Genomic DNA, 144,179 nt, shown 5'->3' with positions numbered 1-144,179 from the left:
ATAAAAGAAGGGGGTGCACCGAAAGCAAACCACAAAAGCCCACATCTCCCCTTCAGGCAGGGAAGAAAAGGTGAGAGATGATCTCACACCAGGCACCAAGCCTAGGGGATGTCTCAGGGCGATGCAACTATGATGTAGCGAATCGAACAGAACAAAAGGCAAGGGGCAAAGAGATGCTGGATTTTGGCCTTGCACTGGGTACAGCTGAATTTCGAAAGACCAAAATCTGTGTCTGCCTCCCTATTGAATAAGCCCCGTTCCATTGGGTTTCCAATTTATGCAATACAAATGCGCCAGTCATAATTCAATGCCCCCCACAGCTTATGACTGGTGCAAAGTCTCCCCCCCCCAAAAAAAGACAGATTCTCAGCTGCCTCCCTTAATAATGAAGAACAGGGAAACAATTTCAGTCTTAAGCATTCATGGTGCTTGAGTTGTCCATCAATATTAGTGTAAATATTTACACTGCAGTCAGAGTCGATGTAATTGCACATCTGTCAGCTGCTTATTGCTCCTCAATGCTTCTCAGTGCTACACTTGAGATTTACACTGTTGGAATTGCCTTGCATCCACCCGATCTGCAGTGAGCCTAATTCGGCAGAGGGATCGCCTTCGGGGGCTGAGCCCACTCCGACAAATGAAGGTTGCAGAGGGTTAAAAAAAAAACCAAAACAAAAGAACATCAAGATACCAGAGTGACAACTAGGTGTGTTTGGGGTCTATTTGTAACTCTGCAGAGACAGTGGAAGAGGCCCATGATTAATTCTCCCAAACCAGCTGATAATGGGAGTTAAAAATGTATCTACCAACCCCAAAATGTTACTTTTCGGTAGGGATGGATAAATCTTGTCAATCTCAATTTCCTCTCCGTTTGAAGTGGTTTCCAATTCATTTTGCTACATTTCTGCATCCACCTGCATTTTTGAAAAAGTCCTCCTGAAAATTTGCTGGAACTTGAATGACCTTCCCTGATACACATATTTTCTGTATACCATGTTGCCCGATATGCATAATTCTGCAAGCCATTTCCTCTAATATAATGCACTTTTTGTGTTATTTTCACGGATGTATGCATTGTTATGCACATGTTACACTAATTTATACCCTTTCATACAGCTTTCTCAAATAGGAGAACTGCATTGGAAAAATCTGGAGAAATCTGAATTTTTAAAGAAGGGGGAGGCGAAATGTGCAAAATGAAAGATGGAATTGCATCCCTTCTTTGCACTGCGGGCTGGGGAAAATGTTGGGAGTTGGGAAGACAACACTCATTTGCCTTCTTCCTTGCTGCTTCTGACCACCATTTATATGCCAGTGAATTTCTCTTCATTATGGCACGACATTGTTTTGAAAGGTATTCTGTGGGAAATGGAAGCTGCAGGTAGGACCTGCCACCTTTTCAGAGAATTCTTCCTGGAATGATGCTACTTTGTGGGGAGCAGCAGTAAATCCCACAACTTCTGTCCTCCAAACTCTCCTCAGCTCCTGAAAGTAGCCAAAATGCTCCCCCTTCCCATTTTTGAGGTTCATAAATAGGACTGTGAAAGCAGAAGGCATTTTTGTTCTGCTCTCAATCCACCTCTGTATTGCATCAGATATGCCACCTGCATGGAAAGAAACTAGTCCCAATCATTTATTCACGCAGGGCCTCATGCCTCCTGCCTCAGGGTCCACCCTGTTGTCTTGATGAGAGCTCTGATTTGGATGATGCACGAGTCAACCTGTTTTCGGGGAGACCTTGGCACCCCTTCTACTTGCCCCAGCCTGAGGACTGATGGCTATTCCACCATCCTTGGAAGTCAGAGAATGATTCCCCCTGCAGATTCTCCTGCTCCACCACCATGCAGGAGCAGATGACTGCAGGAACGGAGCAAACACCTTTCCCAGAGGATCAAAGCTGCTACTCGGTCAACCTCTGCCGGGCTTCTTGTGGCTTCAGATGACTCTCGGCTTTTGCTGAGACAACATCTTCCCATACTCAGCCAGCAGGGATCGTTGGAAGCTGCCCAGCGCGCTGATCTGCCTTGCCTTGCCCTGCCATGGGCCTGATCCAGCAGGCTCCTCTGATGCCCTCATGCTCATTTGCAGCGTTCTGCAACAGTCGCCACACTCCATTCGTGTTCGCATGCATCTAAGACAACCGTCTTTCCGCTTTCTGATCTCCCAGGGATCTTTTGCGCCAGTCTTTTGTGCCTTGGACGGGGGTGCTCCTTTATTTCTCTCTCCCCACCCCCACCCCTTCCTGGTTCATCAGAGAAATTCCAAGCGATGTGCGATAACACAGTGAGCTGTAATCTGGTTCTTAAGTACCTCCAGACAATTAGCATACAAGATGTTCATTTCTCCCATTGAGCCTCAATGGCCCGAGGCCTCTCCTCTCTTCTTTCCTTTTTCTTTTTCCTTTTCCTTTTTATTGAAGACGCTGACAGCCAAACAATATGTCGCCCGACGGCACCTCCCATACGTCACACATGTTGACATTAAGAATTCATGAGATGGTTGCCACATGGAGCAGCAATGGTGGGCCTTTGGTATTACGCCGCAGTCAAAGATTCATTTTTCTAATGAATTCCTTAGCCGTCCCCTCCATCTGAAATGCTGACACCACTCAACTCGGTGCTTTAATGAAACAATACAGCTCCCACCGGAATTAAATGCCTATACAATTGGCTTTGTTCTCGGGCTCGGTGGGGAAGCCAGCAAGCCAACAGCAGAAATCAGAGCTGGAGTTTCTCAACGCTGCTCTCTGCTGGCGGCTCGCTCCATCTGCGGCCAGGTGGCGCGGTGTTAGTGTGGTGGTAGAGGACACCAGGCAGTCTGCCATGGGCCATTACTTTGCTCACGGGAAATAAATTACGGGAGAGTGAATTGTATTTGTGTTGGGGTTGCCAGCTTTTGGACTGGCATCGCTCTTCTGCTTTTTGCAGTGCAATACAGCCACAATTCTACCCGGTGAAGTGTCTTTCGTTTGCTACTGTTCCAGCACAGATGCAACGTACTTTGGAAGGCATAGCGGTGTGGCATCATTTTAGTAGAGAGGAGGACTCACAATCATCAGCAAGGCGTTACAGCAGAAGGGACGCGATTCTCCACGCTTAGAAAATTAAATAGCAAAAATAAGACAATGGTTTTTAAGGGCGTCCTTCAGGGTCGGGTTTTAAGAACCACAGCAGTGTTATCGAGAAATGTCAAACCTTGGGTGTGAATAAAAGAATCAGGAGCATGGATAGCTGACTTGGTTACAGCGTTGTGCGGATAACAGCAAGGTTGTGGGTTCAACCCCTGTAAGGGAAAGCTATATATTCCTATATAGCAGGGGATTGGACTAGATCATGGGAAGGCAAACTAAGGCCCAGGGGGCCGGATCTGGCTCAATCGCCTTCTAAATCTGGTCCATGGACAGTCTGGGAATCAGCGTGTTTTTACATGAATAGAATGTGTCCTTTTATTTAAAATGCATCTCTGGGTTATTTATGGAGCATAGGAATTTGTTCCTTTTTCTCTCTCCAAAATATAGTCCTGCCCCCCCCCCCAACAAGGTCTGAGGGACAGTAGACTGGCCCCCTGCTGAAAAAGTTTGCTGACCCCTGGACTAGATGATCCTCAGGGTAACTTCCAACTCTATGATTCTATGTCTATGTTGCTAAAGCTAAATTGGAGTCATCCAATAAAACTGCTTGGCGAGAGATTCAGGTAGCTGTAGAAAAGGTGGCTAATCCTTTCAATGCATGCCTAGTACAGTGCCTGATATGTATATAACAGGGTTTGCCAGCATAGAATCATAGAATCGTAGAGTTGGAAGAGACCACAAGGGCCATCCAGTCCAACCCCCTGCCAAGCAGGAAACACCATCAGAGCATTCTTGACATATGCCTGTCAAGCCTCTGCTTAAAGACCTCCAAAGAAGGAGAATCCACCACACTCCTTGGTAGCAAATTCCACTGCCGAACAGCTCTTACTGTCAGGAAGTTCTTCCTAATGTTTAGGTGGAATCTTCTTTCTTGTACAGTAGTTTGAATCCATTGCTCCATGTCCGCTTCTCTGGAGCAGCAGAAAACAACCTTTCTCCCTCCTCTATATGACATCCTTTTATATATTTGAACATAGCTATCATATCACCCCTTAACCTTCTCTTCTCCAGGCATGGTGCCTATGAGTGCCCAAAGGCTTTTCCTGGTGCTCCCACACCTCTCCCCGCAACTGAAATTAGGCTTGAATGAAGAAATCCATTGTAGCTGATATTGTAGTCATCCTACCTACCACAAATCGCCTACCTACCACAAATCAGCCTTCTTCCCTTGGGGGTTCCCACCACTGTTCTGCATCCAGCCAGTCCATGACAGCACTCTGTGAAGACTATGAAACCACCACAGTCACTAAAATCTATATTGTCATTTACTCAGGGATTCTGTAGTAGTGATGAAGCATCAGGCAGGAATGAGCTCAGTTCATTCACAAAGCAACAAGCCAATCAAATGGATCTCTGACTGCCATTGGCTGAGCTGCTCCAATCCTATTTGCTGTTGGCTGGGCCAGTCACTCTGATCCTAAGAACCCCTGCCTGTCATTGGCTGAATTGCTGTGACCTTAGTGAAGGTCAAAGGAGTCAGAATCAGGAAAGAGACAGGAAAATCAAGGTCCGAAGAAAGGGACAAAGAGAAGAGAGGCTGAAGGCGAGAGGGGAGAAAAACGGGAAAGATGTGAGGCAAAGAAGATGGGTGCACATAGGCAAGAACAGTAAAGCTGAGAGAGGTGAAAATCACACACTGATTCAAAATAGCTTCCACAAACCCCTTACCATGGCGTTAAAAAATTGCTGCCATTTTATATATACTTAATCTGAAGGGATTTAAAACTTGGTGGATACCAGTGGCAAACATTTCTCAAGTGCTAAGTTGTCACATTGTAGATGCAACCCATATGGTTAATCAGTTGTGTGTACATCACCCGAGCAAAGATGACTTTTATTACCGTAGGTGTGCGTGTGTGGCAAATTGTTTAATTTGAATCCACTCTCCTTTCCGAATAAATTAGGACTGAGATGTTTCTGGCTTTGGCATCAGGCAAATGCACCCAGGCCACTGATCCCATTTTTAAAAAGTGTTAGTAATTACTTGATTCTGGTGGAAATTAGGACATAAAATGATTTACCAGAAAGCCGCTGCTATTTGTACAGCTAATTAAATACCCAATGAAAGGAGCATAGCTTGGAATGCAAAGGTCACTTCTCTTCAGGGCATCAGGTACTATAAAACCAGTTAAGAGACGGTCAGTCCAATTTACGCCTTGATAGATAATGATTGGGGCATCCACAAGAGATCTCTAATTTCCTGCTGATGAAAACCTGCCTGTCCTAATATTTGGGGTTATCCGTCTTTCTGAGCATCAGGGCTCTTGCCAAATTTGCAGACAGTCCCGTGAACACATAATGTTCCCCTCTGAGGCCTGCATTAGAATACAAAGCCATTTCCTTTGTTCCTGAAAACCACCTCCACATGGACAATGTATATAATGACTAATTATGCACTTGAGAGAAGTTAAGCCAGGAATATCGCAAGGAATATAAGTTTGTGCTTCTGGTTCTGATCACTGAACGGCTCTACAGGAAATGTTTTACAGACCCTTCCTGCCTATGTTTACTCAGAAGTAACCCCCCCCCCCCTGAGTTCTATGGGATCATCCCTCACATAAGTGTGTGTCGGCTCTCAGTTGAAATCAAAGTCTACTATGTGTTTTCTAAGCACTACGTATACAAAATTCAGATCCTTGTGAGTTGTCTTCATTTTTTCATTCCTCCTGACTTTTCAAACTATCCAATGTTCTGATCCAGTGCTCTTCACACAGGTGCAGTGAGTGACTACATACATCTTTGGCCAATAAGACTTTTTCAGGGGTGGTGAATTCAGTTGACTGGAGTTAACCTTGACACCTGCAGCAATAAGTATTTGCTTTTTTTTATTTTTTTAAACATAATTTTTATTGATTTTACAAATTACAAAAAACGGTACATACATGAACACCTTTTCCACCTTCTTCCCACCCCCCTCCATGGGTCCTCCCCTGCCACAGAAGTATCCCACGCAGGTGAACAGTCAGAGATGGTCCATTTTATGGTTGGATTTCTGTCCTCCTCCCCCTCCCCTGCCCCCAAAGCCCCCCCCCCCTGCCACCAGAGAGCTCCAGGAAACCAGGGCAGTACGCAGGAAGGCATCCATCCAACCATCTATTCTCATACCAAAAAGAGTAAAAAAGGAAGAAGAAAAAAAGACAAAAAAGAAAAAACAAAACAAAACAAAAATAATCTTTTTTCCATTCATAATTAATAAACCATATTTTGTGGGCTTCCCCGACCTCCCCCCTTCCCCGGTTTTCGTCCCTTTTTTATCCTCTTCAACAGTTTCTTAATCTATAAAAATAATTACCTTTATACCTTATACTACTTTAAAACTTGACTATTATCATTTTCACCAAATATCTAAATCACTAAAAAATCAAACTCCCATTTTTTCCTTCCCGTGCCTAATTTTTTCCCCTCTATAAGCCTCCATATTTTCACCTTTTTCCAAAATCAATTCACTTTTAAACTATAACTATTCCCAATCTAACCTTTCATCCCCAATTTCCGGCTCCAACCCCCCAATCCAGCAAGTTCCGTAGTCAGCAGTCCAGTTTTAATCCTAATAATCCATCCTATTAATCACAACCTCACTCTCCCTTCACCCCACCCCCAGCAATAAGTATTTGCTGTTGTTGTTGTTGTTTAGTTGTTTAGTCGTGTCCGACTCTTCGTGACCCCATGGACCAGAGCACGCCAGGCACTCCTGTCTTCCACTGCCTCCCACAGTTTGGTCAAACTCATGTTGGTAGCTTCGAGAACACTGTCCAACCATCTCGTCCTCTGTCGTCCCCTTCTCCTAGTGCCCTCAATCTTTCCCAACATCAGGGTCTTTTCCAATGATTCTTCTCTTCTCATGAGGTGGCCAAAGTATTGGAGCCTCAGCTTCACGATCTGTCCTTCCAGGGAGCACTCAGGGCTGATTTCCTTAAGAATGGATAGGTTTGATCTTCTTGCAGTCCATGGGACTCTCAAGAGTCTCCTCCAGCACCATAATTCAAAAGCATCAATTCTTCGGCGATCAGCCTTCTTGATGGTCCAGCTCTCACTTCCATACATCACTACTGGGAAAACCATAGCTTTAACTATACGGACCTTAGTCGGCAAGGTGATGTCTCTGCTTTTTAAGATGCTGTCTAGGTTTGTCATTGCTTTTCTCCCAAGAAGCAGGCGTCTTTTAATTTCGTGACTGCTGTCACCATCTGCAGTGATCAAGGAGCCCAAGAAAGTAAAATCTCTCACTGCCTCCATTTCTTCCCCTTCTATTTGCCAGGAGGTGATGGGACCAGTGGCCATGATCTTGGTTTTTTTGATGTTGAGCTTCAGACCATATTTTGCGTTCTCCTCTTTCACCCTCATTAAAAGGTTCTTTAATTCCTCCTCACTTTCTGCCATCAAGGTTGTGTCATCTGCATATCTGAGGTTGTTGATATTTTAACAACCTCAGATATTTGCTAGCCTTTGAACAAGAAGGGAATTTTCAGCTAGCATCTATATACTAATACCAATTTACCTTGTCTGATTGTTTATGCTTATCTAGCCAAAATTCCACCACAAGAAAGAGGTATCAACAGATTGGTGGTTAGTGGTGGACAAAACTGTCAATGTTGGTTGCTTTCAGTTTGGTGCACTTCATCTTTGCCCCAGCACAGACATCTCTGCTTCTTCTCCCCTCCCACTGTTCTGGAGGTTATTGCAACCCTCCAAATAAGATTTAGGGGAGGCACAGGGGCAGGGAGAGGGAAGAGAGGAGGGAAGATCCACTGAGCTTGTAAGAATCCCTCCAATGGTTTTGCTAGCACAGTGAATTAGTTGAATGCAGCTCTATGGTCCCTGTAGAAGAGAAACTTGAAGGTGAGACTTTTCACTCAAATGAAGGATACTGAGAAGCTGGAACAATTGCAGAGGAAGGTGACCAAGATGATCAAGGGTCTGGAAACCAAGCCTTATGAGGAATGGTTGAAGGATCTGGGTATGTTTGGTCTGGAAAAGAGGAAACTGAGAGGAGATATGATAACAATCTTCAAATATCTCAAGATTTCTGCATGGCAGGGGGTTGGAGTAGATGGCCCTCGGGGACCCTTCCAACTCTACAATTCTATATTTCTATGATTCTTTGAGCTGTGGCCTTAAGAATAGCTCAGTTGGTAGAGCGTGAAACTCTTAATGCCAAGGTCATGAGTTCAAGCCCCACGTTGAGCAAAATATTTCTGTATTGCAGGGGGTTGGACTAGATGATCCTCACAATCCCCTCCAATTCTACACTTATATAATTCTATAAACAATAAATAACAATAACCTAATAGAACATCACAAAAATCTCATGACTCATATAGAATAATTAACAAATCATCAGTAAAACATTTACAAATCTTTCAAAATTCACATTTTTTTTAATTTTACGATACACTTCCCCAGCCAAGTATTGTGTACAAAAATGCATACACTATGGTAAAAACTTCATTAAAATGCATCTGTCAATTGCTATGACTTGCAAAGAGCTTCAGGACAGTGTGGTGTAGTGGTTACAGGCTCTGGCTCAGCTACAAAGCTCATAGCCTAGGCTGCCTCACAGGTCTGTTGTGAGGGTCAGAGAAAAACACTTATGCCGCCTTAAACTCTTTGGAGGGAGGTTGGGATACAAATAAAATGAATCACTAAAATCAACCAGGCAAAGCTCTGCACATTCACCACCTCTTTTTGATCATAAATCACCTACCATTAAATAAGGAAGGGTAACCTTGGTCCTCCAGATGTTGTTGGACTTTAACTTCCATTATCCCTTGCTAACATCGTCAGTGGTCATGGGTGATCCTTAGGGAATGACCATAGTTCAGTGGTAGAACATCTGCCTTGCATGCAGAAGGTCCCAAGTTCAATCCCCAGCATCGCCAGGTAGGGCTAGGATGGTCCCTGGTCTGAAACCCTGGAGAGCTGCTGCCAGTCTGTCTAGACAGAACTGAGCTAGGTGGACTAATGGCCTGATTCAATGTAAGGCAGCTTCCCATGCTCCTTTGATGGGAGATGTCATCAAACAACATCTGGGGAGCTACAGGTTCCCCACCCCTGATCAAGAAAGTATCCTCATGGACTAATGACATTTGTGGGCTTGTCCCTACCTGGTGTCTGGTGTGTCCTCAGCCCAGCCAAAAGAAATTACTGGAGCCATTTGTCCCACATCTGTGCACATAGCAGCAGGAAACTGCAAGTCCTGAGTGCTGTGTCGAGTGGTCCAGCTCAGATCCGACCCTTTTCTGGCCGTCTTCTCTGCCTATGTTTGGAGGCCGAGAGCGCCAGTTCTCTTTCCTAGAATGTCCCCCTCTTCCTTCTCTCAGCGCAAAGCTCTTTCAGCAGATACTAATGTCTGCCTCAACATCTGCAGTGGTGGGCGATAGCCAAGAACGGAGGAGGACAAATGCCCGGAAAACCTTGCATGGAGATCCTGCAATTGCAGGATTTCTGATTGAATTTTTGCAGACTCAGGCCGGAATAATGCTGAGGCACGGCAAAGGAGCCTCCCATCCAACACACTGAACTTGCAGATTTGCAACTTAACTGCAATGGGTCTGGCGCTGCGAGTAACTTTCCATAGGCAATGTCTTCTTTGCTGGAGCAGGAGAGAGGCAGAGCGGGTGCGTGTTTAAACCCGTGCATACAGAAAGGATTTGAGGGATGAATTTGCAGGTCGTGTCATCCTAGCGTTATCCCACTTTGCACGAAAACTGGAATTGCCTCCTTTCAGCTGCCTGGCCAACATTATTATTATTATTATTATTATTATTATTATTATTATTATTATTCATTTCATTTCTACACCACTTTGTATTTTTAAGAGGAAACCTCAAAGAGGTTTACAACATGGTTAAATCATCAAATCAAACAATCCAGAATAGAACAATCACTGGAGGGGGGGGGATCAAATATAAATTACACATTGAAAGGAACATAGTTGACAAGAAACTAAAACATTCTCTTTAAGATTGAAACATTACTAAAGGAAGTCAAATATAAAATCCACATTTAAAACAGCATATAGAGGAGAATTGATGCTTTTGAATTATGGTGCTGGAGGAGACTCTTGAGAGTCCCATGGACTGCAAGAAGATCAAACCTCTCCATTCTGAAGGAAATCAGCCCTGAGTGCTCCCTGGAAGGACAGATCCTGAAGCTGAGGCTCCAATACTTTGGCCACCTCATGAGAAGAGAAGACTCCCTGGAAAAGACCCTGATGTTGGGAAAGATGGAGGGCACAAGGAGAAAGGGATGACAGAGGACGAGATGGTTGGACAGTGTTCTCAAAGCTACGAACATGAGTTTGACCAAACTGCGGGAGTCAGTGGAAGACAGGAGTGCCTGGCGTGCTCTAGTCCATGGGGTCACGAAGAGTTGGACATGACTAAACAACAACATAGAGGAGAAGAAAATATTCTCATAAGCACAGAACATAAGCTGTGGCTGCCAATCCTGTAACTGGTGGTTCATGGCAAACAATGGCTGTGGAAGCTCAGGCCCAGTGATGTGTGTCTGCACTAAGAGATAGTCAATATGTCTCTTATCTTATTTCTGTTCCAAACAGACCTGCTGCTCAAGGAATGGCAATGAGGTGAGAAGGTGTGCAAGCAAGTATACCTTTGCTGTTGTTGTGGCCCTGGGTCAGTACGGAGCCCCCCCTACCCACAATGAGATAACCCTCCATGCCCCATGTCTTTGGCATGCACACACACACCCCTCCATGCATGCACATGCGCCCTGGGCATGGAGAACTAATGTGTTAACGGTATCCGAGCATTCTGGGCGCTTGATGCATTTCATGGTCCCAGGAAAACAGGAAAACAGAGGTTTATATACGGTATTGTAGATACTGGCTGTATTTAGCTTCAGGATACCTTCCTAAAACTCCAACTCCCATCAGCCTCAGGGGCAGCAGCATCTGTGATGGTTGGAGATGTGGTCCGTCCAGCAACATCTGGAGAACATCAGGTTGGGAAAGGCCAGCTTAGCAAAAGGCTTCATGTTCCTCTGCTGACACTGCAGAGGAACCAAGGGTGTAATACAAAGTCCATTAGAGTCTTGAGTTTTGCTTGGGACCAGGTATGAATATGAATGTCTGAAAGCAATAACACAATGCGCAGCACTTAAAAACTATAGCAAATTAAATCGGGGCATGCCATGTATTCAAAAACGAACACATTCATTTTTCATAGACAGGATAACAGCCTCGGGCCACCAGCCAGTCTCTTTCCAAAATTAGCCGGGCAAAATGGTGGGCTGGAGCCAAACTGCTTTTATAGATGTTCTGATTCTTATTAGTTTTGCTCACCTAGCTATTGTAATTTTTTTAATGGCTCGGTTGAAAAAAGGAAGAAGCTGGATTTAACTCCATGTCGTCTTTTGGCAGTTTGACTTTAGGCAAGGGGCTTGGGAATTAGTTGCCCTGTGGAATAAGGCCCAGGGGCAGTAATGGAATGTTGAGGATCACAGCCCTCTTATTTTTTAAAAAAAGCAAGTTTCTAGTAGTACTCATTGCGGGGAGGGGTGGAGAGAGATGCTGAAGACTTTCCCTGAATTCACACACCCTCCAAGTGTCCCGATTTTCCAGTGACAGTACGGGAATTACGAAAGCCATCTCGGCTTCTGATTGGACATCCATAGTTCCCCCACCAGCGCTGCCGCCACCGAGCTCAGGGAGGGGGATGTTCCAAGCGGTGGCAGCGGTGGGGGGATGCTGTGAGTGAGCACCCCATTATCTCTCCATAACTGCTGCTGCTGCTGGCCTCTTCCCTCAGGCAGCTTCTAGTGGCTGCTGAAGAGCAAAGCAAGGAGAAGGAAAGGCTGTGGCTGCTGCCAAGGCCCAGCCCCTTGTGATGCATCAGCTTTGAGGGGCAGGCAGAGGGCAGGGCCACCCTGGGAGAGAAGAAAGAGGGAGTGGAGCAGAGTGCAAAGAAGACTTGAATTAAAAAAAATTTAAATGCTTTGGGCATCCACATCTAATCTTGCCCATTTATAAAATTTATTGAATTGGTGTGTATTTTTCTTTTAGTAAATCTACCAGAGAATAAAATAAAATAGGGATTAAGGGATTTTCTCAGTGGAGGGCATGTGTGCTGTGTCCCATTGGTGTAGTAGTGGGGGCACACACCCCTTCTCTTCATAGGATATGCTCTGCCGGTGGGAGGGGGGCAAAACTGGGGGAGTCAAGGAGGGTCAGCGGAAGGGTGTGACAAATGTCCCTACAGTGGATCCTTGGGTTATGTTACCTACAGGTAACGTAACTTCTGGGTTGCTAACCTGGCAAACCCAGAAGTGTATACTTCCAGGTTTCACCCCTGTGCGCATGCACAGAAGCGCTCTATCACACCACGTGCATGCACAGAAGCGGTGCCTCATTTTGAGGACTTTTCAGGGAACGTAAGGACCCCCAGAATGAATTAAGTTCGTATCCGGAGGGTCCACTGTATTTTCTTCTGACGAATGTTGGGAGGGTATGAATTCGTGTGCTGCAAACTTCCACATAGGCAGGCGGCTTCAATTCCTCTAAAGTCAGGAGTAGACGAGACAAATTGATTTCTGTGGCTTGGAGAGCAGCCACCAACCACCAAAGGCCACGAAGCAGCACCTTCTGCTATCAAACTACTAAAAGGCATGCAAAGAAGGATACTTTCCACAACCCTAGAGCGTGCTTGGAGCAATAGGTATGAAACATCCCAGTTAATCTGGGCTTGGAGCACAGCAGAGGTCATAGGAAGATTGGAATCTGGCTTATGCCATTCCAGGTCCTTGGTTCTCCTGGCTCAGAATTATCTACACTGACTGGTGGAAGCTCTCCTGGGTGTCAGGGAAGGGATATTGCGGGTCCTAATTGGAGATGCTGGGGACTGAACTAGGGACCATCTGCATGCAGAGCAAATGCTCTTCCACTGAGCTATGGCCCTTCCGAAAAGGCCCAGCTTGCAGTAACCAGGAAGAGATCATTTGCTGTTGTGACATCCTCTCGATGGAACCATCTCCCCTCTGAATCATAGCAGGTGCCTAGATTGATGCTGTTTGCTCCCTGCTTTAAAAAAAGCTCATCTCTTCCCCGCAAGCATTTTGCTGGCAATTAATACAAGTCTGTTCGTAATTTGTTTGCTTTGGATTTCCTGCATCTTCTTTTTTAACAGTGAATATTGTATAGGCATTGGTTTTATTGCAATGCTAACATTGTAGTGTGCACTGTGTGCACTGTGCTGTGGTTTTTAAACGGAAAGCAACGTAAAAGTATTTTTAACTAAATAAAAAGGAGAGTGGCCAAAGCATTGCCCAGGGCCCAAGAGCAAGAAGGAATGTGTGCTATGGGAATGGAGAGAGTAAACAAGGAAGCTTTGGAGGTGGTAGGCCATAGGGCAAAGTTGGACAAAGGGGAAGGGAAGTCTAAGTGAATTTCTGGACTTTTTCAAAGCAGGTGTGTGCGGATGAAAGACCCATCCAAAAAGATGGAGGGATGAACAAGCATTAAAATCATACTCACCCAATCCTGCGCCACCAGAACATACAGGTGGGGGAGAGAACCAGACACCAGAAGTCATGGACATCCAATGAAGCTGAACGTTGGAAAATTCAGGACGGATAAAAGAAAGCACTTTTTTTTGCACAGCACATAGTTAAACTATGGAACTCGCTGCCACAGGAGGCAGTGATGGGCACCAACCTAGATGGCTTTAAAAGAGCATTAGACGAATTCATGGAGGGGAGGGCTATTGGCTGCTAGTCAGGATGGCTAATAGCCATGACGGCTGTTCTCTGCAAGGGCGTACCCACCACGGGGCAAGTTAGGGCAGCTGCCCTACTCTAGAAGCAGGGCTGGTGGGCAAAGGCGGAGCGCGAGTTCACCATTCCCGCCGCGCCGCACCCTCCCTCCAGCTCCCCGGCGCGCCCTCAGGCAAGGCCAAGCGCGGCGGGGAACCAGGGAGCGCGGCGCGGTGGGCGGGAATGCCGAATTCGCGCTCCGCTGGGCTGGGCTCCGCCTCCGCCCACCAGCCCTGCTTCTAGGGAGGGGCACAGCCCGGCGGAGCGCGAGTTCGCCGTTCCCGCCCACCGCGCTGCGCCCTCCCTCCAGCTCCCCGTCGCGCCCTCTGGCAATGCCAAGCGCGGCGGGGAACCAGAGAGCGCGGCGCGGCGGGCGGGAACGCTGAACTCGCGCTCCGCTGGGCTGGGCTCCGCCTCCGCCCACCAGCCCTGCTTCTAGGGAGGGGTGGAGCGCGAGTTCGCCGTTCCCGCCCACTTTGTGGCCCCTCCCCTTCCGTGCCTTGGCCCCTCCCCTTGCCCCCCCCCCCTAGTTTTGATCCTGGGTACGCCCATGGTTCTCTGACAGCACAGTTGCAGGCATACCAGTTTCTGAATAGCAGTTTCTGGAAACCACAAAAGGGGAGAGTCCTCTTGTGCTCAGATCAGAGCTTGCTGGTCTCCCACAGGCACCTGGTTGGCCACTTTGAGAACAGGATGCTGGACTAGATGGGCCATTGGCAGGCTCTTTGTATATTCTTGTGTTATTTGTATATTTGTATATTCTTATGTTATGCTCACTGTAAACTGTAGCCAGGGGCAGAGCAAGGTGGGGGCGGGGGGGGCGGACTGCCCCAGGTATCATTACCGAGGGGGGTGACATTCTATGCATTGCCTGCCCGCAACTCCTGCCTACTCCAAGCCACTGTGGGAAGGGGGGAGCTGAGCCGCTTTGCCATTTCAACAGCCCCATGCTCACTGGCTGCTGGAGGAAGCAGGCAGGGAGAGGACGGGAAGGAGGCAGGTGAGCAAACAAGCAGAGGGTGGAGGGAAGGAGAGAAGCAGGAGCTCCCTAACCTCAGGACCCAAACCCTGTAACCCCAACTTTGGCCAACCCTCTCCTTAAAAAAAGCTGAACAACTCCTGGCAATGGAGTAGATCACAGCCAGTCTTTTTATACTGTGAGTAGATCGCTGTCCCTTGGAGTCCAACTAGAATTCAATTGGGGGAGGGGGGATGACAAGAAATTTTTCGCACCAGGTACCACCTGACCTTGCTACGCCACTGGCTGTAGCTTAGCAGTAGGGCATCTGCTTTGCAGGCAGAGACGGTCCCTGGTTCAGTCCCTGGCATCTCCTGGTAGGGGTGGGAGAAACCCCTCCCTGAAAACCCCAGACAGCTGCTGCCTGTCAGTGTAGACACTGAACAGCTAGATGGACCTGTCTTCATTTGAAAGTGTGTTGTCGGTTCCTGAGGCTTTCCTGAACCAAAACCCGCAAAGCTATACATTCCCCTGCCTGTGAACTTTATTTAAAAATTGTTTGTTTGGAGCCATGTCAGATCCCTTGTGTTTGAGAGGCCTGTTATGCCTCGGAGAGGGGTTTTTTTACCCTTGGAGTGCCCTAATTATACAGAGCATTGATTTTACAGTGCATTCCTGGATTGATTGCTCTGCCATGCCCCTCCCACAGGAAACAGCTTGCGCAACAGCACTTTTTTGATCTCTCCAAAGTATTCCCCGAGGTGGATGGATGCCTTTTGAATCTTCTTGACTCTTGCTTTAGTACGAGCCGGGGAGGAAGATGGGAAGGGAAAAGAGGTCTTGCTGCTGAACAGGGCGGGGGCAGCATCTAACGGTGTTTGTGTGCATATCAGATCATCGGGAGAAACATCTCTCTGACATCCAGCAATGAGAGAAACAACAGGAAAGTCACCATCTTAAAATTTTGTGTTAAAAGTAATATCCCCACAGCCTCAGTCCAGCCACCAGTTCCGTGTTATGGCATGGCAATTATCTTTAACAAACTAGCCAAGATCAAGGCAGGGGTATCTTTTGAAGCAGAGTGATGAAATAAAACCCAAAAAGCATTAAGCGGTTAACTAGGGGGGGGGGAACGAAGGTGATTTAGGCTTCTTCTTCTTTTTACTTAAAAACAAATCTCTACAGGATATTTGAAATGAAGCAGGCGAAAGAAAAATAAACAGAATAGGCTGGTACAAAGTAGTTCCCCCATCACTTTGTTGAAAAGATGCCTCTTTCTATATAGAATTAAAAATGGAAGGTCACAAAGTAAAATACAGGATTCTTGTTACCTGGTTGCATGGTTTTAAGCCGTCCAGTTGTACTCAGGGTGAAGAGGGGTTTCTAATTTGCACTGATAGTTTGCACATGGGAAATTTTGATGGGAAGGCACATGTTTGGAAACATGTGCTGGGTAAGAGCTAGCAGTTGTGGCTGTTTGGTACATTTCTGCAGCCAGGTGTGCCAGCTTGAATAAAATGGGGGGGGGGGCAAGTGAGCTCTCTCTGCCCTGTATAATCAATTGCATGACTGGGGAAAGGACACCATTTGAATGGCAATGCCTATCAACTTTGGGAGTTCCGCCCCCCCCCAAATATTTTATGGGGGGGCAAAGACCCAGTGCCAGTGGGGGAGTAACAGCTCCAATGCAAGTAACAGCCAGGAGGGTACTTTTCAACAGGGCCATGATGATGGGGGCAAGAGGGAAGAGCTTTAAACTCCTCCCACCATGGTTCTGATCGGATTGGACCTCCCAATTAGCTCTTATTTGAAGTTTTAAGATATTTGAACCATCCAGCCATGTCCATTTTGGCCTCCAGCAAAAAGCCTAGAAAGGAGTCCCAAAGCCTTTGGGGAAGACTTTATAACTGATCAGCGGCTGCCAAGCTAAGTGTGACTCGGGGGGGGGGGAGAGTTCTATTTTATCAGAACTGTTTTCTTGACTTGAATTCCCTGGTATAATATAACCTCCCTAATCCATCCATCCCAATGGTCTCCAGATCCGCTTTGCTTTATGCTCTTTTCTTTATTATATGCAAGCACGCTTTATCTAGTAAATATTTATCAATGAGCACCTACATTTATGCTTTGAAAATCATAATAGCAATGGCAGTAGTAGCAATAATAATCTGCAAGGCATTTGAGTGGGAGGCACATTATGTAGAGAAAACTTGAAATCTGACTTTCAACCGGTTCTTCCTGTGGCATATCTGAGCCTTGCATGAAATGCAATTCAGAGGACAGATGCAGGCCGAGAAGCTAGTTTTTCTGATCGCAAGTGATTTACACCTATGTGCAATTGCGATGAGGTTTCCTGTTAAAATGATTTACCCTTTGCCGCAGCAAGATAAACAAAAGCGCAGCTTAATCCATGCTAAGAGCAGTTCAAAACTCACCCATTCCAAAAGTGGGCATCTTGATCATACAAAAGCAGCTTCCAGTTTGGTTTTTTAACAAGCAGGATTTGGGCAGCGTTCCATGCTTCATTCCAAGAACACAATGAAAGGGTGATGCATTCAAAAGGGAAAATCGAATTGAAACAGCTCTGGTTCATCAATTCTTTCCTGCAGTGGGAGCTTGTACTAGTGATAAAAATAAAATAAATGAAAAAGAATTGTGATGTACCACCTGAAAGGAATGCTGAATCTCAAATCAGGTGATAGCAACACCTTCCAGCTGTGATTAAAGCAGACAGGTTGTACTTTATTATGCCTGCATTCCTTAAAAGCTCCTGTGGACCGAATCACCAATATGAATGGTGAGTGGCAAGGTTGTAACTCTTCCTCTGGTCTATGCATGCCTTCTATCTGCACAAAAATTGTTATCTGGCAGAGCGAAGTGAGCTCTGGTCAGCAACACATTTTGCCTAGCAAGCCACTTTGATGGGCAGGGCAGGCAGATAATCCAGGCCCCCACCCCCAATGCAAAAGTGACTTTATGGCAAATCCAGACCCCATTCTTCCCCCCACCTCACTTCTGCCTCACCCCCTAGCCTTTGTGCTATCAAAAACATTGCAAGAAGGATGGAGGGGGGAGAGGAGGCACTTCGTATAGCTACCTATGTTCACTGATTGCGCTAGCAGAGCCATCAAAACAGCTGGGGTGGAGGGTTCTCCCTTACTGAGGGTCTTCAAGGAGAGCCATCTTCTGGAGATGGTTGGAGCAGGTTGGGCTAGATGACGTTCAAGACCCCCTCCAATTCTGTGACTCAACCTGAATCTAGATTGGAAGTAGGGATCAGCTTGTTCACACATTGCACTGGACCCAAGTTTGAGCTGCCTCTACAGTCTACACACATGCAAGTGCTTGTGTGAAGTTTTGTGCAAATTTCTCCTTGCATGCATATTTTAGTATGCAGGTTTTTTCCTAATAGGAACGTTTGCAAAATGAATTTATCTAATATAATGCGTTTTCATGAATTAATGCAATTTCATGAAATGCATTCCTTTCATGAATGTATATGCATTTTCATGTACATATTACTTGCCTGGAGAACTTCACTGCGAAGTTCGGAGAAGCGCAAATTTCTTTTTCTTTTTACATTTAAAATCAAACCTTTATTTCTTTCTTTTAAAACAGTACATTAAAAAAATCATCATATATAACCTAAATACAGAGTAACATAGATACACAGAAAACATAAAATAAAGTTAAAAAAAAACACAAAAGAGATATATAACTGTAAATTATATATACAAAAACTGAATATATATATATATATATAAACTGAAAATAAGAACTATAAATTCCCAAGATACAGAAAAAGAAAAATTAAAGATAAAAGTAAAAAAAAAATAGAAAAAGGAATAAAAAAAGTAAAAGATGCTTCCGATTGTTGATATACCGTTTTTGGTCATCTCTCATTTTATCCTGTTTTCTCTGCTTGAATTCTCCCCGCTCTTCCCGAAGCACAAATTTCAAAGAATGACCCGGCTACAGTTTTCATAATATTTTCAAAAGTGTGAATTAGGTGGCCTCTACTGTAAAGCTGAAATGACACACATCACACTGAAAGCACAGTTGTCAGAGGCAATGTCTGTGGGCTGTGCACATGGAGCAGAGACAAGTGGGTGCAACTTCCCCACAAACACAAACACATTTAGGGCAGATCCACCCCATGCACTTAAAGCACATCCAATGTGTATTTAAATAACATACCTTCCCCAAAAGAATCCTGGAAACTGTAGTTTCTCCCTCAGCAAGCTGCAATTCTTACCCCCCTTAACAAACTACATTTCCCAGGATTCTTTGGAGAAAGGCACATCTTCTAAATTTGTGTGGGGCGTGCTTTAAGGGCTTTATCAGGAGTGGTGCCCTCCCTGTAGAATGCCCTCCCTTCAGATGTCAAGAATTACACAACGTTCAGAAGACATCTGAAGGCAGCCCTGTACTTGGAGGTTTTTAACGCAGATGGGCGGGGTATTATTATTATTATTAGGTTCTGCCCTATTAATCTATATGAGGAGGAATGAGTAAAGAATCCAGTACTTAAAGAGTTATTATCTCAGGATAACACTTTGATTTTTTTTAAACTAGTTGGTTAGATTTTAAAAAAGTAAAACATGAAAGATTGTGTTGGGTAGGAACCTAATTGTTCGTCTAACCTTTGAAATATCCTGAAAGAGAGTCCAATCAGAGTCTTTACCTCAGGTTATAGATCAGACGTAATGGGGCCATTAAACCCCACGAAACTATATCTTTAACATTTAAATGGTGCTTAACTGAGTGATGGCATCCTAATTTCAAGAGCCGTCCCTCTCCGTAGCCCTTCTCGGGCAAAGGGGTAAACCAGCTGAATCAGGCAAGCCCCATCCTTTTTAGCTTTCTCCTCCCTACCATGTCAAAAACAACACATTTTCCACTGCAGCCATGAGTTAAATTGTAAATTTGTTCTAATGCCCCAAGCCATCGGCGTATATTCATTCAAGGAGCAATTTGGTTAGGAGGTTATTTTTTCTTTTGTTTTCCATTCATGCGAAAGCATCAGAATGAGAACAAGCAGAAAATATTGGACTAGGCTGGAAATGCTGTGAGGTTTGAGCCAGGATTGTGCCAGGATTGGCATGCTGAGTTAGAACTGGACCCAGGGCAGTGAAGCTTGAAGACTGGCTGTGGCCCTCTGAGCCGCTCTATCAGGCCCTCAGTACTCTCCCCAGGCCACACTCCTTGCCAGCTGTTCTGTGCATACTTTCCACATTTTTTTTGTCTGGGTGGAATGTGACCTCCAATTGCCTCTTGCTAGTGTGCAGGGCAGTCTCGAGCAGGTCGGGCGCCCTGGCGCTGAGGGGCGGAGATTGCTCCGGCGCCCCCGCCCTCGCAGCGTGTAGCATGGCTTCCGCACGGCTTCGCCACGCAGCGCCCCGCCTACCGGCCCAGCGCCCTGGCACCCTACGCCACCGGGACTCTACCTAGAGCCGGGCCTGCTAGTGTGGATGCAGGATGGAGCTGTCTCCCGTGCTTTTGGTGTTTTCTACCAGGGTGGCGCTGTGGGTTAAACCACTGAGCCTAGGGCTTGCTGACCTAGGGCTTGCCTAGGTCAGTGGTTCGAATCCCTGCAATGGGGTGAGCTCCCGTTATTCTGTTCCAGCTCCTGCCAGCCTAGCAGTTTGAAAGCACATCAAAGTGCAAGTAGATAAATAGGTACTGCTGCAGTGGGTAGGTAAACGGCATTTCCGTGTGCTGCTCTGGTTTGCCAGAAGTGGCTTAGTCATGCTGGCCACATGCCCTGGAAGCTGTACACTGGCTCCCTCGGCCAATAAAGCGAGATGAGTGCTGCAACCCCAGAGTCAGTCACAACTGGACCTAATGGTCAGGGGTCCCTTTACCAGGGTTTATGGTGGCATAGAGATATCTCAGGTTCAAGACACCAGCAAAGTTGTGTTAGGTGTTGTGAGGGGCAAAGTGTACAGAGAGCCCCCCCCCCCATCCTGAGGAGCAGCTCCTCCACCAGCAGTAGCGCCAGCGGGGAGGGGGAAGAGTCCAGTGAGGAAGGAGGAGAAGGGGCTCTGGCAGCATAGGAGAGCCCCTGCTGCACGTGGGAGAGGAAGAGAGGAGGGGAAGAGGGGGAGAAGGAAAACATGGAAAGGAGACCCTTTTTCCCTCCGGTTCCGGAATTACGCAGGAGGAAACGCGGGAGGAGATTTGGGGTGCCCAGACTCTTATGTTGGAAGAAGACGCGGAGCGCGCCATTCCAGGGTTCTGGGTCAGACTAAGCGGATGTATCCTGTATAGCTCTAGCACTGTAAATAGCCTGCACTTAATAAAAGCATGAAAGGGCAAAGGTCTGGAGAGTTGTTACTCTAAAGTAGTCGCAACACATCGCCCGTGACAGGTGTGGATCTTTTGCATGAAGATATTAACTTCTTTGGTTTTTGGCCAAAGAAGCTGACCTTGTCTCGAAGAAAAGCATGAGGGGGGGGGGGCTTCATTATATAACATTCTCTGGACTAGGGGGGCTCTTGCAGGTTTTATTCCTCTTTTAAAACATGTCCTTCTTTCATACCTCAAGTCCTTGAGTCTGGATATATATTCTTCTTGGGCAGTTAGAATGTTTGTCATCATTCCATGGGATCACAAACATATTGCTGGTGAAAGGGATCTGGTAGAACTATAACTCACCTGGACTATCACAGAGATGATATATGCTTTCATTCAAGGCAAATACAAGCACTCAGATCCTGTCCCAAGCTTACTGGAATGGTATCAGCTTTCCTATTTGTTTACTGAGACATTGTCTCAATAACATCCTATTATTTATACTTTGTTATATTGTGGATCACTTCAGTCAAAAGTTTCATAGTTAAAGCCCCTTGACTCAGGGATTATTCTGCCATATGGTTGTCTGTATGTATGCCCGTGGCTATGCTTTACAATGTGTCATGTGGCCTTGAATGCAAGGAATGCTAGCTTCCTTTTTAACAAAAACAAGTTTCTATTCCACAATAGAATACCCTACTAAGGCCTAAACAAATCCAAAAGTATCTGTGGTCCTTTGTCATGCAAAATCACTTCTTGTTTGTCATTTTATCCTCATCAATATCCACTCTTCTATTTCTTTTTCTTTATTTCTCTCTCATTATGCCTTTCTTTCCTGCCCGCTTCTCTTTATGTTTTTATTGTATTTAGATCAAAGTCTTAGTTTGGACCCAAAAAAGGAAGAGATATTTGATATTAAGTTTTTGTGTTTTTCTCTATAAACCCTAATGAAATTCAAAAGAAAAAAAAATACTATTCCCCCCCTTGCTTCCATTTTCCCATGACTTATAAATACCTGTGGAAAGCTTAGTTCTACATAAGCACATTCGTCAACCCAGTTATTCTTTTAAGGAACAAAATGATAATGGGAAGGCTTCCATCCATAAATACGATGGAAGCTTGAGTCACTGGGGCTTCTTGAGCTGAACTTCATTGATCACACATAATTGTTGCTGTATCGATGTCTCTTTATATAAGAAAGATTGCATCTCAAAGCTAATTTAGGCCTGGAGACAAATGCCTTAAAGTGTAGCTACTTTACTGAGGAAGGGGGTGACCGTGTTACCCCCTCACCCCCCTCCTCAAATCACTGTATCAATGCTCAGGGTTTCAGCTTTGCATCCTGAATTATGGCTTTTATTAAAGATTGGAAATGGAGGGCGTTTAAATCATGCTTTCCCCTGTATATGAGAAATATGTTCAGCCCAGATCTGCATATTTTAATGCCATATTTCTTCCTTTTCCCTCTCCCTGTGAGATAAATTCACTTATTCCACACACACATGCACGAAGCAAACATTTGGCTGGGAAAGAATCGCTCCTCTCTCAGTGTCCATCAGAAATACTCCACGAGCAAATTGGAATTATGGGGAAATCCTTAAATGGCCAATTTATTTGGAACGTTTAAGCACTTCTGAGTGAACGGCTCGAGGCCGAGCTATATCCATAATGATGTTGGACACTCATTTCGTTTTCGCATGCCCACCCGCTTCCCTTTGCCTATAAACCAGGGTGTGTGTGCTTAGGGCCAAATGAGACAATAGGCAAAAAACTAAGGGCTGTTCCTCTGCTTGCCAACCCCATCCCACCCCACCACCCCCACATTAGCCCCCTAGAATCCTAGACTTGTAGAGTTGGAAAGGGACCACAAGGGTCATCTAGGCCAGCCCCCTGCAATATGAACCCACGACCCTAAGATTAAGAGCCTCATGCTCTTAGCATGAGCTCTCCCAGCCTCCCCTTCCCACCCTAGACAGCTAAGCTCCCTTTTCACCTTCCTAACCCCATTTCTGAAGCTACTTCTCCCCTGCTTTGCACTCCTCCTTTCACCTTCACCTCATACCTCCCTCTCCTTTTGTGAAATCCCTACCTTGCACACAAACCGTATGGCAACTTCCTGCATCTTCCTTCCTCACCGTTATGAAGCCACCCTTCCTATTCTGCATACCCCTGCTTTCACCTTCACCCCCATACCCATGCCATCTACTCCCTCTTTTTTTGCAGAACCCTTTTGTATGGGCAATCTTCCCAGAATATATTTGTATTTTGAGGAGTTAGTGATCTAACATGTAGGTAGCTGTATTGGTCTGACATAGTTGAAACAAAATAAAAAAACATTCCTTCCAGTAGCACCTTAGAGACCAACTAAGTTTGTCATTGGTATGAGCTTTCATGTGGAAGTGTGCATGCACACGAAAGCTCATACCAATGACAAACTTAGTTGGTCTCTAAGGTGCTACTGGAAGAAATTTTTTTATTTTGTTTGATCTAACATAGTTATCCTTCCTGCCCCCTGTTCCTTCCTTTTCCCTATCTTTTGTTAAGCTCTTTGATGGCATGAGAACAACCTTTAATGTCCTAATCCAGGCATGTCCAACAGGTAGATCGTGATCTACTGGTAGATCACTGGATGTCTGTGGTAGATCATTGGCTCCCCCCAAAGAAGCTGAACAACTGTGGCTCCCCCAAAAGGGGGGTAGATCACTGCCACTTTTTAAACTCTGTGAGTATATCACAGTCTCTTGGGAGTTGGCCACCCCTGTCCTAATCCATGGGTAGGCAAACTAAGGTCTGGGGGCCAGATCTGGCCCAATTGCCTTCTAAATCCGGCCTGTAGACGGTCTGGGAATCAGTGTGTTTTTACATGAGTAGAATGTGTCCTTTTATTTAAAATGCAACTCTGGGTTATTTGTGGGGCATCAGAATTCGTTCTTTTTTCTTTTCCTTCAAAATATAGTCCGGGCCCCCACAAGGTCCATGAGACAGTGGACCCGCCCCCTGCTGAAAAAGTTTGCTGACCCCTGTAATCTGTTGGAAGAAAGCGATAGTGGTGAGTACCTTCTTTGATGTTCGACATTGTTTCAAGAAAATGAGGTGTTGGGAGAAGATGGCTAATGAATAATCTGCACGTAGCTAGTGAGCTACATGTAGTCAGTCGGGCATACCACACAGATTAGCTATCTATAAATTGGATGGCTGTGAGCAGAGTGAGAGGGAAAGCTCGTGCATGGAATGATGGCCGCGGGGCCATGCAACCTGAGACTACCTGAGGAGTCACTTCACTGCTTCTTGAGGGCTTTCAAGTTGCAGATTAAAGTGCTGGCTTGGTGTGTGTGTGTGTGTGTGTGTGTGTGTGTGTGTGTATCTTGCTGTTTGGAATAGAATCTTTAATCTTCTCACTCACTTGTGTTTTGTATTACTTCTGAATCTCATATTTAAAAAACCACCTTGCATTTGGCAAGACGCCTCTATGTCCTCCCATTTTTTTACCTTCTCCCCCTCTTTCCTCCCTCCTCTTCCTTCCATTTGCCATCTTTCCTTGCTCACCTCTGTGTCTCCAGCATAATTTCTGATTGCTTCATTTCCACAGGCTAAGCCTGCATAGCTCGGACTCAACCAGGTTGAGGGAGCTGGCATAGCTCCAAGTGAGCCAGGATGATGGAGCTATCCCAGTATAGCCATGACTGAGCCGTGGCTCAGCCAAACTCGCTCATCCCAGCGGATCTTGGCTTTCAATTGCGATGTAAGAGTAACTGAAATTGACATCTACTAGGACCAACCCTATTTTGTGGTTGTCCAAGACCCAAGTTTGCTACTTGAGAAATAGCAGTCGATAAGATAATCGCCCCGCTGCTTAACACAGTGGTGAAATCTGCCCTGATGTATTCAAGGTCAACCCATATTGGGGGAAACGGCAGTAGTCACAGGGTCAGCCCTACCATTAGGCAGGGTATAAACAAACAAACAAACAAATGTGAGTTGGCTGCTTCAGGCAGCCGAATTGGGGCATCGTGAACTGGAAGACAGTTCATTCTAGTTCCCCGATATTTCCCTAACTGTTCATTTCCACATTATGTTTTAGCTTTGATGTGACATAAAAACCCCTCAGCGCTGAGAATCAAAGGTGTGGCAAATTTTCGGCGGTATATCAGGATACAGTTATTTTCTGTTGTTTTTAATGGGAGGGCATCACAGGAGAACAAAGCATGCATTTGCAGAAAGGGTGAAGGACGGTTGTCCAATTACATTCATTGTTGTGTCATATCACACTCAATGCTGCGAATGAACTTCAGTGTGACATGCCAGTAAATTGGTCAAAAAAATCACGGTTCTGTAGCTCAACAGGTACTGCAGTGTGAAAGCAATGTTAGAAAACGGGACAGAATGCTAGCAGAATAACTGGTTCAACTAATACAATGTATCCCATTTCTGAATGCCCCCTAAGTGCTGCTTATAGGGCTGTTGCAGCAGAATTGCCAACAGGACTGGGAAGCTGGCTGGCCTTCACTTTGGAAATGGCTGACTAAGACACCAGCTCTATTTTTGATGCCTGACCTCTTTGCCATGACCTCATCTAGCCGACACAAAGAATTATGGGCTGGGTTTTGCATCTGCAGCTATTCTCAGGCATGATAATGGTCATTTTATCATTCAAGAAGCTGACTGAATCCTGGAATAATGGACAGAGGTGTTGGAAATCATGTCCACCGTTATTTTAAGTCACAGAAAAGTGCTCTGCTATACTACTTTAGCAGCCATGGCATCCCCCCAAGAGTCTTGGGAGCAATAGCCTTCTAAGTTGGTAAAGGTAAAGGACCCCTGACAATTAAGTCCAGTTGCGAATGACTGGGGTTGTGGTGCTCATCTCACTTTACTGGCCGAGGGAGCCGACGTTTGTCCACAGACAGTTTTTCCGGATCATGTGGCCAACATGACTAAGCCGCTTCTGGTGAAACCAGAGCAGCGCACGGAAACGTTGTTTACCTTCCCACCGGGGAGGTACCTATTTATCTACTTGCACTTTGACATGCTTTCGAACTGCTAGGTTGGTAGGAGCTGGGACCGAACAATGGGAGCTCACCCCGTTGCAGGGATTCGAACCCCGTTGCAGGGATTCGAACCGCCGACCTTCCGATCAGCAAGCCCAAGCTTTTAAGAAAAAGCTGTTAGAAAATCCTTATTCTGAAAGGAAGGTGCTACCACACTTAAGGCCCTTCTCGGTAGTGGTGCCCGCCCTGTGGAATGCCCTTCCATCGGAGGTCAGGGAGATGAACAACTACCTGACATTTAGAAAACACCTAAAGGCAGCTCTGTTTAGGGAAGTTTTTAATCTGTGATATTTTTATGTATTTTTGTATTTGCTGGAAGCCGCCCAGAGTGGCTGGGGAAACCCAGCCAGATGGGTGGGGTATAAATAAAATAATAATAATAATAATAATAATAATAATAATAATAATAATTTGCAGAATGGACCAGCTGGTAAGATGGCATCTGCAGGAAGCCTCTCCCAAATAGTGCAATAATCAGCTGGGTATACATGGGGTGAGATGTTCTTTCAAGTGTCCTGGTCTCATACTGTATTTTGTTTCAGGTCCGACTTATAGCTTATCTCATCAAGTCTGTTCAGTTTCTGCCCATTGTGTGGGTATTCTGCATACAACTCCCATGTTACCAGTTCTCATCATTTCAAATAAAAAAACTAAGAGTACCCAATCACAGTCAGCTGAAGGATGAAATATTGGGCATGCTTCCCTTGCTGATTTCAAGGAACTATTTGAGGGCATTTGTTGGGGGTGCATTGTATGGATAGCCCTCCTTTTTTTTAAGGAAAGAAAATTGAAACATAACACTGGACTCTTTTATTATCCCAGGTCTCAGTCTGTTGTGCGCATCTCCCGTGCTCTCATGCACTATAGACCCACTTGCCTTCTTCGCTATGTGCCCTCTGCCAGGTTAGCTCTGGCCAGCATATCCTCAAATCCGAAACATTGCCAGGAAGCCATAAAAAGAAATGCCGTGCGCTTTGGCAAATCCATGCCAAATTCGTTTCAGGTGATGAGCTTGCCAGAAGGTGGGGGAAGACGAGGGAGGCAATGTTCCTTGCAGTGTCTGGAACATTGCTGGGAAGTGAATACCGCTTTAGTAACATAGTCACCTGCCATGAGGGATGGGTGGGTCACTCAATTGCAGTTCTCTCAATTTGCTAGTCTTAAATTCATTGCTCTACATTTCTGCAGCAATTTGTGACTTTTTTAAAAAAAAAAATCCCTACAAAAGATCATTAGCATTTTAGTACAATTTTCTCCAAGTATACACATGTTTCTGTGTGGAAAAATCTCCTGAAAATCTTTATTTTATTATTTTAATATGCTTTTTTATTTATTTTCTTACATGGTAAGTCCAAATAAAATACAAAAGGAACAACAAATTACCAAATAAATATGTATAAATCCTTAAATTCCTAAAGAAGACTTGTATTATTTAATTCACAATTTCTTAATTTCTCCATATGACTTCCAATCTCCTCATTGAGGGTTCATCTTTCCCCCCCTTCTTATTATCACTGCTTCCATATTCCTTATCTCCATTTCTTTCTTTTATTTTATCTTATATCTTCTTTATCTAACTTACCGATTGCGGAGTTTAGTCAAAGCATGCCCATGTTTTCAGTTGTGGACAATGTTCAGTTAAATATTCTTTATAAATTCCCCATTCTTTATTATACTTTTGGAAAAACCCTGAAAATCTTTAGATCAGGGTCACCAGTGTGCCCACAGAGGCCTTCCCTAGCAACCACTGGGTCCCTTCCCCTGCTGAAATTAACTTTAAATGAATCATTATACTGTTACAAAAGCCAGATACCTGCCCCTCTCTCTGCCAAGCGGTGGCAAGAGCTCATGGGGTACCAGGCACAAACACAGGGTCTGTGTCTCTTTGGAGAATGGAAAACATGGCAGAGACTGTCATGCTTTAAGAAAGATGGCTTGTTCACCTATTTACACCTTCAGTCTGGATGGAGGGAGTCCAGATCTTACGGCACGGTCACTTCAAGAGGCAGCAGTGCAGGAATCCTTCTGCCTTCCTCTCCAAGATGGATCTCACCTCTTCTTCCTCCCAGCAACCCTTGCTTGAAGATCTCCCCTTTTCTGTCACTTCAAACACACAGTTACCCTGGCAACCTTTGTAACAATTGACTCCCCATTCCAAAGGATCCCTCCCTGATGGCCCATCAACACCTTTTCTCATGTTAATAGGTTTGCTCTTCACCCAGCCAGTCAGGCTGGTTTGCATAAGCCAGCCAGGAATCCCTTTGCAGCTTGCATTCTCCCTTCATATCACAAATAACCAAAATCCTACATAGCATTTATTAAGTTCTAGGGTTTTGGTGTGGGTCTGTAGTGTCTCCGACAGTTTCTCCTGTTTGCAAATGGGCCCATGGGTTCAAAGAGCATGGCCAGCCCCTGTTTTAGATGACCACCTTTGAAAATGTAAGTTGTGAAATGGCTCTGAGTCACTGAAGGGACCAAGAGGGGGTTTGTGCAGCCAATGAAACACAAAATGTGGCTTTTATCCAAGCCACTGGGATTGATTTTTCAATGAGAGCAAGGTCATAGCCGCTGCCAGCTGCAACGGAGCAGGATCAGGCCCACCCCAAATGGGAGAAGATAGACACACAGCATGCAATGCATACGGTGCCTAGAACCCCTTTCTGTGGCTATAACAGACAAATTCCTTTGAAGTGACCTTATTATCCAAAGACAGGCAGCTTCTAACAATGCATCTCCCTCCCTCTTTGGAGAACTCTGCATAGACCCTGCATTGCAGTGTCTGCGTTGGGAATTATCACCGCTGCAATTGTTTCTGGATTCTGCCCTGACCTCCTGACCCGGAGGTGGGATCATCGCCAGCTTGGTTTGCATGTTCTGACACAGATAGTTATGACTAACTGTGCCATAAAAAGAAACGGCAAAGGCTCCGGATGGAAGGTGCTCGGTTAACCGCTGGCTCCTTTCCAAAGGGGGTTGTTGCTCGGATAATACGTAGCATGGAAGGTTGTGTATATGCTGTGATTCTGTACGGAGCGCAAGAGCAGATTGTGGCACAGAAATCCACGTTATAGAATCCTAGAGGTTTTTTTTTAAAAAAAAAAAATACAAGCAAATTACTAGCCCTTATGATTGCAAGTGTTATGTCTGTTGAAAGTTCAGAAATCAGAGCGGCTACTAGATAAGATTTCCCATACTAGAGGCAGAGTTTCACTGGCCCGCTTAGATGCTTTCTCTTCCCCAGAAATGGAAAGACAAGTTTGGGAAAGAAAGGGCTGTGGGAATGGGGTGACACTGTTCTTGTCTCTCTTCTAGGCTGGTATCCTTTGGATATTTCAGGCCCTGCGAGATTAGAGCTGAAATTAGGATAGCTCTTCTCCTCAGTTAGTGGCAGAGGCAAGATTCGAACCTGGGTCTTACTGGTTCACTCCTCGCTCTCTAAGCCGCTACGTGACACGCCGCCAGTCTGCTCTGCGGTGATGATGGACTCCCAATTAGGTCCCTACGGAATTCTTCCAGCATTGTCAGCAGGTGATGAAACTGCAGCAATCCATCCCATGCAATTTCCTCCCCGGAGGAGTGTTCTTTATCCTCCCCAGTAAAAAGCGAGAAGTTGATCATTTTAAAAAATATTGTTCCTTCTAAACCTTTATGGCTCAAAGTGGACTCAGATCATTAGAAGTTACTTTGCCCGCCACTCCATCCATTGCAAGGGCAGAGTCCCATCATTCTCCATCCCGTTAAAGAGCCGATCCCATTTCCCCTCGGGCTGGAGGGTGATACTTAATCACTGCTTCGCTTATTAGGGGATTTAACAAGCTGTATTAAACTTCATCGGCCCGCGCTTGCTTGCAGATTCAAAATGATCACTCTCATCTCTCCCTTGTTACAAGACCTCATTTGTTTCCCTTTATTCTGCAAGGCAGTCACATGGCGGCATGATTTTACATGATAATATATGGCTGATGTCACCGAGAGGTAATTAGGTTTTAAAAGGCTTGATTGTGGAAGACACAGCCACCGTCCCAGCTTTATGACGGCCCTGGCTTTCCTTATGGCTGTTGGTTTTGCAAGTATTTCATAGAACTGTCAATAGAAATAACTGAGTTGACATTGGCTCAGACCATTAAATCAGCAGGAAATACCGCCTGCAATTCCTAGGGGGCCGGCAGTGGCTGGTAGGACATTGGCCACAGCTGGAATGAATTTGGGCAGGACAAAGGAGTCTTCTTAAATTCACACATTTTGAATCTGAATACCGTGTTTCTCCAAAAATAAGACACCGTCTTATATTTATTTTTCCTCAAAAAAACACACGATGGCTTATTTTCAGGAGATGTCTTATTTCCCCCCCCTCCTCCTCCTGCAGCGGCCAGCATTGCTGCTGCGCCTATCACTATGTCTTATTTTCGGGGTATGGCTTTTATTCCTTGAATGCTTAAAAATCCTGCTATGGTTTATTTTATGACTACGTCTTAAAATAGGAGAAACAGGGTACATCCATCGAAGCTGAAAAACCAGATTTCGACATTTGGCTTTGGCTTCAAGAGAAGAATGGACTTTGCACATTACTATGTGATTAAAGGACCTTCTGTGGGTACGAGAGGACCCTCAGTATAATGACCTCTGGTGGGCCCTCCATATCTTTGTCCCAAACGTGCTCTGGTGGCTTACCTAAATAGTGCAGTGGTTCACAAACATTTTCTCTGAGCCACACTTTGAGAATAAAAACTTGCTTGTGCCACACCAAATTGCCTATTGATAAGAAATAACAGGCAGAGACCATTTTAGGCAATTGGCACACGATCACGGACACGTGGGTCCTTTTGGACCCAGAAGAAGGAAGACCAGGGCAGGATGCACTTATACGTGCTCCGGGGCCAGAAATGGAACCCCTACACCAGGGGTCAGCAAGGTTTATCTTGCCTGGGCAGGATTGGTCCTGCAAAGATCCCTCCGTGGGCTGGATCGCGCACGTGCGTGAGCTTGTGCACCTGTGATTTTCGGCATCTGTGTCTGCGCAGATGCGATTTCCAGCACCGTGGAAGCTAGTCCCTGCACCGTGCTGTGCTGGTTTAGTGCAGCGTGCGAGTGGGCAGCTCGGTTCGGGGGGGGTTCATGGGCTGGTCAAGCTACCTCCGTGGGCTGTTTCTGGCCCATGAGCCTTAGGTTGCTGACCCCTGCCCTACACTCAATGGTTGCCACCGGAAAATTGGAAAATTGGAAAACAGAAAGAAACAGCTCCTAGCAGGACTTGATTTATAACATAGAACACAACTACTTTATAGCACGATCATGGGACATCTAGAAAGTATAAGGCCTAAGAACATGAATCATTCCCAAATTAGTAATTATAAATGAGCCTCTTATATATGTATATGTAGCTTAAGGATGTTTGCAAACTCAATGAGAGGTATGAGCTTGCTTCTGCCGGGTAATCTCACTTATATTAGGTCTAATTTGAGACAGGCAAACTCTCATCTCCTCACCAACACAAATCAACCTTTCTCTTTTCTGATTCTTCATGTTTGTCCGAGTTGAAAATCTCGGTTCACAACAATGTGTCATGGAGACCTGTAGAATAATAGCCAATGCTCTTGAAGAGAGGCGTGGATACTCTCTCTCTCTCTCTCTCTCTCTCTGTGTGTGTGTGTGTATAAAATTAAATTTTCTAATCTACATTTCGAAATATTCATTTAGACACTTTTAAACCAGTGACATCCCTTCTCTTTCTGTGGTTCATTTTGCACACCAAACATCCCTGCATATTTTACATGAACTAAGCCATTCAGTAAACCTTTTGTCACATCCATCGAAACTTATTTATGCTGTTTTTATCTTATCTTAATGCTACCGGTGGTTTTAAATGAACACAATTTTCACCCATATATTCAGGAAACATTTTCCAGTCTTCTTTAAATGTATATTCTTCTTGTTCTCGTATTCTATATGTAAAATCTGCAAGATGCTGTTTCTGGTTGTCTATCAAAAAATATTTTTTGATACTGTACTGCACTACACTACACTACACTACACTACACTACACTACACTACACTACAGACATGTTTAAATGTTTCTTTGATTGTCCTTGAAACTTCCCACAACACTTGGCATCCTCTCCTGCCACCTCAGTGTGGCATGCCACACCCTTTGAGAACCACTATAATAGTGAGCAGCAGCAGGGGGCACTGCCATGATCACCAAGGTGGCTTAGAGCTGCCACTGTTACTGCCCAAATGCGACACTAGGTCCAGGCATTGTAGGAAACTTAATTGAAAACTCCAAGCTACCTCATTACTCACTGAAGTCCTGATAAAAATGGGTCTGGGGTAGGTGTCCGACATAGGCTTTGCAGGGGCAGTGAGTCCTCCGAGCAGCTGTATCAAGGATGCCTGTTGCTGAGGCCAGCCCTGATCTCTGGGTTTAGAGATTGTTGTGCTGCAGGTTTGGACCATAAGACGTCATGTCCTCTTTCAATTCCCTTGGTGGGTGGGTGGGAATAAGTCATCTGAAAGGGTCCCAACTCTGGAATCTGAACAGAAGACGTAATGACCATAAAATCACTGCCCACCTTCTAGCAAGAGAGGCTGCAACTGCAGCTACTGTACATGCCCAGAAGCTTTGGTGATTCATATAGAAGAGGTGCAGGTCTACATGCAGTTGTTGGAAGTGAAATTACCTCCTTAGAGCCATCCACCACTGCGTCAATCTCTTGCTCATTTGAGTGGACCTCTTCCTGCATCATGGGTCAAACGAGCCTCTGTACAATACAGTGGCAGCTTGACAAACCAAGCGAGCTGATCAGACGGGTTTCAGGTGCGCTCATTATTTATGGAAAGCAAAGTTTTCCTGCACTCCTTCCTCTAATGAAGGGGGTGTCTGACGGCCTTGTAATTTGTAGTGATATGAGGGACTCCCTTGGGTTCCATTATTCTATGAAGACGTGCGCTGGCATTCTTACCCTAAGTGCTGCATCTGTCTTTTATCTGCGGAGAGACCCCAGAGAATCTTTTCCAGGGCTCTTAATTAAAAAACACTAAAGAAGTGGGAAAGAAGAGGTGTAGTTGTCAGGAGCGCGTGCAGAAGCCAGGCCCTGTGACCAGTAGGGCTTTGCAGGACTGGGGCTTTCCTAAATTTGTTCTGAAGAGGCATGGCATGGCCGCACAGGTGAGGCCGATTGGTAATGCACAGCACCTGGTGGCAAGAGCCAGGAAGGGATATAAGGTCAGCATATCCCTTTGGCTCTTTGCCACAGCAACACGCTTCCTGCCTTGCTGCGTTTGGCTTCTTGACTCCTCGTTCCTGACCCTCGGACCCTTGACTTGTTGACTCCCAGCTCTCTGACCCTCGGACCCTTGGCTTCCAGTGTGGTGCAATAGTTAAGAGCAGTAGACTCGTAATCTGGGGAACCGGGTTCGCGTCTCCGCTCCTCCACATGCAGCTGCTGGATGACGTTGGGCTAGTCACATTCACCTCACAGAGTGTTTGTTGTGGGGGAGGAAGGGAAAGGAGAATGTTAGCCGCTTTGAGACTCCCCGTTTTTCACTAGAAACAGAAAATCTACTAACCAGAACCAGGTGCAAAAAGTACTATCTGATGCTTTTGCTCTACATGCACAGCAGCTCTCTTACTAGTACAAGGGAACTTTGCCTTTCTTTCGTCTCCCCTTCACCCTCAAAATCTTCTCAGTTTTATTGCAGGCTTAAAGAAGAGAGTGCCTCTCAGCATATTCTGAGCTAAGGGGTTTGTTTTCAGGACCAGAACTGAATGGAGAGCATGGCTCTCTCACAGAAAAGTCCACCCCTGAACAAAAGCAGGATGGATCAGGCCAGAGGCCCATCTAGTCCAGCATCCTGTTCCCATTGCTCTGTCCCAGCTCCTGCCCACCTAGCAGTTCAAAAGCATGCCAGTGCAAGTAGATAAATAGGTACTGCTGCAGCAGGAAGGTGAATGGCGTTTCTGTGCGCTCTGGTTTCCATCACGGTGTTCCATTGCACCAGAAGCGGTTTAGTCCTGCTGGCCACATGACCCAGAATAATAATAATAAGTCTGAAACATGCACACCCCTAATATCAAGGAGGCTTCTAAGCTTGTTCAACCCAATGCAATCCATTTATACCTTCCTGCTTGGAGTGATAAAGTTGGGAACAGAGCCACTGAGGCCAGCGAGCACAAGGACATGAGCAGAAAAGCCCCTTCAACCTCACAGCACAAGTTGTTTAGCCACCGTTAGCACCCTGTGGGGTGCACCTGCCATTCCCAGGCCTTGTCGCCATATAAAAGGTAACGGTACCACTGGCCGTTAGGTCCAGTCGCAGATGACTCTGGGGTTCAGGCCCGGCTCTAGGTATAGTCCTGGTGGCATGGGGCGCCAGGGCGCCAGGCTGGCAGGGGGGGTGCTGCGCGGCGAGGGCGGGGGTGCCAGAGCGATCTCTGCGCCTCAGCACCAGGGCGCCTGACCCGCTTGAGATGGCCCTGCTGGGGTTGTGGCGCTCATCTTGCTCTATAGGCCGAGGGAGCTGGCGTTTGTCCGCAGACAGCTTCCAGGTCATGTGGCCAGCATAACTAAGCCACTTCTGGCAAACCAGAGCAGCACACAGAAACACCGTTTACCTTCCTGTCACAGCAGTACCTATTTATCTACCTGCACTGGCATGCTTTCAAACTGCTAGGTGGGCAGTAGCTGGGACCGAACAACGAGAGCTCACCCCGTTGCGGGGATTCGAATCACTTACCTTCTGATTGGCAAGCCCTAGGCTCAGTGGTTTAGACCACAGTGCTACCCACAGCCGCCATATAAAGATTCCCATTTCCAGTTTTGACTCTAGTAACCCTTTAAAATAATGGTGCGTTGATACCGAATTACAAAGCAATTCCCTTAGTTGTACACACAGCTTAAGCATTATTAACACTGAGCAGGCCAGCCATGATTTATGTTATCACTGTGATTTTGCATCTAATTTGCTGCCTTCTTGAGATCACTTTGCGGCAGTTCTTAAGGTGCTGTGGAAATTACCATGTGAATCGCATTCCCTAAATCAATGTGGCTCCTCCGCCCCTTTCTTGCTTGGCAATAAAGCTTTCTAACACTTTCCAGTGGGTGGGTCTGCATTAATACTTTATTGCAACTCAAAGCTCGCATTCTCACTTTCAACACCCTACAGGAGCACAGTAGAAATTGGGGTGGCACTTATCATCACACCTAGTTAGTGTCTAGAGTTTGTATCTGCTGTGCCTTTTCTCCTCTCTGAATACCAAAATCCAAAAATCGTTTGAAAACCAGAACACTCGCTTCCGGGTTTCGATTGTTCAGGGGCCAATTTGTTCAGGAGCCAAGGAGTTCAGCTTCCGAGGTACGACTGTAGTGTTTAGTTTCAGGTAGGAGTCTCAACCAGTTGGGATTCTAGGCCCAAAATCGCTAAGCACAGAGCTAAGTCAAGCAAGTCCAATTTCAGGTTCTGATTAAGCAAAGCAAGGCTCCAGACCAAATAAGGCAAAGCCCAAGCAAAGTAGAGGTCAGGTTCTGATAAGGCAAATTCCAGACACAGTAGGTAGCACCCTGGATAGCTTCACATAACATTCACCTTTAGAGAATCAAACCCAGGTTGAGCATCAAAGAGAGCTACGGTTGCATCTGAGTGACTAGTTCCACCTTCAGTGTGAAAGGACTTCTCAGTTAAAGAGACCAATATGTCCTGCTCAGCTGCAAGGAACAAGTTCAGCCTGGACTCCCAGGAACACAGAGCCTTGAAGCTGCTCTAGCAAGGAAGGTGCTGCCACTGAGCTTTTTTAAAGCAGTAACACCAGGTATAGCCTAATTACTAGCACCACATGTACCAGTACTATAAGATGTTGCTCTACTGAAAGGGACCCAGTCTAGTTGTGTCCTATTGGTCTTCCTGGGTCTTCTACTGTGGAGTCCTCTGAGTCAGAAGATGGCAGTGCCACATCCTCTCAAAGCAGTGCTTCTGAGGCTGGCCCTGCATGTTCCTCTTCGTTGGGTTCAGAGTACTCTTCTCCATCACCAGATGATGAGGAATCTTGCTCCCTGACACTAGCATACTTCAGTAGTCACTGACCCTGACACATAGGGGAGACCATGATTCTGTTGGGGTTTCTAGGTTGAAGCACTGAGTCCAAGGCACCCATGTAACCTGCTCGGGTGCTGGCAAGAGGGGATCCTCTTTTGCTTGAGCTTCCAGGGCAATGGGAACTTCTGGAGCTGGTTCTGAAGGAAGCTGGTCCCTTTCCCACTTCTCTGGTTGCCCAGTCTCACCTTCTGAAGATGTGGAAGGGGTGGTCAGACCCTGGACTTATGACATGTGGAAATCATAGGAAGAGACCTCCTATCAGGCTAAACTATTTGTCCATATAGCACAGCATTGGCTATTTTCATTAGCAGCAGTTCCCCCAGGGTCTCAGGCAAAGATCTTTCCCATAATCCGCCCCCTCATTTTATTTTATTTTTAAATAGAGAGGCCAGGAATTGAACCTGGGACTTCCTGCATGCAAAGACGAATCTCCAGTTTCTCCCGTCCATGCCTGGGCACTGAGCCTACATGAAGAAGTAATGGACCTGACATCCACAGAGACAATTTAAATGACTTATCCTGGTTTCACCCTCATATTAGGTACCTGCCTAACCACAATCTTCTTACCCATCCCCTCATGTTCTAACATTCCTCTTGGCATGGCAATTTCAATTCCTCATTCTTCCTTTAACATCCATGTCCCCATTCTGTTATTCTTAACACAGTTCTTGATTGGGCTTGCTGATCAGAAAGTCGGCAGTTCGAATCCCCGCAACAGGGTGAGCCCCTGTTGTTTTGCCCCAGCTCCTGCCAACCTAGCAGCTCAAAAGCATGCCAGTGCAAATAGATAAATAGGTACTGCTGTGGCGAGAAGATAAATGGCATTTCCGTGAGCTCTGGTTTCCCTCATGGTCTTCTGTTGTGTCAGAAGCGGTTTAGTCCTGCTGGCCACATGACCCAGAAAGCTGCCTGTGGACAAACGCCAGCTCCCTCGGCCTGAAGCAAGATGAGCGCCGCAACCCAATAGTCACATTTGACTGGACAAACCTAGACAGCATCTTAAAAAGCAGAGACATCACCTTGCCGACAAAGGTCTGTATAGTTAAAGCTATGGTTTTCCCAGTAGTGATGTATGGAAGTGAGAGCTGGACCATAAAGAAGGTTGATCGCCGAAGAAGTGATGCTTTTGAATTATGGTGCTGGAGGAGACTCATTGTGCTGGAGGAGTCCCATGGACTGCAAGAGGATCAAACTTCTCCAGTGTTCTCGAAGCTACCAACATGAGTTTGACCAATACTAGCTTTGGGGGGTATTTTTCCATTCCTGCCCTGTAATGGTGCTGTTGCAGCTACTCTTGAGTAAAGATGCCTGAGTCCGCTCTGTCCTTAAGAGTTTTATTGTGCATAGTATTTACAGTGCAGAGATAGCAGAAAACATGACCTCTCAGTCACTCGCAGAATCCAGGAGTGGATGTTTCCTGTTACGTGCCCAACATAAGAGTTTGGGCACCCCGAAACGCCTCCTCCCGACCTTACGTTTGGTGGCGTGCCTTAATTCGGGCGCCGGAAGGGGCTGCCTGTTTCCCTCCACCTGTTGATCAGGGCGTTGCAATGGCTCTCTATCATAGCCGAGCCCAGACTCCTCCAACCCACTAACTTCCTCATTCCCCCCACCTGACCCGCTGCTGCTGTTCTCACTGGGCGAAGTGCTGGTCAACAGGAGAGGCGGAGGCTCCCTGTACGGAGGTCCCCTGACATGCTCCCACACCCAATTCTTGGGGTTCCTGGTTTCACGTCTTCCTTCTCATTTGGCTAGGACCGCATCCAGCATCCAGCAATGAGCAGTGTTCATACCCATACTTGTCTGCATGGTGAAATCTCATTCTTCTAAGCATCAACAGAAAGTCATTTCAGAGTCAGGGCATCAGGATATCAATATAACGTTATGCAGTAATGAGAAGGGGTCTCTCCCTCTCGCAAAGGACAGCAGGACATTGCCTGCAATGTCACCCGAGGGCAGCTTTTTGTGGCAGAAACTCAGTGTGCATCGTTTGCGGCACGATGCTTAAGTGTGGCAGATTCCTCGCAGCACGTGCAAGCCCTAATCCTTGCGCAAGTTAATGCCCCCTTATTTATTTATTTTGCTTCAAAACGAGCCTCATTTTAATTTCACAAGGAAGCTGCCCATAAAAAGGGGATCATTTCATTATTACCCCATGATGCTTCCTCATAACTGGCGCGTCCGTGTAAATAAAACGAGGCAACCACAGCAGCTGCTGGTACCTACCGGCAGACCTAACGATGTTTCCTTAAAAAATAAAATAAAGCATTTGGAATTGTTAGTGGTGAAATTGCACAAACAGAGACAGGGAAAGTGTGAGCGTTCTTTAAGAAGGGTGAGCACATGGTCCAATCAATCCTGTTCTTTAAGCCAACTAGTTATTGTCTGCATCGCTCATAAAACACATCTCTCCGGAACCCCCTTCCTGATGGAATAAGCCATCAATCTTCCCGCATTACTATTCATTTTCCATGAGCGTAGAGAGCAAATGTCATCCAGAGCTTTACCGTTCGCTCAAACTGTATTAAAATACATAGTCTGATGTTATATCTTTTGGAGCCTCTCTGTTCATAAATTGTTGCCACTGATTGGGACATAAAACATATTTTATAACGCCATAAAGCCCCCAGAAGATACAAGATCACTCAGGTTTGCCTTTATGGCTCAATGTGTAAGGACTTCTTGAAGCAAAAGCCTTGTGTATTTCATGCCTGTAGCGAGAGGAGGAGGAGGAGGAGGAGGTTCATGGAAGAAGGCATCAGGCATTTCAATAAAACATTACGGCCATATTCCTTGATGACTGAAGCGTCATTGCCATCCTGGATTCTGAACCCTTAAATTGTCAGCTCTAAACTGATGAATTTTCCTTATAAATCAGACTGGTTTAGGGGCTGGGTGATCATATCCATTGGCCAAAATGCAGCTATAAATGTTCTCTTCAGGGGTTATACAACGTCAGGTTTGGAATGATATATTTTTTGTGCTGAGGACTTCAGCAGCGACCTTTCAGGGTATACACACTATTAAAACTCTTAATATTTTTTCCCAAAAAACATACATCTAGTGGATGGGTGAATCATAGAGCTGTGGAGTTGGAATGGACCCTGAGGATCATTTAGACCAACCCCCTGCAATGCAGGAATATGCAGCTGTCCCGTATGGGGATTGAACCTGCAACCAGTCCTAGGCATTTATCAGCATCACGCTCTAACCAACGGAGCTATCCTGTTCCAGTTCTGCTTCAAGTATACATTCCATTCCTCACAAGGAACACCCATTAAGCTGCCCTATACTACAGACCCATCACTCCATACAGCCCAGTATTGTCTGCACAGCAAATCCCCAGGGTTTCAGGATATGGATATTCCTGGCCCTACCTAGAGATGCCAAAGATTGTATCAGGGACCTTCTGCAGATATTCTGCCACTGAGCTTCCCCAGAGATGATCTTCTTTACTGTAATAGGTGCAAAATGCTAAATCAGTGGTAGGGAACTTGTGTGTCTCCAGATATTGCTGGTCTATAACTCCTATCCCGCCTTACTATTGGCCATGCTACCTGGGGCTGATGGGAGATAGTCCAGCAACATCTGGAGGGACACAGGTCCCCCAACCAGGAGCTAAATCAATGCCACATAAGCAGATAGTTAAGTTCTTAAGACCACAGTTCATAGAATCATAGCATGGTCAAGTTGGAAGGGACACCAAGGGTCATCTAGCAATGCAGGAATCTCAGCTAGATCCTACATGACCGGTGGCCATCCAAGCTCTGCTTAAAATCCTCAAGTGAAGGAGGCTAAAGTTCTCAACGGCTACTACCCATGTTCCACCTCCACTCTTGGATGCAGTATGCTCTGAATATCAGCCACTGGGAACCACCAGTGGGGAGAGGGCTGTTGCACTCAGGTTCTGTTTGTGGACTTCTCGTAAGTGGGTCACTGCATGTCAGGCTGCTGCCAGAGACGCATGGATGGTTGCCCAGGAATGTACAAAGACATGGAAATGTTTATTACCGCCCTCTTTTTACTCGGTCTTTACGATAGAGGCTATACAACCCAGCCTCTTGGATAATGGCATTGTCCCGAGTGAATCTCCCACTTCCTCATTTGTCATTCTCATCATCTCTTCTACAGGTGCTGCTATCTGCCCTCTGTCTTTGAGCTCTTTGCTCTCCTACTTTCAAGGCTCGCTGGGTTCTGGAAGGGGGGTCTGGAATGCTTTCTAAAGACACTGGAACCATCAGCTGTCACCCCCTTGGTGCTTCCTCCTCCTCTCCCATTATTTCCCAACTTTCGCCCTCATCTGCCTCTGAGCTGTGACCTCCCTCAAACCCCTGTTGTAAATCCAGGGGCATAGTGAGGTGCCGCGACACCCAGGGCGGCAAATTGCCATGCACCCGGGTGGGCGCGGTGTCGCTACATAACGACGCATGCATCGTTACGTGGCGGGGTATCGCCTCTCCCCCCCCTCCGCACCTCCAAAGTCGCGCGCCTTGCTCCAGCTACAAACTCCAGGTAAAAAGCCTGTAGCTGGAGCAAGGTGCGCAGCTTTGGGGGCACAGGGGGGCGGTGATACCCCGCTACGTAACATGCATGCGCTGAGCGGGCTTTTTTCCTGGAGTTTATAGCTGGAGTGAGGCGCGCGGCTTTGGAGGCACGAATCGCGGGGTGGGGGCGCGGCCCCGAGTGACACCCCCTCCAGGGCAGTTCCCGGGGCGCTTGCTCCGCCCCTGTCTAAATCCAAACTGTTTTCCTATTCCTGGAAGGGTCAAGCTGGGGAGGCCGTCTCCACCATTCCTCCTCTACCTGGTTCCTGATACTGTGAGACGTTGGACTAGATGGGCCTTCTAGGGTCTTCTTGTGGGATCTTCATATGTTGATGGGACTTATCTTCCAGCAAGATCCAAAGGACCACAGACTCCCCATCCCCACCTCAGAAGCAGTCCCCTGAGTCTGTACACAAGTGCAGAGTTAGTTGCCTCAAGTTTGCTCTGCACCCGAGTCCTCTCCCTCCCAGCTCTGCTCAGGGATACTTACTAGACACTGCCTGAGAGCTGTCAAAATGGTGGTGGACAAAGGTGGGTCTGGTGGGTGACTTCTCGGCATCTCCAGAGAGCATATGCTCCTGGCCAAATGACCCACTTGTCCAAGGCTGGGCCGGATCAACATATATGTTGTGCTTGCCACCCGAAGTTTAAGGATCCAGCTGATTACCATACTGAATCTCCTTGGCCTTTGCTATGCTAGCACTGGCTGACTGTAATGACTTCAATTTGCATTCCAAGGAGGGACTGCAAAGGCTTTTTAGCCGACATTCCACTTTCATTTAGCTTTAACGATTAGACACTTAGAATAATAGGTAACTGGAAGCAAGCAACTTGTGCTTTATTTAGCATGGCCATTCAAAAAAAAAAATCCAAAAAGACTTTTTTTCTTTTCTTTTGTTAATCCTTTTCCCCCAACAGCCTCAATTTTAAGCAGGGAAATGCAGGAAAGTATGTGCAAGGCTTTAAGACCGAATGAAACCTTGGTGCTTCATAAATTCTTAACAGGAGGTCCACTTCACCTGCCAGAGCTACCCTGCCTCAGAATTGGATCCCTCTGGTTCTGTGTTCCCAGATTTTCTTCCCCAAGTTCCCTTACACATCCATAAATATTTCCCTTTCTGAAACAAAACTTCCTTGCAGGCTTGTAATAAATCCACCTAAAGATGTTTTATGGACCAAAATGTAAAGCAGACAACAGATCTGGAGCCCAGCAGACCCTACTGTTTCCCTGAATGACTGGTGGAAGAGGCTGTTCTTCAAACAAAGAAGTTCTGCAGGGAAGGGACTATGCTTACAGGAAAGAGAACATCTTTGAGAGTTATAGAAGGCATTGTGACTTCTCTGTCCAAAGGTTGCGCAGGGTGTGCCACTGTGTGCACACCCTATAGGTGTATGCACCTTAGAAGCTGAGATACAAGTCTCTCACCGAGAAATCCGGGATCAGCAGCCGTGCGACACCGGATGTTGCGTAGACGCAACTTCCGGTGTCGCTTTGCCCATCTATGGGCACCGAATGGAAGTCACGTCTACACATTTCCGGAAGTGCATAGATGCAACTTCTAGTGTTGGCACCGGCCATTTTCGGTGCCTATAGATGGGCAAAGTGACACCGGAAGTTGCGTCTACGCACTTCCGGACATACGTAGACGCGGTTTCCGGTGCCGGCACCAGCGCCGGCCATTTTCTGGTGCCCATAGATGGGCAAAGCGGCACCAGAAAAATGGCCGCCGACAGGAACCAAAATAAGGGAAATTAACGGGAAAGGAGCTGGAACGGGAGACCTCCGGGAAATGGTAAGGAAAAACGGGGGTTTCCCGGGAAATACGGGGTACTTGGAAGCTATGCAATCTAGTGCACAGTTATACTATGGAACTCACTCCCACAAGATGCAGCGGTGGCCACCAATTTGCATGGCTTTCAAAGAGAGTTAGACAAATTCATGGAGAATAAAGCTATCAATGGTTACTAGCTATGGTGGCCATGCTCTGCCTCTGTGATCGGAGCCAGTGATGCTTCTGAACACTGCATGTGGATAGCCACCTGTTATGGATGCTTTAGTTGAGATTCTTGACCCTCATGGGCCCTTCCAATCCTACAATTCTGTGATTCTATTATTCTTGCAGGTTTCCCCACAGACATCTGTTTGGCCACTGTGAGAACAAGATGCTGGACTAGATGGGCCATTGGCCTGATCCAGCAGAGTTCTTCTTACAGTCTTAGAATCGCGAAGTCCTGCATTGGTTTATACATACATGCATCCGTCATCACCATTTCAAACCCCATGAGCATATATGGGAAATTAAGGTTTTTTGTTCTGCCGTTCATCAGTGTACACTTCTTTACATTGAATTGCACCAACTTTTTCCATTTATATCACAGCTTCCTTCCACTGTGAGTCCCGTGGCAGCCAGCATGTGGTTCTCAGATGGTCACCCATCCAGTCACTAGTCAAATCCAGGTCTGCATAGTTGCACCAAGGTCATGGCTTTGTGAACCTTCAGGGACACCTGGTTGGCCACTGTGAGAACGGAATGCTGGTCTTGCTGGTCTTTTGGTCTCATCCAGCAAAGCTCTTCATATGATCATCCCAGCAAAACTTTTCCAGAAGTAAATCTCACTACAATGAGTCTTAAGCTCCTGATAAGCAGGTTCAGAACTGCAGCCATTAACTGGATAACAGTGCCCTGATGCTTGAAGCACAAGCAAAGTTTGGTTTCTCGTGACTGTCCTTTTGGCACGCATGGTAGTTGATAGTTTCCTATTGGGGGAAAGTGGCCCAGTATTACGTCTAGCATTGAATGGGCCTCATCAAAAGCAGGTATAGTTTATATTGCAGGTGGGTGGCTGCTGACATGCAATGATCCACCCTATCAGGGATGCTGTGGAAGGTCAGTATCCTGCTTCACTGCTGTTGTTAACTTTGATGTTAGAAAGATGTTGTTCTCTCTCTCTCTCTCTCTCTCTCTCTCTCTCTCTCTCTCTCTCTCTCTCTCTCTCTCTCCCTCTCTTTAAGAGAAAGTGGGGAAATATACTATTTTTCTATCTGGTTCTGTGCATAGCTGTCAAGTTTTCCCTTTTCTCATGAGGAAGCCTACTCAGCATAAGGGAATTTCCCTTTTAAAAAGGGAGAACTTGACAGCTATGGTTCTGTATCAACCTAATCATCAGTAATAACCTTCTCCAGCTTGTGGAGGGGATGTCATAAATTTGATGTACCCAACTTTGATGTTTTTTTAAAAAAATCTCAACAATAGAGTAAAACAGAAACATGTTTTTAAGTCAGTGATAAAAAGCTGGAGGAAAAATCTGCATTCATTCATTCAAACTTCTCACTGATCTTTTTAAAGCTTTACATTTGTACATACAAATTAATATGTGCCTATTTTGTCTCTCCTCCCCCCCACTCATGAACTGTCTCACACACTGAAGCTTCCAGCATATTCCAACAGCTTCCTCTCTTCCTTAAACTATAAACTACGGTATATATTTTTCCAAGAAACATTTGGGATCCAGTCAAGCCCCTCTATGCCACACATGCTCTCCATCACCTGGCAGTCTGTGGACCCCTGCTAGGTGTAGTGCCCACCAACTAATCCTGCCAGCCTCTGGTGGTCATTTGCCTGACTTCTATACCACTTACATTTGTATTTAAGTTCCGGAATATGTAACAGTCTCCATAAACACACAGGAAGTGCACTGAATATGAGTCTTTGTGGGAATATCCCAGAGTTCTTAGCTCTAGTACCAATGAACTGAATTCTCCACGGCTGAAACAGATCTCTATGAAAGGGAAGAACAGGACTCCCTCCCAGTGGTGTAACTAGGATAGAACAATATACACACTTCACATCGGTGCAAAATACTTTTAACACAATGCACATGCCACATTCTTTTCCATTCGGAACAATTAGATGTTTTCGCAAAGCAACAGATGAAATGCTAGATACTGGCTCTTCCCGGCCTGCCATCCTTACTAAGGTACTGAGCAAAATTAAGCCTAGTTCTGACATAGGCAGTTGATGCAGTCTGCCTGGACTATACCACTTCAGACAGCCGGTAGGGGCATACATTCATGGATTCGCTTCTATACAGAAAATGATCACTGACATCTCCAGGTAGGAAATGGGAATGTCCCCTGCCTGAAACGGCTGGACTGTCACTGCCAGAATGCAGACAATATTGAGCTAGATGGACAAGGAAGCTTCTTCTGTTCCTAGCCATCCTAACTGAGGATGCTGTTTTTCAACTGCTTCTTTTTTATTGTAATTTCTTCCTCTGTTTTATTTGTCATCAGTTTTTGTGATTCTTGCCTTTTCGTTGATCTAAGCTGCTCTTGCGGGCTCTATGAGCAGCAGAGGGGAGGGGCAGAGGAAGATGCTTTTCAATAGTTCAGTAATGCCTACCCAGGCTGGCAGCAGCTGTCTAGGACAGGCACCCCCAAACTTGGCCCTCCAGATGTTTTGGGACTACAATTCCCACCATCCCTGACCACTGGTCCTGTTAGCTAGGGATGATGGGAGTTGTGGTCCCCAAACATCTGGAGGGCCAAGTTTGGGGATGCCTGGTCTAGGATTTCAGACAGGATCTTTCCCAGCCCTATATAGGGCTGCCAAGGAGTAAACCAGGGACCAACTGCATGCAAATTATTAGATACTCCACCAGTGACCTCCAGCCATTCCTCCTAGATAGGAGGAGGAGGAGGAGTACAGTATACCGGTAGTACTCTGACTAGCACTAGCTTTCCAAGGATTCAGAAGCAGGTAAGTTGAGATCCCTCTTTTAAGTAACGGGGTGAGGGGAGGTTCAACCTGGGACCTCATGCATGATGCCACTAAGCCAGAACCCCTTCCCAACCAACTACTTCTTTTTCAATTGCACACATGCTAATTCTAACTGCATGCATGTGCCTTTGGGCCTTTGAAGCAGCCAGCTCCTTCCTTTTCCAAGAGCTTCCAGCCTTTGGTGCCCGCAGTGTCTTCGATTAGCCTGAAGATGGCACTCAAGAATGTCCATGAGTGAGAGGCAAGGACGCTCACATTTTTGTGTTCCCCCCCACACCAGCATCGAGCCTTCCGGGTACCCATAAACCAAAAGTTCATATTGCTCATAAAAAATGCATGTTGCCGTACATTACGCTACCCGATTAGGGCTTGCTGGAGAGAAAGCAGCAGAGGCCACTGTGGGTCTTGCAGACAGCGAAACGAAGGGAGCAAGGAAGTGTGGTGCGGGCAGGATTCTGTCTGGGTCCTGATGGAGCCCTAAACCACTGGGGGGGGGTTGGGGTTTCTGAAAGCACTGCATGGCCTGGCAGGAGGTAAAGCAATATTCTTTCCCCACCTCTACTTTTCTACCCAAAATTGTCTCATTTTCTGTTTTTTAAAAAATTTATTATTATTATTATTATTATTATTATTATTTTAAAAGGTTACTTGTTTCCCCTGATCATAGCTGTCTTCCCTTTTTTAAGGGAAATTCCCTTATGCTGAATAGGCTTCCTCGCGAGAAAAGGGAAAACTTGACAGCTATGCCCCTGATGATGATTACTTCTGCTTTCCAAGTTCCTCCAAGAGTATATTTTTTGGAAAACTGATTTCTGGGAGTGGATCATAGGCCAAGGTGAGTGAAACCCTTATGCCGGATTTTAGGGAAGGCCATAGCTGAGTAGTAGAGTATCTGTTTTTCATGGAGACAGTCCTGGGTTCAATTCCTAGCATTTCCAGGTAGGGCTGGGAGAGACTCCCTGTCCGAAATCCCAGAGAATTGCTGCCAATCAGTGCGGACAATACCATGCTAGATGGATCAATGGCCGGGCTGAATCAGGCCAATGGCCCACCTAATCCAGCATCCTGTTATCACAATGGCTGACCAGATGTGTGTGAAGTCTGCAAGTGCCCTCTCTCCACCTGTGATTCCCAGCAACTGGTGTTTGGAGGCATAAGGCCCCTGACTCTAATGCAGGGGTAGGCAACCTAAGGCCCGTGGGCCGGATCCAGCCCAATCGCCTTCTCAATCCAGCCCGTGGACGGTCCGGGAATCAGCGTGTTTTTACATGAGTATAATGTGTGCTTTTATTTAAAATGCATCTGTGGGTTATTTGTGGGGCATAGGAATTCGTTCATCTTTTTTTTCAAAATATAGTCCGGCCCACCACATGGTCTGAGGGACCGTGGACCGGCCCACGGCTGAAAAAGCTTGCTAACCCCTGCTCTCATGCATCACCTAAAAAGAGGCCACAGATTTGCATATAGTAAAAGTGTGTACAGTGCTTTTTTCTCAACAACAACAAAAAAATGTGCTGATACTCATCACGATCCTCTTTCCTTCACCCTTTTCTATCTCTCTCACACACTGTCTCCTGTCCCCCCCAATTAATTAAAGCCCCCCCCTTGTGCACACCAAAAGAACCACAACCCTGAACACAGAAAACTAGCAGAGAAAAATTCTGGCCTACCCTTAGCCCTGATGTTTCTGTGTGCAGGGATTTTATTTTTATTTTTATGTAAGAGCATTAAATCATGCAACAGCCCCGCCTCCACACACATACACCTATATTGTGAAGTGGTGCGGCCACAAGTTGACCACCTCATCTGGGGACAAGGACCCAGTCTCTTCCATACTGGGCAAAGGTTACTTATTAATGGAAGTAGCTGATTAGTTTGAGTAGGCAGCGCCTAGTTACAAACCTAGAAACAAACAGAAAGGAAACACATGAGCCAGTGTGTGCAAAAGCTAGTGTTGAGTACAAATTGAGACTGAAAGCTCTGCTCGCCTGGGAAGCTTTGGGACATTCCCCATGGCCACTTCCAGCCTGCTGCTATTTTTGCAGGTGGGTTTCAATCCGCAAAATCAGGTTGCACAATTAAAGTGGATTTGGTGCTCTTATGCAACTTCCCAGCCCCTGCCCCCAAAATCAGACTTTTTAACTTCAGGAAAGTGACGGGGAAATACACTGAAAAGTGTTGGGTAGCAATTGTTTGGCATGACCTCGTATAACCTCCCTGCGAGCAAGAATCAGAATGAATGCTCGATAAACAATGCTTGATGTCCACAAACTATGTGCAAACAAGTCAGGGTGTTTCCAGACGACCTGCTCTCCTGTATCTCTCTCGGTCTGGCCTGCTTCACAGGGTTGTTGTGGGGCTTTAAAGTACTGCTCTGGGCACCCTGGGAAAAGAGAAGGGAATCAGTGAATAAATATGCCATCCAAGGATGGAAGAGAAGATAGAGCTATGGAAGAATAGAACAAACGGCATGAGCGGATGCTACTTGACTCCAAGCCCCACTCAAAAGAAGGGGACATGCGTTGATGATGAATCAGTCAGTGCTATTAAGTGGCGAGTCTAAGAGTTAAAGGCACACTGGTTTGCTTTTGTTTCAGTGCTATTATGTTTCTGGTGTGTTACTATAAGGTGGACCTGCCTTGAAACCATCAGCAGCACCTTTTCTTTAATTGCAAGCTATCTCAAAAAGTCACCTCTACTGAGGTTTTGGTAATTAATGTGCAAATTAATTAAATGTCACCTGCCAGTCAGTTAAAAGGCAGGTGATTAATCAGCTAAAAATTATTGCTTCATTTTACACTTCAGCTTTTAAGATGTCAGTATGTATGCAAATGGATGTGCTAAATACCAATTTCAGCCTACATCTCATAGCTTTCACCTCAATGCTCATTTTACTTTCCCCCTGGAACGCAATATATGTTGTAATAATAATTACTGTTATTATTCTCCCACTCGTCTATTGCTGAATGACTTACAGCATAACTATAATACAATATAATCATAAAAATACATTAAACAAATTACTAAAAGCAGTGATCTACAACAACACTAAAATCTGACTGCAAAAATGATGACTGAAGCAAAAATGATATTATTATTATTATTATTATTATTATTATTATTATTACAATTTATATTCCATCCTTTATCAAAAGATCTCAGGACAGTGTACAATATTAGAAACACATTACAAAACATCAAGGATAAAAGCATAATAAAAACATAGCAAAAAGCACATTAAAACCTAATCGAAACAGGATGGCCTGTTTTGATACAAAAAAGGAGCCTGGCAGATTTAAATAGAGAGATCATTCCAAAGTGACGCCACCACCAAAAAGGCCCTGTCCTTTGGGCTCATAACATAGAAAGCTGCCTTCTACTGAGTCAGACCATTAGTCCATCTCATTCTACACCAGTGTTTCCTAAACTTAGGTCTCCAGCTGTTTTTTTCAGACTACAATTCCCATCATCCCTGACCACTGGTCTTGCTAGCCAAGGATGACGGGAAGTGTAGGCCAAAAACAGCTGGAGACCCAAGCTTGGGTTTGGGGGGACTGAAAAACATCTCATAATTTCTATGTCCGTTCCTTGTTAAGAAACTGATCGGGAGATTTGCACATTAAGAATTCTGGGAAATGACTATAGGGTGGTTTTGCATAATGGTGTAAATAATATGCAAATGATGCCAGGACTGCAACTCAAGACAGCAGTGCCTCAAGGACTGCCTCTCCCCATATGAACCAACTCAGACCCTGTCGTTGTCATCTGATGTCATCATCTCCTCCACAAGAGGTCCAGGGGGTGGCCACATGAAAATGGGCCTTTTCTGCTGTTAGCTCCCTGTTAGTGTGATGCTCTCCCCATGGAGGCTTGCCTGGTGCCTTCATTTAATATCTTTAGGCGCCAGGTGAAAATATTTCTCTCTAACCAGCCAAACTTTGGCTGATCAACATTCTATGGCCTTTTAAATGTGTTTGTAGGAGGGGGCTTTTTAAACTGTATTTTGTATTCTCATTTTCTATTTGTATGCTTTGAAACACCTTGCGATTTTCAGATGAAGGGCAGTATACAAATTTAATAAGTCATCATAATTATAATTATATCTGGCATTCAACATGCAGGTGGGTGTCCAAAATACCCACGGGTAATCCAGAGGTATCTATGCATTGTCACAGTCACATAGCTGAAATATTGAAGCCAGCAGCTAAGCTTCTCCAAGTTCCCACCTTAGGCTGAGTTTCCTAGAAGAGGAAAGACAAGTATAAACCTGGGGGAGTTATGAGAATGACCATAACTCAATGGAAGATCACAAGCTCCATATAAGAAGGTCCCAGTTTCTGTCATCAGCATCCCCCATAAAAAAGGATCTTGGGTAATGGGGAAGAGCCTCTTCCTGAGAAGCAGGAGAACCATTGAAAAGCAGAGTAGACAGATGGGCAAATAGTTTGGCAAATATGCAGAAGCCATACATCTGCCTGGTGGATCTGACATTCATTTCAAGGAGGATTGCTTTCAAGAAAATCCAGATGGATTTGGGGCCATTTTCCCTCTTGCATTTTTATGACACGGTGTTCTTAAAAAGAAAAAGAAAAAGAAAGAGGACAAAGAAATAGTTCCATTCACTGCCCTGTCTTTCAAATATTTGAAACAAACTTTTGCAAATAATGTCTCCTTAACAGCTCTGGTGGAGCTGATAATTCTCTTGAAACAACAACCTGAAACATTAGGCCTTAGTTGACTCAGTGAGTTTAACATTTCAAAAGCAGATAAGGAGAAAATAAAAGTATTGGGAAGTAAAAATGGTTTCAAGAGGAAAGAAAAAGCATGAGGAAGTGTGGAAGGGGAATTGACAGGGAATGGCAACCCGGTGTAAAGTATTTGCTCTCCTTCCATTGTGTATTTTTAGGAGTGTGTACTGACTACTGTACAAGATTTGGTTAGGACCCTAATGTGGAGCTTCAGGAAACAGCCCACCTTGGCCTGAGGCACTTAATAGACTGCCTGGTTCATCTGGGTCCACAACGCTTCTCCTCCACTGCCACCACCCTTCACTGGTACAGGGGAAACAAAATAAAGCTGTAACTCCCCCCCCCTTGCAGAAGTGGATGAAATTTGCTGGTGTACTACCCCTATATCAGAGGCCGGCAACCTTAGCCGAGGATGGTCCGGTCGACGCTCCGTCCGTCAGAGGATGGGCCGGAGTGTGTGTGCATGTGCAGTCTTCCATGTGCACACGCTATTTCCGGCGGTCCTCCAACCCGGAAGTGTGCCAGAAATAGTGTGTGTGCATGCGCACGGGCGCTTCTCTGTCCTGCACACGTGTGCACATGCTATTTCTGGCCAATATTCTGGTCAGAGGAGCACCCGTGCGCATGCGCACGGGCGCCATCAACCCGGAAGTCGGTCCCCGCACCGCACCAGTAACTGTGAAGAGGGATTGATTGATTGATTGATTGATTGATTGATTGTTAAGCCACTTTGGAACTACAACTCAGGGAGCAGAATAGGGGTCTCCTAACATCTCTCAACACCCTTAACAAACTACAGCTCCCAGGATTCTTTACGGGAAGCCATGGCCATTTAAAGTGGCATCATAGTGCTAGATATCTATGGTGTGGATGCAGTGCGTTACTAATCCGTAGCATCATCCTACATAGAATCATAGAATCATAGAGTTGGAAGAGACCACAAGGGCCATCCAGTCTAACCCCCTGCCAAGCAGGAAACACCATCAAAGCATTCCTGACAGATGGCTGTCAAGCCTCTGCTTAAAGACCTCCAAAGAAGGAGACTCCACCACACTCCTTGGCAGCAAATTCCACTGCCGAACAGCTCTTACTGTCAGGAAGTTCTTCCTAATGTTTAGGTGGAATTACATTTTAAGTAACATAATTAAATATATATAGAATCATAAAATTGTAGAGTTGGAAGGGACCACGGGGATCATCTAGTCCAACCCTGTGAAACCCACCTCTAAATGTTAGTAAAAGAACTATGAACCACATAAACAATCTATATCAAAATATATGTTTGAGGGGGTTTAAAAAAAGAAAGAAAGAAAGAAACCAGGAGAAAATGATCAAAACCAAATCACATATAGAAAACAAACCAATCTGCAAAAAGCATGTCCCAGACTTTGGACTACAGGGCAGAAGAGCCTGGAAAGGGTGCTTTGAGAAACGTCTGATTAAACTCCAGCCCTTTGTCAGCCTCTCCAGTATTGCCGTGAAACGTGGCAGAAGCAAACAGCCTGGCTCAGCAGCAATCGCAAATAGCTCAGCACCGGCAATGTGACGAAAAGGCCCTGGAGCCTGGTACTGCCAATTACGAGACTGGTTGACTCATACCCTTTCCAGCCATAAACAGTAGAGGCTGTTGCAGCAATGTAGGGCCAGGGAGGGAGGGGCACTGACGGGGCCCCTCCAGTGTGGCTCCAATGGGAGATGGGCATCTGGATGATGATGATGCTACTCCCCAGTGTCCATCTCTGGTCCTTCGGATGGATGGAATAAATTCTCCGCAGATCAAAGCAAGGCAGGAGGGCAGCTCCCTCATTCTGCTTGAACTATGCCTGCTGACCTCTCTCTCGCCAGTACCTTCCGTTCATTCCTTCTCAAACTTTAGTGTAAACAAAAGGAAGATCCAAGAGGATCATGAAAGGCCGGGAGCGATAATGTTGATGAAGGCTGCTGGTGAAATATTTTCTGTGTTGGGGAAATGGCTGGACTCGAGATCTCGATAAGGGGTCAAGTCCATCTCCATATATCCTCGGGCATTAACAGGCCTTAGTTGGAGGGCAGGGCTTAGGTAGAATAAGGCTAAGAAAGATAGACAGAGGTGAAAGAACATTACACCAGTAAGCTTCAACTAAGGTCCATGGTGTGTGTTTTTCAGCCAGTGCTCACTTCCGGCACCACTCCAAGTGTGCACCATTGCCATTCTAAGAGAACGAGGGAGGCATTTATGGTGAGTTCTGGCACCTCTTTTTCTAGAAATATAGCACTGCTAAGGTCATATCTATGCTAGAGCAATGCCTCCTCTCCCCCCCCCAAGAATCCTGGGAAACGTAGTTGTTAAGGGTGCCGAGAGTTCCTCTCACAGAGCTAGAATTTCCAGAGTGATTTAATACCCAGTTCCTTTTCCCAAAGAACTCTGGGAATTGTAGCTCTGTGAGATGAATAGGGATCTCCTGGCGCTGTGGGTTAAACCACAGAGCCTAGGGCTTGCTGATCAGAAGGTCAGCGGTTCGAATCCCTGTGACGGGGTGAGCTCCCATTGCTCGGTCCCAGCTCCTGCCAACCTAGCAGTTTGAAAGCATGTCGAAATGCAAGTAGATAAATAGGAACCACTACAGCAGGAAGGTAAACTGTGTTTCCATGTGCTGCTCTGGTTCGCCAGAAGTGGCTTTGTCATGCTGGCCACATGACCTGGAAGCCATACGCCGGCTCCCTCGGCCAATAATGCGAGATGAGCGTGCAACCCCAGAGTCAGTCACGACTGGACCTAATGGTCAGGGGTCCCTTTACCTTTAATAACCCTTAACAAACTACCCTTCCCAGAATTCTTTGAGGGAAGCCATGGCTGTTTAAAGTTGGTATGATACTGCCTGATTTCCTCGAAAGGAGAGCAGAAAACGCCGGCTATTTAATTCATTCTGATTTTGTTTGCAGAGAGGCTAGATGGTGTTGCATCAAAGCCAGTGCTATTCTGCACTTTCTGGCACATTACCCATCACTTTCCTTCTTGAGAAAGGGCCAGTCTTTTGTTTCCGTTGCACTACTACACCTCCCAATCAAGTACAACTGCACAGCTGAATTTGCTGGTATGTGATGGGATCCTGCAAAAAGTGACAGCACACAAAAGCATCCTAAGTCAGCAGTGCAGAAGATATGCCCTGAGCCTGACCAAACTACAATTCCCAGGAGTCTTTGGGGAGAGCTGTGTATAAAATGAATAGAAATCTATAGTGCAGCTATACCTTACTGGTTTTGAGCCAATGAAAGTGCTTTTTTTCCATTCCTGTTTCCAAGCCAAAGATGGTACATATTTCCCAGAGCTATGGGCTCCCATCTCCTTCCAAGCTCCTTCCTGTCTAAACTAATAAGATGCTGAGATTTGTCTTACAATTGGCACCCCTTCTCTCTCCACCCCCTCCCCAAATAAAAATCTGGCACTGATCCCAGGAATTCCCCAGTACCAAAGGTTAAGCCTATGGTGAATTAAAAGGTAAGTGTCTTTGTAAACCTTGAAGTCCAAGCCAACTGCCGGCTCCAGGTATCTGTACAATTAATAAAACCTGATTTAAGCTGGCCGTGCCTCTGACATTTCACAGATGTATGAAAGGGAGAAATTGACTTCTGGGATGGTCATTCAAAAGAGTAGCAAGCAATGCTCTTTATTAGTAATCTTGTATATATATATATATATATATATATATATATATATATATATATATATATTTGTAAAAGGGGGAGATGCAAATGCGGGAGGATTGCATTACCAGAACTTTTCTCATTATGAAGTTGTAGAAATACAAACTGCTCTTTTATTTTCCGTTGAAAAATAAATAAACCAGCACTTCCACAACTCCATGCCATCAAATACAACAGAAAACCAGAATTGATATATCGGGTTGTATCCAATGCTAGTCTTCAGAGTAAATACTTTGCAAAGAATGACCTTGACTAACTTGGGCTCATTATTTTCAATAGGTCTACTCTGAGTAACACTTAGTTGGATAAAACTCACAAAGGCAGACCAATAGCGGGGTGACAGCTTGGTAGTTACTGCTGCATGAATTAATATTATTATTTATTATTTGTTTCCCCTGCCACTCTGGGCGGGCGGCTTCCAACAAATACCAAAATACATTAAAATATCACAGATTAAAAACTTCCCTAAACATGAACGGGTACATTTTATTCTGTCTTTCAAACAAACATACAGTGTGATCATATATGGGTCTACTTAGAAATCCCGTGGAGTTCAGTGGAGTTTGCTCCCAGGTTAAAGGGTTCAGGATTGCAGCCTTAAGTCGCTTTTTGCTCATGAGGATAGTGGTGGATATCTAAATATTCTGAGGTTGTGTGTTACATTTCTTTCCTGGCTCCTTTGCATGTGGGAACTCAAAATCGTGTCGATAAAGTGGTCTCTAATTCTGGGATTGTGCAGATCTATATACTGTATATTCCTGCATATAAGACTACTTTTTAACCCAGGAAAATCTTCTCAAAAGTTGGGGGTCGTTTTATACGCCGGGTCGTATTTCTTTATACGGTGAGTATATCCCAAACTCTATATTTTAACTGGAAAAGTTGGGGGTCGTCTTATATGCCCAGTTGTCTTATATGCCGGAATATACAGTAGTTTCAGGAAAGCTATGTTTCATTACACCATGCTTTTGGATCAAGACGTTAAAAGGCATCAATAAGGACTGAACTATTCTTTGCCAATGCCAAATGATGCACAGCATTTTCCTATCCCTTCTTAACTTCTGAATTTGACCAGGGAGTGTGTTCTCATCATCTCAGGTGACAATTTCTCATAACCCGCTGGTGACCTTATCAAGCCCATTCCTTGGCAGCTGCTTTCACCATGCTGATCCCACACACCAAGAGACACAACAGATAAGCACAAAGGCAATCACTGAGCTCTGCTCTGGAGATGACCTTTGCTTGATCTCTCCTTTGGCAGGTCGCACAACAAATACTCATTGGCAGGGCTGATCAGGTTTTTCCCAGCTGGAACAGGATGCCGTTTTTAACATGGACAACCAGAACATCTCCACTGGGGCAGGTTGGTCTTGCTGGCTCACATGATACCAAGGCTGGCTCACTTGAGATCAGGAGATCTTTTCCCCTGATAACATGGTAGGACATAGGGTGGCTCACTTGAGATCAGGACATAGGGACATAGGGACATGCTTTACACCAAGTCACACCATCGTCCCCTGAAGTTCAGTGCTGTCTACATTGACTGGCAGAGGGACAGGGGGTGGGTGGGGGTGGGGGACTCCCTGGTCCTGAATGGGATAACTGTGCCCTTGAGGGACCAGGTGCGCAGCCTGGGAGTCATTTTGGACTCACAGCTGTCCATGGAGGCGCAGGTCAATTCTGTGTCCAGGGCAGCTGTCTACCAGCTCCATCTAGTATGCTGGCTGAGACCCTACCTGCCCACAGACTGTCTCGCCAGAGTGGTGCATGCTTTAGTTATTTCCCACTTGGACTACTGCAATGCGCTCTAAGTGGGGCTACCATTGAAAAAGACCTAGAAACTACAACTAATCCAGAATGCGACAGCCAGACTGGTGACTGGGAGTGGCCATTGAGACCATATAACACTGGTCCTGAAAGACCTACATTGGCCTCCAGGACGTTTCCAAGCACAATTCAAAGTGTTGGTGCTGACCTTTAAAGCCCCAAACAGCCTTGGCCCAGTATACCTGAAGGAGCATCTCCACCCCCATCATTCAGCCTGAGGTCCAGCTCCGAGGAACTTCTGGCGAGAAGTGAGGTTGCAGGGAACCAGGCAGAGGGACTTATCGGTAGTGGTGCCCGCCCTGTGGAACGTCCTCCCATCAGATGTCAAGGAAATAACAACTATCTGACGTTTAGAAGACATCTGAAGGCAGCCCTGTTTAGGGAAGTTTTTAATGTTTGATGTTTTATCGTAGTCAGCAATTGACAATCTGACAATTGTGTTTTTAATATTCTGTTGGGAGCTGCCCAGAGTGGCTGGGCAAACCCAGCCAGATGGGCAGGCTATAAATAATAGATGATGATGATGATGATGATGATGATGATGATGATGATGATGATGTATCTCCAGGGCTTGAGTCAGGACTGTTGTCCATCCCTGCATGGAGATGCTGAGGATTGAACCTGGGACCTTCTACATTCAAGACATGTGTCTTTTTATACTGAGCTATGACTCTTCTCCACGACGCTGGGTTCTTGGGTCCCAGCTCTGCTCCCATCGAGCTGATCCTTGACACGGGGAAGATACAATCCTCAATTATCCTTCCTTCATCTCTGTTACCACTTTGACATACCGTTTGCTTTTGGCGGAAGGAAGCAACACTTCAAACACCAGCATGTCTGCTTTGCAGACATTGTTGGTCATGCATCGTGCCAAGTGAGTGGGTGGACTAGAATGATCTCTGGCCAACTGTTGCACAGCCCACGGGGCCCACCCGCAGTAAGTCCATGCATTGGACTCACATCTGCAAATGGGACTCCTATGCATGTGCAGCTGAACATACCTAGACTTTCACATGATCTGGAGCCCTGAGCAATTGGGGTTCTTGATCACATGAAAGACAATGCATGTTCAGATTTCCCTCTTTGGGCACCATGCTCAAAATACATGGTGTAACATTAGGGCACTGAATCCCACTCCCTGTCTGCATGTTCAGCCCTGCACATGGATGTCAATGTATTTTCATTATTATTATTATTATTATTATTATTATTATTATTATTATTATTATTATATTCACCCATTGAATTTTTTTAGTAGTAGTAGTAGTAGTAGTAGTATTCCACCCTTCATCAGAAGACCCACAGGGAACATAATAAACATTATACTATAAATGCATAACATAATATCCAAACAATACCCCCAAAAAGTTATAGAAATACAATTCAAATATTAAGCAATACATAACAATAGATGTTGACGTCTGCTGCTCCAAAGAGTGTACGACACCTCTTTACCCTGGCCTTTGACACCTGAGATCAGTGTTTTCCAGGCCCACCCTATTCCTCTGACAATAATTTCTTTTAAACTCTTTTTAATATTCAGTTTTAAATGATTGTAACCTGCCCTGGGACCTGCTGGTGAAAAGCAGGTAATAAACTGGAGAAAGAGGAGGAATAATGGTACATAATATATAATGAATAAAACATACTAAGCAGCATATCAAATTATACACATTATCAACCCAGGAAAAGGCTCCACTACTCAACCCCTGTGAAATGCCAGTTTGTTTTATTACGCAGATAGTCTGGCACATTCCCTTTTGTCAAATATGCAAAGTAAAATAGTTACCCGAGGTGCTTATTGCAGTGGTGAGTATTTGGGATTAATGGATGCAATTGGGACTTACAACAAAATGTTGCCGTACTATGAAGTGCTCCTATTCAGGGTTCCAGCCAGCCATGCCCTGTTCCAGTATACTCCATTCCATTGACCTCCTCTCAATTTCCCACCCCTTTTCCAGCTGACCAGTCAGTCAGCATTCTGTGCCCTCTGAGCATGTGCAGACTTCATTCGGCTTTTTTGGGTTCTTTCCCCTCCCCACCTCAGGGTTTCTTTTCTAAAGTATTTAATTCTTCTGCAAACTTCAGCTGATATTGCCTCGGTTGTATCTAAGCTTGGCAAATATGTCTCCTACTTGGATGCTGAGGGTTCTCTGAGAAATCCCTGGAAACCAGATTTAGACTTGGGAAGAGGGCTCTAGTTGCCTCCCCTATTTCTGCAGTGACCCCACCACCGAAACTTTCTGCCACTCAGGGAAATGAAAAGCAATGAAACAAAACAATGTGATTGTGGATTGAGGAGGGAGGGACAAAAAGTTGGTCTGTACAGTTCTGTTGGGTTGTATGAACCCTGTCTGTTGCTATAAATCACAGCAGAAATGGGAAGCCTCTTAGACGAATGAGAAAATCAAGAGTCGTTTCGGAACATCTCATCCATCCTCCAAGGTTTGTTTTGTAATCTTTCAGTATGCCTTCCATTAAAGGATGCCAGGATTTTCAACTTTGGCCGGTCCCCTAATGACTGCGCAACGTGGGGAAAGACATTGTAAGTTCCTCCGAAGGGAAATATTTAACCCGGAGATGTCAGCGGAGTATAGAAATGTGGGGTCCGAGAATCCCAGAAGCCTGTCTTGTTTTTGTCTCGTCTCTTTCATCTCCCACTTGGGGTCATGGCATCACTTACCGGCTGCAGCCCAAGCAGGCAGCCACAGAGTTAAGAACCTGGAGTTCAAAGTGAGCCATAAACCTGCGTCTCTAAGATAAATCATACAAATTACTTTACAGAAATAAATAGAACATTTGGAAGAGAGGTTATCTTGTTGCCTTCGGTTTACATCTCTAATGATGGTAAAGTTCACAAATACATTCCATCAAGAATACTAACATTGCCTTTATTGTCCCACAAAAAGATGGATATTTATTGCAGGGCCGCAGTTTGTTTGGAGAACAAGAGGCAAGAACTTTTAGGCTCACCTGATGAAGTTGGTTGGCGGTACATTTAAGACGAAATACTGGGGGAAATTCTGGACCAAATGTCTAATCGCTTTTGGGATTCACTCATTCACGATGGCCACAAACTCAGAAGCAATCAAAGGATTAGACCAGAAGTTGTCATGTCAAACTATGGTCTGCAAACTCTGTTCAGGTGATCTGCTGAAAAGCTACAAAACTGTGGAGAATATCCTGCACTTTTTTTCTCCCTGACAATGGAAATCAAAGCCTCTTTGATCAGGTCTGGATTTCTCCAAAAGGCTGTCGAGATCCTGGCATGAAGCTTGTGATTTTCATAATATGATGAAAGTTTTGCTCTTTTTTCCCCTCCTTCAAATTTACCATTATGTTTCAGGCTTCTTTAAGCACAGGGGCACTGCCAGTTTGTTTTGTTTTGCTCAGGTGTCAATCTTGCTTCAGATTCTTTAAGCAAATCTAGAATGCACCATTATTCCATCACCAAAATCACTGCTATTATTTGGGTCGCAGTATGAAAATGTGTTCTCGAAGCTACGAACATGAGTTTGACCAAACTGTGGGAGGCAGTGGAAGACAGGAGTGCCTGGCGTGCTATGGTCCATGGGGTCACAAAGAGTCGGACACAATTAAACGACTAAACAACAACAACATGAAAATGATAAGCAAAATAAAAGATGGGAGGCTGTTCATTCAGAAGATGATGGTTGCAGCTGTGAATACACATGGGGGTGAGTATTTTCTCACACACAGCATTTTTCTGGTCTGGGTCCCTTGGTACTTAATTTTCCTAGTTGAGAGGGAAAGATCTGCACACAAGACACAGCAAGAGAGAGAGAAATTTGGTTCAAGGTTACTCTCAAGAACCCTTATCTGATCCCTGACAGTCATTTATCAGGCAGAGCCCATCATTAGTGTCAAGCTGTTTTATTACCCACTAACTTAACACTGTTTTGCCAAGAGTCAAGTGTGATGTCACTCACGTTAAAATAATTTACAGCTAATAGGTTTGGAGTACGGATCACCAGCTTGCCTGCTGGATGTTGTACATGCCCAGGAACTGGGATTCTTTCACAAATTGCCCAGCAATAATCAAAACACAGCAATAAGGCATATATACTGGCAAAGATGATATTTACTCCTTCATGAAGGAGATGTCAGTTGTTGTTATTAGTAATTTACCGGTATCTATCACCTTCGGCACACAAATGGCTTTCAAAGCCCTTATCTTGTTTGCCTTCATGACATACCTGTGTGGTAATGGGTTATAAATGTTGGGTTATATTCAGTGCTAGCCCTACTCAAAGTAGTTCCATTGAAATTAATTGACATGACTAACTCAATTCCATTAATTTCAATGGGTCTACTCTGAATAGGACTCAGTTGAATACAACAACCCATTGTCCTGGTTTACTATCTTAATTTTTTATTAAAGATTGTCTTGGTTTACAAAAAGCACGTGCCTTGTCTCTTTTTTCAAGTTGTACAGTCTTTTCTAGTCTGTGTTATGAGACGTTAGTGTTGAATACAGTATAAGGTCAGGAGATGAGAATGGGAGAGGAGGGGTGATGTTAAAATTTATGTTTTTTTACAGTTTACGTGTGGGGTTTTGTGGCAGCATCAACTTACCAGTACATAGGTTGTCTTTCTATTCACTTGTTACATTCCCTTGGTATTGAGAGATGTTCGGGATCCAGGGTGTGGTTGGTTATCTGTGGTTGGCTGCAATGGGGTTTGTTTGCATTTGTGAGGGGGGGGCACTTGTTGGGTCAAGTAAGCCATATTGATTCATATGCTGTTGGTGGGTTCTTGTCTTGCTGGGCTATGTATGTGATAAAGGGGAGTCATACTGGGGTGAAGGCATCCTCTTCTATTTGTCCCCCCCCCGTCAGTTTCAGTTTCTTGGTTAGCTTTTCTAGTAAGGCTGTTACCAGGGCCGGCACATCCATTAAGGCAAACTAGGCAGCTGCCTAGGGCGCCAAAATGGAGGGGGCGCTGGCCAGTCTGCCCGCCGCTGCCCCCCGCCCACCACCACTGCCTGGGGCCGCCTCCACTGCACCTCTCAGCTGTTGAGCAGCTTCCGGAGAGCAGCCTGAAGCCGCTGAAGAGCTGAGAGGCGCAGTGGAGGCGGCCCCAGGCTCGCGTTCCCTGCACAAAGCTCCGGAGGTGTGTGGGGAGCGTGAGCCTGGGGCCACCTCGTCGCGCCTCTCACCCAGGGAGATGGCAGTCAAGTCCTGATCACCAAGAGGCATCCTTTGTAGAAGGAATATTCCATACATGAGCACCTAACTGGAGAAAGATGTGTGTACAACATTTCAGATGTTGTCCATGTGGTCCAGAATCTCATCATTACTCTAGTCACAATGATAGCATTGATCATCTGTGCAGAAGAACAGAGCTAAGTTCTGTCCTTTCCCCTTCCTTTGAGATGTAAGTGTATAATGAGCTTGAGGCCCACCTAATAGAGGGCCATGCTATGGTCTGCTAAGGGTGGAGAACTTTTTTCAGCATGACCCTGCTGGGTGGAGGCCAGAGGCAAATATTGGAGCAGCCAGAGACAAAAGGTGAACAAGTCCAGAAGCAAAAGTGGGTGAACAAACTGGATCTGATTGTTGCTGTTGTACAGTAGCACATTTTTCAGCCATACAAAAGCTAGAGGATTCTACACACAGACAAACATGTCTCTCCATCTGCTATTCCAGTGTTTCTCAACCAGTGTGCCTCCAGATGTTTTGGGACTACAACTCCCATCATTCCTGACCACTGGTCTTGCTAGCTAGGGATGATGGGAGTTGTAGTCCCAAAACATATGGAGGCACACTGGTTGAGAAACACTGTGCTATTCAGCCAAGCAAGAGGCTGCTTGGCACTGGGCCAAACTGCCTTGGTGGAAGGTAGTAGGATCTCAGTTGTGGTTAAGGAGAGGTTGGGCAACCATCTGTCGTGGATGTTGTAGTTGCAGGGGTTTCAACCAAATGGCCACCAAGATCCCTTCCAACACTATGGGTTGCGTTCAAGTTAGTTTTACTCAGCAAAGACCCACTGAAATTAATGGACCTAAGTTAGTCATGTTCATTATTTTCAGTAGGTTTGTGCGACATAAAACTAGTGTTGGACATAACCCTATGGTTTTGTGTAAGCTGCAGTTGGACAATATGTCTCTTGTCATACAAGCTGGAGATAAGAACAGTGGCAACCAGATGTCTGTGGGAAACTCTCAAGTGGGATCCAAGCACAATATTATTTGGATGGAGGGTCCTTGTGAAAAGCTCAAGAATACCCCATCAAGTTCTTTTGCTCAAGCCTCACTCCATGTGCCACACAGGATGGGAGAGTGGAAATGATCTCTCCTTTCCATTTATATTCAACACTGCCAAACAGTTGTGTTTTAAGGTAAAATCGTTATGGGTTTCCTTTCACTAAAGAAAAGGCCAAAGGAAAGGAAAAACAAAAGCAAAAAGATGGTTGTTATTCAATTGAAATCAATGTCATTATTATTAATAATAATTTACTTGTATCCCACCCATGTGACTACATTGCCCCAGCCATTCTGGGTAGCTTCCAACAGAATATAAAGGAACACATGAAACAGTGGAAATGGCATTTCAGGATTGCTTGGGATCAATATTCATCCCATGCTCATGCAAACTCCATTAGAACAACCTTGCCAGTATTCCCATCTCACCTGGTTTAGTTTTTGAGGGGTTTGCCATATAAAAGAAACAGAAGCGAGAGAGAAATATTGCAAATTTGGGTCAAAATGGACATTTCCAAATGAGTCCCAATAGCAAAATGCCTTAAGGATTAAAATTTAACTTTCCTTGGAATCTCTGGTAAATATCTTGCTTTTTACAACAGCACCTGGACTGTAAATCATTGCAACATTCACCCTGTCAAATGCAACATCAGACCTGTCAATGTCTGTCTTGGTTAACAAATTCTGCTTGGTCAACAAGAGCTCTCAAAGTCAGCCTATTCAAGGGGTGACCTCAACTTCAACTCTGGAAGAAACATTGGATGCTGATCAATGGAGGTCTCATATGACCTGACCTCATCTGCCTTGGTCTTCAGAATGAACAATGGTGCTCAATCCATTTAGGAAACAGGTGGGAGAAATGGGCTCAAAACATACCCCAATTGGATATTTAACTACAGGAGTTCAACATGCCAGGTGGTTAGAACTGGCAACATAGAGTAATAACCCAATGACCCCCTTTAGCAACATATTGCCTGGAATGAAGGTGTGCAGCTGATGTTGGCACAGTGTTACCTGTGTCAAGAAGATTCTGGACTGAAGTACTCTAGTGACCTCCTGCTTTGACTGCTGTAAAGTACTCTATGTAGGGCTGCCCTTGAAGACAGTCCAGAGGCTGCAGCTATAGCAGAATACAGCTGCTAAATTGGTAGGTGGGGCAGCTCACTGGTCCTGAAACCTCTGCACTAGCTGCCAGTGAGCTACCAAGCCCAGTTCATTGTGTAAGTGTACAAAGTGCTTGGACTACTGCAATGCGCTCTACGTGGGGCTACCTTTGAAGGTGACTCAGAAACTAGTGTACAACTAATCCAGAATGCGGCAGCTAGACTGGTGACTGGGAGCGGCTGCCGAGACCACATAACACAGGTCTTGAAAGATCTACATTGGCTCCCAGTACGTTTCCGAGCACAATTCAAAGTGTTGGTGTTGACCTTTAAAGCCCTAAATGACCTTGGTCCAGTATACCTGAAGGAGCGTCTCCACCTCCATCATTCTGCCCGGACACTGAGGTCCAGCACCGAGGGCCTTCTGGCGGTTCCCTCGTTGCGAGAAGCCAAGTTGCAGGGAACTAGTCAGAGGGCCTTCTCGGTGGTGGCGCCTGCCCAACAGATGTCAAAGAGGAAAACAACTACCAGACTTTTAGAAGACATCTGAAGGCAGCCCTTTTCAGGGAGGCTTTAAATGTGTTTTATTTTTCTGTTGGAAGCCGCCCAGAGTGGCTGGGGAAACCCAGCCAGATGGCCGGGGTATAAATAATAAATGAATTATTATTATTATTATTATAAAGTGGCTTGGGACCCAAAAGAGCACCTTCTCCAGTATCAACCATCTCAGTCCCTACGATCAGCAGGAGAAATCCTGTTGCTGGTGCCACCTCCGGCTGCTTCCTTTTTGTCACTGACCCATGATAGGGCCTGCTCAGTGATGGTCCGCCAATTGGGGAGTGCCCTCCATGGCAGGGGTGGCCCATCCCATTTTGAAGTGGCGGCAGTGAGTTCCAGCAAAATGTCGTGAGATTTGGGTGGTATCTCATGAGACCTAGAAAGAAACTGGCTCCATTGCCGGTACTGCTTCACCAGCAGAGTCAGTATGGTGGGTGGGGCACCCATGGGAGCACTGCTTCATGGGCTTCCGCTCTCCTAATAGGTTGGCCAACTCTGCTTCCTGGTGAAGTGCAACTGTCTCCCTCATTATTGACTTTCAGGAGAAATTAAAAACCATTCCTGCTTACCCAGGCATTTGATGACTGATAGATACTAGCCATGACAATCCATAGCTGCCAAGTACCCCATTTCCCCCGGGAAACCCCCGTATTTTCTTACCATTTCCAGCAGGTGTCCCGAATGGCAAAATACCCCGTATTCCCCCGGATTACAGAGCTCCTGCCAGCTCCCATGTTCTTCTGGTGCCATGCCAGCATGAGAGTTCGCTTCTATGCACTTCCGGACATGCGTAGAAGCAACTTCCGATGCTGCTGTGCCCATTTCCAAAATGTCCGCAGCGCCAGAAGTCACTTCTATGCATGTCCGGAAGTGCATAGAGGCGACTTCTGGCGCTGCGGACATTTTGGAAATGGGCACAGCGGCATCGGAAGTTGCTTCTACGCATGTCCAGAAGTGTGTAGAAGTGACTTCCGGTGCCGCGGTGCTGCTGATCCCAGATTTTTCAATCCAGAACTTGGCACCTATGATGACAATCATGCAATGCTCAAAGTCAGCAGAGCCATCCCCCAAAGTATTCATACACACACACACACACACAAAATCTGCTCTGTTAATTTTTTGAAAATTTGTCTGATTTGCATGTTATTTCATTGATGGGATTGTTCTGATACTTCACTGTTGTGTTTCTTTGTTTAGGGCCTTTGGATTGCAACTCAGTTTAGGAGTGTCTTTGAAAAGTGGCATGCAAATCAAACAACAGCAATAGCAATGGTGCATTTAAGACACACAGGGATGCACACATTTCTACCGTAGCATGCACATCCATGCACTTAACATCTCTGCTTTTGCTCAGCTCCATCAATATGCCAAAGGAGGTAGGATGGGAGAAATTGACTGAGATATGAAAGTGAAGGACCGAGAAATAAATGTGAATGAAGAATGAAATCAGTCAAATGAGAAATGCGGCCAAAGGAGAGGTAGATGTAAAGCTATTCCACAGAGATTTATTTATTTATTTATTTATTTATTTATTTATTTATTTATTTAGCAGAAACTTGCAGAAGGATGTGAGAGAGAACATGAAAATAAAAAATGAGATTAAAAGGCATTCAGTGAAAGTGTGGAGGAATGAGAGAACCTTAGGCAGAGAGACATGAAATCCCATTGTGGAACAAACCAAGAAATGGAAGTGTTATGTGCCCACATTACATTAAATATACACAGCAAGGAGAATCTAAAATAAAATGTTAGGTGTGCAGTGTTCCTGTTCAGGGCTCCAGCCAGCCAGCCAGCCATGCCTTCTTTTAGGATATTCCATTTCACCATCACCCTGGCATTTAATGCCCCCCTCCCAAACAGGTACTCAACATTCTGTAGCCACCGTACATTATCATCTCTGAATTCAGAACTAGGAGCTGGCGAAAGTTTTGATGCATTATTCTAGAGCAGCGGCTCATTTAAATGATGGTGAGTTGAAATTATTATATGGGCTGTATCCAAAGCAGGGGAAAGTCTGTGCAAGGATTTCTACATGCACAAAAGGATCTGTCTCCTCTCTCCTCCCCCTACACCCCCTAAATTTGTTTTAGGGGTTCCACTCTGGAACAGATTTGGGGAGGGGGGAGTCCCATTGCAAAAGCAGCGACCTTTCTCTTATAGAAAATGTTAGCTGAAGATCCCCAAGGAAATGCTCTATGGGGAGCTGGCTTCAGGCACCAGGCCCATTGGGAGATGAAAGCTGGATCTAGATACATAAAAAAAAAAACATTTCAGGAAAATGTGTTGTAAAGCTCCTAATGGGAAATCCGGTTGCCAAAGGATTGAACTCTACAGCACCATCTGGTGTCACCGTGTAATTATTATTATTATTATTATTATTTATTATTATTATTATTTATTATGATGATGATCAAAGACCAGTTCAAGAAGCACAAGAAAGACTACTTTCACAAAAGTGAAATAGACATTTAAAACAGTATACAATAACAACTTATAGGTTAAAATTGAAATAATCTCATATGTTGTTGTTTAGTCGTTTAGTCGTGTTCGACTCTTCGTGACCCCATGGACCATAGCATGCCAGGCACTCCTGTCTTGCACTGCCTCCCGCAGTTTGGTCAAACTCATGTTCGTAGCTTCGAGAACACTGTCCAACCATCTCATCCTCTGTCATCCCCTTCTCCTTGTGCCCTCAATCTTTCCCAACATCAGGGTCTTTTCCAGGGAGTCTTCTCTTCTCATGAGGTGGCCAAAGTATTGGAGCCTCAGCTTCACGATATAAACCCATTTAAAACGCTTTTTCAAAACTCATGTAGCCGAGTCCCAACTATGTGTTACAAAGATCTGCAAACGTGACGTGAAGGCTGGCAACATCAACCCTGCTGAGTGGGAATCCCTTGCTGATGACTGCAGTGACCAGAGGAGGAATAACTGCTGGAAGGAGCACAGAGAGAAGAAACACCATTGTGCATCTGCAGTAGCACAACCAGATGTCTTCATCTGCCCCAGCTGCAACAAAACATGTCTCTCCCAGTATTGGCCTCTACAGCCACAGCAGACACTGTAATCTTCCAACAGTTTGACTTCACCCCCAAAGGCTCACTCCATTGTCTCCCAAGACAGATGAAGGCCAACCTAAGTGTACTAGCTATGCTAACGAGTCATTTGCAACTCACTATGTTTCTGTGGTCGGTGCCTGTCTGATCACCTCCCATCTACCAGCCACTAAGCCCTGGTAGCTAGGGAGAAAATGCTACTGTTTGATAAAGTTTAGGACCAGGGTTGCCAGACTCAATAGAGGACAGGACTTCTGTGCCTTTAATTGCCCTGCTCTCTTTTGAGTCTGGAAACCTTAAAGAGAAACCAGCAGACCCTTTGCTTGGAAATTAAACAAAGGGTCTGCTGCTTTCTCTTTAAGGCAGGCATCCCCAAACTTCGGCCCTCCAGATGTTTTGGACTACAATTCCCATCTTCCCCAACCACTGGTCCTGTTAGCTAAGGATAAGGGGAGTTTTAGGCCAAAATATCTGGAGGGCCGCAGTTTGGGGGTGCCTGCTTTAAGGTTTCCAGACTCAAAAGAGAGCAGGGCAATTAAAGGCACAGAAGTCCTGTCCTCTATTGAGTCTGGCAACCCTAGTTAGGAGTGAGAAAGCTCAGGCCCCTGGTGAGAGAGCAGAGCTGGCTGGATCTCCTCTCTTCTTGGGGATCAGACTGAAAATGTGTTCAGAGGCTACTATCCCTCGATATCTATTAATGTAAGTAGACCATAAAAGCATAATTTGGGGTGCAATCCAAACTTCCTGTGTGCTGGGCAGGTTAGGGGGTTGGAATGAGTAGAGATGTTCAATGTACTTGGCACAATGTGTGAACCGTCTTTTTGACCAACTCTTCAAGGCTGTGCTTCAGGATGTGTTGTTTTTTTTAAAAGTACTATTAGAAAGCTGAGATAGAGGGGAAGGGAATAGACTGGTTTGGGGAAACTCATGGCCTCTTTTCTAGGGACAGAGACCTTGAAGTGGACCATCCCTCTAGAAACAGTTTTTTTTAAAAAAAGAATATCACACAGTTAAGGGCTGTTGCGACAACAGTCCCTCTGCCCTCTCTCCTATTTGAATGTTTGGAAACGCTCCTAACTTGAAAGGTCAAACTGGGACACACTGAATATTTCATGGGGGTGGGGAGAGAAGGAGAAACAAGCAACCTTCATAGCTGATGGTGCTGATGGTGGCAGGCAGTTCCTTGGCAATGTAGTACAGTGAGTAGAGTTTCAGATTAGGAGCTGGGAGACCAAGGTTCAAATCTCAAAACAGCCATGACATTCACTGGGTGATCTTGGGCCAGTCACTGCCTCTCAGCCTAACCTATCTCACAGGGTTGTTGTGGGGATTAAATGAGGAGGGGGAGAACCTCATCTTGAGCTCCTGGCAGGGGGAAGAAGGTGAGATAGTGTTGCACGCCACCCCAATCTCACCCCAGTGTTGCGAGTTTCCAGTGGTTCCAGGAGCTTAGCCAGGGTTAAGATTCCTTGGAATGAGAAGACCGTGGTGTCTTTATGATATATGGTTTATTTGCACATATAGCCGTACCTCGGAAGTTGGATGGAATCCGTTCCGGAAGTCTGTTCAACTTCCAAAACGTTCGGAAGCCCCATCGAACGTTCAGCTTCCCAAAATAGTTCACAAACCGGAACACTCACTTCCGGGTTTGCATCGTTTGGGAACCAAAGCGTTCAAGAACTAAGCAGTTTGAAAAGCAAGGTATGGCTGTATACAACCTGAGGGGCTCACAACATTAACACTGCAAGAAGGTCTTGTTTCTCCCATAGCCACAGAATTGGTTTCCAGCAGAAATCAAGCATTTCTCTCCCTTACAGGCTTCCTTCCTTCCGCATGCTGCCTGCTTCTAACTTCTAGCTCATGAACATCTCAGCCTCTGGCTTTCATCCTTCTAACTACCAGCCAATTGAGGGAGGGAGGGAGAGCCCATGCACTTTCCCTCTGGCACAAATCCATTTTCTTTGCTATTTTCAGGCCCTTTACATAGGCCATTAAGTTAGCCTAGCTATTCGCAACAACTGAATCTTTGCTGGATCCCAGCATTAGGAGGGACTTGGGCATACTGCCTAACCCTCCCGCCAAAAAAACCCTCATAATATTATAAATGCAATAAGTCAATAAATAAATTAATAATAACAATAACAACAACCCCCTCACTCTACTGCAGGGACCAGGAAGCTGCGGCTCTCCAGATATCATTGGACTCTTAACTCTCATCAGTCCCAGACAGCATGACCCGACTCAGGGGTGATGGGGGAGGTTGTTCAACCATGAGAGGGCCGCAGTCTCCCCATGTGTGTCCTCCGTTCAAGATTATGTCACAGTTCGCGAAGGTTGCAGCTTTTCCTTTGGCCCAGATGAACAATAGTGAGCTGGGCTTCCCTTCCTCTCTGCGATTGCGCCTCCTCCCTCCACCTCCTCGCTTCTCCTCATCTATAAATTTGCCTGAGCAAACAGTTCCCAGGATCTGGCAGGAGGCTAGAACTGGGAGTGAGCTGAGAGATAGGAGAATGACAGTCTGAAATGAAACACAGAACTGCTGGGGCTGCAGCAGTCAGACAGGAGCCTGGCTCTCTCCCTTAAAGATTAGTCAGACTCCTTCACTGGAGCCCTGCACATTCCCCACACTCCTAGCAACAAAGTGCTGTCTCCCGGCCTCCAATGAATCATGTGAATTTAACCTTTCACCTGGCCGCAAGGAGGTTAATAAACCAAAATAGCCTCCTCCTCCTGCCCTTCCCCCTCTTTATGGGCTCTGGGGTGGAGAATCAGGAAATTCAGGAAGGAAAACTAAGCATTGTTGGAAAAGGGACCCTTCTTTTATGGAAACAAGGGCAGACCCTCCAAGTGTCCCTATTTTCCAGGGACAGTCCTGGATTTACAGAAGCTGTCCCAGTTTCTGATTTGATCCCGGAATGTCCCGCTTTTCCATAGGATGTCCCGATTTTCAGCAGAGAAATGTTGGAGGGTATGGAGTTATCTGACCCCCAAGCCATCTGAAGGCAGCCCTGTACAGGGAAGTTTTTTATGTTTAAAGTTTTGTTATGTTTTTATATAAGTTGGAAGCCATTCCGAGTGGTTGGGCCAACCAAGTCAGATGGGCAGGATATAAATAGTAAAATTATTGTTGTTGTTATTATTATTGTGGAATAGGACGTCCCTATTTCCATTGGAGAAATGTCGGAGGGTGTGCAAGGGTCATGAGATTCTGGAAAGCAAGACACTACGGCTTGGTTTAGACTGAGGGTGTTTTCAGACTGGCACAGTATTTGGGTGAGATTCATTCACATACCAGTAAATCTAGGTTGCTCAGTTATAGCTGATTTGGTGTTCTTCCACAAGAAATCCTCTTTCCCAAAAGACTGTGTTATAAGAATTTTGAGGTTATATATATATTGTACAGTACAGGCACATGTCTGAAGCAGCACAGGAAGACAGGCCTGACTGACACCATTTTGACTCTCTCTCTCTGACCAGGTGTTCCTCTGCAAGGAAGAAGGGGGGCGGGGGGAACCTTCTCATTGTCTCAGGAATTAAAGTGATAATCCCTGGCATCCTGATACCTGGGTGCCAGACAAAAGGGTGTGATTAACTTGGCTGGGAAACAGGGAAATGTAAATATCTCTCTCTTTTGTTGATTAGGTTTTGGGGGCAGGGGGCAGGGTCCAGACTGCTCAGATTACTGCCACCAGACCTCCCCTTTCATGATGTACCTATGATGAATCTAGGGAGAGGGGTCTTGGGCTACACCCCTTCTGTGACATATGGATGATGCTTCTGGGGGGTGGGCTGAAACCAATTTCAAATTTCTTTTTAAGGGCAGGACACCTTTGTTTGGGGTTCTTTCCTTGTTCTCCTGCGTGAGAGGAAGGACCCTGTTGCAACAGCGAAAATAAAGGCTTTGCTTCTCAAACTTCTCTGGTTGGCCTCTGTTATATTCTCCAACCAATGGAGAACCCAACAAGGGAATAAGGGCAGATTTTTGCCTATATCAACTGGAATGTTTTGCAATGAGGAAAGTGATGGGGGGGGAAGCATGAGATGGTTCTTGCTTTGATGCCACATTGTCTAACCTCCCTGCAAACAAATCAGGATGGATGCTTACATGGGCATAGCTAGGACTTTTGTTAGAGGGGCAGAACCACTGTGATTTGCCAGTTACCGGTAAGTATTTCTATTGTTTTACTTAAGGGAGGGCAGCTGCCCCTCCCTGCCCGCCCCCCCCCCCCGACTACACCCATGGATGCTCAATAATCAGGTCATCTGGAAGCACCCAGATACAGGCAGCATAAGGATATCCCAGCTGTCATTTAAGGTTGCATCCAGATTATCTGCTTATTAAGCATTCATCCCGACTAGTTTACACAAAGTTTGTGGGGAGGTTGGATGATGTTGGCTATTTACTGAGCACCCGTTCTGATTTGTTTGCGGGGTGGTTAGACAAAATCACATCAAGCAATTGTTATCCCACACTTTCCCTGTCACTTTCCTTACTGCATTAAGTCTGGTTTGGTGGAGGGGGTTGGTTGTGCTAGAGCACTGGATCCACTTTAGCTGAATTTGCTTCCATGGAACTGAATCCCACCTGCGCATAGCAACAGCCTAGAAGTGTCCTAACGTTTATGCAGCCCATCACAGCGGCAGTGGCCTTCAGCTGGTCCAGATCCAAGACCGGTTTCCGACTCCCAAGCTGCAACATGGAACCAATTTTCACATTTTCATTCATTCATTCACTCATTCATTCATTTTGTGGCACCCGCCCTGTGGAACGCCCTTCCACCAGATGTCAAAGAGAAAAACAACTACCAGAATTTTAGAAGACATCTGAAGGCAGCCCTGTTTAGGAAAGCTTTTAATGTTTGATGGACTATTGTATTTTAATATTCTGTTGGAAGCCGCCCAGAGTGGCTGGGGAAACACAGCCAGATGGGTGGGGTATAAGGAAATTATTGTTATTGTTATTATTTTATTTGTATGACACTTTTACACACACAAAAAAAAATCATGCTCAAGGCAGCTTACAACAAAGAAACTGAGATGCATTTCAGACAAACACTATGAACACAATGTCATAATAACATAGCAAAACAATAACAATGTCATAATAAGTTAGGGACGCAGGTGGTGCTGTGGTCTAAACCACTGAGCCTAGGGCTTGCCGATCAAAAGGTCAGTGGTTTGAATCCCCGTGGCGGGGTGAGCTCCCATTGCACAGTCCCAGCTTCTGCTAACCTAGCATTTCAAAAGCATGTCAAAGTGCAAATAGATAAATAGGTACCACTCCAGCGGGAAGGTAAACGGCGTTTCCGTGTGCTGCTCTGGTTTTGCTAGAAGCGGCTTAGTCATGCTGGCCACATGACCTGGAAAAACTGTCTGCGGACAAACGCCGGTTCCCTTGGCCTATAAAGTGAGATAAGCGCCGCAACCCCAGAGTTGTTCGTAACTAGACTTAACTGTCAGGGGACCTTTACCTTTTTAAAAAAAAATAAGTTAGCAAAACGATAGCAAATGTAATAACTTGCCAAAAAAACTCACATTCCAATGCTATTACTTAATCAACATGTAGCATCCAATAGCAAAAAATAACAAGGGAGCTTCAGAGTTTCACTCCTCCCATAATGTTGCTTGCAGTCCCTCTTCCGCAACAGTTTCTTATAAGGCTTCCGAGGGCAAGGGGTGAGATAGCTGGAAAAAACCCTCCCATGATTTAATGGTGGCAACAGTGCACATTATTAATCCTAAAATCCCAATATATTAATCCTCTATTAGGTCCAAAGCAATAGGACCCAACTACATTAGTCAAAAAGCAACATTTTAAATACATTATAAACATGCAGCAATACATGGCGCTGTAGAGCACAAAACTTTTCTATGTGTTTTTACATAGGGTGTTTTTTTCTTCTTTTGTTACAACGATTTAATTTATGACTTATTTATAGCGGGTTTTTTCTGTGTATAGATCCACCCATAGTTTTACCTCAGCATTCCTACTCGTCATGGACTGCTTGAACACAGAGGAATGGTAAGAGGAACCAGCTGGGGAACTCCCAAGGGACGAAGGCTCAGAGCCCAGGGAGTGGGGGTGACGAGTGGTCAGAGGGAGAAGGCTGGGAGGAGGTGGTGCTGGACGCTAAAAAGGCAACAGGACTTAGTGAACTGGTAGAGGCTGTGACAGACAGAAGTTCGGAATCAGGCAGAAGCTGAAGCAGGAAAAGGGGAGGGGGAAGGCCAAGAGGCAGAGATGAGTCAGGTTGGTGAAGAGTCATAGGTGTACCCCACCCCACCTGCTTGTCTCCCGGAACCAGAAGAGGTATGAAAAAGGTGGATGAGAGGTTGGCTTCACACAGGCACAGTCTCTGATTGCTTGGGGAAATCCTTGGAAAGGAGGGGACTTAGACAGCTGTGGGGAGGTGGGGACTTTCATTCTCAGCAACTGGTCCATAGGGGCACGAGTTCTTCTGCTCATTAGGCCAGACACTCCACCAGGCCTGTGGCTACTTCTGCATCTCACCCAGGATGGAAGCTGACAAACAGCTAGGGATGGAGGAGAAATTTGATTCCCGTTCCCATTTGAATGTGAACCTACCTAATTTGCACTTCCAAAATTGTATGAGAACTAAAATCCCCATTTCTCCAAATTCTGCAGTGTGGTTATCGGGCCAAGTACCGCATACAAAAATACACACACTGAGTTAAAATGTGCATAAATGTGCATATTTTATGAAAATAACATAGAAAAATGCATTCTAGTAGGTACCGTAAGATTTATTTGCAAAAAGTAATGTAGGCTACAAGCACATGTATATTAGAAGGCATTTGCTCTAAAATGCTTTCCTCTTGAGGACTTTAAAAAATGCAAACTGGTGTGGGAATATATATTTTAAAATGAATTTAAGATTGGGGGAAAAGAGAATTGGACAGATTCACCTATAAGGAGCTTACCTACCATAAGGATTCACACAGATGACCATGTTGGCACACCTTTTTATAACCTCACCTCCTGTGGGGCAAAACTCTCTGTACCATTTCCCAATTTGCAGCCCTAGCAAATCATGCATTCCACCACATGTTTTAGCACACATCTGCACCCGAGGTGTGGCTACATCTTCCAGCTGTGGCCAAGATGCCACAAACGGCAAAGCTGTCCCACAGGGGCAATGAATATAGTAACCTCTGCGGTGTTTCCAAGTGGCTACATGTGACCACTTCCTAAATGTTCATCTGAATGTGTGAGGGGGGAAATGTTCGTTTTATTATTCCATCCATTTTCGTTATTCATTATCTTGTGTGTTCAATTGCTCATTCATAAAAGTCACACTTGTTTCGTTATTGCTTCCACATTGCTTGTTTCATTTTTGTTTCTGTGACTCCCCCCACCGCCACCACCACCCCCATTTTTTTAACTCATTTTTTTTTCCTCCCTGCTGCTCCCCTGTGATGGTAGTATTAGTGGCGGCAGCAGCATAGGAAACTTCAATTTTCCCAGAATGCCTTGGGTGTTCCACAGCATCCCAGGGTAATAAAAATCTATGAGCCCCATTGGAAGCCACCACTTTTTCCTTGAACGATGCACCGTTTGAGACACTCTGAGGCGGCAATGTGCTCCTGTGCAACTTTATTTCCAATTCATCCCAACAGAACTTCTGCAAGACAAGCTGCTCAATGGCAGCATGCTGATGGTTCAGAACTAGGATATGAGCGTCACTCCAAAAATTACATTTTAACATGGCCTGTCAATTAAATGTAGCATCCTGCACACCATTCCAAACAAAAGTTCCTTACTCCCAATTGATATCACAGAGAGTTGCGCATAGATTTAAGGCTGCAATCCTACAGACGGCATTCAGCCTGCTACAGGTTTCTAGATGTAGCCACCCGGGCTACATCTGCTCCACAGACAGAGATGCCCTGTCAACTGTGTTCCACCAAGTGGTGGTGATCAAAATGGGGGCATTCCAGCCGAGGCACAAAGCCACAAAGTGTTCAGTCAGTTTCAACAAATCCTGTAATTGCAAGTTCAGGTGTCGGGTTAAAGGCTTTCTGTAGGCAAAATAAAGCTGGATAAGCTCAGTTGGTAAGAGCATGGTGCTAATAATGCCAAGTTTGCAGGTGATAATGTCAAGGCTGCAGGTTCGATCCCCATATGGGACAACTGCATATTCCTGCATTGCAGGGGGCTGGACTATCAGGGTTTCCCAAACTTGGGACTCCAGCTGCTTTTGGACTACAACTCCCATCATCCCTGGCTGGCAGGACCAGTGGCCCTGGGAACTCAGTCCAAAAACAGCTGGAGACCCAAGTTTGGGAAACCCTGGACTAGATGATCCCCCAGAGCCCCTTCCAACTCTACAATTCTATGAGCAAGATAGATATCAGACTATAAAAGCATGCCAGGCTGTATGGGAACTAACATAGAAGATTCTTAAATGGATCGGACCAGAATAGCAAATATCTCTCCCAAGCATCTATTCCACCATCCCCAAGTGGAGCAGAAGCAAATGTGAAGCAACTGAACCCTGCTGCTCATTGTCATATTTATTCTAATATAACCCTGGACTCCTTGTTCTACTGTATTCCAGCTGACCTCCATTTACAGTCAGGTTAAAGTGAAGCCCTTGGGTTTAAGGCAGCCAGGCACATTTACATGAAATTGAACCGCACTGGCATTGATGGAATGCCCAAGTGCCTTAAGGCTGATGATTTCACACACATTAAACTTTAGGCAAACTTTCAGAAATATGATTCACGTTCTGGAACTTCCTTTTGAAACGCATTTTTTAGATACACTTTGTTTTGAAAAAACAGATACCCCCTTAAATCTTAAATTTTGCTGATGAATTCTTTGGCAATCATGATGCCTAACCTGCAAGGGAAAAATACATCCTGGATATAATCCAAACAAATTTAAGCATTTTCAAGTCCCATTGCATTCAGTGGGAGGCATGTACGCATGTTCTTAACTCTCTGCTTAAAATCAAAGACATTTAATAGGGTTAAGCTTTGACTGTATAGTACTTCTTGTTCCCCATTACAGCCCATAAAACCTTTAAATCCAGCAGGACAGCTGGACATTCAGATTCAGAATTCAGATTTGAAAAGCATTTGAAAAGCATTCCAACGGGGTCCTGTTCACACGATCCTGCATGAAGCTACGCGTCACCTTCAAAGTGCAATGTTCTAGTTAGCAAAATTGTGGGTGGGTTTGCTTTGTGCCCCGCTCCCACGATCACGAGTTCTTTTCCTCCCTCATCCTCCCCATCTCATATTTAGAAATGTCAGGTCATCCCTCCCCAAAAAAAATGCACCACCTTGCCATTTTCGCGATAAATTTATTGAATTTATCCCTCCCTGTGGAACTGCATGCCACCAACTGGACTCCATCCCGCGAGGGTTAACTGAAGGGTAAATTCCTTAGGCTGTGATCCTAGGCGCACTTACTTGAGAGCAAGCTCCCTCGAACTCGCCGAGACTTACTTCTGCGTAAACAGGCCTTTTAGGGTCTCAAGCATTGGGAGAAGCGATGCTACATACTGAGGAGTTGTTCCCGTTGAAATGAATGGCCCTGGATTCTGAGGAAGCGTGGATAGGATTGGAAAGCACCTCCCTGAATTTGCGCCATGGATTTCAGAGGAGCCCTAATCTAGGCCTCCATTGACGCTGGCTATTCGGCACGTGCGCTTAGGATCTTAGGACCTTAGCCTTAACGTTTAAGGTGCTAAAGGATGATAGAACCGTAGAGCTGGAAAGGACCCAAAGACTCATCTAATGCAGCCCTTTTGCAATGCAGGAATCACAATAAATATAATTCACAGGAAATCCTAAGAAAGCGATCCCTGCCTTAAGATTGTCCTGCGGGTGGAAACCCGTTTGGAGGACTGAACCTGGTTTGGCATTTGCTCACCCAAAGGGAATCCCCGCCAGCCGGAGTCAAGCAAGGCAAATAATATTATTCCCCTGCAGGGCGATCTGTTTGTTTAACCCTTTCCAGAGACGGGTTTCTCCGGCTTCCCGAGATGCCTTTTCGCCCTCCTCCCCACCGACCCTTCTTATCTTCCTTTCCTTCCAACCAGCCCGCGAGGCTGTTCCTTTTCACTTCGCATAACATCTCTGCCTTGCCACTCCCCTCGCTCGGGCTCCCTCTCTCGATCCCTCTGTCTAGGTCTCTCTTCTCCTATCTTTTATCGCGTTCTACCTTCCACTTTCCAAAATAATCTCTCCTCTCCCACTTTCCAAATACAGTAAGATGCATGTCTCTCTCCCCCTGCAATCTTCTCTTTTTTTCTGTTGCTGCGCGCCTGGCGGAAGCGCCTCCTCGCTTGTTCCTTGCAAGAGGCGCTTGGAATCGGGACCCAAAACGCCTAGAGAAAAACTACTCTGGACAGGTAGCGAGGCGGGTGTGTGGGGGGGGGGGGTTGAATCTTCTATGGGCTTTCGAGGGGAAGGTTTGCTTCCTGAGACCTGAACTGATCCACCATCAGGTTATGAAACTGAAGTTTCGATCGTCGGGTGTGCGCTATATAGAACACGCACTCTGGGATCCTAAATGTTAATTTCACACAGCATGCAGTTGCCTTGGCAGTTTCAGGGCTTTTGCAGGCTGTGGTGTTAAGTCAATTTCACCGCGAAACGAGACCCGCTGAAATTGCTTCGCGTTGAGCTAACGGCTGAAAAACATAAAACTGCGACTCCCGTGATTTAAGGTGATGGCGAGGTGATCGCCAAGTTTTAAGTGGCCTGCGCGGGTTTTAATCAAAGTTAGTCGCTTTAACCAGGTTGCATTTCGGGGTGGGGCGGGGTCGATTATGCAAGTCAAGGGAAGAGGCAATAAATAATTCAGCAGCCGCTCTCCAAAACGGATTGCTTTGCCTGCTCGCACATCTTATTTGGAAGGAAAGACATTGCTAGGTTAACCTGATCATCAGCCCGATCCCCAAACAGGCTAAGCCGAAATATGTGGTTCAAACCGGGTTGGTGCCTATGCATACATTTAATGCACATTATTTCCCTCAAGGAATCTTGGGAGCTGTAGTTTTCCCGCTCACAGAGCTATAATTCCCAGCACCCTTTCCAAACTATAATTCCCAGAACTGTTCGAGGCAAATAATGTGTAGTGTCAATACAGCCTGAGATCGCGGGGGCCTAAGTCCTTCGCTGTCCGCTCATCGAGAGCAGATTTTCTTTTCCCTAGAATAATTCCTCCCCAGTTCCAATCAGTGTCATTCGCAATTTGCTCCCCGAAGTCGATCTTCTAAACAAAGTGTCTCGTGAGTTGGTACCGAACAAGCTTATTACTCGAAAGTAAGTCCCAGTAGTCTGGGATTGCGCCTGAAGAGCTGGACAGCTGTGTCCACGTCCTGCAGAGCGCTTCCTGCTTGTTTTTAATCATTTGAGAGATCAGGTGTGCCTTTGAAGAAAACAAATCTCAAGGTGTTTCATCGATATATTTATTATAATTTTTTATTGTATTTTATTAGCACCGGGGGAGTAGGGAGTGATCGGTTTACTCGATAGATCTCAGCTTGCATTGGAGCCGGTATTCACTGACTATAGATTGGACAACTCCAGGAAAAAAAGGGTTTTAAAGAAAACGCTAGTTCTTAGATCACTTGAGCAAATAGATGGACAGACAAATATATGGCAGACAAATCGCCTCATCGAGATATAAAATCGACTGACGCCCCATCCTTAATGAACACAGTTCATTAAAGCCTAATTTAACAACCTAATGACGAATTTAGTTGGTAACTCGACATCGGTTAAATGATGCGCTTGGGTCCCAGTTAACACTAACCAAATATTAAACATTATTTAACCGTTGCTGAAAACTGTAAATAATGATTGATTGATTGATTCATTGATTTGATCTGAACTTGTTAACGCACAGCACAGAGATCCCAGACACCTTAACTTGTCAGTGGGAATCTACAAACAGTAGAAATCTATTTTGTACGTTTTCCAGAGAGGTTGCAGCGAGCGAACACATAAAAATGAGCTTTGTGGCACCGCAAATACTAACAGATGTATTCCCCTCTGGAAATTGTTAGTAAATCACATGAGCGCGCACGCGGCCCCATTAAAAAAAAAAGTTGTACGGAATATACATATATACATATATTATAAACAATATAAAATGATTGTGTGTTGTTTTTTTAAAAAGCATTTTATATTTTACATGCGTTGTCAAGTTTATAATGCTACCCAAACAGGAAACACATCACCGTGTAAGAGTAGAGATGTGGTTGACACAAAAAGTCTTGGTAAGAATGGGTGTACAGTATCTATTTTAAAGAGGGCATGCATGTCATCTAGATCTAAAAATCACTTTAAACAGCATAAATTAAATTATTCTAGAGGCATACTCTAAAACAGACGATATATGTCCATGAGTTGAATACGGAACAGTCTATCGTCTGATTTTTAAAGATGGCTCATAATTCACAGACTATCACCTACAATGAATTCTGCACAGATCCAATACACATCATTCAACCATGACAAGGGAGTAATTAAGACGGGCAGAAAATTGTCACTTAAGTTTCCAGTCCCTAAGAACACAGCAATCGGGGGGGGGGGGGGGATCAGAAGATATCAAGGATCTGCATTTTGAATTTGCTCTTGAGGTCCTGCGTGATTTTTCAGCTATGGAAGTGGATTTCCAGCTTTAGGGAAGGTTCTCTGTGCTCAGGTTTTGGCAGACAGATTTGAAACTTATTTTTGTTGTTGTTTAGCCGTGTCGGACTCTCCCTGGCCCCATGGACCAGAGCACGCCAGGCTCTTATTTCAGCTTATTTTAGCCGGGTTTAATTAAGCGGGATGAAGGCGGGACAAGACCCAGCCAAAATGAAGTACTTTTAAGACTGCGATCCTGCTTCACATTTAATTGTGAGCATTGCAAGCCTCATTAAAGAAATGGGAGCTTACGTCCGAGTCGGGCAACGCATATTCTGGGCTGAGGGGGGGGGAGACACCCTTAAATCTCTTCCATGTGAAATAAGTAGGGTGGACTGAAACGGCCGTTTTTCTGACGCAAATGCCGACTTTCTCTTGCCCCGAGCTCTAGAAAGGAACAGCGGGACGGTTTCCTGGAAGCTCTAGTTACTGTATTTGAGGGAGAATAGACAATTTCTAGCCTTTTTATAAAGTATTATCATTTGCATATATGTATATGTGTGCGTACATATACATATAGTAATTGTAACATTGGGAACCTATGAGAAGTACCGCTAGCTCAAATACCGAAGTTTCATCTAACCCAGTTTTCTGTTTCCAACGACGGACAGTCAGGTGTTTCTGGTGAGGATCACAAAAAAGACCCGATGCTGAATGTATGTTATATTTCATTAGAGGCGACTCCGCTGGGCATCTCTTCCATTTCAATGGAGAGAGACTCCAAGGAATAGAGGTGGGAAGTCGCCACCCCGTGAATGTTCGACGGCGGAAGCATCAGAGTGCATAGGAGCCAACTCCTAGGGGCCGAGGCGGTCTTCGCCTCCTCCACCCCCAATAAAATACTTGAGGGGGCTTCCCCCTCCAAGCTGATGAGCATTGCCATTCAAATGGTGTGCATGCACCGTTGTCATGCGATCAATTGTGCGGGGCGGGACTTACCTGTAAACATCCCCCACCCCAATATAAGTTGGAACCCCTGTCAGAGAGATACACAGAAATGTGGCTGTGAAAAGTCTCCTTCTTGGGAAGGAAAAGCCATGCAGCAGCGCGACCACGTCTGCAAATGCAATGCAATGCAAGTAGCAGGAAGCCTCTTGGGCTGACCCCATGGTTTTCAGACTACGTGGAGGAGAAGGTCGGAGCAGAGGGACAGGGAACCTGTAGCTTTCCAGGCGCTCTTGTGCTCGCAGCTCCCATCCTCCCTGACCACTGGGCATGCTGGCTGGGGCTGAGATGATGGGACCCCAGCTCTCCACCAGTAGAGGCTATAGGGAAGCTTTTAAGGGGGATTCACAGGCAGAACTGCTGGCGCTTTGAGGGGTGTGTGTGGAAATTCTCTCGAGGCAACCCTCCTCAATGAAGAAGAAGAATCTGAGAGGTCGGCTTCTTGTTGGGACTGTGCACGGTCCAAGAAATGCGGAGTAAGGGTTAAAATAAATACTTGCTGGTAGTGGTACTTAAATAGGGTAAATGCTCAAATATAGGTCAGCATGATTATTACCATATCGCAGATGGAAAGGTGTGGTGAGAGAATAAGTGGCTTTGGCATAGTAAGATCGTGGAGGAATGGAGATTTGATTTACTAATGTTGTTTCTTTCTTTCTTCATATCCTACCGAATGCAGAATAGGCTTCCCAACAGTTCACAAGTATAAAAAAACCAATCACACGTGCATTAATTAATATACACAATTAAAATTAACGCGAAATAAAACCATCCCGTTGCAACAGAAAAGTAGAATCACCCCTTATTAAAATATACACCAAAACAATCCCATTTAAATGACATAGTACTGTAATTAGAGTCGGGGCGAGAGAGCCCCCTGAATCAATCAAGCCCCTTCCTGGGGCTTCCTGAATCAAGAAACAAATTGCAAGTTAATTTTTTTTTTTAAAAAAAAACTAATTGCAAAATGGGGTGGGAGGAATTGGGGGGAGTGTGTGATTCCTAGTTCTGTGTAACTTAGTTGGAGATGCCTGGAGTCATGCGTGCTCTGGCATCTCAGCAGGAGACACGCACAAATATGTCTCTTCTCCCAAGGTGGGGCCGAAAAAGGACTTAGGAAATGAGGTTAACAACCCTAAGAGTACATAAGGCTAGCTGAGGAAATGAACAGCACAGGTGAGTTCAGAAAGTACAGGGTAGGGAACTTGGGTCTTTTTCTCTCTCCATTCTCCCAGGCAGACGCATCAGCTTTTAGTGCAAGCTGAGTTGTATCCCAACACTTTCAGCATGCACTGTGTTGAACACCCTAAGCCCACAATGCTATACCTGCTTACTTAGGAGCAAGAACCCCTGAATGCAGTGGGGATTACTTCTGGGTCAAGGTGCCCCTTCAAACATGCCTCAAGTGCAGTCTGGTATAGTGGTTAGTGCATTGCCATTACAGCAGGGGACTTAGCTGCAAAATCCCCACTCAGACGCAAAGCTTAGATGACCTTAGGTCAGCTGATGTCTCAGTCTTACAGGGTTGGCGTGAGGATAAAGCGGGGGGGGGGGGAGACTCAGCTCTTTGGAGGAAGGAGGCATTCGAATGTTATAAATATGTGCACATAATAAGAATTATCACAGACTCTGCTTCTTAAGTGCCGTGTGTGGCAGGGTGTCACTGGAGGTGTAAATGATTGTTGATGGGGGGGGGCAGAACCTTAGATTTGTATTGATTTTGATTGATTTAGGTGGGGAGATGGGGAGCTACCCCCCCTTGACTATGGCCATGTAAATGACCATCAGATTTTGAAAAGCTGGAATCATTGGATCAAGTTCATCAGTTTTGTTTAATCAAACTAAATAACTTTAAACTGGAGTCTGAATCAGTGTGAAGTTAATTGTTACTGTTTTGAATTGTCTTCCTTAGGGGGTCGTGCAAACCCCTGTTTTGAAAAATGCTTTTTATAGGGCAGGGTAAAAGGCACTGGACCCAAATGGGGGGGGGGGGCGACAAAGTTTGGGAGCCACAGTTTTAAACGCTCAGTCCCATAGGAACCAACTCCTAGGGGCCGAGCGGGTTTTTGTCACCCCTATAAAATATTTGAGGAGACCGCTCCCCAAGTTAATGGGCATTGTCAGTTAAATGGTGTGCGTGCCCCTCGTCATGTGATCAATTTGCGGGGCGGGGCTTACCTGCCTCTTCCCTCAGTATTTTATTAAAGTTGACACCCTGCTCAACCCTGTTAAAAACAGATTCGGGATTGAGAGACTCAATCTCTGAAATGTTTCCATTTTGCGGGCAGAGAGGGGCATCTGAGAAGGAGTGATGTGCGCAAAGTCCTGGGTTCTCCGGGTCCATGAAAAAGACAGGATTCGAACCCAGGTCTCCTCCTAATGCCGGGCCTGTTTGCCTTTGAGGCGGCAGTTTGATTCGGCCCCTTCCTCGCCGCCGGCAAGCAGCCCCGGATTCTGTGGAAAGCCACCGATTCCGATTCTCAACCCCTGCTAAGGACGCCACGTGTCTTTGTTAGGGCGACAGGTCCACAAATCAAAAGCGAAACGTGTGGGGAGGGGATGGATTAGGCGTGGGGCGTCTAAAGGGCGCCGCTCTGTCTGTCGCAGGGTCCTGGAAGAAAACTTACCTGGACAGCTCAACCCTCCTAAATCTACTCTCCCCTCCCCTCCCCTCAACCTTTGCATTCAGCCCAGCTGCGAATTATTAATACCCAGCGCTCGGAGTACTTCTGGCCGTGCGCTGGAAAACAATGCTAGGGTAATTACGGTCCTTTATCTGGTCATGCTTTTTGTAAGAGAAACAATATAAAGAGGAGGAAGAATGAACTATCCTACATTTGGATCCTGTACACATTTATTTATTTTCTTATCTCCGCACACACGCACTCAAAAAAATCTGTTTTATCCATGTTACCGCATATAATTGCGTCCTGGCAATGCATAGTACTGTTGTGTTTTGGCAATCCAAAGGAATTTCCCCCTTGCAAATAAAATGTGGTTTGGGGATTTGATTTCATTTCACTTCCAACAAGTGCTTGCAGGGGCTCGCTCCCTGGAATCATCTCACTTTCTGTGTCTTCCCAGAGACTATTGCTTCTGAGATCTGCTCCCGCCACCAGTTTGCTGTACAGTATTCTTAATGCTTCTGTTTAAATGCTTCCTCTTTATCTACACCCACGAAGTCTTATACTGCCAACTGTATTCAAGAGTGACTCGCAAGATTCTTCTGCAATACTGTACAGTGTAGACAAGCGAGGCTGTGCTTTTGAAGATCAGTGAATTTCTACTAGAGTAGAGACAGTCAAGATTGTTACTAGAAGAAGATCTCTGTACAGTGGAACCTCGATTTATGAACACCTCGGTTTAAGAATTTTCGGTTTACGAACGCCGCGGACCCATCTGGAATGGATTAATTTACTTTCCATTACTTTCAATGGGAACGTTCGCTTCAGTTTATGAACACTTCAGTTTACGAACAGACTTCCGGAACCAATTACACCCATGCTTCGGGTTAAGTACGCTTCAGGTTGAGTACTCCGCGGACCCGTCTGGAATGGATTAATCCACTTTCCATTACTTTCAATGGGAAAGTTCACTTCAGTTTATGAACGCTTCAGTTTAAGTACTCCGCGGACCGTCTGGAACAGATTAATCCACTTTCTATTACTTTCAATGGGAAAGTTCACTTCAATTTATGAACGCTTCAGTTTATGAACAGACTTCCTGAACCAATTGTGTTCATAAACCGAGGTACCACTGTACATCAAAAAGAAAAAGAAAAAAAACTTTGTCCCTCCAGAGGTTGCCGAACTACAACTTCCATCAGCCCCACCTAACAAAGTAAATGGCAAAGGATGATGGGAGCTGTAGTTGGAGGACCAACCATTGCCCACACCTGATATTGGATTGTTATATATGGTCTGAGGTGCAGCAAGGCAGTTCTTATAAAACGTTAGGGAAATGAATGGCAAGCAGGCGTTTTAATGTCCATTAAAAGCACAATAGCTAAAAATAGAACTTTAATGTCTAAGGCATTATACTGTAATCATATTTCCAATGTTCAAAGGAAGCATGTACTCATTTTACAGAAAAATGGCACCACCCCTGCAGTGACTAAAAGAATCCCAACATACTCAGAAGTAGAAAAAAATTATTTGAGAGGGTGGGGGGAAAATGAAGGAGGGGAACCCAGAAAAACTACCCAGTTGGAACTGGGCGTGCTCTGTGGTTGTGGAATGCTGTTAGCTCAGAAATGAGTCCCATTGAGTTCAGTGTAATTACAGTGTAAATGCAGCTTTCCCCATCACTGTGAAGGGAGAAGCTGTGCCCATTGCCCAACAGGCTGGGACCCATCTGTCTTGAGAGACAGTGGAGGAGTGCGCCTTTGGGGGTGAGGTCCAGCTGTTGGAAGGCTGCAGCACCTGCTTTGGCTGTAGGGAGAGACACGTTTTGTTGCAGCTGGGGCAGATGAAGGCGTCCGGTTGTGCTATAGTAGCCCTATCAGGAGAGCAAGCTGGCAAGCTTGGCTTGTTTTGAAGGAGAACATAAAAGACCCTGCTGAATCAGGCCAATGGCCCATCCAGTCCAGACTCCAGCATCATCTTCTCATAATGGTCAACCAGATGCCTGGGGGGAACCCTCAAGTCAGGGCCGTCTCAAGCAGGTCGGGTGCCCTGGCGCTGAGGCGTGGAGATCACTCCGGCGTCCCCGCCCTCGCAGCGCAAAGCACAGCTTCCGCGAGTGACCCACCTGCCGCCCTGGCGCCCTGGCGCCCCGCGCCACCGGAACTACACCTACGGTAGAGCCGGGCCTGCCTCAAGTAGAACTCAAGCACAACAGAGTTCTCCCCTCCTGTGGTTTCCAGCAAACCACAGATAAGATAATCCAGAGATAAGGATACTTTCTGGTTTAGAGGAAAGGTGAGTCAGAGGCAACATGATAGAAGTGTATGAAATTATGCATGGTATAGAGAAAGTGGATAGAGGTTTCTGCCACCACACTTCTCATAGCACTGGGACTCGGGGACATCCAATGAAGCTGACGGCTGGAAGATTCAGGGCAGGCAGAGGAAAGTATTTATTCACATAGCACAAAGTGACACTATGGAATTCACTTCCACAAGTGGTAGTGATGGCCACCAACTTAGATGACTTTGAAGGAGGATAGGTCAATTCATGGTGGATAAGCGGCTTCTATCAATGATGACTATGTTCCAAGGAATCACAGATGGACAGAGCACTGCTGCACTCAATTGCTGCCTCTCAGAGGCCTCTGGTTGGCCGCTGTGAAAACAGAACGCTGGGATAGTGGGCCATTGCCCTGATCCAGTAGGTTCTTATGTTCTTATTTCTCTATTACTTTGTTCAATTTTTCTCCCACCTTTCCTCCTGAAGGGTCCAAGGGCAGCAGACAGAGTGATGATGAAACATTAAAACACAACAACTAAAAACAGTTTAAAACCATTCTGAAAAACAGCTAAAACAATTCTCAACTGGTGATCTAAGCGTTGCCAGGAACAATGTTCTTCAACCATCAAATGGCTAGGTAAACCATTATGTTTTAAAATATATCCTGAAAGTCAATAAAGAGGGAGGCAGATGCACCTCTCGAGGGAGGGCATTCCACAAAAGGAGAACCACCACCCAAAATGCCCTGTGGCGGGTTGCTGCCATCCAAGCAGCCCCCAATGTCAGCACCAGCAACAAGGCTTCACCATCTGATCCTAAGATCCAAGATAGTTGGTACTGGGCCAATACCTTATGACCTAGGAAGGCAATGAGATCTGAAATGACTAGAGGGCAGAGATCCTGATAATTGCTTTACCGGTACTAGCTTCTCTGCAGTCATGTCAAGCCAGAAAAGGTGAACTAAAGTTCCTCACCCACTCGCTCTGTTTTCTGACAAGCACCGGGTGCCTGGGTCATTTTTATTTTTCTGGAGATGACAAGGAAGGAGCTTGATTCTCCCCTCTTTCCATGGGAGTATTTAGGACTGAATCATAGTCACTGTCAATTCTTGCAGGCCTGATTCAATCCAATTGAAATAAAGGGAAGCTGTGCAACCAGAGTGTGGCTTTGCAGACAGAGGTAGGAATAAAGAGCCAACACATAAGAGATTGGCTGGAACTAGGGCTACATTTTATTAAGTCACAGGTTTTTACAGGAGGTGGCAGAGGCACAGGAAGCCATCTGAACTGTTTGGGATGAACAAGCCCCTGCCAGATTTATTTATCGAACAACATTTGCATACTGCTTAACTGTAAATAAATGAGGGTAATGAGAGTGGCTGGCATTCCCTTAAGCCCCACTCGTTCAGGAGAGTAGAGAAGCATCATGAGTTGAAAAAAAAGTTTAAGATAACCTCTTCTAAGAAAACATAGACTTTTCTTTTGGGGGTAATGGGATTATAGGTACCTAAACAATATAAAAACTTATTTATGTATATGACCACAGCAGCTCATATGATATTTGCCCAAAGATGGAATGAAGATAACGTCTTGACCAATAAAGGATGGCAGCAAAAACTATTGGAATATGCAGAAATGGTGAAACTTACAGGAAGAAATAAGAAATCAAGATGACCGAGTCTTTAATTCAGAGTGGAAATCATTTATTGAATATTTTTTAAAAAATATTGCAAACAGATACAATCATTAGCAGGATTAACCTAAAGGTGTGCAGTGAGATAAAACCAATTTTGAATATATGGGATAAGTAATAATTGGGCTTAAATAAGGAGATGCAGGAAAAATATTACAAATATAAACAACCACAGAAAGTGGGGAGGAAGGTCAAAATGGGGTGTTGAAATTTGATGTAAAACAATATTTTTTGGTCTGATGGAAAATGGAAAATGATGAGAAGGAGGGAGAGGGAGAAAGTGTGTGTGTGTGTGTGTGTGTGTGTGTGTGTGTGTGTGTGTGTGTGTAGGGAAGCCTGTCCAAGCTCCCCATTATTGGGGTTCCACATCTCCAGTCGAGTGGCTCAGGTTAGCCTCAGAGCTGCTTCATTTCCTGCCCACAGGTCCTACAGCCTTAAGCTGCAAACCTCAGAAAGTCTCCATCACCCTCATCCTGCCAAGTATGACCAATCCACCTTTTTCATAGCACTTCCTTCTAAGAGAGTCAGACTTGACCCCCCACCCCTCCCAGACTTGACCCCCTACCCCTCCTGCCACCCCCACCCCCACCCCAAGCCTCCTGCATCTTTCCCCTGCCCTGCCTGCAAAAGCCACCTCTGCCTGATGTCACAGTAGGGGCTTGGAAGCCTGTTTTCTTCTCAATTCCACCTAGAGCAGGGGTGGGGCAGCTTTCATTTTCCTGCCCTGGGCCAAATTCCCTTGAGAGTAATCTTTCAGGAGCCACTTGCTGGCAGACTAAGGCAAGTGGTGGGGCAGGGCTAGAGTCAAAAGTGCACTTCTCCTCTCTCATCCTGTCACTTAATCCTCTCTTTATGTGTATCAACATAAAAAGAGACAATGGCCCATCTAGTCCAATACCCTTTTCTCACAGCAGCCACCTTCTTTCCTGTCTCCCTCTCCCTCTCCACCTGTTTTTCTCTCTTTCTTCCACACCCTTCTCTCTCACACATTTTCTACCACACCCTTTCCTCTCTTTTCTTCTGTCCCTTTCCTGACACCCTTCTGGGCAAAGATTACTCTTGTCAGAGGTCTGGATTAATTCATTACAGAGGACTCCCCCCCCCCCCCCGCTGCAGCTTAAGTTGATGTCCCAATGGCAAGGTTACAAGGCAGGGGTGGGGAATTTGGCCTGATTTCGAGTCAGTGGGTAGAAAGCAAAGGGGGAGATGGAGGCAGCTGAGACTGTCCGGCCCCTGGGACTTAGTTTGCCTACCCATGGATTAAATTAATCGGTGCCTATCGGTACCATAACAAAATGCATTTTGAGCTGTAGACCTACAAAGCACCCTTAATCTGGATCGATAAATAAACAGTTATATAGCAATAGAATTAAAACTATCTTTATATAATCATAAAACTATATACAGTATAAATATAGTTTCATTCTAGTAATGTTTAATTGGTTTTTTTTAAAAAAAAGATAGGGTGTTTTTAGCTGTTCTCATTTGATCTGTAAGCTACCTTGAGTCCCTGTCAATGAAAAAGGGTGGGATATAAATAAATATAGGTAATCAAAACCATCATCCACTGAACTCAGTAGAATTTCCTTTGGAGTGAGGATCTTTGTTCCCCACTGAATGCCACCAGGACTGGGGGGGGGGATAATTCCACGTTCTGACGCAATATTAGTGAATCTAAAAGGGGAGGGGGGCATACCCCATCTCTAAGAAATCCCCGACATTGCATGCAGGAGCTGCAATTAATCTATCGTGCGCACTTACCTGGGAGTACATCCCACTGAGCAGTGGGAAACTGATCTTGGCTACACGTGCGTAGGATGGGGGCTGCTGCAAGACTAGGCGTCGCAGCGCAGGCAATTTTCTCCCCATTTTGCAGAGGGGGAAACTGACCAGAGACATTAGCAAATAAGCGATAAGGGCTGTCCCCTGCCCCCGGGACACCGTTGCCCCTTTATTTCTTTATGCAATCATTTATCCGTATGCATTGCAAGACATCCACCGCAGCTTCGTGTGTCTGTTACGTTGCTCTTATTATATTGAGAGACTGCGAGTTGCTTTTTCGTGCTTTGAAGTATTTTAAAAAAATGTTTTTTATGCTAGAGAACGAGGATTCTCCGGTTTGTGTGATCGACTTTTATTTTGGCTGAAAGTGAAAGATGCACCAGTCAGAGACTGAAAGGAAAGCTAGAGAATTTAAGGTTTCTGAGCCCAGGAATTTGTTCTGAGTTCCAGAACTAAGTCCTTCTGCGCAGTCCTGTTCCGTCCAAACGTCCATTTCAGCAGGGTCGTTTAGGTCAGGGAGAAGGGGTCGTTTTGCTGGGGGTCTTGCTAAATCCTTACGGTTCTGCTGCAAATTGTCCCGAGATCTACCTTCTGCCCACCGTCTTCTAAAAAGCAGATTATCAACCAGCAAAATAAGGCCAGAGATTCTTATTTCAAATAAAAGTAGCCAAGGACGATGCAATCGCAGTCCGTTTAATAATAAAACCATAATAAAGGGAGATGGAGATGTAGCTGGATGTTCATGCATGCTATTTACGCGGAAGTAGGACCCCCGTCGGCCTCCGATGGGGTTTACTCGGAAGCAAGTGAGCAGGGAAATGTAGTTCAAGAGATATTCAAACGCCCTTTATGACTCTCGCTTTCTTTTGTTTGACCATTTGTCTCTGAATGTTTTATTTCTGTGAGTGAACTTGATTGCAGGAAATTTATATATATATATATATATATATATATATATATATATATATATATATATATATATATATATAAATTCAGCAGAGAAGGGAGAGGAATTAGGAATAGTTAAGAGCTGAGGGAATTATAAATAATTTCCATAGACGAAAGATATGGACGGGAACTATCTTGGGATGCTATATGTTCACATCTCCACCGTAATACCTGTTCAGAGCGAGATTTCATCAAGGCAAAGAGTCTGGTTTTAGAAAATACAATAAGGTGTCTTCACCTTTCCTTCAATCTCCGTCTCAGGAAATCACTGCAAGCCTACGGTAAGCACGTCTACTCGGAAGTAAGTCCACCAAGTGCAATGCGATTTACTCCCAGGAAAGTACCGGTATGTCTAAGACTACAACAACCTAAACCCAGAGAGGTTAGGCTGTAGTTCGGTCAGTCACGCTGAACATCCTGGGAGTTCAGATCACGCTTCTCCACCGCAACCGTCTTTCAAGGCGGCTCCCAATTTTAATTTTTTTAAATAATCGACACCAAAACCCAGTGGGAAAATAAAGACTAAAACTAAGTTGTCCAAGGGACAACTGTCTCCAGCTACGTTACTGCTTGAGGCACGTCAACACAAAGGTGCTGGATGCGTTCAAAGACAAATTGATTTTGGGGGTGGGGGCAGCTTACATTTGCAAAAGTAATGCGACTTGGCCATCTCTTTTTCAGCCCTAAAAGCAGGGCTGTTATTTTTAACTGAGGACAAGGTAGCTGTGAGAAGCCACACCTGTTGGATTACTGCCTGACAGGCAACTGCTCATAGCAGAAAGCATTTGTTCGGGAGTGGGGAGGTGGGTACACGCTTGCTTTCCTCTTTATTCGCTTGTGTTAGCTGGATCGATGGTGCTAGAGACCTCGCTTTCCTTGGCGGCTGAGAGGTTCTCGGTTTCCTAATTTGTTCTGTAGCGGGAGAGGAGGTTCAACGAACATTCAGAATGTCAGGGCATCTTTCTGATTCGAAGTCACAAGCTAGTTAAACCGAAGTCACTTCGATTTTTAGATCATTAAGACCAACCTGGGGCTTTCAGTTTTAAGGCTCCTAACTCACTAGTTTAAAATAAGTCGGAGCCAGATGAAGAGGAGCTTCTTTGAACTTCGGAGGCCTAGGTGGAGTCTGCTTTGATAAATGACCCTCCACATCCGATGTAATACTGGTTTGAATCAGCTGGGCCCAGGAAAGAGAGCAGGGCTGCTCTGGAAAGAATCGCGTGTTTTCCTGATCCCCTTTTACGTAAGTCACATCCAATTCATTTTGTCCTTTAAGCAACTGAGCAGGGGGTAGTTATCTAGGTCTAGGATATCATTCGAGGGCATGCCGTGGAGAACAGAAGACGCCACCTCTAGTTCAGTGTTGTCTAAACTGGCTGGCAACGGCTCTCCAGGAAGAGGGTCTTTCCCAACTCTACCCGGAGATGCCGGACCCCGAACCTGGGACCTTCTGCAGAAACCAATTCTAGCGCAAGAGATTTGCAAATTAAGGTGGGTTCGGAAGTCCTAAGAAACTGGTATCGCCCTTAATGATCACTCTTAGCATTCCGTCTTTCCTGTAAAGAGTTGCCAGAGGGCAACAGGTGCTTGCGTTTAGACTACATAAAAGCAGGAACACTTATGAATCTAGGGCCTGCTCAGGGTACAACCAACAACCATTTTTCTGAGCCCCCCCCCTCCCGAAATTATTTGAAGCTTCGGTTCGGATTGAAATCCAGGAGGCTTTGATTGTCGTTTTTATAATGCAAATCAGAAATGAATAGGCTTCGGGTTTGATGCATCTACTTACCGGTACATTTTTACGCTAATCTCAAAATCGCCAGAGCCGGTAAATCTCACCTATCCGGATGTATTTGGAAACAGCGCAAAATCCAACCCAAGTATTCCAGCTAGCAGACTCAACTCTCTGGAAGTCAACAATCCAATCCTACCTCTGCGAGTTTGTTCTTTAATGGGGCTTACTCCTAAGTAAGTGTGGCGAACCCATTGAAACAACCTACTTCCAAGTAAACGTCGCTGGGAATGGGTTGTTGTGGCTGTAGGCTTACGCACGGTTATTTGGGGAGTAAACTCTATTTAAACTTAACAAGACTCGAGACTGCATACTACAGAATATGTAGAATAGGGCTAGAATCAGCAGTGGAAAAGCCTATTTCAGTCCGAAAGGAGAAGATTAACCGCTTAATGGAAATATATCAAGCTATATAGTGTCATATTAGCTTACGAGGATGTGGTTGGCTGCGCTGATTCGAAGCCCGGCCAAATCTGACAAATTCCTCGCTATCAGCCAGAAACCAGATTCGCTTTTTCATTTTCTTTTTTAAGGTCTTCCCCTCGAACTTTGACCTAGTAGCGCCATCAAGGATTTGGGGGAGGGGGCGAGATCGTTTTGAAACCACAGTATTTCTGCTTAACTCTGTTGTGCCCGAGACAGAAATATACTTTTTTTAAAAAAGTCACCCTGTCCTGGAGCTTGAGAATTCACGAGCTCTTTCGCGCACCCTCTTCTTTCCCTGACTTTTAACATCTAATGAGAAGAAGGAAGCGTTGCATCCTCTACTTCAAATTTCGGCTGGGGTCGGTTCCAGTTCCGCGTGGAATAAGCGAACAAACTCGCTCAATGAGGTTTCGGGACAGTTTCGTGAAACTGACAAGCTCGCCTTACAGCCCAGTGGCACAACTGCAAAACGGTCGGTCGGTTTTAATGCACCCTAAAATTTGCAAGTTCAGTGTGAGGGTTTTCTGCGGTGGGAGAAAGCTCGGTTTTCAGAGTTTGTCAGCTGGTGCGCCAGATCTTCTCTCCCTCCTCCCCCTTTTTATGAGTCTTCGAAAAAAGCCCCAGGGCAAGGATGGTCCCCTTTAGGGAGAAGAGAAGTGTTAATCAACCCTAGTGAATGCTACATATGAATAGGCTATGCAACAAATGTGATCCTAGACCTGGCTGGTCGGTATCCGAAGCAAACCTTTCTCCTTAAGCCAAAACTTCATGCCGCTTATAATTTTGAGTTGATTTCCTGGGTGAGAAAATCCTCCTTCATATATTATTACATACATTTTTTTTTAAGGTTTCGAATGAATGATAGCAAAGCAAGGCTGCTCTCTCACAGTTAAAGCCGGTTTAATTCGTGTCATTTTTAAGCGTGGGGGGGGGTGGCTTAGTTGCCTTAGAGAATTTGCAGAGATATAGATGTACAGATGCGTGTCAGTTTCAGAGAATTCAGACGGGAAGCGAATACGGAATAACTGGGATTTAATGATACGAAAAATTTAGAACCTAAGAAAGGATTTCAAAAGGGGGGGAGATGTCGGCACAATAGGGGTGAACGGTCAGAACAGAGAAAAGTAATGGGGGGGGAATGCTGAGAGATTGGGGAGAGAAAAAAACCCTTTAAAAGTCCCATTGATGTTAATAAGATTTCCCAGAAGTAATAAACGTAGCACGACTCTGCATTATTGACTCAGCTAGAAGTCCAAGGGATTTATTCCCACGCAAGGGTGTTTAAGGGTTATAGCCTTCAAATTCCGCCCTCTATCATGTAACCTCAGACATTTAAAAGCCAATTTCTCTCTCTATATATATGGAAGAACCCTGGGAACTATAGTTTACCCCCTCCCCAGAGCTACCATTCCGGGCACCCTGAACAAACCCTCTTTCCTGTATATTCACAAGCACGCACGACTTCCTCTGCCAGCCAGGGAGGCAGCTCTAAAAAGGAAATAATCGAGGGAGAAATCAAGAGGCCTTGGCACTGCAAGAGAATCCATACCCTGCTTAAAAAAAAAAAACCTTAAGTTACTTTCTGGCTTTGGGGCAGGGAAATCTCCCGAACTTTCCCCCCTCCTCCTTTTTAAATGGTCGCCACCCAACCCAACCTTGCCCTACATGCCTCTCTCCAGCTTGCCAGGAGGGGGGGCGGTCACGTGACGCGGCCCCCTCTCCCCGGCCGTAAAGGGGCCGAGCTGCAGATGAAGGGAATCACTTTAAGGCCGAGATTAGGCGAGAGAGGAGCTCGTCTCCAGGCGCGATAGGCGAGCCGGGTCCCCAGCAGCTATCAGCGCAGCGGATCAGAGATAAGAGGCGCAGCCGGAGCAGCGGCGACGCAGCAGAGCCGCGCTTCAAAGGGATGGGCAACTGAGCAAGACCCCGTTTTGCATTTTTTTTGACGGGGGGGGGGGAGAGAGATACTGGCATTAGACTCCCTTTACACACAACCCTTTTCCTTTTGCCTGGGATTTCCCCCCCCCCCTTTTGGATTTTTTTAAAAATTCTTTTACTTTGTTTCGAATCGTCTCAACTCAGAAGTTTGCCTGCTCCAGCGTAAGTATCTCTCTCTCTAAATTATCTCTCGTGCAAGCTGGGCTTATCTACCCAGATAATGCCACACTCGGAGAAGTGGGGAAAGGGAACGGCGGGGGAAGGGGGGGCTCTATTAGCTCTGCAAAAGCACACTATTGATAACCGTGTCTGTGATTTACGAGTTTCCTGATTAATCCCCCATTTTTTATCTTTTTTTTTTGTAAGGGTGGGGGAAACCCTGTTCAGATAATGTTTTCCTACAGTCAGAAGAACTGATAGGGAGAGGACGCCCTCCCCCCGTTTAACGAGAGGATTGGTTATATAGGATGGGCCTAGGAAACATTCTTCTTCCCCATTAGATCTTGCAAAGGATCTATCTCGCCGCCGCCGATCCCCTTTACTGAACTTGCTCTCCTTGGCTCCACCCGAATCCTAAAAGCAAATACGTTGGAGATTTTTACGTCCCATTTTAGCATTAATGGCTTTTTACTTCTTTAGAACTTTTGCATGTATCCGTGAAAAAAACAAAACCAACAACATGCCTAAAACATTGCAGTCTGATGATCTTGCAAATCCTATTCGAGTTTTAATTCGGAGTTAAGCGCAATTGGACTGACTTCGGAGTAAATCATGCTATCGCGAACCGCTTAATTCGGAGTTGGAATTCAGTGTGTTCAGTATGTGTGCTTTTTAATAAAAAGCTAAGCCGTCAGCAAGTAGCGCGCCGCTTCTTCCTCGGATATATATATTTTTTTGTTGTTGTTTAGTCGTTTAGTCGTGTCCGACTCTTCGTGACCCCATGGACCATAGCACGCCAGGCACTCCTGTCTTGCACTGCCTCCTGCAGTTTGGTCAAACTCATGTTCGTAGCTTCAAGAACACTGTCCAACCATCTTGTCCTCTGTCGTCCCCTTCTCCTAGTGCCCTCAATCTTTCCCAACATCAGGGTCTTTTCCAAGGATTCTTCTCTTCTCATGAGGTGGCCAAAGTATTGGAGCCTCAGCTTCACGATCTGTCCTTCCAGGATATTTTTTTTTTTACTTCCTAGTAAACATGGAGCCAAGCTATGCTTTACTCGGAAGTAAGTTCTTCTGAAATCAGTGGGATTCTAATCCTCGAAAGATGTATGGGGAACTCTTGTTTCCGCAAGGAAAGCTGCGTAGAGTAGCGAAATTGGTTACCGATCCTAAAGCTCGTTGGAAATAAACTCCAGTCTGTTCTAGAGATCCTCTGAAAGCGAGGTTGGCACACTGCAAATCCCATTTAATTTCAGCGACAGCCTTTACTTCCGAGTGAATGGGACCGCGGCCGAGATCGCAGCCACAGAGTAAAGTTGACCAGCTTCCTGAGACCAGAAGCTTACTTTGGAGTAAAATGTTACAGGTGTAGGTTTAAGTCGGCCTTCGGAAGTAACGCGTCCTGCTTTGGTTCCTGTGTTTCAGGAGCCAAAACCCGCTAACGACGTCAGAAAGATTGCTGCTATTTTGTATTGCATAAAATTGTTTTAGTGAAATTAAAACACTGATGCCCTCCAACTGCAATGTTAATTTGCAGGGCATCAGGGGCTTCCTAGATATTTTTTGAATATGTGATGGATCAGAGATCTGGATTTCCTACTGAACTCTTCAAAAGGATTACTACTATTTTCATTTCATGCATTTTTTTCTATTTTCTTTCTTTCTTTCTTTTTACAAGAGCTGAGTTATTTTGCTTCCGTGTAAACATTCAGAGGGCTGTACTTATTCTGCGTTTCTTCACCTCCTCACCCTTTCAGCTACTTTATTTCTTTATTTACTTTTTGAAACTTTAAAAAGAACCATAGGTTAAGCACCCATTTCCAAGGTCACTCAAGTAGCTTTTTGGCTGAGTGGAATTTGAACACAGTCCACCCTTACCTCGGGCAATTCCTAGTCCAGCACTCTTAATTCATCGCCAGCTCTCTAAAGTGTTCGAGCAGAGTGTTGCTTTTATATGTGGGATGAGGTTTTGGGGTTGCTTTAGAAGTCTATATTTTAATGCCACCTTCTAGGGGAAGTGGATTTAGTGCTTTTGGTTCCCCCCCCCCCTAAATTTTCATTAGGGTGGCAAGTGGCTATTGGATAGTAGTGTATTTTGGGGGAGAGCTTTCACAGATCCGAATTATCCAAACCATTATGGGCAGGGGGAGAGAGGATAAATAATTCAAGAGTGTTCCAAGAACTATGAACCCCTAGATTGGGGTTTCCTTCCAAAGTTCTGGGTCCAATCCTTTGCAAAAATGGCTCACCAAATTAGGCACGACTTATTTCCTTGTAAATGGCATGGAACACAGACTGCAGTTCAAGCAAATGGAGGGCAACTAATTGAATTTAGGCCCGGCTTCTGAGTAGACTGGCATAGAAATCATAACCCAAGAAAATCCTTAATAAAAACAATTAAAAATAAAAAAATCTGCAAATAGTATTAGCAGCAGTAGTATTACTAATATTTCTTTTTTAAATGCAATTTGTTACTACATCTATGATGGCATACTTTGACGCCAGTTTATAACCCCTTTGAGGACAAAAATTCTACATCCACTTACCTGGAACCTGGTTCTTTTCAAAGAAGTGGGACTTATTTACACGTGTATGTGATGATTAGGACAAAATCTACTGTGGATACTGGGAGCACGCAGGATTAATAGTTAGTACTTAGCCCAATTCCAAACTCAGTTAAGAACGACTGTGTTGCAGTGTGTTCTGTTAAGCTGCTAGCCTTCTGTCTAAATATTATAGGCTGAGCTTTTGGATGTAGTTCAGTGCACAGAAAGTATCCTATTTCTGGCTGGCATTTATATTGGTGCAGTGCATTCACCACAACCGGGCAATGTGGTTCTAAACGGGCTTCATTATCCATCAGGGCCGATGAAACTCAACCCTGACAGCGCTTTTGGGACCGGGGTGTAAATGAACTTGGAGCCTGGGGCATCAGTTAACACACAATCCACTTGCCTAATAAGGACAGCCAAATGAGGCCAAAAGTCTGTTCTGTGTTTGACCGTGGCCAGCTGGATGGTCCTTGTCTTGATGTCTCTCCTTGTTCCTTCCTGGAACCTGGCCTTCCAATAGCAACTTCTTCTGAATGGATTCCTGGTGTCCCTCAAGCACTCATTGCATTTTAGTTTTATATATATATTTCCCCAAAGTTGGTGGCCATCACAACATCTTCTGGGTGTGAATGCCACATGTTATTTGTGTGCCAAGTATTTCTCTTTCTTATTCTGAAGCTTTCAATCTTGTGTGTATATATATAAGGGGCTGTAATCCTTTGCATTCCTAACAGATGGTAAACTGAGCTCCTTTGGGAGGAGTTATAAAAATTAATTAATTATCATTAATAGTAACTACACACACACACCCAAGAGCACCACTGCTTACACTTAATAATTTTAATTGGGCACATTTCATGCAAATGTGTTCTCCATACTCACCAGAAGTATTTGTAAGAGATTAGCTTTTCAGCTAGGTGGCAAGGAGGAACCTTATCTGGATGACGCCCTTGGTTAATTCATAATAGATGGATCAATTCACTCGTAGCTGAAGAGGATATTCCATCTGGTTAACAGTGTCATTCTTGAGCCTCAAATGGGTTCCATGTGACTTTTTGTTCATAAATTATATTTCTGCCTCCGCAAAACAAAATCACTTGAAGTCGGAAGGCTGTTACGCTTCAATTCACAACTTCTGAATATAGCGAATGGCATAGGAAGTGGATCCCCTGTGCTCGAAAGTTTATGTCACAGTAAATTTGTTAGCCTTTAAGATGCCACAAGACTCTCCAATGCATCTGCTTGTAGTAGCTGCAACTCAGTAATATTTCGTTTACCAGTCACTTCCTATGGAGCATCTCAAAGTGGATCCAGCTACTACTTCTAGAGTAATCCAACTGCTGTGGCACTTGGGTCCTGCTTTTGGGCTTTCCATAGGCATCTGGTTGGCCACTGTGAGAACAGGATGTTGGACGATAAGGGCCAGTGGCCTGGATCCAGGAGGCTGTTCTTACAAAGGTGATAGGACTACTTCAAAATGAGTAGGCTTGAGCTCACTGCCACTTGCTCCCTGTGTAAGGCCCTGTCGGGAAGTGTGCTTGGAGGCTGCAATGCACACTTGCTAGGGGATAAGCACCACTGACAAGGGTGGATCTCAATTCCATGTAGCCTCGCAAAAGAATTTGCTGTTAGGGTACAAACAATGCATTCTTGTATTGTTTTCAAAATACTTTTTTAAAAATAGCCAATTGTTCCATTTCTCTTTGCATCTGTCAGACCTCAGATGCAGGCTGTAATCCTCAACTCATTCATTGCAACATTACCCAATGGGGCTCAGTGGGATTGTGCTGGGTAGGCATAAATAAATTGAAGTCACCATCATGTTGATTATACACTGGGGGTGTGTAATATAGGGATAACTGGAATCTACATGAGTTTGATTTTAGTGGCTTGTGAGCTGCACCAGATCTGAGGATGCAATCCTTTGCAGGCTTTCTTGGGAGCAAGCCTTTTGGAACTCTGTGGGCCTTACTTCCAAATATACATGAATGGGGGGGGGCATCAGTGAGGTGCAAATGTCTCTCCTCTGGCTTCTGATTGCAAAAAGTGCTTCAACCACTTCAGAACTGGCTGGCTGGTGTCCAGCACAGAGTTCTCCATCTCTTTGCCCTTAGCAATAAAGCTCTCTAGGTGACCTAAGCCTCTCACCCTCTGAACCTAACCTACCTCACAGGGGTATTGTAAAGACCTTATCTTTCCCCTTAATTATATAGCTTATATTTTCTTAACTTTATGCTGCCCTTGCTGAACACTGAAGTTGTACATTTCATAATTTAAAAATGGCAACAGCAATGGGGTACCTGCATGTTTGCTACCCTGACCTAGTAAGAGAACAGGCAAAATAAAATAAAATAAAAATGACAATAGGCTAGGATATGTAAATGCCTCTTTATTTTTACCAGCCCTTTTCAAGTCATTGATACAAAAAAATTAATCTCCAGTTAAGTAAGTTTTTTTAGGAGACGTTTTACTCCAAATTTCAAATGCTGTGAGCTCCAGTTTTCCTTTCCCACCTTTGCTGTGATGTTCAAACCACTCTTGCTAAGTTTTCTTGGGCAGGGATGGAAGCTACAGGAAGCAAAATTGATACGCTTGATTAGAGAAAAATCATTCTTCACATTTACTAATAATAATAATAATTAGAGAACCCATTTTGGACTTCTTATGTGCAAAGGAAAATGAATGAATTTGAGACATTTGGGTCTGAAGATTGGGTAAATATTGCTTAGCAGATAGTAGAACAGCTGGATGTTACCCTAGAGTGAATGTTTTGAATAATTTATTTTATGTAACTGACAGATGAGCAAAAGAAGCAACTTGTCATTTGCCAGAAGGAGCCAAGATACAGGACTCAAAAGCATCTCCTTATTTATCCTCTTCCCTGTTTTCCAGGTGCCTGAAAGCTGCTTCAGTTGTAGCTGTGTGGGAGGATTAGCCAAGTTCTTCATGTCAAACCTCCGGCCCTTGCCGTCCAACTGCCTTGTTTGTGCCCCACCAGCTGTGCTGCTCCTGCCTTGAAGGATACAAAATGTACCAGAGCTTAACTCTTGCCCCCAACCCTGGCCAATCGGCATACTCCCATGACTCCAGCAACTTCCTGCACTCGCCAGCCAGCCCTGCCGTCTACGTTCCCACCAGCCGGATGCCTTCCATGCTCCAGAGCCTGCCTTACCTGCAGAGCTGTGAACCTGCCCACCAGGGCCACCCCCTGAGCAGCCACCCAGGATGGGCGCAGCCGGCCAGCGCCGAGGCCTCGCACTTCAATGCCAGCAGCCCTCACGCACCGCCGGGGTTCTCCTACTCCCACAGCCCCCCTGGCGGTAGTGGTGCCGGACGAGAAGCAGGCTACCAGAGCCCCTTGTTGCTGGGCACCGGGGGACGCGACCAGTATGGCAATTCACTGGTGCGCTCGGTCAACGGGTCCTACTCCAGCCCTTATCCCGGGGCTTACGTCAGCTCTGCGGAGATGCCGCCATCTTGGACTGCAGGGCACTTCGAGAGCAGCGTCTTGCACAGCCTTCAGACGCGACAGGGGGGCTTGCCTGGCCGGAGACCCACATTTGGTATGTAGCATATCTCCCACTACGGTAATAGAATTGTGGACTTGGAAGAGACTCATGGGCATAGCTAGGGGGCAAGGGGAACAGCTGGGCCCCTAAATCAAGTAAATAAGTAAAGATACTTAACTAAAAGTAGAAGTTATAGAAAAAAACATGACAGGTTTTTCTGAGCACTTGGGGTCAAAAGAAAGTAATTTAAAACAATGGTTGTTGAGACATTTCATTCCGAATCTGCTGGACAGAGCCAGACAGAGGATGTTAACAGGTGGGTGTCCTCCCCCCCCCAACAACATAAATCCTGGCTATACCCATGAAGAGACCCAGTCCAACTCTCAGAAGCCATTGGTTCTCTGCTATTGAGCGCCTTTTGATTCTGGGTGGGACACTTTTTTAAGACCTGAGGGCATTCTGATGGAGGCTTTATCACTAATTTATTTTGTCCAGACATCATCATTAAAACAGTAGTTTAAAAAGCACCATGAAAGTCTGCAAAACCTGTCAATGAATGTTAAAGAAGTGTGCGGTCTATGGCCCGGTTCACACATAGCATGAAGCTGAATGGTGGCATAATAACATGAATGAGGAAACACACAGGCTCCCAGAGTTGTTTTGCTTCTCCTCGGGCTCTTCTGCTTCTGCCTTGCACTGACTGAAGCCATGGTTTGGCTCAGCGCATCATCCAATCCCAGGGTTGTGGTTTACCTCACTTCTGATAAACCATGAGCTGTAACCCAAATCTGTCTTTATGGTTTGTCTGGGAGTGTTAAACCACAAGCTTGGGTTTGGGCAACATGCAGCTAAGCCAAACCATGGTTTTGCTTGATGCAGCAGCAGAATGACTGGAAGATCAAAACAGCCACTGTCTCCTCTCCAGAAGCCTGCATGTTTGCTTGTTCATGCTAAGCCATGGCTTGACCTGGCATTCTATGCAAACAAGGACTATGTTGAGTGTTTGACCTACAATCTGTCTCTGGTCTTAATTTGTCATATGCAAACCCACCCCAGTTCCAGAACCTGGAAAATTCTGTAAATCCACTTTGAGTCAAAAAGTGCATGTAGTCAAAGGCAGGGATGGGGAAGCTATGGTCCTCTAGAACTTTTCGGACTCAAACTCCCATCAGCCCCAGCCAGCATGGCCAGAGGGTGAGGGATGATGGGAGCTGGAGTCCAGCAACATCCAGAGGGACAAAAATTCACCACCCATGGCCTAAGGGTGCTTTAAGGCTGTACTGAAACCAGTAGCTAGTTGATTCGTAATTGGTTCTCCTCTAAGGTCCGCTGGAAATTATAGGTGTGTGAAAGGGGGATTATGTAAGAAGAAGCTGCTTCCAAGATGTGTCTGAGTGACATTGGCTATGATGGCTACCCTTGGCTCATCTGGAAAGCCCACCACAAGGCAAGAAGGCATTTGAGTCAACACTGTTGAAAACGGAAAGCTGAACCAGATTGATGGCTCTCTTGGTGTCCTTAAACTGGTTTGAAATTGGCTGGAAAGTTTGTCCTGGATTTTTTGTTTTGTTTTATGTGGGTGCATACATAACTACATCATTCATTTTAAAAATACTAAGTCTCCTTTTATAGAATAATCTGCTAGAGGTAGTGTTGTAAATGGGGGGGCACTGGAGAGAGGGATGAGATGTAGCAACTATGGAATATTAGAAGAATGAAAACTTTGGCCAAGACAAATCGTCCCCACACCCTAGCATTCAAGAATCTCCAGCAAATGCTGCCTTGGCTTGGAAATGGTAAGAACTATTTCTGGGGTTCTGTGTGCATGGGACATGGCTTTGGAAGTCAAATTCTGTACTTGGTGTGGCTGCAGACAGGCAATATACAGGAACCCGTTGGTTTAGAAGATGTGCCTGATCAAATGTAGTTAGTGCTCAGATACAAAGGAGCTTGAGAAAAACACTAGGATATTTTTCATGCCCTATATGGGAAGGAGCAATGTAGATTGTTCCAGGCAATGAATTCATCTGCTTGTCTCTCAGTAAGCGCTTGTGTGCTGGATATGTTTCGGTTGGCAGTAGCTTTCAATATATTCGTAAACCTATGTGCATTTTGCTCAGTGTGCAATTGCTCTGTGATGTTACATTTGTTATGCTGTTTCCTAGGCAAAGTGCCTTTCTATGAGGTGGGTGGGTGGGTGGTGTTAATGTATAAAACTGCCTCCAAGAGGGAGAAAAGGCTTTGATGGCAATGCTCTGTATTGTCGCACTACATTGCATCAAATATTCACAGCACTTCAGAAATATTTCTACGAATGCAGATAGCAATGGGGCTGACATGAGACTGAAAGTGCAGGATCTAGCCCAGTGGTGTGCAGTCAAGTGGACTATGGGGACTAGACTAGTCCTCTAAATGTTCCTGGTAAATTAAAGTATCAAAGCCTGGTGCCTCCTTCCCAAAGCCTGGGAAGATTCTGCCTGGCTCAGGGAGGGAGGCATGATGCTCCAACAGGATCCAAGAGCTCTCCCTACACCTTCCTGGCTTTGGGAAGGAGGCAGGAGGGCTGCAGCATCTTGTCAGAGGCCTGGCGTGTGTGACTCCCCCCCCCATCGCCCCCCGCAAGCTGGTGCCCCTGGCCTAACTGTTCCCCTGCGAAAAGTTTCACTGCACACCACTGGTCTAGCCTGAAGCCACTGTTCATTTGGAAGCAAGCTGGCGCTGATTTGCATGCAGGGCACTTGTGCCTAAGTCTGCGTCTGAATTCATGACTTCGAAATATGAACTAGGGATGGAGTGTTCCCTGTGCCTCATCAGCATATTGCCCTTAGATCTTTACCCCCATCAAGAGCAGCGCAAATGGGAATGAATTCTGGGGTCAAATGCTCATCTATATGAAGCTTTGGCCTTGCTTTGCTTTGCACATGGATTTGGGTCTGTGTGGGTGTGTGAAAGTGTGCTCTATTTCTTTTGAATGAACAACTGCACTGCAGTGAGTTTTCAATCCATTACCATCAGTAGGGGATTTTTACCTACGTTTCAGAATGGAATGGGGAAGTCTTGATTTAGCAGGGGGACTAGCACTATGCTATCAGCTATTTTATATGCCATTGCAGCATATTTTAGGATAATAGCATATTGTCCCATTGGGCTGGGAGGCAATTGAGCTTTCTCCTGGGAATATTTTGGAAGGGTTGTAGTTGTAGTAACGTGGTGCTGGGTGAGGATTTTGACTTTCTGATAACATTTCTTGTTAGCTGTCACCTGTTAACATAAAAAAGAAAGAGGTGGCACTCTTCAAATGAAGGTCCTATTTTTAATCTGCAGTGCTGAAAACTTCCCCTCTTCTGTTCTTTGGACATTTGACTTAAAATCCAATTCCCTGAGATTTTATCTGTCACTTTTAAAAGAATCATTTCAAAACAGGGGTCTGAATTCCAGTTTTAAATTGGTGGGTGTTTCTACTGAATTGGATTAATGCTTAAAGTTAGAAGAATGGTGACTGACAAGGGAAGATTGACAATCCAACGGAAAATGGGCTAGTCTCCAATACACATGCAATAACTTTTATATCTGTACCTTGATGCCATATAGCCTGGTCTCCTATGCAAGTTTACTTGACTGTAAATCCGCTGAATTCAGTTAGGCTTGCTCCTAATTAAGCAGGCAGAGGATTCTTGCATTCCATTCCACAACCAGCCCTCAATTCTGCCGGGATTCGTTGCTTCCAAAATCCCTTTCTCTCTTCCCAAACCCTTCCTTGCAAAACTTCAGAAGGGGAAAAGATATTTTTTGTTGTTGTGCCCTTCCAAAAGCTGCCTTGGTGAATAGCCTTTCTATAGTCACATATACGCTATGAAAGAGCCACGGGGTTGGTTACACTTCCCCCGTGGAGTCAGAAATAACAGCGGTGGTTTTGGGCGCCCGGAGTAATCTGCCTCCCTCCACAATATCCATGTTGTGCAGCTTTCAGAGGTGACGCTGTTTGGTGTTTAAATGAGGTGAGCAGATTTACAGCCGTTTCGCCTTTTAAAAGTAATTTATTGGGGTAAATGAGTTGAGATCTGAACAGACTCCAAGGCTCCTAATTCGCCTTCGCCCAAACAAATCTCTCGCCCTCCCCGGCTGCGTGCGCCGTGGCACCATCCATCAACACCCGCTCAAAATCGCCCAGCTACAGGACCATCAAAGCCGCTTCGCTTCGCTTTGGGTTCACACTGGGTTTTTTTTTTTTTCAAAAACAAAAACAAAACAGCAACAGAACAGAATCTCAATCAAACGCACTTTCTTAAGCAGGCGCTTGGCTAATAAAACCCGCCTCGATCTGGTTCCTGCAACTGTCCCTTCATTTGGGCTTTACGTTCCGAAGTCCCTTTTGAGTCCTTTTGAAAGACGACTTAATCTTTTGTTATCTTGGTTGGATGGCCCTGTCTCTGCTTTTTTCCGCCCTTTATCTTTATCCCAAGAACAAAGCAGAATTAGTCCTCGACTCTTAAAAGAAGAAAAAGTGCTTTAACCTTGAGTCCCACCGCCAGAGTGAACGGAAAGGCTTCGAGAGTAAGATTTGGGGGTTGGGACCCAAATCCCACCCGCCTCACCGGGGAACGCCATTCTAAACACTGCCTTTCTCCTGCTTTTCATCGTTGGAATTATTGTCTCATTCGAATAAAAGAAGCAAGCAAAGAGCCCTTTGCGATGTGACTTCACCGCTGCCCTTTCAGTTCAGCTGGATTTTGCAAAACCCACCCAACCAGGTCTCCCTAGCATAGCAGGAAATTCTCTTGGATTTTCCAAAAGGCATTGTTTCTATATTTAGGAGTTGCAACCTGTAGTTTAGACAGGTCGTGTGCATTTTTATTCGGAAATCCCACTGTCTTCAATGGGATTTACTCTCAAGTAAGTGATCAGAAGACTGCAGCCTTAATTAAACCACTGGAATTTTTAAACTTTGAAATAAATTTAATTTTTTGCAGTATTAATCTACACCCCCCAAAATGTATGGAGGTTCAGACTTGCAGTTTAGGATTTACAGAATAATAATATGGGTGTTTAGTAGGCAATAAGACTGTTAATCCTGTGCCAAGGTGATCTGGGAGTAGATCCCTGAACACAAATTCCCTAAAAGTGGAATTTACTTTTGAATAAGTACATAAGAAGAAAGTTGAACGTGTTACTTAATTCTGTGGCGCTAGTAGGCTGAAATTCTATGTACTATTTTGTACATAATTTCCTTAAATTCTAAGCTGATCTTCAACAGAAGAGTCCAGGACGATGTGTGAAATAATTCTGGATGTGAAAGTGGAAAAATGCAACATTTTCAACTTGCAAGGGATTTTCACGTTGTAACAACAATAACAAAAAGTTGGGTCCCTTTACACTTCCATCAGTATCAAAATGGCATGTCTTTCCCCTTCCTGCTACTTACATTTGGAATTTTCTCAGTTGTTTAAATCAATATATTAAATTGCAAAGGAGCATGTCGTTAAGAACTCCTTTCAAACATAACCACCAGTTTTTCACTTTCTTATTCTCTTTTCTGAGCTTGCAGAGATCAGAGTCATTGCATGTATGAATTGTATTCCTAAGTCATGCTTAGAGGAGGACCATTGAAATAAATGACTGAAGACTGTTGATTTCCATAGTGTCTACCTGGAATATGAAGTATTGTGGATGGCATCAAACTGCACATCACATTTGCATCTCCTTTCCCAGCCTATTTTACACTCTTTTATAGAAAAAGTTACCGGTAGTAGCAGTTTTGCAATCTTAAGTTACAGAATTCTGTCTACTGATCATTTTGTACAGCCATACTTCTACTGAGGTTTGGGGTGTATGGTTTTATTTTATTGTGTTACGGAAATTGTTGAGCTGTAACAGATTAACTCCATCAAACAAGTGATCAACTAAATTATTTAGATATTAGAAATAACCTGTCTTTGGATAGGGGTGCTACATTAGATTAAAAGTCATATCAACTCTTAAGCATATTTATAATTTTCATATCAAATCAATACATTTCCCCCCTGTGTATATATGATTGTACCTTCTAATTATAGTTCAGTGACTAGAATCAGGCAGTCCTCTGTTCATTTACTCAAAATGCAAATCCTTGTTTCAGTTGTTCTTACATTCCAGTGCATTTAGGATTGCACCCTTAATCAGGATGTAAACCCTACTGAGCCCAGCGAAAGTTCAGAAGTAAACATATAATAAGACTGGTCTGTTGGTCTGTGATGTGAAATGTATGCAGAGGTATTGATGGTGGAAGGGATCAGTTGAATTTGCATTCATGTAAATATCCTTGGGAAGGAGCGATGCTGTGCATCACTGAAATAAATTAGCATTGAGGCAACTCCTTTTTCACAAACTGTTTAAGCCTTGCTTATTCCTCCTTCATTGTTTGCTCTTAATATTCCATGAGCTGCAGGGTTGGTTTCTTTTAATAGTAAGCACTCAGTACTGTTTTCTCAGTTTGTGAACTTGATACTTCTTTTTTTTTTTTTACTTTACAATGGCTTGGCTAAGTACATATCCCTTGATTTCAATCCAGAGTTAAATGTCTAGATATGAAGCCCGGTCCATGTTTTACTTGGAAATAAACCAGTGGTATTCAATAAAACTTTCCCATGAATGAGTTGAGGGTGGCTGTATTCTATTTTCTGGTATGGGCAGATGTGCACACAACAGTAAAGGTAAAAAAGGTAAAGGGACCCCTGACCATTAGGTCCAGTCGTGACCGACTCTGGGGTTGCACGCTCATCTGGCCAGCATGACAAAGCTGCTTCTGGTGAACCAGAGCAGCACATGGAAATGCCGTTTACCTTCCCGCTGTAGCGGTACCTATTTATCTACTTGCATTTTGACGTGCTTTCGAACTGCTAGGTTCGCAGGAGCTGGGACCAAGCAACAGGAGCTCACCCCGTCACAGGGATTCGAACCTCCAACCTTCTGATCAGCAAGCCCTAGGCTCAGTGATTTAACCCACAGCGCCACCTGGGTCCCCCCCCCCGCACACAACAGTATTTACCTGAAAATCAAATTCTTCCTGGTTGTTTCCCTGGATTATTTCCTTTGATTATTTTAACATATAATATATCTCTACATATCAGAGGAGCTACCCCTTTAACAGAGCAGCAGATCTATGAATTTTTAAGCTGCTGTATCAAAAGTGAAAGGGCTAAAACAAAACCATGTAGGTAGTAGGTGACCTATTTTAAAACAAGGCATTTCTTCTAGTGAGAGAAATAGGAACAGCTCTCCTTTGAAGTTGCCTGTTGAATGACTTTTAAATAGATCCTCTTTACAACAATGGCCACTATAGAAATGGGAGCTCATTGCCTGAAGGGTTTATCACTGAAGCTTTATATAAAGTGTATAAATACCGAAATAAATTGAACATTATTTCAGTAACTAAAAATGAATAGAGGGGAAAAAGGTGGTCCCTGTTGTTTCATCTGTAAAGAATAGATCACAGAATTAGAGTTCGAAGGGACCCTGAGGGTCATCTAGTCCAACCCCCTGCACTGCAGGAATCAAAACCAGTGTCCATGACAGGCAGCCACCCAACCTTTGCTTGAAAACCTCCAAGGAAGGAGAGTCCTTCACCTCTCGTTGGAGTCTGTTCCACTGCTGAACAGCTCTTACTGGCAGAAAGTTTTTTCCCCGAATGTTTAGTTGGAATCTCCTTTCTTGCAACTTGAAGCCATTGGTTTGAGTCCTACCCTCAAGAGCAGGAGAAGACAAGCATGCTCCCTCTTCCATGTGACTGCCTATGTCTCCTCTTTTCCAGGCTAAAGATACCCAGCTTCTTCAAGCGCTCCTCATAAGGCTTAGTTTCCAGACCCTTGATCACCTTGGTTGCCCTCCTCTGCACACCTTCCAGCTTGTCAACACCCTTCTTAAATTGTCCGCTTTCTCCTCCTCAGTCTCAGTGTTGCTCAGTCACCCAGTAGCATTTCTCCGTGTTCCCAATACAGAGGACCTACCACTTGCTTGTTCTTCCTCTTACTTCAACTTCAGACATAGCAGAAGAAACCCTTTTAATTATTTTTAACCTGTCTCTATATCGATTAAGGTGGTGCTGTGGTTAAACCACTGAGCCTAGGGCTTGCTGATCAGAAGGTCGGCGGTTCAAATCCCCGCCGGCAGGAGCTGGGACCGAGCAACGGGAGCTCACCCCGTTGTGGGGATTCGAACCGCCGACCTTCTTACCGGCAAGCCCTAGGCTCTGTGGTTTAACCCACAGTGCCACCTGCATACCGTTCACTCTTTTAGATGGGAGTAAATTAAACATAGCAGGACTTGCTTCTGCCTTGCATAGGATTGCACAGCTCACCATGATTAAGCACTACCTGGATGCAGCCCATATCTATATATTCCCTATATTTATCCTTCTCCTGGATAAAATGTGTACCTCCAGTATGATTATCAGATTCAATCTCTATTTTATTTAATGGTCTCTTGATTCATTGCAGCGGCATACAGCTCCGAAAGTGCATTGATGGAGGTCGGCTGTGAATCTGCCCTTTTTATTTGGTCAAGAGCACCTTCTAAATTATATCCTCTTATGATGCAAGCCTATCTAGCTAAGGTGCGTGTGAGGCATTGTTGGTGCAGGGTCCGAAAATTGCAGTGTCCTCTTTCCCTCAAATATTGTTACCATTCTCCAAGCATGCAAACTTCTAATAATAATAATAATAATAATAATAATAATAATAATAATAATAATCCAGAGTGAGGCTAAGCCAGGAAGGGGTAGACAGACTTCACTTACTGCACACCGTAGGAGATGCTGCCCTCCCATCTGACAAGCTAAGTCGGTCCTTACTATTAAAACTATTGCGCCTGATTTGGCTGTGGTGTGTATCTGCTGAAAGGAATTAAAGAGAAACCAGTCTTTGCTGGCATTTAACATGGATCTGACTCCTTTAAAACTCTGCAGCCCTAAAAGCTAAGCATAGGGCAAATATGTGTGCCTGCAGGCTCAGCTCTGACCCTCCACCGGAGCAGAGTTCTCGAGTCCTTGCCTACCACGAGGTCAGTATTTGGCCGGCGTAATGCTGTAAAACTGACTCCGAACCTCTACCCGGAGTCTGTCATTTGTCAGCTCTGAGCTGTCGGTGTGATTGATACCCAGGGCTCAGTATCCCCCAACCTTCTCCATCAGCCAAAGACATTCCACCAGGTCTTGTCCAGTCTGCCTGTCGCCACCAGTCAGCAAGCAGCACCGCTTGATTGAAATCAGGGAAGTCTCCCCATCTCCTCCGCCTCCCCTTTTATCATCTTACAATAACATCATCCCGATCATTTATTTTTACAACCAAGCTGGGTCGCACTTCATCTCGCCCATTCAAACAGCACAAAGCAAGGATTTTTTCTGGGGGCAAATGGAAGCCATACACTCCTCCGAGTCTCCTCGGATGTCAGTGGCTATTAGTTATGGCCGCTTCATTGACAATACATTTATTACTAATTAAAGAATACAAGAAATGAACTGAAAAGGGGTGTGTGGACTGACTGGAGGGGATGTAGATCATTTTTCTACTTGTCTAGTTCAGGAGAGACATGGCTGCCTCTTAAAAACATAAGAAAGAGACAAGTATTGGAAATTTGATCCTTTTAATTCTCTGATCCTAAACCCCTCGGGCAAAATACACCTCAGCTTCATGAACATCAGTGAAATCCTAACAATCTATTTTGTTTGTATTTCTATCCTGTCTCTCATAGGAAGGCATGTAAAAACACAGTTAAAACTACAACAGTACACACAGCTGCACTCATAACCCCAAAATAATACAGTCATACCTCGGTTTGCGACCGCCTCCATTTGCGACCGATCGGTTTGCGACCGCCGCGGACCCGGAAGTGTTTACATCCGGGTTCCATGGTGCGCGGATGCGCAGAAGCCTTCTGCGCAGCACGCACATGCACAGAAGCGCTCTATCGGCACTTCGTGCATGCACAGAAGAACCCCTCGGTTTACAATGAACTCGGGGAGCAACCGGCTCCCTGGAACGAATTGCGGTTGCAAACCTAGGTATGACTGTACAGCACGTTGCAGATTGCAGGGATAAAATGCAATCTGGAAGAAGATACCAATGATACAATATGGATGCGGGTGGCGCTGTGGTCTCCACTGAGCCTCTTGGGCTTGCCGATCGGAAGGTCGGTGGTTCGAAGCTGCACAAATGGGTGAGCTCCCGTTGCTCTGTCCCAGGTTCTGCCAACCTAGCACTTCAAAAGCATAGCAGTGCGAGTAGATAAATAGGTACCTCTGAGGTGGCAAGGTAAACTGTGTTTCCATGTGCTTTGGCTAAGTGGTTTAGTCACATTGGCCACATGACCTGGAAAGCTGTCTGTGGACAAATGTCGGCTCCCTCGGTCTGAAAAGCGAGATGAGCACCTCAACCCCATGGTTGCCTTTGACTGGACTTAACCGCCCAGGGGTCCTTTACCTTTTTTTACCTTCTCCAATAATACAAAGTGGAAACTATTGGTTTTAAGTGTTCACTTCTCATATCATAGACTTGTAGAGTTGTCAGGGACACAAAGGGTCATCTAATCCAGGAAAGCAATGCAGGAATTTCAGCTAAAGTTCTATATACTGATAGCAATACTGTAACTGAGTACTGGTGGTACCTCATGCCCTCTTTTTCCTTCCAACTCACCTCTGTTTTCAAGATGGTATGCCCCGTGGAGGACCTTAAGGTCCACAAACAACAATATTCTGGAGATCCCGAGCCATAAGGTGGCTAGATTGGCCTCAACTAGGGCCAGGGCCTTTTCAGTATTGGCCCCAACTTGGTGGAACGCTCTTTCACAGGAGACCAGGGCCCTGTGGGATTTGTCATCTTTCCGCAGGGCCTGCAAGTCAGAGCTGTTCCGCCTGGCCTTTGGGTTGGACTTAGTCTGACCCCTGTGTTTTCCTCCCTCATGGCTTGGATTTATAGACTACTTTAAATCAGGCTGCATTTTAAATTTTAATTGTTGTTGTTTAGTCGTTTAGTCGTGTCCGACTCTTCGTGACCCCATGGACCATAGCACGCCAGGCACTCCTGTCTTGCACTGCCTCCCGCAGTTTGGTCAAACTCATGTTCGTAGCTTCGAGAACACTGTCCAACCATCTCGTCCTCTGTCGTCCCTTTCTCCTAGTGCCCTCAATCTTTCCCAACATCAGGGTCTTTTCCAGGGAGTCTTCTCTTCTCATGAGGTGGCCAAAGTATTGGAGCCTCAGCTTCACGATCTGTCCTTCCAGGGAGCACTCAGGGCTGATTTCCTTAAGAATGGATAAATTTTAATACTGTATTTTAATCTGTATTTTAATCAATTGCTTTTTATGTTTAATTGTAATTTTATTGGTGTGAGCCGCCCTGAGCCTAGTTTTGACTGGGGAGGGCGGGGTATAAATAAAAGTTATTATTATTATTATTATTATTATTATTATTATTATTATTATCTCTCAACCTCTTGGCTCTCACCTAAGACACAACCCATCCAGGCTGGTTCTCTCTTTCAGGGCCCAAGCCCAGTCCCTTGTGTTAAATATACAGTACTGTATACACATTGTGGTCATTTTCTTGTCTCTTGGTCACACTGATTGAGCTTCTTGCCCTTAGTCCAATGTTATACCCGACTCACAGATGTTTGTGCACACAATAACCCCGAAGCTGTGTTTGAGGAGAGCAGGAAGGAATGTCCTCTACGAGGTTCATCCTTCCTTGAAATTCTTTGCCCTTCTGTCACTCCCAGGGAATGCAATGGATTTCTCTGGGGGAAAGTGGGGGGGGGGCAGGTTCATCCTGTAACATTATTGACATGATAAAAGGATGTTAGTGGTGGATTTGTTCCTGTTCATCAGTTGCGATGATGATGATGATGATGATGATGATGATAATAAAAATAAATTTATTATTTATACCCAGCCCATCTGTCTGGGTTTCCCTAGCTATTCTGGGTGGCTCCCAACAGAATTAAAAGCACCACAAAACATCAAGCATTAAAAACCTCCCTAAACAGGGCTGCCTTCAGAAGTCTTCTAAAAGTCAGGTACAGTGGTACCTTAGGTTAAGAACTTAATTCATTCTGGAGGTCCGTTCTTAACCTGAAACTGTTCTTAACCCGAGGTACCACTTTAGCTAATGGGGCCTCCCACTGCCGCCACCGCACGATTTCTGTTCTCATCCTGAAGCAAAGTTCTTAACCGGAGGTACTATTTCTGGGTTAGTGGAGTCTGTAACCTGAAGCGCCTGTAACCCGAGGTACCACTGTAGTTGTTTATTTCCTTGACATCTGATGGGATGGTGTTCCACAGGGTGGGGGCCACTAGTGAGAAGGCCCTCTGCCTAGTTCCCCAATCCACCATTTACTGCTGCCCCAAGAGGCTATGGCGTACCAAAAGCGGGACAAAAATAAACCAGAATATTTGTGGTATGGATCCTGTGGGATTTCAGCAGGAAGTTAAGGGGATATGCACCAATTAGATGTGAAGCAATGAGGCAACCGCACCCCAAATTGAAGGTACAAGCAGTATTGACAGTGGGATCTCTTGTGACTGTCCTGCCCCATCATGAGCACAAATTGTCATGAATGCAATGGAAAGGATGTCTGGAGGGAGCCTCTGTAAGGAGCTTCAAAACCTAGCCTGTGGGCTTTCTGATGCCATCATTCCCATTCCATGACTTCAAGTTAGGAGATTTACCATTTCTGAGATGTGCTACGGTGTCTCTTGTCTCGATGCTATGAAGGGACCGAGTCCCCACTTGAATGCCTAACGAAATGTGTCTCGCCTTTCATTTCACTTTCAGAGTTCTTGGAGGAATTCCCCGGGGATGGCAGAGAATGTGTTAACTGTGGAGCGATGTCCACTCCCCTTTGGAGGAAAGATGGGACAGGGCATTACCTGTGCAACGCCTGTGGTCTATATCACAAAATGAATGGCATTAACCGGCCTCTCATCAAGCCCCAGAAAAGGCTGGTAAGTCTGAATAACCCTCAGTTGGCTTCTGTTTTACTAAAGGATTCTCCACTTCCACCTTGCCTGGTCTTTAATATTGGATTGCCTTTTGTGTTTACTGCTTCTGGGGGTCTTAGGTGTCAGGGGAGGGGACATTTTTCAGGCCAGGGGCCACACTCAGTCATGAGCAACCTTTCAGGGGCCACATACCTATGGTGGGTGTGGCCAGACACATGCCACTTTCCATCCAGGTGAGCCAGAGATCTGGTCATGGGCCTGGAAAAGGTATGAGATCTGGGCAGATTTCTACGGTTTCAGATTGAAATGCCTTGGGGCCACATTTGGGTCTGAAATCCACATTCTCTCTGCTTGCAGATGTACCAGGGGTATGGAATTCTCTTTCCAGTGAAATCAAGTTGGCATCGTCTGCAGTCAGCTTCACAAGCCAACTTAATTTTTGATTATTTCAGCAAGCCGCCTTATGAAAACGATTTACAGTTTTTACCAGCTTCTTGTCAGATGACCCAACCCATTTCTGTATTTCCATTGGATTTTATTCCTTACATTGTTTAGTTGAGGCTCTGCACATTGCATGGGAGGAAAGAGGGAGGGAGAGATTTTCGATGTAGAAATGAATAAATCATAGAACAGGGGTCAGCAAACTTTTTCAGCAGGGGGCCAGTCCACTGTCCCTCAGACCTTGGGGGGGGGGCGGACTATATTTTGAAAAAAAAAAAGAACGAATTCCTATGCCCCACAAATAACCCAGAGATGCATTTTAAATAAAGGACACATTCTACTCATGTAAAAACACCAGGCAGGCCCCACAAATAACCCAGAAATGCATTTTAAATAAAAGGACACATTCTACTCATGTAAAAACATGCTGATTCCCAGACTGTCCGCGGGCTGGATTTAGAAGGTGATTGGGTCGCATCCGGCCCCCGGGCCTTAGTTTGGGGACCCCTGTCATAGAATCATAGAAATTGTAGACTTGGAAGAGATCACGGGGGTCATCTAGTCCAATGCAGGAATCTTTTGCCCAATGGGGGGCTTGAACCTACAACCCTGAGACTAAAAGTCTCATGTTCTACCAACTGAGCTATAATACTGTGGTCTGGAATGCATAGTGTTATAATTTTGAGTGAGCAGACTGATTTCCACAGAGCCCTTGCTTCCCTCTTTTGCTTCTAACCTAATAGGCAGATTAGAACCTCCATTTTCAGAGTCAGTAACATCTACATACCAGTTGCTGTGCCTTCCTGTTCTGGTTAATGGGCTTCCTGGAAGTATCTGGCATGATACTAGTTAAAATAGGGTGCTGGTCTCCCCCCCCCTCTGTGTGTGTGTCCTACCCCCACACACACCATGGGTCTGATCCAGCAGGCGACTGCTTATATTCTGAAGCTCTTTGCAAACTGAGTGGATGCCAATGCTCTAGAGACCTTGGGGCTGCTCTCTCCTCCTGCACAAGGAAAGGTGCCTGCCAGAACCCCCCCGGATCAGGCCCAAGGCCCATTTAGTCCAACATTCCGTTCTCATAGCAACCAACGAGGTGCCTATGGGAAGCCCACAAGCAAGACCCCCGGGTGCAAGACTCCTCTCCACACTTGTGATTTCCAACAACTGGTATTCAGAGGCTTACTGCCGCCTGTACTGAAGGCACAGAGCCATCCTGGTGAGTAGCCTTATCCACCAGGAATCTGTCTAATCCAGTTTAATAAGCTTTAGTTTACATCCAGAGAATCTGGAAGCATTGTGGCTGGGTGGTGCCTGTATCTTGGAGGTGGGTGATATACAAAGTCTTAAGCAACCTGGAGCCAATGTGCAGATGAGATCATCCTTATTCCCCATTCCTCTGCCTGATCTTTGCATTCTGCCACTGAGACACATCTCAGGATGCCTACAGGGTCAGACTCTCTTCAGCAAGAAAGTGTGCATTCAGTGTAGGAACTTTTATGGAACCTTTTGCAAAATGTTCTTAATATATATGTGACTTTAAAGGGACCCCTGACCATTAGGTCCAGTCGTGACCGACTCTGGGGTTGCGCGCTCATCTCGCATTATTGGCCGAGGGAGCCGGCGTATAGCTTCCAGGTCATGTGGCCAGCATGACAAAGCCGCTTCTGGCGAACCAGAGCAGCACACAGAAACACCATTTACCTTCCCGCTGTAGCGGTTCCTATTTATCTACTTGAATTTTGACGTGCTTTCGAACTGCTAGGTTGGCAGGAGCTGGGACCGAGCAACGGAGCTCACCCCGTCAAAGGGATTCGAGCCGCTGACCTTCTGATCAGCAAGCCCTAGGCTCAGTGGTTTAACCCACAGCGCCACCCTAATATGTGACTTTATCTGCTTGCAATTTAATTTTGAATACATCCAAATGCAGGCTTTAAAACCATTGTGACTGTTATTCTCTTCCCCCAAATCCCCAGGCATACCCTGCTCTCTCTCTTTTTGCCTGCTTTTCAGGTTTGGGGTTTCGATTTTAGGTTTCATAAAGGAAGCCCAAGCTTTCAAAATGCACAGCCATTCCCCAGATTCAGTCTGCGAAACTCTGGCGCCTCATGGTTGGAGTCAAGACTGCCTGTGTTTACATTTAGCAAGTTCACACTTCATCTAATTTTATACTCTGTGGCTGGACTCCAGCTAACTCGGAGTAGACCCACTGAAAGTAATGACCCTGAGTTAGTCACGTTCATCAATTTCAATGGGTCTACTCTGAGCAGGAATAGCATTGGATACAACCCAATGCGTCTTTCCCTTCCACTGTTACTCAACGAGCTTTAAAGTATAACATTCTTCCCTCCCCCTTCAGTTGTTTAGAGAATATATCTTACATCCCTGGCAGCAGAAATGTTGACTTGTCCTTGGGATTCCAAAGGTATTTCCCATGACCTTCATCTGTCTTTGCCGGATTAAAACTATTCAAGCCCTAAACATAGTATTGGAAAGGGAGAGAAAAATACATGATGGCAGCTGGTCAGTGTGCACCTGGAATCTGCCTTAATCAAAGTTAGAAAGGGGGAGATTCTGGGCAAAGTGTCCAATTCTAATCACAATGGTGCATGAAGATAAGCCCTTTCCTAGTTTTGCTGTTTCTTCTTCTTCTTCTTCTTCTTCTTCTTCTTCTTCTTCTTCTTCTTCTTCTTCTTCTTCTTCTTCTTCTTCTTCTTCTTCTTCTTCTTCTTCTTCTTCCAATCAGTGAGTCCGTAAGTAACTGTGGAGGCCAATTCTGGATCCACACGTCCTTCCACAGTGGGGACATAGGTTTCTGGGCAGGAGTTGATCATGGTGAGGGTTTGCCAAGCGTGCCTTCCTCTTAGCATGTTTCTCCCTTTCATCCTGAGTTTGAGTGTCTTCAAAGCCCATGGCACCTTTGGTAGAGGCTGTTCTCCAATTGGAGCGCTCGCAGGCCAGTGTTTCCCAGTTGTTGGTGTTTATACTACATTTTTTAAGAGTTGCCTTGAGAGAGTCTTTGAACCTCTTTTGTTGACCCACCAGCATTACGCTTCCCATTTTTAACTTCGGAATAGAGTAGTTGGACATGAAGATAAGCTCTTTCCTAATATTGCTGGTTAATATTGCATCTGGAACCAGAGTTTGACTAAGAACTAAAGTGCCTTGAGAAGATTAGCCAGAGAGGGGAGAGTTGTCCATCTCTTCCCCTCAGAATCATAGGAAGGGACCATGAGGATCATCTAGTCCAACCCCCTGCAATGCAGGCATCTTTTGCCCAAAGTGGTGCATGGACCCATGGCTGTTCCTTGGGTGCTCACACAGTATGATCAACAGATGTACAATTTGTGCAGACAAATCACTGAGCTGCACACTGGCGCGTTTATTCACATGTAACATTCAACGAGTGTACACCAGAGTACAAAACAGTGGAGCTGCCTTTCACACAAACCCTTGTGTGTAGAGTCAACCTCATAAAGAATTGGAGAAAATAATTGTTCAGCTGAGTATCATGTGTTGTTTGAGCCACAGTGACTCTGGGTGAGACTCTCCATCTTGGTTCAGTTCTCTGGCTTTGTAGCTGAAGCTGCATACGAGCCTTTCCTGCGTGCTTTGAATGAAACACATTACAAAGTCCACGATACCAAAAGCTTATCAGCTGCATTTGGCTGCCGAACGCAGTCTGGGGTGGACTTTCTGTTTTAAGGGCTCGGTCTGGTTTTGTATAAACAAACACATTGGGGCGCAATGTTGAAGTCAACAACTTCCTAGCCAAGGTCAAAGCTCTGCAAAGGCAGAGTGGGATAGGAGGAGGGGGGAGGAATTCACTTTCTCTTTTTTAAAAAAAACACAGTAAGAATAATGCTGGAACTTTTGCAACAAATGTGGCGTGTCTCCCTCCCTCCCTCCCTCCCTGACAACCAAAATAGACCTTAGTCTTTTACTACTAATATTAAATGCTGGAGAGAATTTGTAAACTGATGGTTCCTCTTCTGGAAGAGTAGTCCTTTTCCTACCTACAGGGCTCATCTGCTATGGTCACAGTCACACCATATGTTTCAATCACTCTTATATGTCTTTAAACAGTCATGGCTTCCCCCAAAAAATTCCTAGGAACTGTGGTTTGATAAGGGGGCTGATAGCTGATAGGAGACCCTTAAGAAAGGACATTGCTTAAGGATGTTTTTTGGGGGAAAGCCATGCCACTGTTTGATCAAACAGTATCACAACAATCCTTACAGTCCTGGTTGATTTTACTTTAATTAACAATACTGTGATCTGTTGGCACTTTTTTTCATTATCGTGAACACAGTGTTTAACCAATAATTTTGTTGAGGTCTGTAGCGTTGGCCATTTTTGCTGTAGTTGCTGTTGAACGTGACCTGGAAGAGGAGGAGGGATGACCTCATGCTATATATTATTATACAGTGGAACCTCGGTTTATGAACACCTCGGTTTATGAATTTTCGGTTTATGAACGCCGCGGACCCATCTGGAACGGATTAATTCACTTTCCATTACTTTTAATGGGAAAGTTCGCTTCAGTTTATGAACGCTTCAGTTTATGAACAGACTTCCGGAACCAATTACACCCATGTTTCAGTTTATGAACGCTTCAGTTTAAGTACTTCGCGGACCTGTCTGGAACGGATTAATCCACTTTCCATTACTTTCAATGGAAAAGTTCGCTTCAGTTTATGAATGGTTACTCCGCGGACCGTCTGGAACGGATTAATCCACTTTCCATTACTTTCAATGGGAAAGTTCGCTTCAGTTTATGAACGCTTCAGTTTATGAACAGACTTCTGGAACCAATTGTGTTCATAAACCGAGGTACCACTGTATAAAGCAGCAGGACAAAAAAAAAAAAAAACAACAACCCTCAGGCCTGGACCTGGAAAGCCCAAACCTGTGCCTAGAAATGGGGAACAAAAGTGTGGGTTCAGGAAGTTCACAACCAGAATGCTAAAATGTGTCACCCCCTACGTATGTCAGGGGGCAGCAAACTTTTTCAGCAGGGGGCCGGTCCACTGTCCCTCAGACCTTGTGGGGTGTCGGGCTATAGTTTGAAAAAAAAAATTGACCGAATTCCTATGCCCCACAAATAACCCAGAGATGCATTTTACATAAAAGGACACATTCCACTCATGTAAAAACATGCTGATTCCCAGACCATCCGCGGGCCGGATTTAGAAGGCAATTGGGCCGCATCCGGCCCCGGGCCTTAGTTTGGGAACCCCTGCCCTATATCTTCCTGAAATGCTGGTCACCACTGTAGTCTTTGCAATACATCTTGTTCTGATTCCTGCTCCCCATCACTTAATTCATCATTTGTGGGGACCAAGTTTTTAATAGCAAAACAAACAGATGTGCAGTTATTACCTTCTCTACCCCTTACATAGCTGTAAGCCAGGCATCCCCAAACTGTGGCCCTCCAGATGTTTTGGCCTACAATTCCCATGATCCCTAGCTAACAGTACCAGTGGTCGGGGGAAGATGGGAATTGTAGTCCAAAACATCTGGAGGGCCGAAGTTTGGGGGTGCCTGCTATAAGCTATGGAATTCATTCCCCCAAGATGTAGTGGTGACTACCATCCTGGATAGCTTTAAAAGGCAATTAGATATGTTTATATTTGATGTCACATCAACCCCTCATCTTCTAGGAAATGGGCTTTATCTCTGATTTGATCCGATTTGATCATTTCCTGTGTGATGCATCACTTCAGCACCACCCTACATACAGATCTATCTATCTTCCTTTTCAGTCCTCCTCTAGACGTGCCGGTCTCTGCTGCACTAACTGCCATACGACCAACACTACGCTCTGGAGACGGAATGCAGAAGGGGAGCCCGTCTGCAACGCATGTGGATTATACATGAAACTGCATGGGGTAAGGAGCTTGTTTTCAATAGCCTTGTATTCTATGCATGTGTCTCTTCAAACACAAAGCCCCAAAGAAATAATAAATGCAGAAACAAGTACATTATACAGAAATAAATACAGGCACGCACACCTCAGTTTACGCCGGAGTTACGTTCCAGGTCACCACATGCATTGGCAGAGCGCATTAAGCCCGCCTCCTTCCGGTGCCGAACATGGCACATGCATGCATCAAACGCACACAAATTGAGAGTGGCCTGTATGTTTTTAAAAACAACGACTCTAAAAGTCAATTCACAAAAGAATCAGTCACAAAAACCCTTCTACCCAACAACAGGATGGACAAGGCAGCACAATATAGTGGTCTCCATCAGTTCCCAAATACTTGAGAAAGAAACAAGTATTTGCCTCAGTTTTGCAGCTGAGGGGCTACCACTGAAAGGGCCTGTTCTCTCATTGCTCTCCTCTAAAAGTTTCTTGGAGAGGGCACTGAGAGAAAAGCTTTCAGACAACTATTCTGGGTGTCTGGGTCAGTACTTATGAGGTAAGGCAGTCTATAAGGAATCAGGGTCCAAAGCTGACCAAGGCTTTTTGCACCAAGGACAGCATTTTGATTTGAGTTCAGAAGTGGAATCTCCCGCCAGGCCAGAACCTGTGCCAGTGTGCTTTGCGTCTTTCAAAAATGCGGACCTAGGTTTCACCTGTCCCAGAGACAGAAGACTATCCTTGTTCAAGAAGTAAAAATACTGTACTCTTCAGCCACAGCTATTTCTCCTAATCAGTAGCGTAGGAAGGAAACTGGAGGAAATATGGGTGGGTGTGCGTGCGTGCCTGTCTGTCGTAAGGTTCTCCAAATACTCTGCCTCATGCATTTACTAGCCCAAGGACTGCCAATGAGAAAAATGAACCCCTTTGAAGGACAAGGACACCATGTGCATTGCACAGATACAATGACTATAAAGTGAATACTGGAGTGCTCTGCAGAAAGGCAAGCTGGTACTGACGATTCTTCCTCTTTTTGATGTCAAGGTACCCAGACCTCTGGCAATGAAAAAAGAAAGCATCCAGACAAGGAAGAGGAAACCTAAAAATATCACCAAAGGAAAATCCTCAACAGGTATCAATAATAATAGTAAATATAAAATAAATGCCGCCCCAGTGCATGCATGGATGTTCTGCTCCAAAGAGCTTACAATCCAACCTTCTACACTGCAGAATTAAGGAAAGGAAGGCAGTATCTGCATGATTTGATCCTTCGATGTTGACTCTTTCTACCATTGTGAAGCAGAATTCACAAAGTGCTCACACAGTTCACACACACACACTATGGAGTCAGCTACATTAGTAAAAAAAACAAAATAAAAAAATAGTGTTTTGAATGCATTGTAAAGATGCAACACCAGGTGGTGCTGGAGAGCAAACAAAATTATTTGTAATTTTTCATAGCATTGTTTTTTCTTAAAACGATTTAATTTCTGACTTATTTATAGCGTCCCCCTCCCTGTGTGTAGATCCACCCCATGTGTTCACACAGAGAGTTCATCTTTCTCTGTGTGTGTGATCTACAGTTCAGCCAAGGTTTCTCTCTGTGTTTAACCTTCACACACACACACATCCAACCCTAGCCAAACCCACAGTCTGAAGGAGATGCAACCCAGAAAGAATTATTTCATATGATTCTGCTGGCCAACTAGTTAGACCCTCTGTGATAACAAAGGATAAGGGTTAAAGCAAGGGCAAAGGGTGAGCTTGAAGGATGACAATTATAAAAATTAAGATTAAATTATAAATGATAAAATTAAAACGCTTAGTCCTTGTTTGGCTATTTGGGGTTGTCGTCCCCATTAAGATATTTTTCTAAAGTATTTTCTATTTGTGCAAGCCTTGGGGTTCCCTTAAGACTGCTCCTCTTGTGTGTGGACAGTATTGTTTTGGCTGCAAAAGGATTGACACTCAGTGGGTTGAGTTTGCTATTAGTAATGGGATAAAACAACAGGGAGGGAACCTTTTCCAATCTGAGGGCTGCATTCCATTGCAGGAACTTTCTGGGGGCCACATGCAGTCATGGCTGGGGCCACAGAGGCAAAAGCAGGGAAAGCACTGGATGTGATTGCTGCCTTTGTACAGTAGGCTAGATTCTAGCAATAAAGAAGTAATAGATTCCCCTCCCTCCCTCCCTCTTCATCCTTCATCCCCAAAGCAAGAGCCATTATCACAGTTCCAGAAAACATGGCAGCTGGGCAAAAGTTCTCAAGCAACACCCAGAGGCGAGCCAGTGAGAAGTATGGGGTGGGGTAGGGTCTAGGGAGGGTCCCAAGGGCCAAATAGATAGCCCTCATGGGCCACATTCAGCCCTGGACCTTACAGTTCCTCGCCCCTGAGAAAGAAGCAATTGTTTGGTCTCAGAGGCCTTGCACAGATGTCAGAAGTTTGAAGGAGATGGAAATATGAATAAATCATATGGCTTATAACTAGCAGTAATAATGCAATCTGCTTCTGCTTCACACTTCCATTAACGTATGAATTCTTTAAACCGTTTTATCTTGCAGGGTCCACCAATTCAACCACCAATTCCCCTTCCTCCATCACAAATTCTGAAAGCACCGTCACTTTAAAAACGGAACCCTCTGTAACATCGCAATATCCAGGGCAGTCGATCGTGGCAGCTTCCCAGGTAAATGGATGATGGTGAACTGCAGAACATCTTGACAAATGATAAGATATGATATGTAGCATGCTCGTGGATTTTGTGCTGCTGGTAGAGATGATAATGATGGACTCCTCTAGCAGTGATTGGCCAAGCTGCCGTAATTTCAAAGCCTCCTGGGCCAGTTAGAAATCAGGCATTGTCTTAGAGTATGGCAGGCCGGAGCAGAAATAAAGGCCCGTATTAAAAACGGAGGTCTATGAAAGGGGGAGACATAGTTGGCAGTAGACCAAAGGAATTATGGGAATGGAGATGAGTCCTGCAGAAGAATGAACGGGAGACCTGAAGAAGGAATAGAAGAGTTTAGTGTTTCTCCCTAGCTGTTGAACTACAACTCCCATCATCCCTGACTACTCATCCTGCTAGCTAGGGATGGTGGGAGTTGTAGTCCAACCACAGCCGGGGACCATAGCTGCCAAGTCTCCCGTTTTCCCTGGGAAATCCCCGTTTTTCCAGCTGTTCCTAGCTGAAAAAAATGGATTTTTTTTGTTTTCCCCCAGTTTATTCTGGTGCGGCGGCCATTTTGGAACTGGGCGGAGCATGCTCAGAAGCGACTTTTGATGCTGCTCTGCCCAGTTCCAAAATGGCTGCATTGCGACTTCTGGCGCGACGGCCATTTTGGAACTGGGCAAAGCAGCATCAAAAGTCACTTCTGAGCATGCTCTGCCCAGTTCCAAAATGGTGGCAGCGCTACTTCCGGTCTGCTATTTTCGGCCCGGTCCCTTATTTCTCTGACAGCAACTTGGCAGGTATGCTGGGGACCCAAGTTTGAGAAACACTGAAAGGGAAACTAGAAGCAGGGTGGCATAAAGAAGGGTGTGTGTTGGGGATGGGGAACCTGTGGCTCTCTGGATGTTGTTGGACTCCAATTCCCATCAGCCCAAGCCAACAATGGCCACTGCTCAAGGATGATGGGAGCTGTAGTCCAACGATATCTGGAGGGGTACAGGTTTCCCATTCTTTGTGTATACAGCCAGGAGCTGCAGAGATCAGGAAGACTGGAAGACTGACCCGTGTTAAACATATTAGTCTGTACGGCAGGGGTTAAAGCAATCAATGCAATAGAAATTTCACCTGTAATGGGGACAGCAAGCCCATTCATTTCTTTCTTGCAAATCCTCGTAGGGTCCAGGCCAATCTGAAGATGCGCTGGCTGACAGCCACACCCAGTTCAAGTACGAGCCAGAGGACTACGCCTTCTCTGCGGCCACCATGACCCAGCAGTCAGGACTCAGCGTTTCTCTTCGCCAAGACTCTTGGTGCGCCCTGGCACTGGCCTAGGAAACTGGTCTTCCATTTTAAAAACTGAAATCAGGCAGCAGATGAACCTGTTGTTCCCATGATGTCAGTGGATAGCAGGCAAAAAAAGAGGACCTTCCTACCTTAGTACTTTGGGTAATCCATGTGGGCCTGTGTTTCTAAACGCTGGCTCCTTTTTCCTTGGAAGATGCACCATTCGAACTGAATATGGCCAATTGCCTACCTTTTGACACATCTGACTCTATGGGTCTCTTCTGCTCTCTAAAAGTTTTCAAATTTTACCAGCACCAATCGAAAGCGGGAAGAAACCCAGACCTCTGTTCGGAGGAGGAGATATCTATCTTCCCCATGATCCATTTTAAAGAAATGAATCTCAGAATCTATACTTTTGTTCACAGTGATTTCAACCCCCCTCTTTTTATGACTCCCCTGTGTGCAATTTTACTCCACTTCCCAATAAAGACTATAATAGAAAGTGGCACCAAGTAACTTAATTTTATTAAAATGTAAACAGCCTTGCCTTCCTAATGTTTACTGGTGTGGGCAAGGCGAAGGGGAGAGGAAGGAGAGGAAAATAAACCTGTTTTAAAACATTTGCTGTTTTATATTAAAAAGAAAATAATTCTGATAGTGTGTTACCTTTCTGGAGTGTCTAATTTATCACCATTTTGAAAAAATAAATCACACAGAGAAATTCTCTTGAACTGCTCTTCCAAGCATTCTGTTGAAGAACGTTTCTCAACACAACAGCCCATCACACTGTAGCAGAGGTGAGGCCACTCCCAGCCATCAGTCTAGCTGCCACATTGTGGATTAAGACTTTCATTGCCTACTTGTCATATTATACACCCAGGGTATGGTCTGAAGGCACATGAGGTCACCATCTTGCTGAGGTTCAGCAGGTCTGGGTCTGATCAGGGCCTGGAACCCCATGCCCACCACCCTGGACTCCCTGGCTGGAGAAAGGTAGGGTACAAATGTAAGAAAGTGAATGAATCTGAGTTAGTATGCCTCTGAATGCCAGTCACTGGGGAACATGAGCCAGAGTTCACACTGATGTTCCACATCATAGGGGTCTTCCTATAGTCCATAGCTGCCAAGTCTCCCGTTTTCCCCGGGAAACCCCCGTTTTTCCAGCTGTCCCCAGCCAAAAAAAATGTTTTTTTTTGTTTTTCCCCAGTTTATTCTGGCGCAGCGGCCATTTTGGAACTGGACGGAGCATGCTCAGAAGCGACTTTTGATGCTGCTCCGCCCAGTTCCAAAATGGCTGCTGCGCTACTTCCAGTATGCTACTTTCGGTCAGGTCCCTTATTTTTCACAGAGGAACTTGGCAGGTATGCTATAGTCACCTGGTTGGCCCTTGTAGGTTCAGAAAGCTGGACAAGATGAGCCTTTGATCTGATCCAGCCGGACTCTGCATTATGAACTAACTACTATAGACAATGGTGATTATTATGGTTTTGGAATTTAATTTTGACTTTCCAAATACAGGCATTTGAACCTTTGTAGCTCAGCTTTGCTCTTGCCCGCAAAGGCCAGTCAAGCATAAACCGAGAAGCCTGGGGCAAGGAGACTTGACAGCACTACAAATACCTGACTGTCTTATCACACAGCAGAGGGCAAAGACTTGTTCTGTGTGATCCTTGAGGACAGGATGAGATCTAATGGGCATAGAGGAGGAGGTTGGAATTTTAGTTGTCCGTTAGGGTGGTAAGAGCAGCTCAACAAAGGAACTCATAACCTAGAGATTGGTGGGTTCTCCAACTCTAGAGGTCTTCAGGTGAAGATTAGGCAGCCATATCTTGGAGATGCTCCATCCCTGGATTTGCTGGGTTGAGCAGGGGGTTAGACTAGCAGGCCTTGGGAGATCCCTCTTACTCGAAGGACCCCTCAAGTTTGGGATCTGCCAGTATTCAGTGAGAGTGTGTTATGTTCAATGACCTTGGGTTCCTTTCTCAACCAGCTCCTGTAAACAAGTGAGGATTTTCCAAGATTATTCGGGGACCAATATAAGGAGATTTGGAGAGACCCAAACTTTCTGTTGAAGTGCTCTATGGAAACAAAAATGGGAGTGAGAGAGAAGTGAGTGGTGAGGTGTCATCAGCTCAGCACGACCAATTGTGTGTCCAGTAACGTTGCTTCAATCTAGCAGCAGCTATTTATAGCCAGGAAGTTGTCAAGGAATTACCCATTATTATGGAAACAATCTGGTTCAGGGCTTCCTGCACTGGTTGTTTTCCTTGTCAAAGAGAAATATGTGGTGTGTTTTTTTTTTTTGGTTTTTTTAATGATGTCAGATACACACAATGTCCCACGGTACCGAAGGAGAGAGGAGATGAAGAGGAGACTGTCTGTGAATTATGGGGACATTGTTAGTTCCCTGGGAAGAGGGATTGATCATTAAACCACTCTGCCAATTATAGCTCTTGTTGGAACTCCACAGAATAATAATAATAATAATAATAATAATAATAATAATAATAATAATAAATTAATTTTATTTATACCCTGCCCTCCCCAGCCAGGACCAGGCTCAGGGCGACGACCACCAAATAATAGGATTATGGGGTGAATAACCTCCTGAAGCAAAGAGCAAGAAAACACCTGAAGATGTGTTGGATTTGATGGGAGATGTTGGAGTGAAGATACTGGGTGCTTTAGACTGCTTTAACATGCACAGAGAGAGCTATTTTAAATCCACTGACCATCAATCTTGTAGCCAGCAGCGGGGAATGGGTGGCCCTGCAGATGTTGGACTCCAGTCCCCACCAGCTAACAATGGCTGCTGCTCAGCTCCAGCCAGCATGGCTAATGGTCAGGGATGGTGGCCATTGGACTTCAGCAACATCTAGAGAGCCGCAGTCATGTCCCAAGGCAATAGCCATGCTCTCAACTTTGTCTGCATAAGTCATTTTGTAAAGCGGGCACAGAGAGAACCAAAACTCTGCCAAGAGCTGACTTCCGATGGCTCCAGTAGAGTTATTTATGGGCTGCTGGTAAATGCAGACTGTACACTTGCTGCTTAAAGAAACAATGACAGCATGAGGAAAAAATGAAACAGTCGCTCTGCAAGCCTTACCTGCTTCTGCAGAGGGCTGCAAGGGAGCTTGTTGCAAGGCATCCATTTTTTTTTTACACCTGAAATAATGGTGCAGCGTTCCTCACCCAAAGATGATGCTCATGTGCATTCCGTCTTGTAGCCCTCAGAGTAGGTTTTGCACAATAGTGTCCAGTGTAGCAAACACAAGAGTTCCTTTCCTGCAATGGGCAGGGAAATTCACTCCTCTCCCACACCATCTCTATCCCAGTTCCCATATGCCGTCCATGTGTAGGACAGGCCTAAATGCCTGGGAAGGGGGAAGCGGGCAATTTCCCTCTCCAGTTTTATAAAATTACAACATGAAAAAAACAACAACAATAAAGACACAAATCAATACTCGTGGTCCACATCCTGGACTTGACAGAGCCTGAATGCATTCTTTATTTATAAAGGTATTTATATACTGCCATTTATATACTGCAACGTCAGGGCGGCGTACAATGATAAAACAGCATTAAGATGGTACGAAACAATAATTGAAAAGATCACTTAAAAAAAAACACCCTTCAAACAGCGACATAGGCCTGTTCACAGAACATCTTCTTAAGCAACTGCAATTCAAGTTGGTATTGAGTGGACTTTGCCAACTTTAGTGGGGAATCTTTAATTTTAATCACAGCATGTGTCTCCTCTGCCAATTTCCAGATCTTTCACTGCCACTCTATAGTTTCTGTTGGTGCCTGTTGTACTCCCCCCTCAGACAGAAGCTACTTCAGCTTAAACACCCATTAAGATTAGAGCTGTAGCACATTTTCCCCTTCAGAACAGCATATGCAAAAAAAGTCCTTTTTGCAGGGGTGCAAGTATGAGAAAAAAACCCGTACCCGTTGCTTTTCTATGCCTATTTGCAGGCATCATTCTCCAGCTCTGCTGCTGCTTCAATACCAGTTTGTTTGTCTTTAACCAGGTGGCTGCTTCTTTTGCTACAATATCCTAGCCCAGGGGTTCCCAACAAAATTTTCTCGAGGACCCCTCATCGAGCTGCTATTGTTGCAAGGACCCCCATTAATTCCTAATCCTAAAATTAAAAAGTGAGAGCCAAATTAAGAGTCTTTTTATATTTTATATTTATACATTTTTTTTACAGTTACAACAGAGTACTCCATCAGTTGGTTTTAATTTTCAGTTCTTAATGAGATGAACCACTTTTTAACCAACGGTCCATTTTTAACTACGCGAACTGTAGCTTCCGCGAAAAACAACGCTTTGTTTACAAACACTACTGTTTTGCAAAGAGGCAGCGCGCGCCAGGGAGGAGGGAGGGGAATGGAGAAGACAGGGTACCTGCGCAGTAGCGCACAAATGAAGCCGACGCGCGCAAAGCATCTTGGGGAGGTGAGCATTAGTAGAATGCGTGCGCTGCCTCTTTGCAAAACAGTAGTGTTTGTAAAGCGCCACCTAACGGCATACAGCAGAACTACTGCCTCTATTTAATTCTAGTTTTGCGCTAGACTCTGCTCATGCAGGAAGTGGACAAAACAAAAAATCTGTTATCATACGAAATATATTTAATATATTTTTTATTCTAATAGCATCTTGCGGACCCGTCTGGCATAGCTCGGGGACCCCTGGGGGTCCCCGGACCACCTGTTGGGAACCACTGTCCTAGCCAACCAGGGACCACATAGTGAATGTGATGAGATAATACGGTTAAATCATTGAGGGTCAATGAAGCCCACATGTGCATAGGAATGCACACAGAAGCATGCACTGATAGGAGTATGGCATGATTTGACTGCTGAACTGAGCAGAGTTTCCCGAGAGTTGGAAGCTTTTGTTGCATAAATTAAGGCACTAGTCCTCAAGCTAATGAGGACAACTTCATTCCTGATACCTAGATTTCTGAGTATGGGGAATGCATATGATGGCAGCATTCTTATAGATGAGCCTCCAGTCTATAATCCATGAGAACACTGACTGCATGTCTTTGATTGTCTAATGGTTGATCCTGAACCTCTCTGCCCGCAGCTACGATACCTCCTCTGCCTATCACTTGCCGCCCTGTTATGCATGCACGGGGCTTAAAGACTTAGAACTGTGTCCCTGCCACATCTCCTTAACCCAAAGCACATGTGCAATATGAGCTACCCCATCACCCCACGTGCGTCGGTGGACGTACTCTGCTGTTGCTGCACAGCCGCCTTCAGGCTATGCATTGCCGCTGTCCAAAGGCCACTGGCCCAGATGGTTTTACAACATAACTGCAGCGATCCGTTCGTCCTGCCCTTTACACTGATGCCTCTGAATTTTCACCGAGTCAGCAAGTAGCACAACGAAGCTCTCACATCTATATCAATGCAGGTTGTTCTTGTTTATGGTCATGTTAATGGTGCAATAAATCCTGAATTAACCTGGGAGACTTAACAAAATAATAATCCAAAGTTCTCTCTAGGGAAAATCCCACCAGGAACCTTTGCAACTTCAGTTCCACTTGGTAGCTTTGTACCTTCACAGTAATCCGTACTGCTTTGAAGAGTGAGGCCCAGTCCACTAGGAATTTATTCTGGACCATTGGAATGAACAGGATCTGTGCAAGAACATTAGTTGTTGAAGTTGGAAGTGGATTTGCTGCTTCAGATCTGTGCCGTTGAACCATTCGTAAACCCATTGTATGTGACACATGCAAGACATAGGGACATAGGAAGCTGCCTTGGTCACTGACTGGCAATGGGTCTCCAGGGTTTCAGATGAGCTATTCCCAGCCCTACCTGGGGATGCCAGGGATTGCAATGCACTCTATGTGGGGCTACCTTTGAAGGTGACCCAGAAACTACATCTTAAGACAGCCCTGTAACAGGAGGTTTTTAACTTTTGATGTTTTAATTATGTTTTTAGATATGCTGTAAGCTGCCCAGAGTGGCTGGGGAAACCCAACCAGATGGGTGGGGTGTTGTTGTTGTTGTTGTTGTTGTTGTTGTTGTTGTTGTTGTTGTTGTTACAGCCCTTCCCCTAGACAGAAGGCACTTCTGCCTCCATTGTTCCTCAGCCAGACACCAAGTTTGTTTGCCTCTGTCCCCATTTGGCCACTCAGAGGTTTCTAGGCTGGTAGGTCCTTAACTTCAACCACCATGTTTTGTAAGTGTTCCAGTGGAGGCTGGACATAATACGGGCCAGCAATAAAACTTTACGGCAGAGGGGTAGCCAACGTGCTGCCCTCTAGAGGATGTTGGCCTACAGCTCCCATCATCCCTGATCATTGGCCATGCTGAGGGGAGTTGGTCCAACAACATGAGGAATGATGGGAGTTGAAGGCCAACAAGACCTGGGAGACCAGGGTTCAGGTTGCCACTCAGCCAGGAAACTCACTTTGGCCAGCTACTGTCTCTCAGCCTAACCTACCTCACAGCGCTGTTGTGAGGGCACAGCAGGGCAGTGGAGAACAATGTATGCCACCTTCAGCTCACTGAAGAAAAGGTGGGGTATAAATGTAACAGATAGACAGAGAACCAGCCTCCCCTCAGGGTGTTTTAGATTTTGGAGGACAGAGTCATGGAACTCCATATAATTTGTAGTTCAAATCTCAATGTGGGGAGGAAGAGGGGAAATTAGTGCTATGCCTTCCATAATTTCTCCCCAACTGATGTCCCCAAAGGTCATTTGTGACAGCTAACTTGGCATTGATAGCTTACCATTTTCTTTTTCTTAATGTGCCAATCTTGCTATTGCTTGATCCATAGCAATCCTGACACTTCATATGTTCAGGTTACCGTGCGAATGAGGTGTCCATGTTTGACCTTGCCATCTTTCTCTCTTTTGATTAATAACTCTCAAACCACAATCAGAAGTGGGTGGGAGCATTTCCACAGCCGACAGTTGCTAATGCTGTTAGACATTTAAAAATAAATGATAATGTTTCTCTTAGCCTGACAGCTTACATGGGAACTTACTAAGAAGGCTGTGGGTTTGTTTGGGGGCTGTCAGGAAGCATTTAAAGTGCATTCTATCACTCCAGATTAAAGGGGGTGGTAAGCTACACACAGCAATACCGTTTCGGTCACAAGGCCATTTGAAGCCTCTTTGCAAATGGGACAACAAGCTCAGAAGCCTCTCTTGCTCTGGATTTCCTCTCCAGCAACCGAGACCAAGAAACACAATTCATTTCTTGGGCACACTCACTTGGCAGGGCTGCAGAGTTCTGATTCTCAAAGGCTGAGATCATAGACAAGAAGAAGCTGCCTTATACCAAGTCAGACCATTGTTCCATCTAGGTCAATAATCTCTAAACCAGGGGTTGGGAACCTCCAGCCCATAGGCCTAATCAGGCCCAACATGGGTCCCAATTTGGCACATGAGGCTGTTTCCCTCCAAACCAAGGCCATCTGCCCCACATCTGATATGGGGTAAGGGACAGGTGGAGACATGGATGCTGATGCCTTTATGCTCCCAGTCCTTGGCAAGGGAGGCAGCTGATTGGTGGGGAGAGTCAAATAAGCCTTGAAAGGGCTTGCAAGTCCCCTGCACTGTTGGGACTTCAAAGCACCCCATCGCCTGACGCCACTTCGAGTCATGTGATTGAATGTGGGAGATCCTGCCTGTCAAATTTGGCCCATGAGGGTTAGGGGAGATTAGGTGCCAGCCCACTAGTCAGGTTGACTCCCTGCCCCCAATCTGGGCCTAAACTAGACTGGTGGTGAAGGCCCCAGGTTCCAGACAGGGGTTTCTCCCAGCCCCACTTGAGATGCCAAAGGATGCACATCCAAGTGCTCTGTCATGCAGCTACATGTAGGACATTGCAAGGAGAGCTTCAGAAGTATAGTTACCGATTCCTTTACTTTCTGCCATATAAAATCACCCATTGCTGTGAAGTGCAGAAAGAAAACGGGTGACTAGAGAAGTGGTGGTAAATTCTAGCTATTTCAGAGCTAAGCAGAAATAGCTGAGGATCTGAAGCTTCTTGTTTCTGTTGGAGATTCATTACCCGTGTCGACAATCATGGGATTATTGTCTATCACATGATGGCGTATGTTTTTCATTCCACAGAGTGGGAAGTGACGGAAACAGGATGTTTGTGTTACTGTGTTCCGTGAAGTGGGACTACTGTCCTTTATTCTTTCTCTTTGCTGTCTGATGCTAAAGAGAGAGGGAGCCATGTTGCAGTCCTCCGAGTGTATTACAGTATATGTAAATAAACGTGGATTAGCCAAAATGTTGAGTTGCTGAGTTCTGTTACGCAACTGCGCAAACTCTGTGGATCCGTAAGTGTGCTGATGTTTCTTGGCATCAGTCGCTGTGATGTTCAGAGAAAGCTTTTGAAGCTCCCGAATGATTGGCCAGGAGGGAGAGAATATGCTAGTCGGGCATGTATCTTTGCCAAGGTCCTACTTGTGTGTTTCATCCTACGTTAAATCCTAGGAAAATGGACAGTAAGGTGAGGGCCCTCAGAGCTGGATCTCAGTGTCCAGGCTGAATGACAGGGGTGGAGACACTCCTTCAGGTATACAGGGCCGAGGCCATTTACCCAAGTACCTGCAGACTGGGGAAAACACTACAAGTACATTCTCAATACCTGGAATGGCTCATCCAGATGATTCCTCACAGTGCTTTGTCATCCCATTGAGAACTGCATCCCCAGTCGGGATCATGATAGTGACCTGAAAAGTGTCAGAAGCTTCTGGTTGGCCACTTTGAGAACAGGATTCTGGCCTAGATGGGCCTTTGACCTGATCCTGCACCACAGTTCAAGAAGGATACTGACAAGCTGGAACGTGTCCAGAGGAGGGCAACCAAAATGGTCAAAAGCCTGGAAACGATGCCTTATGAGGAACGGCTTAGGGAGCTGGGTATGTTTAGCCTGGAGAAGAGAAGGTTAAGGGGTGATATGATAGCCATGTACAAATATATAAAAGGATGTCATATAGAGGAGGGAGAAAGGTTGTTTTCTGCTGCTCCAGAGAAGCGGACATGGAGCAATGGATTCAAACTACAAGAAAGAAGATTCCACCTAAACATTAGGAAGAACTTCCTGACAGTAAGAGGTGTTCGACAGTGGAATTTGCTGCCAAGGAGTGTGGTGGAGTCTCCTCCTTTGGAGGTCTTTAAGCGGAGGCTTGACAGTCATCTGTCAGGAATGCTTTGATGGTGTTTCCTGCTTGGCAGGGGGTTGGACTGGATGGCCCTTGTGGTCTCTTCCAACGCTATGATTCTATGATTCTTCTCATGTCCTTACGTCCCCTTGCTCAACAGGGCAGGGTGGAGATGGCTTGGCTGGACAACATCAACTCCCTTCCCGCCTTGGAACCATCGGCCATCCCTGGCCTTTTCTCTTGAGGATGCCCTCAGTCTGACTCGCCATATCTCCCCTCAAAGTTTTGTCCCCAGCCTTTACACACAGTGAGTGGCACCAGCAACTTTCTCTCCCCTTTTAAACATTCTAACTTTGCCTGGGATTAAAATGTGATTAGAAAGGATTTAGCCACTTTGGGGCATGAAATATTAACAACTCATTTATTTCTGTGTGTCTGGTTTTAATCACAAGGTTTCGAGATGGTCAAAGCCTTCGCCCTGAAGGTTGACTTTTATCAGACGAAATGTACCCTTTTGCCTTTCAGAAGTTGCAGGCACGGCAAACTTTCCGTCTGAGGCCACGTAACTTCTCAGAGAGTCAAGGGTTGCCATGGAATGAAGGACAGGACTTGGGGGGCAGTTTCAAATTACCCTACTGCACCACCGATGGCACAGGAGCGAGACTTCTGGGCTTGTAGGTATGCTAGGTTCATTAATGGATAGTTCATTAGTGATCCTGGGCAGGCTACTTTGCCTAATCTCCTCACAAGGTTGTTGTGAGGCTAAAGTGCCCCTCTGAGCACCTGGAGGAGGATGTGAATGACAAGTATAATGGTTTAAGTCACACTGAAATGGAGAATGCCTGTGTTGCTGAAAGGGTTTAATTGAAAGATTGCATTGAAGCTAAAGAAGAAGAACAGGAGCTCTCTAAGCATCCGGGTGGGTTGATAATTAACTGTTGTTCTCTGCTGTGTCACGTTCCTGACTTAGATCACACGAAAGAGAAAGGATTACACTTTATGCATATGTTAATTGGTGGGTCTCCATTTTGTGTTTTAGCCTTTCTCTGAATGCCACAAGTGTAAATGAGTCTCCTGAAGGGAGAGAAAATGGAGACTGTGGGGAAAAAGAGATCTTTGCTTCTAGGTCTGTTTGGAATTACTTTTGATTTCTAAGATGCTGGACATGCACAATGTGTGGAATTATTTGGATGCATCTTAGATGTTTTTGTTCTGTTTTGAAGAAGGTTCTGCAAGTAAAGCTTGAATCAAACTTACGGGTCTGGGCAATGTTTTATTCCAAAAGGATTCAGTCTTTATGCATCCAGTTGTTTCAAACAGCACATTATTAATATATGCAACAGAGAGTGCCTCTGACCATGTGCAGAGAGATCATTTCACTTCCCACTGAATAGCCAGAACTAGACTCCACATATCTTGTATGGGTAGGTTCCCTGTGCCCCCTCCTCCTTATGGAATCCATTATTAAGTCAATGGCTACTAGCACAGAAGGCATTGAAAGGGGAGACTGGACCATTGGTAGCGAACCCGTGTCCTCCCTAAATTGTTGGACTCCCATCAGGTTCAACCAGCATGGCCAGTAGTCAAGGCTGATGGGAGTTGTAGTCCAACATCATATGGGTGGCCACAAGTCCCTCATCGCTAAGCAAATTCAGGAAGACTGATGTATTGGTGGCTATCAACAATAGCTAAATGAACCCACATGTTCAGTAGAAGTCTACTCTTAAATGTAAGGTGTCAAGGAGACATGCAAAGCGCCTTGCTTGTGAGCACCTAATGAGAGCTAAGAATAAAGCTTCCTTGTACAGAAGCAGTGTACCTCTAAACCAGCTGTTACAGGCAGCCAGAGGTGGACAGATGTTTCCCTGCTTCCCATAGAAATCTGGCTGACTACTGCTGGCCATAAAATGCAGGTCTAAGTGGAGCTTGTTCTGACCTAGCAAAAGCATTCTTAATTTATTTAGCCTCAAGTTTTCCCATGGATCACACTTTATATCCCGGATAAATATGAATGCACTTAAGAAGGGTTGGTTTTTTGTTTTTTGTTTTTTAATGTTGCTGCTGTTTCTTTGGATTTCGTTCCAGGACAGAGGGTAAAAAAGAGTCACCACGGACTTATATGAAAAGAGAGGGCTTTACAATGAAAAAAAACAACACCTAAAAACTAAAAATGGAAAACTTGTTCCAATTTAACAGCAGCTTTTATTAGCTGGGGCTTGTCCTGCCTGATTAATGACCACTTCCCTTTGAAAGTACAGGAGGCGTTTCGAGACACCAAGAATAAGTGGGTTCCTTCAAACGTCCAGCTTCCTCCAGGATTTACTGTAGAAAGATTTAATACAATTCAGCACAAACATTTTAACCTTTCCATCTAAAGTGTTGAATCCAACCATTTCCTGAATGGGCATAATTTAAAAGGCTGTCCTTTTCCTGGGTCAAGTTCTCGAAAGCATTTAACGTTGCCGGGCTGCTCTGGAGTCCTTTAAGAAAACATCGAGTGAGCATGCAGCCTCGTTGAGATAAATCAGAAATGTTTATTTTATGAATGAAAGAGGAAACTAAATACCCAAATAAAGTCCTACATCTCCACGCCAGGAGCTAACTGCCCTTTTAAATTTCCTTGCTCTCCTGAAGGAGGCTTTAAAGGTGATTTATGGAGCAAGGGACCTTTACATACTGCTGACTAAGATCCCAGGGGAGCCTCTGAGTTAAAAGGAGTGCCTTCTGCAACATTTTCAACTTTTGTTGGTGTTGCATCTCCCCACCACCACCTGAACATCACTAGACGGACGCCACGCAGGTGGCGCTGTGTCTAAACCAGGGGTCAGCAAACTTTTTCTGCAGGGGGCCGGTCCACTATCCCTGAGACCTTGTGGGGGGGCAAGGTTTGCAAATGAGGTGCTGTGGAGCATTGTGGGGCAGTGCTGTCTGTGCTCGCTGTGAATTGAAGGAGTGTGGGAAGAAGGTAGCCCAGGTCCAGGTTCATGTTTCTCCCAACGGAGACAGCTCCGTTTCCGCTGCTGCCGCCTCGCCTCAGCCACCGCTGCCAGGAAAGGAGTAGAGCAGAGCAGAGTGGAGCAGGCGGAGGCGGAGGCCTGGGGCAGCTCCATGTGCCTCCTTGATGTGCTTCCTGCTGGGCGGGCGCCCTGGCGCATCGCGCCAGTAAGCCCAATAGGAAGGACGGCCCTGCACCTGAGGGCCAGATTTAGAATGCGATTGGGCTGGATGCAGCCACTGAACCTTAGTTTGCCTACCCCTGGTCTAAAGCACTGAGCCTCTTGGGCTTGCCAATCAGAAGGTCGGCAGTTCGAATCTCCATGACGGAGTGAGCTCCTGGCCCTCTGTTCCAGCTTCTGGCAACCTAGCAGTTCGAAAGCACATCAGTGCAAGTAGATAAATAGGTACTGCTGTAGCGGGAAGGTACACAGCGTTTCCGTATGCTCTGGTTTCCGTCACAGTGTTCCGTTGCGCTAGGAGCGGTTTAGTCATACTGTCTGGCCACATGACCCAGAAATCTGTCTGTGGACAAACACAGGCTCCCTTGGCCTGAAAGTGAGATGAGCACCGCAACCCCATAGAAACCTTTGACTGGGCTTAACCAGGAGTCCTTTACCTTTACCTATAGAGGGAGACAAAGAGATGACTTCCATGTATCCCAGCTATGGTACCCCTAGTTGCCCCCTGTTGATTAGTTCATGGAACCATTGAATTGTAGAGTTGGAAGGGACCCTTAGGGTCATCTAGTCCAACCCCCTGCGATGCAGGAATCTTTTTGCCCAATGTGGGGCTCGAACACATGGCCCTAAGATTAATAGTCTCATGCATTTTTCATAGCTCTTTGGGTAAGAGCTTGGTGCTGATAACGCCAAGGATACAGGTTTAATCTCTGTATAGGACAGCTGCATATTCCTGCATTGCAGGGGGTTGCAACTCTACAGTTCTATAATTCTAAGACCCTATGTTCTACCAAATGAACTATCTTGGCACCCCAAATTTAAAAAAAAATTGTGGTCTTTTAAACTTTGTGCACACGGAGTATTATTTTTGTTACTATGGTATGTATTTTTGTGTTTTTATATTGTAAACCGCCCTGGGATCCTTGGATGAAGGGCAGTATAGAAAATAATAATAATAATAATAATAATAATAATAATAATAATAATAATAATGCACACTGGAGAACCCCAAGATTTGGGAGGGATCTCAAATCTCTCCTAGACCGACCTAGGGGCAAGCGATGCAGGAAATCCATTGCCACCGTATCCCTGATAGGTAGTCTCCCGAGTTCTAGAGTGTTTAGAGGACAGAAAAATTGTGCAAATTTGTTTGGCACTGTTTAGACAGGTTTCAGAATCCCCCATTTCTTGTTACAGAATTTGCATTTCCTGGAAACAGGACTTTCAAGCTGTTTAACACCGAGTATACACAGGCCTGCCTATTCCCTAAAAAGCTCTTTTCCAAATTGAAAAGGTCATAAATCTGCACGTGCCCTGGCCCATTCTCTGGGATTGCAGACTCCTCTACAATCACTGCTTTTGATCATCATGAAATCTTCTTGTTTGCTTTTTTTTTGCATGCTGAAGGAATGCTGTTGTTTTACACAGTGTTCCAACACACATTGATTCGGTCGTGGCCGTGTGCTGCTTTCCGACATGGTATTAACTGTGCAACAGCTTCATAAATTGCTCCCCTTAGGACAGTGATGGGCAACCTTTTGAGCTTGGTGTGTCAAAATTCGCCAAAAAACCGAGCATAACTCGGGTGGTGTTTCACTTCGAGAGAAAAAACACCATAATTTCGCGATAGTTATAGTTTAAATAACAAAAATGTATAATTGTAATATATAACTGTATTTAATAAACCAAAAACTAATTATTTAACCAAACCAAACCAAAAAACCCTTATTTATCACAAAGTGCCCAGAGTTGTTGAGCTTTTTGCGGGGAGCTGCTGACCAAAGTTTTGGAGGTTTTTTGGGGGATGCAAAAGTTGCTTTGCTTTTTTGGGGGGGGATGCCCCAAAGCTGCTGCGCTTTTGGGGGGGGGAAGAGAACAGAAATAAATGATGAATAATACCTTCGCTGGAACTAACATGCAGCACCGACATAGTCTGTCAAAGCGCCAAAAACCCAGCACAGAATGGGTTAAAAAACGAACGCTGTTACACCCAATCATAGTCTGCCAAAGCGCCAAAAAAAAGCACAGAAAGGGTTAAAAAACCAATCTCTGGCTACCAGCAGCAACAACAACAACAAAAGGATCTGGGTTTTAACAGTGGAGACAAGCTGTAGGAGGAGCGGGAGAACAAAAGGGGGGGAAACAACCACAACAACGTGAATGGGCTGATGGGGCGCGTGCCAGAAGTGAGGGCTCTGCGTGTCACATCTGACACGCGTGTCATAGGTTCGCCATCACTGCCTTAGGATGTCCCTATTTTCTTCTGAGAAATGTTGGAGGATATGCCACTTACTGTATTTAGAACACCCGCTGCCTGAGGCAGGTCCCTCATTCTGGCTATACCTGATTATACATTGACCTTCTCGTTCAATCTTTGCATCGTGTACTTCCAACCGAGTATGATTCCGTTCTGCTCTGAACACTGAAAGCCAAGACATCTTCCAGGAGTGATCCAACCTTCCTAAGCCTTCAGAAAGTATTCCCCCACCCACACACCCTGCCTGCCCTTGCTGGGAGTTTTCTTCAGTATCTCATCCTGCTGTAATAATGAATGGCTACAGTAATGCTGACGTGATTGACACATTAAATGCCTCTACTTGAGCCAAACAGATTATTGGATGATAAATGTCCGAAGGCCCATGCAAATGGTTTGGATTTCCTTCTTCTCCAGCCCCTGGGGCTCAGCATGCTCCATGCAGCGGGGTCAGACTGGGTTCGTCTCTTCGCTTTCCCTGCCAATTTCCCGAGTGGAGCTCGGCGGATAAATGAGGCTTCTGCAGCAATGCCGACACACTTGGGCCACAGAGCTCCTCGCTGCAGCATATGGCTTTAATGTTTATAAGCTCGTCGCTTGGCACACGATATTTCAGCCCCATGTCCAAACACAACAATTTGACATATAGCTTTATTTATGTAAAGGGATGCTATCAGAGTCTTTCCCTGTCCCAATTGGCTGCCAGTAACCCGGGCCGCAAGAGGGGGCGGGCTTCTCCACCCGGGTCAGACCCTGGCACTATGGCTGCTGCTCCCAGTAGGCTCAAAATTCTTCCTCAGTTGCGACAGGAAAGCAGAGCAGAACCATTTTAAAGAAGATGATTAGGGAGGGGGAGATTTGGCCCATATTCACATCATCAAGTCTTTCTGCGGGGATTGCATCTAGAGCAGGGATGTGTAAATCTGTCCATCTTGGTCCCTCTCCACTTCTCATTTTCCCAGTCTTAACCTTGGTTCACCACATTTGTTTATTTGTTTGTTTATGCCAATCAATTTTTATTCATTCCCCAAATTTATAACACATCAATGCCAAATTAAAACTAATTTAATACAATTTCCCCAAAAACTGGCTTCCCACTCTCTTCCTGGATATTTCCATTTCTTCCCCTATTACATGCTGCTTACATTACAAATTTATCTCTAATTTGCACCCATTTCTTAAAACAAATATCCTTATTCCCGCAACGGGGCGAGCTCCCGTTGCTCGGTCCCAGCTCCTGCCCACCTAGCAGTTCGAAAGCACATCAAAGTGAAAGTAGATACCGGTAAATAGGGACCGCACCGGCGGGAAGGTAAACGGCGTTTCCGTGCGCTGCTCTGGTTCGCCAGAAGCAGCTTTGTCATGCTGGCCACATAACCCGGAAGCTGTCTACGGACAAACGCCAGCTCCCTTGGCCTATAGAGCGAGATGAGCGCCGCAACCCCAGAGTCGGACACGACTGGACCTTTACCTTTTTACATTACAAGTTTATCTCTAATTTGCACCCATTTCTTAAAACAAATATCCTTATCCCTCAGCTGTCCCTTTTCCAACTCCTGTGTTTGCCCCATTTTTGCATCCATTTGTAATCATTAAAGTTGTAGAACCATACAATTGTAGAGTTGGAAGGGACATCGGTGGTTGTCTGTCCCCTGCCTTGCCCCAGGCAACCCACACTACGCCACTGGCTGCAGAACCATACGATATCAAACTGTCAGTTTGGGGAGGAGGGTTAGAGAATCTTCCCTCATCATAGAATTGTAGAGTTGGAAGGAACTCTGAGGGTCATCTAATCCAACCTCCTGCAGTGCAGGAATCTCAACTAAAGCATCCAGGGCAGATGGCCATCCCAGTGTCTCCTTAAAAACCTCCAAGGATGGAGAGTCCTCCTGAGCATTTCTCAGCATCTTAATGGGCAACAGCTGTGTTTTTTTCTTATGAAGTTAGAATGGCCAAAATTCATAAGAACATAAGAGACTGCAGGATCAGGCCAAAAGCCCATCTAGTCCAGCACCCTGTTCTCACAGTGGTCATCCAGATGCCTATGGGAAACTCACAAGCAGAAGTCAAACCCTGTGGTTTCCAGCAACTGGTATTTGGAACATTGCTGCCTGCAGCTGTGGAAGTAGAACATAGCCATCCAGGGCAGCTGTCTATCAGCTCCATCTGGTACGCAGGCTGAGACCCTACCTGCCCGCAGACTGTCTCGCCAGAGTGGTGCATGCTCTGGTTATCTCCCGCTTGGATTACTGCAATGCGCTCTATGTGGGGCTACCTTTGAAGGTGACCCGGGAACTGCAACTAATCCAGAATGCGGCAGCTAGACTGGTGACTGGGAGCGGCCGCCGTGGCCACATAACACCGGTCCTGAGAGATCTACACTGGCTCCCAGTACGTTTCCAAGCACAATTCAAAGTGTTGGTGTGTTGACCTTTAAAGCCCTAAACGGCCTTGGTCCTGTATACCTGAAGGAGCGTCTCCACACCCATCGTTCAGCCCAGACACTGAGATCCAGCGCCGAGGGCCTTCTGGCGGTTCCCTCATTGAGAGAAGTGAGGTTACAGGGAACCAGACAGAGGGCCTTCTCGGTAGCCGCACCCGCCCTGTGGAATGCCCTTCCATCAGATGTCAAGGAAATAAGCAGCTATCCTAATTTTAAAAGACACCTGAAGGCAGCCCTGTTTAGGGAAGCTTTTAATATTTAATGCTGTGTTGTTTTAATATTCAATTGGGAGCCGCCCAGAGTGGCTGGGCAGAGTATAAATAATAAATCATCATCGTCATCATCATCATCATCATGGCGTGCAGGCATTGACACGCTCCTCTTCCATGAATTTGTCTACTCCCCTTTTAAAGCCACCCAAATTTGTGGTCATCATTGCCTCCTGCAGGAACGAGTTCCATGGTTTAATTTGCAAATTCCAAACTGAACCCACCCCCCTTCTGTTTCTTTATGCAGTTTTCCTCAATGCCAATCCCACACAGACCTCCTTCCAGGAAAGCAAGAAGCTTTATCTAAGTTCAGGATCACATCTAACTCAGGTAAAAGTACTCAAGGAAGGTGCAAAACGGGACCAGTAAGGGGTGGGGCGAAGGGGTGTGGCATGAGGAGAGTTCTGAGGGTCAGGCAGAAAAGCAGCCCTGTCCTAGATGCACATAGGGACATATGCTTAGGACTGCACTTGTAATTCACAAAGCCTAAAGCAGGGGTTGGCAAGGTTTACCTCGCCTGGGCTGGTTCACTACAGCGGAGCTCCCTCCGTGGGCTGGATCATGCGTTTGCCCGCGATTTCCGGTGTCTGTGTCTGTGCAGACGCGATTTCCAGCGTCTGTATCTTCGCAGACGTGATTTTTGGGGTCTGCACATGCACAGACATGATTTCCGGTGCCGCGGAAGCGAGTCCCTGCGCCGTGCTGCATCGGTTTCTCGCTGAGCGGGCAGCTCAGTTCGGGGGCGGCTTGTGGGCCGGTTAAATGACCCCTGTGGGCAGCTTGTGGCCCATGGGCCTTAGGCTGCTGACCCCTGGACTAAGGACTTCTACCCAGACCGAGAATGCAACATGTTTATCCCTCTCTCCCTCCGAGAAGGAAAGCCGACTCACAAACCAAAGGACAAAAATGCACTTCTGTGAATACTCCACCAGAACTTCCTCCTAAAAGCAATTAATTGTGGAAGCGTGACGGGCCCTCTGCAATGTCCTAGTCCGCACTGCGCAGCACAATGTCAGAGCAGACAATAGCAGCTAAAAATATCCCGTGACAGGAATTTGCCTGGAATGTTTTTCGGCTTGGTAGATGGAGAGGTTTTATATATAGTCAAGGGGCAGGAGGGTAAATGGGGTTTGCTGGTTTATCTGTGTGGAAGAGATCTTATTTTTAGGCCTATGAACCTGGGTGCAGGGTGTTTATTTTTAAGTTATTCCTGTAACGCACCCTCCAAAGTCACACAGCAGCAAGTGTGGGGCTTCCACAACCCTCTTACAACCAATACAACAGGCTACTTCCTCTCACCAGCAAATAATCTCCATCGATCCTCCAGCCGGCATATGAGTCTAGATTGGTGTTTTTAATATTGGCTCCATTCAAGAAACATGGGGTGGCTTTTCCATGTCCCCGCTTGTGATTTTTTACTGCCTGCTTCTGCTGGTCCCCCTTTTCAGTGGCAGCCCTCCCACAGAAGGGCTCCTGGAGCCATCTTTATCTGTTTTTAGGCACCAGGCAAAAACATTCCCTTTTAACTGGGCTTTTGGTCTTTAATTTCAAGGGTTTCAGATATATTTTGCCTCTTTTTGTGGGGAAGAATCTGTAAGGCCAAACTTTTATCTGTGCAGATGTGGTTTTGGGTTTTTATTGGTTGTGCGTGTTAAAATTGGTTTTAATGTTTACTCTGTTTTTGTAGGTCACTTTGTGAGGAAAGTTACTAAATAACAACAAGAGGAGGCTCAGCACCCTTAAAGATACAGTGCCCCTCTAGGACTCATTACTGCTACCCAGACACTCAATACTTGGCTCTAGAGCAGTGGTTCCCAACCTTTTTTTTCAGCCATGCCCCATCTATGCATCTCTAAAATCCTGATGCCCACCCTCCTCTGTGACATATAATTCTTATTATTCAAAAAGTGAACTCCTATTCACGTGGAGGAATCCTAAAAGGCCATTAACTTGGACTAAACAAACTGCCCCCCTTAAAAATCAAATTGCCCCCCCCCCGTGTGGCATCTGCCCCACATCTGGAACCACAGCTCTAGAGGAAGCTTATACCAGGTGAAGTGATTTGCCCCGCTAGCTCACTCTTGTCTATTTTGACTGAGAGCAGAACCTAGAGCTAAAGGCTTCCCAATCTTAACTGGAGGTGGCATGGACCATCCTGGGATCTTCTGCATGCAATCATCTGCTCTGCTACTAAGCTATGCCTCCCTTCCTCCCACACCAAGCTGGCCATGTGCACTGGCTTTGGCCTCAATAAGTTTCCCATGCTGTGCTCCACAGCTCCAGGCCAGAGGGGTGTATCTCCTTCGTCATTGGCTGCCACTACTGTCTGAGACAGGCGTAAGAGTTGAACTCTCTTTATCTTTGAGGGTTGGCTTAATCAGCTTCTCCCATCTGGACGGTGTGCAAACGCACCCATTGGGAGCTTTGCATTTCGGTGTCCCAAATTGTGCAGTTTTGTGGGAAATAACCTGCGTTCTTCCAAAGAAGAAAAACAGCTTGAGGCTCCCTCTGCTGGCTGGTTTTGAAAATGCTCCGCACATGAGAGAGCAAAGACGGTGCCAATGAACAAATCTTCGGCTGTGGGTGCGTTCCCTTTTAACTCCAGCTCCGGTGTGCTCCTGTTGCTGGCGTTTGAAGCCAAGTACACATAGCTCTAGCTGCAATCCATAGGTATGCCATTGTTTATTGAGAAACACTCCTTTTTGCTGCGTTCCCCCTCAAATCGGCTGCCATTTGATTTGAAAACGACAGCTGCAGTCCAACCGAGGTGTGGGCATTTGAGACAGCCATTGCAGGTGTGCCGGTGACAGCACATGTGCAGGTGACTTCATTGAATAGGACTCATGGGCGGAGGAAAGGGGGTGCGGTGGGGGCGGGCCACCCAGGGTGTCACCACTGGGGGTGTGTGACAAAATGCCGGGCTTGGGCGCCCGCATCGGAGTTTGCCTATGCCTGTTCTTAAAGGAATATTGGTACACTCCAGTCCAGCACAGAGTTAAGTTGAGGCTTATTGTTTGTTTTGAACCCAAAGCAGTGCTGGAGAGGTTGCAGCTCTGAGCAGGAGAATGGTCAGCGGGTGGGAGAAGGAGTTGGTTGCTTAACCCTTCCCCACCCACCCAGTTTTTCACCATTGACTGGGAAGACAACTGCAGAGGACAGAGCCAATCAAATCTCACCCTTCATGCAACTCCATGTCATGTCTGGTTCGGGCGTAGCAGTCAAATGCCGGCCTCGGGAGAAGCATGCTTGTCTGGAGTCTCCTCACCACATCCCTGGCAACGCCCTCTGGGCCATGGCTTCTGAAAGATTAGAGAGACAAAGGATGCTGAATTCCATGGCGGCAGAGCATGTAACATTGGTGTTGGCTCCTGATGCAATCAATCAAGCTATGTGCTTTTTCAAAGGCAAACATACTTTGGGGGTTCGTTATCGCTTACATATACACAAAGCCAGACACAAGGCAGACCAGTCAAACTTCATTAATCCATGTGTGGGTTGCAACCAGCATATCTGACTCGGCCTGCGGC

The 144,179-nt window shown here is 45.4% G+C and overlaps 1 protein-coding gene across 2 annotated transcripts; it reads left to right on the top strand.

The window, feature by feature from the left end:
• The first annotated feature begins 76,933 nt into the window (after nucleotides 1-76,933).
• On the top strand, nucleotides 76,934-124,501 carry GATA5 (GATA binding protein 5). 2 transcript variants are annotated; one of them, XM_035122892.2, is made up of 7 exons: nucleotides 76,934-77,195; nucleotides 99,515-100,185; nucleotides 112,932-113,101; nucleotides 119,305-119,430; nucleotides 120,450-120,537; nucleotides 121,970-122,094; nucleotides 123,253-124,501. In XM_035122892.2, exons 2-7 carry the CDS (start codon nucleotides 99,651-99,653, stop codon nucleotides 123,406-123,408), a joined length of 1,200 nt encoding a protein of 399 aa, XP_034978783.1. In that variant the 5' UTR covers nucleotides 76,934-77,195; nucleotides 99,515-99,650; the 3' UTR covers nucleotides 123,409-124,501. The 2 variants fall into 2 exon arrangements, with proteins under 2 accessions (XP_034978783.1, XP_034978782.1); XM_035122891.2 differs by lacking the exon at nucleotides 76,934-77,195 and adding an exon at nucleotides 89,823-94,074.
• The last annotated feature ends 19,678 nt before the right edge of the window (nucleotides 124,502-144,179 follow it).

Source organism: Zootoca vivipara, chromosome 7 (genome assembly GCF_963506605.1).
Source record: "Zootoca vivipara chromosome 7, rZooViv1.1, whole genome shotgun sequence".
Lineage (NCBI taxonomy): Eukaryota > Metazoa > Chordata > Lepidosauria > Squamata > Lacertidae > Zootoca > Zootoca vivipara.
The sequence above is the reverse complement of the archived record's forward strand: the minus strand, read 5'-3'. Positions and strand labels throughout refer to the sequence as shown.

Coding starts and splice junctions, on each gene's coding strand:
- GATA5 (XM_035122892.2), top strand. CDS start 99,651: ATGTACCAGAGCTTAACTCTTGCCCCCAACCCTGGCCAATCGGCATAC. Junction 100,186..112,931: donor TGGCCGGAGACCCACATTTG/GTATGTAGCATA, acceptor TTTCACTTTCAG/AGTTCTTGGAGGAATTCCCC. Junction 122,095..123,252: donor CGATCGTGGCAGCTTCCCAG/GTAAATGGATGA, acceptor AAATCCTCGTAG/GGTCCAGGCCAATCTGAAGA.